Genomic DNA, 144,179 nt, shown 5'->3' on the forward strand with positions numbered 1-144,179 from the left:
CTGAGATTGTGATGCTCCTAGCATGTATTGACTGATAATAAAGAGACACTAGCAGTAAGAGAGAGGGGTGTTTCAGATGGACTATGCCCAAGAGACTTTATCATCAGAAAGACTGAAAGCAAACAGAGAGGATGCTGATTTTCCTCACTGCAGTTCACTGTGTTCAATTTCACCCAGAGGCCTCTTCTGGCTCAGCAGCTGGCTATTTCTCTTCAGTCTCATCAAAGTGCTCTTGTGAACTCAGTTTCCCCACCTACAAAATGGAGATATTACAGAGTAAGCTAACTTGGAGTAAGGTCATCCTGCCCTCTGAAGTCCTTAGCTATTACTGACTTGAAACTCTACCCCCACCAGCATTTCAAGTGCCTGGGGAAAATTCCAATGCCTGTGCAAAAATGTCATTGAATTCCTAGGACCTTACATTCTTATGATATCTAGGCCTCAATTTTCTCCTGTCTTGGCTGATGTCTTTTTGGTCCTCTGAGTCCTGTGATTTTGTATGTAAATTCATTGTCACAAGAAATTAGTCCTTTGCTGGGATTTCCAATACACACACATACACACACTAAGAAGACATAGAGGCTAAAAAATATACACACAAAGACGCACTCTTATAGATGGACTCAAACACATAAAAAAAGACACACAAATGTACACACACAGATATGGACTTCCTCACAGAACTAAAAAAAAACATAAAAATATAGACATACATACTCATAGACACTGACATAGTTAGACATACGCACACACATACAAATTGATAGACACACAGAGACCCATGGACACAGACACCAAGCTTGTTTGTGCAGCAGACTTTACAAAGGTCTGGGGATATGGAAGGAGTCTTTAATGCAAACAACTTATACATGAAGGTTAGAAATCTTCTTTAAAAGCTCCCTGAACTTCTATCCATTTCCACCTTTTATATTCCCTGCCCTTCTCCAATATTCTCCTCCACTTTTTCCTTTATCAGAACAATTTGTGTCTTTTCAAAGTCTGCTCTGGACTTCTCTTTGCACCTCTCTCTTCTGATGATCTAGCTATGCTGAGAAACACCCTCTGGTGTGGTCTCCTGCACTCATACCAGGTTTTTCCAGGGCAAAAGTGCAGGAGAGATTTATTTGCCCACTGATGTGAAGTATGTCACATGCCTTCACACAGACCTAACCTAAAATGCTTGCATGGAGCTCACCTCTCGATCCTATCGTTATTAACCAAGGGTTTTGAATTGGTGTTGTTTAAAGTTTTATTTCCCCTCTAGAAAATCGGCATATTCCCACAGTCCCTTCACCCAGTTTCCTCTAATATTGACTCTTGAAAAGATTAACTAGGCTGGACATAGGGTGCATGCCTGTAATCTCAGAAACTCAGGGGGCTGAGCAATGTTGATTGCAAGCTTGAGGCTAGCCTCAGCATGTAAGCAAGGCCCTAAGCAACTTAGCAAGACCTTGTCTCAAAATTTAAAAAAAATAAATAAAATAAAAAGGGATAGGGATGTCTCTTAGTAGCCAAGCACCCCTGGCTTCAATCCCCAATATAAATACAGAAATAAATAACTATATTATAATGATCAAAACAAAGACAAAAACCTGGGTACAAAACTATCAACTAATCTATAGACTTTATTTGAATTTCACCAATTTTCCTTTAAGGTCTTGTTTCTGTCTGTGTTCTTGTGTTGCATTTAGTCATTATGACTCCTTAGTCTCTTCAAGTCTGTGAAAATGCCTCAGTTTCTCCTAGTCTTTTATTACCATTATCCTTTTAAAAGATGCTGGTCAGATGTTTTGCACAAGGTCTCTTCTTTTGAGTTTGGTGTTTACTTACGATTTGGCCAGGTTATGGGTTTTGTTGGGAGATGCCACAGAGGCGAAAATTCCTTATGGGATTATTTGGTGGGAAGGGGGATACATCAACATGACTGGTTAGGAGTTATATTAATTTCAATCATGTGATGCTTCTTGGATTCTTATTATAAACTTATTATTTCTCCCTTTCTGATTAATAAATATCTTGGGAAAGCTACCTTGAAAATATCTTATTTCTCCCTCAATTTTTACTTACTTAGGGAATGTGGCTCAGTTGTAGAACACTGGCCTGTCATGCATGAGTCCCTAGATTAAATTCCCAGTACTAGAAGAAAAAAAAAATTGTTTTTGCTCACTTATATTTTTGGCATCCATTCATAGATCTTACCCATAACAATTTTTATTATGGTTTCCTAAATGTTATTTTATTTTTATTTCACTCATCCTTTCTTTATTTATAAACTGTAATTTTCTTTAAGGCAACAATTCTCTCTGTATTCTTTTATTTCTTTTTATATTTTTCTATCCATATGGGTTTATGGTTATCTATTTAATTCTATGACTTATAGTCCAATACTATCATTATTTATTTGTTCAAACTGTTCCAACTTTGGCTTTTGGGAACTCTCAGTAAGTTCCTATCAAATCAACCAAGTTATGCTGCATGCATTACAAATATGTCACAAGGAATCCTCCTGATATATGTAATTATAATGTATCATTTTTAAAAAAAATAGCCCCTATTTCTTATTAAGTATCTCTCTATTTTCTGCCACTACAAGGTTTCAAGATTATTTTGCATTTTACCTGCTCCAGTTCTGGGAGCAACCATATCTTCAAGAGCCCTGGTCTCTATTATTGGAGAATAGTATTTAGAAAAAGCCAGATCTGGGTGGAGATATTTCCTGCTCATTTCTATGGAATGAGAGTTCTAAGCCCTCTTAGTCTTCAGAATTTGGAACTATGTTATGTCTATAAATGCATGCACACACATACATCTCTCTTTTTTAATTTTCTTTTTCTTTTCATTAAAAAGCTTTAGTTTATAATGATACTACTAATTTCAATTCATCACCACAGTGTTCATCCTAATACCATCTTTTTTTCTTTCTTTTTTTTTAAATTTTGGTATTCGGGATTGAACCCAGGGATATTCTACCACTGGGATTCTTCTCCAACCTCTCCAGCCTGTTTTATATTATTTTGGAACAGGGTCTCACTAAGTTTTGGATATTGGTCTCAAACTTTTGATCCTGCTACCTCAGCTTCCTGAGTAGTTTGAATCACAGACCTTCACTACTGAACTCAGCTAATTTTCTCTTTTCTTACTTGTAACTGTGAAATTCATTCTCTTTTTTTTCTTTTTTAAATGAAAGGCTGTTGCTTACATATTGCTAAATTGTGAAGAATGTTCCTCGATAATACCTCCCCATCTTTTTTCTCCCCTAGAAATGGCTGACACAAGAATACAAAATAGGTTGCTATATATTGCTGTCAGAAGCTACATAAATGAGAATCAAGCTGATTTCATGGTCCTTCTACATGCAAAAAGCACTAATCACACCCTTTATGCTTTACCAGTAGTGGGGTGCAGGAAGTTCAGCCCAAGCTATGGAATGTAAGCTCATTTTTCCAGCCAAATGAGTCAGATGAAATGGGAATGAACATTTATTTTAGCAGTTGTGCATCCACATAGTTCTGAAAAAAAAAAAGGCTATTTCTCACTCCATTCATCTGGGGAAAATTTCCATTCTGAGGCCCTCTCACTTTTCTCATTGGCCTCCCTGGAAGCAACTTGCCTCTTGGCCCACCTCTTTATCCCTGCATTGATATCTGGTCTCTTCTCATTCCAACAATGCCAACATACCTGCTGTTTACTTTGCTTCCTTCAAACAGAGATCTATTTTATTTTCCACAGACCCCCTGGGTATTCATCGCAGTGTGGGGTCTCAGCAAACACCCATCAAAGCTTGGGTCTTCAGAATATTTTCAATCAGAAAAGCCAAGATTTCATTTTTCTTTATTTTGTAGCTTAAGCTTTGGTTTTCCTCAAAGGTTGACTGCTCTGATGACATTTGGGGTGTGGGGAAATTATCTGTTCTCCTGTCCTTTTATAATAGCTCAGACTCATTCAACATACAATCTCAACTGGAAATGCTCACCAAAACCTCAATTTTGCCTACTGTGCTTCAGATATGTGAAAGATGAGGAAGGAAGGGGGACAATATTTGATCACTCTGAGGGCATTATTATTCCCAACTAAAATCCCCATTATTTGAGTTCCTTTTAGTAAGAAAAAAAATAAGCTTTGTGCAGGTATTATTCCTTTTAGAGTTATCAATGATTTCAGAATCCCACAGGCAGGTTTGACTGCCATCCTGATCGTACCATAGGAAGAGATGGGGGCCACCTCCACATTTGACTGGTCTAACCATAAATGAATTGGAAACACCCATAGTGAGAAGAATGTCAGTGACAGTGGGAGGCTAAACAGGACCTAAGATTTCTTAACCATATCCAAAAAGCCTGAATGGAACTGACTGGCATTCACAGACTTCCTTAGGATGCACTGGAAAGATTCCTGGAGATACCAGGGAGATAATTTATGATTGGGACACCGAATCATTACAAGACTGTGAAGAACTCATTTTGAGGATTCTGAGAATACTATGCATTCTAGGAAAGAATGGTTAGCACAGTCTCTTAGACTTGGTGGGAAGTATGAGTGATAATATTAATAATGACATCTATGTGAGTATGCTGAATAGGGACAATAGCAGTGTTGTAAAAAGAAGATACTCATAACAACCAAGGTGGTTGGGATTTAGTTCACGTCTCCCTTATAAACCAGGCAAGGCACGTAAGTTTACATCTTAATAAATTCTCACAACCATTAGGCAGGTACTCCCATTAGTTCATTTTACTTCTGACAACTGAGATTCACAAAGGTGGAGAATTATACAGTGGTCACAAAATTACCAGAAAACAAAGGCCTTTCATAAATATTTCACTGTGTATTCTTTTTGGAAGAATCTGACTTGTGGGTTGTAGGAATGTGATTTAGCTGAGTTAAGCATTCATGGGGTCATGGCTGGTGCTTTAGAACAGTGTCCCCAATGCTAGTTACATGACTCAGAGAAAGGAAACTGAGACCCAATGTAATCTAATGATGGAGGTGCTCAGTCAGCCAGTAAAGGAATGTGCTATTGGGGGCATTCATAGTATCAGGGATGGGGCCACCCAACCAAGTATTCAATGACCTGGCTGGGGTTCAGAAACAAGGTGTTGAGGATTGAGGGAAGGCACACCAGAGAGACACAACAGCAGAAGCCAAAGCACTGCAACATGGTATAGGCCTTCAGTGACAGGCAGTTTAATGCAGTCAGAATACATGGTTCAAGGTAAAGGGAGAAACAAGAGAGAAATCTGGAAGAGAAGCGAAGACCTTAAATGAATCAGCCAAGGCCTTGGGCTGTAGATGGATAAAAGCCTGGATCTGGAATCCAATTCAGCCATATGCTAACTATTTTGACCCTGGGCCACATCTTTAGAGGTTTTCTAATCATTGTTTTACATAACTGAAAAGCATAGTGACAGATAATAGTCTCTATGTTAAACTGACAGCTTGGGTACCTGGTCTGTGGTCACAGAGTTGATGAATGAATTTGCCAGGGCTGGAGAAAAGAACATGAGGCTAAGCTTTAAAGGAAAATGTCCCAAACAACATGCAGGCCTGGCTACATGAACTAATGACCACTTCTCCCTTGCTTCCCTGGAGAGCCAGGTGCCAGGAGCCTATCCTTGGTTCAACTCCCGCTACTGTCAGCCCAGTGCTGCTTATCCTAACTGAAACAGAATTATCAGACTAAATTAGTTAGTGAGTGGATGGACAGCACTTGGAGCTGTGCTAGGCACCTTGTAGCCATCATTTTGATGTAATTTTGCCTCCTTACCCACTTCTTCAGCTGGTGAATTGGGTTGGGTTGATATGAAGAAGAAGACTTATATTCTCTGGCTCATATAGCAGAATTATTTTCTGGAGAGTGGACAATCTTGGAGGGTGAGTGGACCTAAATTTTCTAACAGACATAAATATCATGTAACCTACAATTGCCCAGGAAAACTCCAACAATGGGGTAAACTGATCCTTAAAGGCTCATGATTTTTCAGAACCTGACCCAGAAATAGACAATGCTGTGGTACAGGATCAAACTCAGACTCTGGTTCAAATTCTGACTAACTATGAACACTTATGCTAGTTTCTTCATCTCCAATACTGGAAGAATATATGCCTTCAACAAATGTTAGCTCCTCTACTTTTGAAACAATTATTATGATATCCCCTGGGAAAAAGTGTCATGTTTCTTTCCCTAACATCTTGTATATTCTATGTCCTGTATGTCATTCCATTGTACATTGTTTCAGCAAAATGTCAACCAAGGAGACTACAGAATTCAATACATTCTGGGTCCTTCCCAAGAAACGTCACAGGGAGGCCTTAGGAAATTTATGCAATGAAGCTAAAACATTTTATTGATAAAAATTTTATGGAGACCAGGGGTATTGTAGCAGCTAACCTCCTCGGTATGTCTCTTTTTACCTTGTTGAACATTGGAGCCAGGGATTGGGTAGGGAGTGAAGACTGGGTCTAAAAGGCAGTGCCCTTGGTGCAAGCAGGGACAGGGCCTGGAGGTTGTCATGGAGGGCACTGGTTTGGGAACCAGAGGAGCCTGGATTCCAATGTGGGCTCTTGTCACTTCCTAGCTGTGTGACTTGGAGCCCATTGCTTAATCTTGCCATGCCAATTTTTCCTCTGTGTAATAGGGAGGATGGTAATACCCTCTTAGGGAAGTTTTGAGGATCCAAGAGGTGTCATTAAAGTTCTCAGCTGCTATGATTACTATTTTTACCATCGGGGCTGAGGCTGTGAGGTCCAGGGCCTGGTGAAAGACCCTAGCCCAGTTAGCCCAGTTACCTAAGGCCAAGATATGAAACCAAGATACCAGGCACCAGGCATGCTCTCTGGACAACCGGTTGAAGAACAGAGCACCCGCATCCTGAGGCATGAATGAATAAACCGGAACAGATAAGCAGGAACAGAAAGAATAGAATGCAGACCTGTGGTTTTTAGAATGCAGACCTGTACCCCCTAGGTGGCCTATATGCTAGATTTAAACAAACCAATAAGAAACCTGTTGCTTCCCGCGCGCGCGAAACCTGTCCCAAACCCTATAAAAATCTCTGTATTCCCAAGCCCGGTGTGCCAGTTCACCAAAGCTCCGGCTGAGGTTCTGCTGGACACCCGCAGGCGCCTGTGTCCCAATAAACCAACCTCTTGCTTTTGCAGCCAGTGTTTCGTGTGATTCTCCTTGGACAAAGATACGGGGGTCTTTCATTGGACGGGGGTCTTTCACTGGGCAGGCGCATTTGAAAAAACACAAGGCGGGCCAAATGAGACCCAGGTGCTAGGTTGCCTAGCACCTAGGTCTTAATCCTTTGGGGTCAGGGGGTGCGGAGTGGATTCAAGGGCGGGGATATGAAGAAAAGTTCGCAAGAAGGGCTAGTACTGAGCCTCAGGCGCGGTGGGCGGTGTAAAGAGGAGGGGCCACGCTAGTTCCAGGCTGGGTTTGCGCAGTGGTGAGGGCGGAGTAGTGAGGGGAGGACCAAAGTCTCGCGAGATCTTACTGCGTGGCCATAGCGGCTGTGGAGGAGGCAGCGTGAAAGGTGAGCAAGCTGTGGGCTGTGGGAGGCGGTGGCGGCCATTGGAGCCTGAAGGGAGTGAAAGCAGCAGACAGCAGAGACCCAGTCTCTGTCAAGGAGAGGGGGGCGGGTGGATGGCCAGTTTTTCGGAGGCAGTCCAGCTGGGCTTGTGGCAGAAGTGGCGCCACCTGGTCCGCGCCATCCCGACTCGTGCAGGGTGGGGCGCCTGGGCTTTGGGCCAGTTCCCCCTGGCCAGTCAGACCTCGCACTCGCTGGGACCCAAGACCCGCCTCAGTCTCCCAGGGTGGCTGGGTTGGCACTGCTGGTCATGGCTGGTTCACTTTGCTGTATTCCAGGCACTTTACTTGTGCACTTTCAAGCTAGGGCTGCACAGAGAGGTGAAGCGCCCTGCAGAAAGTTGCACTGCTGGGATGTGGTGGGATGGGGCTTCCAATACCTGCACAGGCCTGTGCCCCTTCCTTGCCTCCAGTCCTTCTCCCAGCAGTGCTTGCAGCTGGTTTTCTGGGGTCCTGGTGGAGCTTCAGGGAGTGTGTCAGACCCACTCTAAAATTGGATGCAGCATGGTATGTGAGTTCATTGGGAAAGGCTTTTTTATTTTCAAGCCTTTTGTCCAATTCCTGGAAGGTCTTCCACTCATAAATTGTCATTTGGTCCTGTGTGAACAAGAAGAGGTGGGCATAGAGTGACCTTTATACACTAGGGGTGGGGTCACTATCCCAAGGCTTGCCTCAGGCAAAAGAAAGTTTGATTCCCATTGAAGCCCTTGTTTCTAGCCTGGAACAGTTGGTTGTCAACCACAGAAACAAGGCCTCTGTGTTTGGTGTTGAGCATTTGTAGAGCCCACTTCACAACTGAGCAGTGAGTTTCCTAAATAAGAGAACCTACCTACACACACAAGTGAAAGTGGGTATGATACTTTCACTTACATGTAAAAGAGAAATAAAGGGATAACAATGTATGATGTGCAGTGCTGTCTCACTTATAACCAGAGCTTTCAGCTGTGGTGGAAGACAGCATGCTTTCGAGTGCTTGCACCTGCTGCTAATGAAGAAGTTTGAGTTAGTTAAAAAAAAAAAAAAAGTATTAGGCTCTAGTTCAAACAAGAAAATCAAAGAGGGAAATGAAGATGGAAACTAGGGAGAAACACTTAGTATTGGGATAACCTTATTTAAGCTAATAAAAAGGAAAGGCTAGATTGAAGTAGGGATGACATGTCAAGGTCAATTACAGGCTGTCATACCATGGTCCTTCCTTGGATTCTTTTTCCCAGTATATGACAGCACATCCTTTGTGTCTTGTGCTTTGAGGTACTGCTACTTGAAGGAACAGTAACGAATTCCTTCACTTGCTAGTAATAACAGTAAAATATTAACAATACTGAAATTTTGGATTCATTAAGGTGAGATTTATCTGCTATCTCATACTGTTAGCATATATACTAGTCTATGTATACTCGTTACAATTTTAAATTTATGTTGATTAATGTGTAATGTGAAGAAATGAGCACTAATTTTCAGTTTCCTTATTCTGCTGAAGCATCCCTTACTACTTTGTCTTACATAATTAGAGGCAAGCTGTGGGGTTTTCTATAACAGCTTTAAATACTATATCTTAAAGAAATGCTCATTTAAAGTGGGCTTGATTAAGTCATTTTAAGATCAAAATTCTTGTGACCAGGATGAATCTTGATGATACAGATCCATCCCACCCAAGCATTGTGTGAAGCCTAGATCCTGGCCCCCAAACACTAAATGCCCCAGGGTGTCCCCCAAACTCTTTGATAACTAAATTTTTTAAGGATATTTCTTCCTCTTTGAGACTACTATTAAGAGCATATCCTTTATCTACTTAATTTTAACAAGAAAGGTGTGAAAAACAACTTTTTTTATGGGAAAATTGTTTTTTTCCGAAGGATCTGACATATAACAAAGACATGGTCTTGGTTAGTGACACATTAGTCAATTATTCTAGAATCTTGGGAGAGAAGGTTATTTCCTGACATAAAATTTTGTCTGTTGTTGATGGGAATTCACATTAGAAATGTTGACAACTAAACACTAGAATCATTTTAGCAGTTTGATGCAAGAAAAGAGTTGGAAAGTGACAACAGTGTGTACTATAGCAGGTCTGAGTTGAGTAGAATATACATTCATGTCATCACTTAGGGGCTGGGTTACTTACATGGATTGGATTGAACCCATAGGTGCTCTACCACTGAGTTATAGCCATTTTTCCCTTCTTGAAATGGTGTTTTCTGAAGCTGTTGAAGCAGTCTCAAACTTGGGATCCTCCTGTTTCAGCCTCCCAAATTGTTGGGAATACAAGCAAGATGCTTCATGCCCAGCTGTAATCACTTTTAAAATAACCCTTTCTACTCACTGGTATTTATATTAGCAAATTTGAAAATGTAGATAGATGTACATATACACCAGTCTTCATGGTATGACTCATTACAAATTATCTTTTCATTTGAAACTCTAGCTATGACATATAAAAATTAAAATAAAGTTCAGCTTAAACTAGCTACAGTGTAACAAAAATTTCATCAACTTGTTTAAAAAGGATATTTATTTTGATCTTTTAAAATTCTTGTAAGGTGTATGTCACTTATTACTATTGAAAGGTGTTGTGAAAACAAACATGTAAGTAAAGACTTCTTGGAAGAGGATATATTTTCAATTGTCTAGAGATATATTGAATCTCTTTGACCTGAAAAGTCAGCCAAGTTGAAAATAATTAATTTTTAATTTATTGAGCAAGTAAAATGTTCCATAGTAAAAGAGGTCTGTACTGTTAAAAAATGCTGTTAAAAATCATTACTTTTTTTCATATTCACATATTCCTAAGTAAACCAAATAAATAATGAATTACAAAGATATTGAAAATGTTCCAGTTTCTAAGCATAGAGGATATGTTTTCAATGGACAAAACATGCATGCCTTTAGGTTGTTTTCCATTTGAGAGACATAAGAGTTAGCTAGAAGGAAAACAAATACTTTACCATACAATTCTGTGGTTTATAATTAAGATATTTCATTAATTTATAAGATGCACATCTGAGATAGATGAAATTTTAAAATTGGCATGTCATGACCACATGACACTTTTTCTAGTGAGTGGTATATATAATAAGAATGTTCTAAGTGTCTTAAAGGTGATGGCATTTCAGAGGCAATGAAATAGAAAATATATAAAAATTTCAGGACATTGGTTAATATTTAGCACCAGAAACTATTCAAGGGTGACTTGCAAAAAGAAGATACACAATTCTTTATTTTTCTTTTTTTGGGGCAGGGAGAGCGTGAGTACCTGGGATTGAACTCAGGGGAACAGAACCACATCCTCAGCCGCATTTTATATTTTATTTAGAGACAGGGTCTCACTGAGTTGCTTAGTGCCTCCCTATTGCTGAGGCTGGCTTTGAATTTGAGATCCTCTTGTCTCAGCCTCCAGAGCTGCTGGAGTCGTGTGCCACTACATTTAACTTCTAAATCCTTCTGTCTAAACTAGAATTCTTTATTCAGAAGATTCCTATAGAGATCTTTATCCTCATGTAAAACAAATGGAATGCCATTGTTCATATACATGAGTACATTTTTTTTTTGAAAAAGATTTGAGGGAAACAAACTTCTTTGTTCTTTTTCATGGAGAGCACATGGCAGGCAGTTAATGCATTTGAGGTTAATTTGTTCAGAAAATATGAACAGAATTTATTAAATATGGATTATTTTTGTTTCTTCTATTTTTGAAAGCTTGTAGGTCCATTCATACTTTTTTTCAAGACATCCTTAAGTTGAATTTTGATGATTCGTAGTTGTTATTGTTTTATAAGAATGCATTTGAGAGCATTTATTCTCTGTGTACACAGCTTATGTTGGAAAGTAGCTCCATGATATATCTTGGCTAGGAAGCCTGTAAAAGGACTTTTTCCATTTGATACTGAGGACAGGTGTCATAGGAAACTCAACCATATGAAGGTTACATACCTTTTTCCCCCAGGAGGACTTCAGCTTTGCTTATCCAAGTGTGGTCGTAGGTCCTGGAGCTTGTTTGAAATGCAGACTGGTGCTGTTGTGAATCTGTGGGAAGCACCAGACAACATAGGTGACTCTCAGATTTGAGGGTATTACCAGCATTGCTGGACTAGTACAAAGTTTCTGATTCAGTAGTCTTCGTCAGAGCCTGAGAATTTTAATTTTAACAAGTTATCACATGATACTCATGCTGCTGGTACAGGGGCCATATATGGAGAACCATTATACTAGAGTGTCCTCATTGTACATTTCTCTCTTCTTTCCTAACTTCTTACTCCTTCAAATAGCCTTTTAAAAACAGATTATCATATTCTTTAAATTGATTGAAGGAGGAAAAAGCATATGTTTTAGCGATGACCACACGAAGATTGATTTTCAGCATCTAATTTAAGAGCAAAAATCTATTTAAAGCTTGTTTTTAAGTCTTATATATAGGTGTCTCTTTTTCTTCTTTTTATAAGTATTCTTTTTAATGTTTAAAAAACTTTTTAATGTAGATAACATGTTCTTATGGTTCAAAAGTTAAAACGACACAGGCATGCTTGGGAAAATCTGATTTCCAATGGCTTTGGTGCCCCATTCACCCTTCTTTCTTAGATAACCTCCTTCCTCCTTTAATTTATTTCCCATAGATGTCCATTGTGTCCTTTTATAGTTGGAGAAATGCCAGTGTACTATATTCTTTTTATATAAACTGTAGCATAATATCGAACTAATTTTGTCCCATGGCTTTTTCTTTATATGCTCTAGAGATCTTTTTCTATTAGTATTTATTTAGAAAGAATATAATCTTTGTTTATAGAAAACACATTTTTTAAAAAACAGCTGTGTTTAAACAGCTTCTATCAAGTGCTTTGTTTAGTTAACCAGCACCCCTTGTGGGTATTTGGGTCTTCTCTAGGTTTATTAAAGACCGTACTGGGGTGAAAAAGCTTGTATACATATGATTTTACATGTGCAGGGACATCAGTGGGATACATTCCTAGAAGTGGGATCACTGTGCCAGTGGGCAGGGCATTTATGATTTTGTTAAATACTTCCTTTCTTAAGAGTTGCACCATTTTAAACTCCCAAAAGTACAGTTGCTCCTGCTTATCCATGGAGGATTGGTTTGAGCACCTCTTTGTGGATACTGAAATTCAAGCATGCTTGAGTCTATTATATAAAAAGCATAATATTTTTGTATAACCTATGCACATCTGCTGCATACTTTTAAATCATTTTAAGATTCCTTACAAGACCTAATACAATATTAATGCCATGTAAATAGTTGTTACACTGTATTGTTTAAGGATTAATAACAAGGAAAAAAGTTGGTATGTGTTCTGTATGACAATTTTTTAAAAAATATTTTCACCTGTGATTGTCTAATCCAGTCTGAATACCACAGATACAAGAGGGCAGATTGCAGTGTATGTGAGAGTTCCTGTTTTTCTGAGGCCTTTCCAATGTATTGTGTTTTTACAACCCTTGAATTTGTTAACAGTTTGAAGTATGAGAATTATCAATATAGAGTTGTTTTAGTGTACATTACTATTATTATTAATGAGGCTGAGCTTTTATGCTTAAAAACTAGTTGTATTTTTATGTTGTAAACTCTGTTCATGTGTTTTTTTCACATTTTTGTTTTGAATTGCGTTTTCCCTCTTATCAATTTCTAGAAATGTATAAATTGTAGATATTAGCCCTGTGTGATATAAATTGTAGTTTTACCCCAAATTTTCACTTATTTTTTATTTACCTTCACATATTTTGATATACAGGAGTCTTACATTGTTTCTTTGAATTGTATAGTTTATATTACTCATTATGGCATCTTGATTTTTTAATTTTTTTTTATATTTCTATGTGGTGCTGAGGATTGAACCCAGTTCCTCACAAGTGCTAGGCAAGCACTTTACCACTGGGCTACAGTCCCAGCATAGGTATCTGGATTTTAAGTTACTGTAAGGCCTCCAAGATTTTTAGAATTTACCCATGGTTTTTTTTAGTATTTCTATGGTATCACTTTTACATTTAAATGTTCAAACTAGGATTTATTCTTGTGTTTGAAATGATGCATAGGTTCAACTTTATCTTTTTCTGTGTGCCTGTTATTTTCACCTGTTGATTTCAGAACCCTTCTTTGAATATTCTTTGGTACTGTTAACTTTTGGATATATTAGTGTGTCTCTGGGGTTTGTATTCTATTAGTCTTTTTCTTCATATACCAGCATCACATTATTGGTTTTGTAAAAGTTTTAACATCTTTTAAAACTAGTTTCCCCTTGTTGCTTTTCATATTCCTGGGAATTCTTGCTTGCTTATTTTTCCATGAGTACTTTTGATTTATTTTGTCTAGTGCCAGAAAAACAAAAATCTATATGAAATAAACATCAGATTATATGTATACATTTAAAATCTATTTAACTTCTCCAAACTTTTTTTTCTTATATTTCAGGTTCTTAATAAAGGTGCTAAGAAAGAATGTAAGACAGGAAAATAATTAAATATTTTCACTGTGATGTTTTATGATTTTACATTTCAAAAATTCTTTAATTGTTATTAATTTTTATTCTGCTTCCTTAAGTTGTAAAAGGGATATTGTTTTAGGAGTGTTTGAGTTCATAGAACCTGTGTGTGGTAAGGTGGATGCCAATAATATGGGCTGTCTGAATGATGATTTTTGTCTTTTCCTATCTCTTTGACTCTAATATTTTAATTTCTATTATCTTGTCATTTTAAAGTGTGGTTCTGAGAAGGAGATCCTGTTTGATATCTACTTGCAACATTCAATGAATTCTTCTCTCTTAAATAGAAAGTTGAAAAGACTTGAAGTAATTTGGTGATATAGAGGCACTTGTTTATCTTAAAAGTTTTTTGTGATTTTTTTATTATAATAATTAGAAAAATTTCTACCCATAAAAACAACATTATGACAAAAGTAAGCTCTCAATTTCTGCACAAAGAAATGGCCACAATTAACTTACTTTTGGAAACTTATTGATGGATATAAAAGTATAGAGAAGACTTCAAATAAACAGCAATTTCTCTCTATATGAAGCTATGTGGTCATTTTTAATGAGTTTTATATATCTCTATTTGTGAGTTGAAAGAGATGTGCATAATCATGGGTGATAATTTTACTGGCTGCCTAGTTCTATTCTTTTTATTATTATTTTTATTCATCAGTAGATCTTTATTTATATATTCGGTGCTGACAATCAAACCCTATTCTTCACAGGTTCCAGGCAAGTGCTTTACCACTGAGCTACAACCCCAGCCCTCACTTCCTAGTTTTTCATCATTTAGAGGCATTGTACTTTATCTGTCTACTCTTTGATAACCATTTAGATTGTTCCTTGTTTTTCTTTCTGTTGAATAATGGTAGGTTGATGATAGTATACTTATTCATTTATCTTCTTAGAGGCATAACTGCCAGGTCAAACATTATATATATATATATATATATATAAAATATGATAAATATGATTAAGCTGTTATCTGTAAAAACTATCCCCTTCAATGTCCATGAGAATCTTATTTTCAATACCCTTCCTCACACCAAGTTTTGTTAATCTTTTTAATCTTTGCTAATCCAATAGGTAAGAAAAAGTACATTTTTGAAATAACATGTTTTTACTTGGTACCGGGGATTTAACCCAGGGGTACTTCACCAGTAAATTAGATCCCCAGAATCTTTTATTTTATTTTATTTTATTTTTATTTTGAGACAGGGCCTTGCTAAGTTTCTGAGGCTGTCCTTCAACTTGTAATCCTCCTGCCTCAGTCTTTTTGGATAACAGGTGTGTTCCACTGTACTCAACTATTGAAGGAAACCTTGTGTTATTCAAAGATTTTTTTCATTCTGTATTTTTATTAACAGAGAATTCTCTCCTTAAGTCCATACTTGTGATTCTTATGTGTCAGATATTCTTAGGCTTAAATGTGATGAAAATATTTAAATATATTGAGTTGTTTTTAGGACGTTTGCCAAGATTTTAACTCATTATTAATATTTGATAACTTCAGGGTTGGGGATGTGGCTCAAGTTGAAGTGTGCTAGCCTGGCATGTATGAGGCACTGGATTCAATCCTCAGCACCACATAAAAATAAAATAAAGATATTGTGTCCACCTGAAAAGTAAATATTAAAAGAAAATTGAAAACTTTATCAACCAGCTATAATTGTTTTGAATACAAAATGTTTTTCTCTGCAAAGAGCAGTACTTTTGTGTTTCATTCACCTGACAGGAAGTCTAAAATAACTTTCAAAATAAATTTCTTAACAATTTTCAAACATGGATACCAATGATTGAATAGCATACAGAATATTCTTTCTATAATTGGTTGATAATATAGTGTTTTAGATTCATGTAAACTATGTGATTGTGTGTTCATGTGTAAACCTATGTGTATTTCTTCTGTCCAAAAAATTTTATCACTTCCTGATGTAAATATGATTTTTAATTTTATGTTTGCTTTAGATTTTATTTCAATCAAATAAGAGTTACATATAAGGATGGCCTCACATGAAGCAGATTCACAGCTTTGTCATTGACCTACTATTTATTCTTTGGCTTAATAAGATGACATTAAAGTGTCTTCTGTATATAAAGTACATCTAGATTGCCTTTCGTGAGGGGGCTTTTGTTTTCACTTCAATTATCATTGTCTACAGAATACCCCAATGTTGGGACCATATGGTCCAACTAGTAATTTATTCACCAGTTTTTATTCAGCACTGAATACCTACCTACCTGGTGGGCATACACAGACATCCAAATCATTATTTACTTATTTGTTTACTTTTTTTGGTACTGGGGATTGAATCTAGGGGCTGTTACCACTGAAAAACATCTCCAGCCCTTTTGTTTATTTAATTATTTTTTATTTTGATAGGGTCTTGCTAAGTTGCCTAGGGTCTCACTAAGTTCCTAAGGTTGGCCATGAACTCAGGATCCTCCTGCCCCAGCCTCAATCTCCCAATGGTTGATGTGTATTCATTATTATAATAAACATGTGAAAATGAATACCCATACATTTTAATTTAGAGAGGACTAACATAGTTTCATTTAATTTAGATGTGCATAACTGTATGGCACTTGCTACCATTTTATTTGATGGTACTTTGTTTCAAAATTTGACTTGGACTATATTCTAGTTAATTTTGAGATTCACATAAGCCATGCATTTTGAATCTTTTTTTTTCCATTATGGGCAGAGTAAGTATTTAAACTAGGTATGCTGCTGGATATTGTTTAATATCTGTTTATGTTTACCAGTATAGACATGGCAATATTTTTACAATATGTTTTTTTGAAAATAAGAATAAAGTAAATGCCTCCAAAATAAAGTAAATAAAATTGTATGGTTCACATTCTTAAAAATAAAAGCAGAGATTTAAATTGCCAGACTATGTAGAATGAATAAGTTTTTGTCTGGCACCTGTCTGTGAATGTTTTCTGACTCCTAAACCAGTTTTTCATAGCCAAAGTAAGCAGAGAGATGAAAAAATTAATGATATAATAGATTTAAGCATTGTTTTAGTCTCTATTTTATATAGTTTATTTCTATTGAAATACCGGATTCTAAAGAATAAATGTAACTAGTTTTAATTAGTATTTTTGCAGAAGTCATTTGCATGTGAAAATTTTAAAATCAAATAATTCTATAGAAATTTTTATTTGCACTTTAATTTACCTAGGAATTGTTTCTTTTTATAATATTCATTTTTCTAGTTGTAGTTGAACACAATACCTTTATTTATTGATTTATATATGATGCTTTCCTTCTGGGATCTTATTGTGGCTAAGGATGTAATCTTATTTGTTTTCTAAAATATTAAGTTTGATGTTTTTTAGTCTCTTTTCTGTGGCAGTACAGGAATTTGTTTATATCAGTGCCCTTTATATTACTGATGAGTTCATTTCTTTAATTGTGTACCCTAAAGTCTACTAAAATTATTCCTGGAAAGTGAGGGATTCAATAGAAGTTGTAATTAAAATGAAGGCTTTATCCTTTATTTCTCCTTTAAGCTGCATTTGTTAAAAATTTTTATACTATATTTAAATAGATATTAAGACTTTATTACAGGGTTGGGATTATGGCTCAGTGGTAGAGTGCCTGCATGGCATGTTGAGGCATTGGTTTGATCCTCAGCAAAACAATCAATCAATCAACCAATCAGTCAAATATGTTCATCTACAACTACCAAAAAAAGACTTTATTACATATTACGTGGGTTGGATTTTGTGCATTTGAAACAGTTTCTTCCTATATTAGGCATAAAGCTTACTTTAGACTGGCATAGTAAGTGGTCATTTGATTGGAAAGTTGGGTAGAAAGAGAAGTTCAGTCTTCCTGTGCAGAATTTGAGACTTTGTACTTTTTGTGATGAAACAGCTTTGCAATCAGGGTGGTAGTACTAAGCTGCAGTGGGAGGAGAGTTGCCAAGTTCTGGTGTACAGTGTAGATGAGAACCGCTCAGATCTGCAACTAATCAGATCTCCCCAAGGGGCACTGTTAACTCAAATTCTTATGAGTGGAATTTTAGAAAGGGGAGAGAATAACAGTAGCTTTGGGGCACAAGGTCGATAATTAGCTCAGTGCTTAGTGAAACTCCTAAAGTTCTTAACATCCCATCCTCTTGATAAATTTCCTCTCCTAACCCTGAAAGTTTCTTCCAGTGTGTGACATAATGCAAATTTGTGTGGAGCCAGGCACAGTGATTCTATTACTGCAGAGTTGGGATGCTGTCTTTTAATAGACATCCAGCATGGGAATATGGCTGAAAACCACTATCCTCCTCCCCACACCTTATCTATAGCAGTGCAATTGGAATTTCACACAAGAATTTCCTTCTTTGGTTTGTGTGTTTGTGTATGTTAAACCCCCTGTGTTTTGTTTTAGATATATTTCAGTCTGTTCTAATATAACAAATGTTTTTAGTCTGAACATTCTAAGAACCATCACTCAAACATTAATTGCTGTCAATGAGAAAGGATATCTTCCCACATTTTTTTCATGGGAAAAAATGTGGGAAGATATGCACTTCTTTTTTTTTTTTTACCTTAATAACAGATTACTCACACTTGGAAATTATAATCATATTGGTTCAATCTTTATGGAAAGATTACCAATTATTGTCCAGCAAAATAGGCATTTCTGTCTAATAGAGTGTTTCTCTCCATGCCTTTCTCTCTCTCAGTTCAGTGCTTTTAAATACATTTTAGGTGAATGAATACATTGTGTCATGCTGTGATTTAATATTTTTAAAGACTTTATTGATAACTTTTTTTTTAAAAAACCTATGTGGGAGGAAGATTATTCATTCAATGTGAAATCTTCATAGATCTTTAGATGTTTACAAGGTAGAAGAATGGCCAATGTTAGTTACCGCTACTCTGGTACAAGTTCTGAAATGAGTATTTGCTGTGAAGAGTTGTGAACAGCTAGGATTTTTGTGCTGGGCTGTGGATTGAGCATTGCACTGTCTCTTTGGGTGCATTACTTCATTTTGTTCTCAAAACAACAAGGATCCAGTAAAATTGTGAAATTTTTCCTTAGGCATGTAGCTAGCAGGTTTAAGAAAAAAGAAAAACAAACACTTGAATTCAGATCTCTCTATTCCTAAGTTCTAGTGCTTTCTTATGCATACAGAGAAGAGTATTGGTTAGAATCTTAGAAAGTTGTATATAACTTCAGAGGCTGCAACAGGACGACTGATAGTATAAGGCCAGCTTCAGGAACTTGGTGAGACCCTGTATTAAAATAAAAAGGTGTGGGGATGTTACCCAGTGGTAGTACATCTATGTGTGGTTCAATCCTCAGTTCTACACACACACACACACACACACACACACACACAGACAAAAAGAAGAATGTTGTTAGAATGTTTTCATTGTTGTATTCTAGATAATGGAAATGTTGAAAAGACTGACAATAACTCTATTCTCTCACCACCCCTGCCCTAATTCATACTATCCTTTTTATTTTTAATGTTCCTCAGCATCAACTAATAAAGTCTGCCAGGGTGTCTGGCTCAATGTGTTCAAAACAACATAGGCTAGTTTAATTTAGCAGCACTCCAAAATGAAAGGTTCATGCTGCCAAGTAGAAACAGACCTTCTGTGGAATGTTAATTTGATTATAGGAGAGAATGCTTGTCTTTCTTTGATATGTGCTAATAAAGAAGCTGGCAGATTTTCTTATGACTATAAAGGATTTTGACTTATTTATATCTGTGTAATTGATACAAAGTGGGTAGTCCTAATAAACATTTTTCTTTTTGTAGTCTTTTGTTGGTTTCATTCTGTAACCTGCCAGCTAATTGTGAATCGCATGCTCTTTTGTTCTTTGCAATTTCTACTTTGGATCTGGTTTTATGATTGGTTGCAATAGGGATTTATTGGTAGTAACATAGATTATTTCCCTATTTGAACAGATTGTATGTTTTTATGACATATTATTTTGTCACCGGCAGAGTGATTCAACCAGAGCCTCTTGCAGAGGTGTTACTATATGACTTTCTGCAGCCATTTTTAAAAATAACCACTTTATTGATATATAATTCACATTATCATCAAGGTCACTCCTTACAAGTACAATTCACTCAGTTTTAGTATACTCACATAGTTGTGTGCCTATCCTGCTGTCTAATTCTGAAACGCTTTTGTTACCTCCAAAAAAGATCCATACCCTTTAGTCATCACTCTGCACTCACTCATGCTCTATGTAGCAATGAATCTCCTTTCTCTCTTTGTGGATTTACTTGTTCTAGACATGTTATAGAAATGTAATCATTCAGCCCTTTGTGTCTGGCTTCTTAGCCTGTTTTTGAAATAACACATAACAGAACTTTATTCCTTTTTTATTGCTTAATAGTGTTCTATTATATGGATACACTACAGTTTTTTTATCCATTTATCAGTTGATGTCTATTTGGGTGACTTGTACTTTATGGTTCTTATGATAATGATACTGTGAATATTTTTGTTTTTGAGTTGATTTATGTTTTCTTTTGGATAAATACTTAGGAGTAAAATTTATTGGCCATAAGTAAATCTGCCAGACTGTTTTATAAAGTGACTCTATCATCTTACATTCCCATCAGTAATGTTTAAGATTCCATTTCTCTATATCTTTGCCAACACTTTGCCATGGTATTTTTTTATAGTAGTCATCCTAATGAGTATGAAGTGGCATCTCATTGTGGTTTTGATTTGGATTTTCCTCATAACTAATGATATTGAATTTTTTCATGTGCATGTTAGCCATTGTTTATCTTTGTTAGACAAATGCCTATTCAGATCCTTTGCCAATTTTAAAATTGAGCTCTTCTTTTCTTGTTCAGTTGTAACAGTTCTTATGTATTCTGGATATACACAAATGTACTCTTATCAGATATGTGAAGTATAAAATTTTTCTTATCGTATAGTGTTTTCACTTCTTACGAAGCATGTGTATTTTTTGTTGGAGTCTAATTTACCAATTTTTTGTCTTTTTATGAATATTTATTAACATAAGAATATTAAAACCTAGACAGCTTTACAATAGTCATTGATGTATAGACATAGTTTTCTTATATACTTAGTACAAATTTTAAGTAAAAATGAAAATTTAAAAAAACACAGTATATTCACATATAGGTAAGTTGATCTCATAATGAAAACTCAGTGTTTTTTTTGAACAGTAATTAGTTACATTTTTATTTTTTTATTTTACTGGCTGGAATTTTGACTGCTTTATGCATTCCATAAATTATTTATCTATTAATTCCTGCAAAGCACATGTGAACATAAAATTAAGTTTATAAATATTTTCAGGGTGTAATTCTTTATCATTTAGTATATTCACATATATACCATTCCCAAAATTTAGTCTCAGGAACTATTTTAGATGAAAAGAAATTAGTGCTGACTAGCAGTTTTTTGGTTTTTTTTTTTTTTTTTCACAAACTCTTGGCAATGTCTAATATGTGTTTTTGCTTCTTGAATTTACTTGCTCAGAAAATTACATATAATATTAATTGTTAAATACATTACAGTTTTTATTATTACTTTCAATTAGCTTAAGGTTTCCATGTACACATTCATTGTAACCTTTAGTGCTCTCATGAAACATATTTGCTCAATATGGCTGGGATAATAGCTCAGAGGTAGAGTGCTTTCCTAGCCTGTGTGAGGCCCAGAGTTCAATTCCTAGTAACAGAAAGATAATATTGCTGAGTGATATTCTACTGTAAAGATTTACATGTTTCTATTTATCTATTTACCTTGCATTAATTTTACATTTTGGTTCTTATGAATAGTCCAGCAATAAATATTCCTATATGAATGACAGTCTCAACACATTTCTAATTACTTTTGGTATTTTTCAGAGGTAAATTCTTGTTCATCTAGTAATTCTTTATTTTACCAAAAAATCATCAAGGTAATTTTACTTTTGTATCAAAGAGGAATGAGATTTTCAATTTCCTGCATAATGACCTATTTTTCTTTTCCATATTGATCAATTTTAGAGTATTTTTTGTAAATGTTAATATTTTTTGTTCACATAATGTAAAATAGTTGCATTTGGATAGGCAAAAGGAACAAAGAAATACTGCCAAAAATAAACACATAGTAATTTATTCAACAGTCTCACAAAAACAAATTAGAACTATGACAGAAATTTGTACATGTCAAGTGCTATGAATTCATCTTGGTGTCAATTGCTATGAAGTCATCTAGATTTTAGAACTTATCATTGACTTAACAGCTTGAAAAATTTGAGGGTCTCTGGGATGTAGAACATCTTTCAATGGTTTAGTCTCTTATTGTGGGGTAAATATGAAGGGTTCATTTTGGCACTGGAATGTGAGAACCTAAAAATTATATATAGGCTATGGGCTCAATCAGCTTCTTAATAAGGAGGATTGACTGCCCTCTAGCCAAAGTGAAAAACTGGCTAGACATAATAATTTCAAATAGTTCTTTGAAAACAAAAAGAAAAACTTCATAATTATGTCTTCATTTTCTCATTGAGGTTATTTTTTTGTACAGAAGTTTTTTCAAGTCCAATTTATTATTTCTTATTTTTCTTTGGAAGCATAACTAAGACTTCACAGTTAAATCTGATTTAGAAATATGTAATTGTTTTCTTCTTAAGTTTTATAGTTTTAACTCATATTCTAGTGTGAGACACATTTCATGTTAAATATTGTACATAATCTCATCTAAAATCCAATAACATAACTTGAAACATAAATATGCATTTATATCATTCTTGCTTAAGGCAGAGACTACTTATTCTCCATTTAATTTTTCTGACAAAATTGTCAAAATTAAATTGACTGGAAGTGTGGAGTTTATTTATAGACTTTCAGTTTTTTTATTGTTGTATTTCCAATCTTGTTTATATATATATACTACCTGAATTTTCAAATAATTATAATTCTCAAGGTGATAGGATATGTCAATGTCAATAAGATACAATATGTACCAATAGATAATTTTTACTTAATTTTAGGTGACATAAACAAGAACAACTAGTGAGAAAAATTGAAGCACAATATTTAAAAAAAAAAAAAAAAAAAAACACCTTTTTTTTTTTTTTTCTACCTGGGGTTGAAACCAAGGGCACTGCAAAACTGATCCACATCCCTATACATTTTTATTTTTATTTAGAGATAGAATTTCTCAAAGTTTTTATAGCCTCACTAAGTTGCTGATACTATCTTTGAACTTATTGTTTTTCTATGTCAGCCTCTTGGGCCACTAGAATTTTAGGATTGTGCCATAATTCTTGGTTAGTTTAAGTATTTCACAAAGATGCAATCTATTCACCTGTATTATTAGAAATTATTCTCCCTTATTAACAGAAGTGTTGGTAATCAAAAACTTTAAGATAAATGTTGCCTCTTTAGTTGATAGCTGAAACTGAATTTTCATCTCTATACCAGGCTCCACTCTTGTGACAGGGGTGGCTTTACTTACATCAGGTGTGTTGTAGAATTGATTTTTATTTAAATTATCAGTTTTTTTCCATTAATTTGTATTAATTTTTTTATTAGTTACAAATGACAGTACAATGATCTTGACAATTCATACATTTTTTAACTAAAACTAATATTTGGATTTCTCTCCATCAGATATTTAGAATAATTCTTGCAATTAAATTTAAGATGGTATCCTATCAATGGATTGTACTTCCCATTTGTGTCATTTAAAATTCATTTTGTATTGACACAAGTTCCATGTAGCTTCTTGTTCTTCTATTGAAAGACCCAGATAATAATCTCTTCAGAGAATTCTAGTGCATTCTTTGGTATCTTGTTTAAAAGTGCTGGGTTCTTCTACACTTTATTTTATGAGTTTTCAAATTTTCCTGTTTAGCACTTTTTTGACACAGATGAAGTATTCTCTTTCTAGAATTTTTAAAGAATATTTTATCACCATGCCTTTTGAATGCATTGTAGTATTTTCATAAAAAATGTATTGTTGATTATTGATTTTCTAAGTTGAGACATCAGCCATTACTCAAAATTATTCCAAGTCCTTTCTAGAAGATTCAGAAAAATACTCTTGAGTACATTATTTCCATCAGTGTTCAGAAGAACTCTCTTGAGTATATTATTTTTATCAGTGATATACATAATATGGACACAGATCCTGCCATTGTGTTATGTCTCTATCCAATACCGTGAAGAGTAAGAGAATTTGCATGTAGTTTGTTTTCTAGTGGAAATCTTTGGGATTTGGAGTCATGCATAATTTATTCTGAATTCTACCTAGTCTGCTTAATAGCTGTGGATATTTGAACACATTTCTTTTCTTAAAATCATTATATAAGCTTCATATATAAAATAGGGTAGTATAATATAGAGTGCATGATATAATCAATTATTTCTTTTTTTTTGAGTTTATGAACTAGGAATTTTGTTTTTTTTTAATCTTAACCTGTTAAAATGCAGAATCTGTTTCCAAGTCCTTAGATCCAATATTTCTTTCTTTCTTTCTTTCTTTCTTTCTTTCTTTCTTTCTTTCTTTCTTTCTTTCTTTCTTTCTTTCTTTCTTTCTTTCTTCTCTCTTCTCTCTTTCTTTCTTTCTTTCTTTCTTTCTTTCATTCTTTATTTCTTTGTTTCTTTCTTTTTTTGGTGGGAGTTTTGAGTACTAGGGATTGACCTAAGCATCACTTGCCTACCTAGCCACATCCCCTGCCCTATTTTGTATTTTATTATAGACAGGGTCTTACTGAGTTTCTTAGTTTCATGACATTGCTGAGGCTCAATTTAAACTTCTTTTAACAATCCTCCTGCCTCAGTCTCCTAAACTGCTTGGATTATGGTCATGCACCACCGTGTTTGGCATTTTTTAAAAAAAAATTATTGTGGTTCATATGAACCAGTAAAGATGTAAGTGAATAGTATGGTAACTACACTCAAAAAGTCTTTATTTCTTTTGATTTTGATTTTCAAATCCTGTTGTGACTAAAATAACAAGCCCATATTAGAGGAGGAATTATCAAAGCAGAGAATTAAGGTGCTTCTGGTGAGGATGACAACTAACCCTCTGAAGTTAAGCTGTCATCAGCTGTTTCTATCAGAATAAGAAAAAAACAGATAATACCAGCATGAATTAATAAAGCAGACCAATCATGGTCTAATAAGCTCTAGAGTGACTCATCTATCAGTTATAATTGGAAACCAGGATTCTGACACATACTTTGAGAAAATCCTGTGGAAAACAGCAGTTGTCTAATTGGTACTGTTTTTCTTTTTCTCTAAATTAAGTCTGGACCATTATTCAGGTGCTATTAGCGTATGCAGACATGAATACATCAGATTGATGCTAAAAACTCTCACAGTACCTCATATCAAGTGAGAAAACTATATCACAGCCTAGGCATTAGGTCAAAGGCTAAATTGCAAAATAAGATGTTTGTTTTTAATATATTTAAGTTTTAGAGTCAAGGCTGTGAAAAGATATACCAAAATGAGACATCCAACTCTTGGAACTCTCTCTTCTCTTTTATGCTTTCTGACATCTGAAATGTGAATAAGTCTGTGTTCAGCATCAGATAGAAATAAAATCATTATCTTTGGACCCTGTCTGTTTGGCCTTCCTTCTCTTTCTGAGGGTAGTGCCACTTTTGCTGTTTGGTTTTGTGGAAAAGCATTGATTAAACAGTGTATTCTCCCACCTTTTGTATAGAATGAAGATGTTCAGGCTCTTTAAATCACCAAGGTCAGAGAGGCCATATTTTCAAAGTTGAATGTAACCACTATGAATTAAGATGTTCCAGAGCCTTAAAATAGAGGGAGTTGTGAGGATGTAGTTCTAAATACATATATCTTCTTTATTAGTAATTATATATTTGTCACATAATAATAGTACTCTTGATATATTCAGTTTTGTGATTAAAATAAATTTCAAGTATGTCTTTTATATTGTATATAGTAAAATAGTTAAAAACTACACCTGTGCCTAACATATTTTTTTGTATTGGACATTAGGGGGCTACTTCCCAGTTGAGAACTCTAACTACCTTTTTAGAAAATAGATCAGAAAAGTAAAATTCAAAAAAAAGTATTGCCCATTATATGGTTTCCAATAATTAATAATATGTATGCATATAATTAATATATTGATATTATCCTATATAACAGTGTTAATTTAAATATCATACTGCATGGCTAGACTCTATCGCTTTTGGATAAAATTGCCTTTTAAAAATGCTGTTATCTGTACTCAACTCTAATCACCTTAAAAAAAAAGTAAAGTAAAATGTACCCAAGAACCTGCCTATCTTGACTTGTTCTGGCCTCATTCATTTCTGGAGGTGCTGCTATCTACTTTCATTTGGATAGCACTTTAATGGCTAAATTATAACCTAGGTTGATAGAGGCCTATAAAGTTTAGAATTATGTAAGTACCCTACATCATTAGCAAAATAACAGAATCAACTTATGGTGCATTTTTCATAATGTATCCACATAATTAAATGAGGCATCATTAGACATACTATACATTTAATATGTATATAATATATAAATAACATAAAGATTTTACTTGTGAAATTTACCAGAGCTTTTTAAATTTTAGTTGTGTTCTCAATGCAACATTTGGAATTACTGAAACTCTGTATGCTATGTTCACTGTTAATATGCTTAAATAGTACTCCTTTGTTAGTATTTTCCTCTACTTTCTACCTATAAATATTGCCTTTCAAAATATTGAACACAATATTTAGCCAAAAATTTCTTTTATTTTGAATTATTTAATAGTATAATTTCTATTACCCTATTATTTTAGTCTCTCCATTACACTCTTCTCCACCACCTTTATGGAATTAACTTGATCTTATTTAACAATGCACGTACTTTATCAGCATCAAAACTCTATAGATCAATGAATTATTACAAGTAGAACGTACTATGTAACTACTATTTCTATTAAGAAATAGAACATTAATGATGCTACAGAGAACAGCTTCATGTCCTCTTGCTTTTACTATACCCTTCAGTCATCCTAGTGGTAACTTCAACTATTTTTCTCCAACAAGTTTTTTTAAAGTATTTTTTAAAAATAGTAGGATAATTTATTTATTTAATTAAACAAAAATGAGTTAAATATTTAGCTCATTTTGTAGGAAACAAAATCATACATCAATTATGCTTGATGTTATTTTGGTGGAGTAAATCAGAGGGTAATCCAGGAGTCAGAAGAAAGAGGGGTTGCTGAAAATTTCAGGGGTAGAGCATTAAGAGTTTAGTTATGAGAGTTTACCAGAGTATAAGGTTTGGTGTAATGGGTTGAAGAAAAAAATGATTAGGTGTGAGCTACTGGAGACAAGCTGAGGGAACTGGTTTAGAAGTGGAGCAACAGCAGATTAAGGTTGGATGAGTAGTCCTGGAGAGGAAGAAATTAGAAGTCTTGAAAGAAAAAGAGTGTGACATTTCTGGTAGAGATCTAAGAGCAGGAAGACAGGTGTATGGCATCCTTTTTTGATTATACAATTAAGTTCTGGTTATTAGGAATTGCCAAATATGAGGCCACTGGGATAAGTATTATGCTGCCACAATATTTCCTATTTTTTTTCACTTGTGATCAACATTTTTCTTATCTAATACACAGTTAGCAGTTTCTTCTTCCTCCTCTGATCCATTCTTCTACTTCTTCACCACTTTTTCTTCTCTTGTTCCACTTTGCCTTTTCTTCCATTGTGTCCATGTTCAGATTCTTGATTCCCCACTATGCCACATTTCTTATGCACACTCTGACACTGTTGTGTGACTGGGCATAGGCTTATTAGAATCTTGGTAACTTGGGTCCTGATTTAGGGAATCTGGACAGTGAAAGGTGGTGGCAGATAAAGTCTATTTTCATGGTGAAAGCAGCAGTGGCAGCTACCTGTTGGAACATTCAGAATATTTTAGTGTCCAAGAGTACAACTGATGACTCATCAAGGTGTACCTACGTAGGCAGTTCCAAATCAATTTTTCTAAGGGTTCTAAAATTTTTCATGGCAAAGTATAGAGTTTGATACTTCCAATAAATTAACATGTTTTTATTTCAGGTTTTTTTTTCTTTCAAGTTAATGTTTTCCTTCCTGGTTCGTATGCAATAATGAATTTGCTTTTTTGTTAACTTGTCTCATTATTAGTGATTTATACTACTATTTGTAAATTCAATCACTTGATTGTTGAATATATTTTTTTATTAAGTGAATTTAGAAATATTTTGACTGTAACATACTTTTTGGTATGCCTTCCTTTGCTCACAAGGATAAACCACTTTCATTCTGTCATATCAATTTTTTGCTACATATATACTTTGCAAGTATTTTCTCTCACTTTATATTTTAGCTTTGATCACTAAGTGATCATATCAAGAGACTCTTCCATGAAAAGAATGTCTAGATTTAGCCTAGGTTAAAAAGCATAAGTAGACTATGAACAACAAAGGAAATAAACAAACTAAGTTGCAGCTATACTGTGCATTATGCACACCTTTTTTTCTGTTATTTCATGATGAGAAATAAATATAAATCATTTAGTTTTATTTTCAAAACTTGGTCCAAATTAATTCACCCAAATTATTCCTTATTAAAAAAAAAAAAAAAGCTTGCGTGTTCTTGAAAGTGTTTGAATTGTAAAAAGTAGTAAAGGATATGAAGCTGAAAAAAATTATGCTTCTGGGCTGGGGATGTGGCTCAAGAGGCAGTGTGCTCGCCTGGCACGCGTGTGGCCCAGGTTTGATCCTCAGCACCACATACAAACAAAGATGTTGTGTCTGCCGAAAACTAAAAACTAAATATTAAAATTATCTCTCTCTCTCTCTCTCTCTCTCTCTCTCTCTCTCTCTCTCTCTCTCTCTCTTTCTCTCTCTCAAAAAAAATGCTTTTATAATAGAGGAGTAATTCTTTAGTTGCTAAATTCCTAGACAAGTGATATCTATATATTTGGTGCTGGAGATTTCACCTAGGGTCTTTTGCATTCACGGCAAGCACTCTACCAATTTAACTATATCAAGAGGCCTAGAAAAGTTGCATGATTATCATAGCCTAGGAAAATCTTTGAGTTTTTGAAGCAGGCAGTTGAAATTCTGAGTTCAAAACCTGACTATCCTCTTAGTATCTGTGGTATGGTAAAATTTTATAAATTTAGAATAAACATACAAATATTCTCTGAAAGAAAGGAAAAAAAGGTATAAAATGAAAAAGTATCTCCAGTTCCATATCCTTCCCTGTGTCCCATCAAATTGGCAATACACTTTTATAGTGATTTTTATCAAGAGACAGTATCTCATTGCTAATATGTAAATAAAAAATGGCAATTATATTACAGCCTGTAAGAGAGAGAGAGAATATTGAAATGTACTGGTATTGTGCTTAAACCTAAAGTGTCTGTAGTTCTTCTCATTTTTATCTTTGTAAACCCCACCATCTTAAGAAGAAGGAGCTAATATTAAGCTTATGAAGGAGAAGAGTCCTTGAGGATGAGAATGCAAACACTATAGTGGAAAGCCATCTCTATTCCAGGAACAGAGTAATCATGTCTAATAGCAGAGCATATGCCTGTAAAACTTTCTGCTGAAATCAGAAAAGCCAAGATAAACCCAGTCTACATTTGGCTTACTCATAAACTGTTCATTTGAATCATGAATTAGTAAATGCATTTAAATTACTTGATAACTTAAATACATTTAAGAAAAACAGGAAGCCAGAATTCAAAAGAGTAATTTCAAGTTAACTGCATAGATGTAGGCATGGAAGAAGCACTGAACTCACTTTTCTTGATTTAATGTTGAAAGTCTTATAAAACGATTTTGAGTAATGCCAAAATGCATGTAGATATGAAAATGTTATTCGTACTTTAACTCACAGCACACTCTACAAAAAAAGATAAACCAGACAACCATTGCTGGATAACTAGGATGAAGGCCCAATGGTAAAATTAAAAAAAAAAGTTTTAATATTTTTGTTCACAACTAACTTTTAATCTCAAAGTGTAGACAGAAATGAAGACATGAGGACACTTTCCTCCAGATTTGCATCATCCTTTGTTTGCTGTTTAATATATGAAGATGCTACTGACCTTAACAATTATCAGTTTAGAATAATGGCGTGACTTAGGCAACTCTCATCTTATAGCACACTCCTTGGTCTAAAAATATTATTTCTTTCTCATTGGTATAAAGGAGAAATATTGTTAAGAAAGACATGTTTTCTCACCTCTAATAATAAAAAGAGGGTTTCAGTTATTGAATTTTCTACAGTCCAGGAAACCACAATACTCAGATATATACAAGTGATGTGGCAGCCATTTGCCACATGTGGCTAATGAGTTTTTGGAATGTGGGTGATCTACATTGAGAAGTATTAGAAGTGGAAATAAGTATAAGATTTGAAAGTTTAATGAAAAAATACATGTAGTTAGCTAACAATTTTTATTGTTTTATATTAGAATAAGAATATTGTGGATATACTGGGTTAAAAATATAAAATAGTTTTCTTGGAAATTATAATCATAATTTTATTATGTAATAAAAATTTTAAATTATTTCATAACTTACATTATTACAAAGTACCAATTATTTGTGATGACTTAATAATTATAATAATTTATAAATGTATTTATAAATTATTATAATTATTAATTTTACTTGTTTTACTTATGACCTCTAAATGTTCAGTTGCGCATATATTTATCATTTTATTTCTTTCAACTATGATGCTATAGAAGATTGTCTACTTTTTCTAAAAATCTGGCTACATCAAAATTTCTGAACATAAGCTGAATGTGTTATTGTGTACTTTTAATGCTGGTGACTCAGGAAACTAAAGAAAGTTAATCACAAGCTTAGTGCCAGACTCAAAGACTTAGTGAGATTCTGGAAAAAAATAAATTTTGAAGACAACTGGAGATGTACTTCAGTAGTGCATCACTGGTGTCTATCCCTGGAACCAAACAAACAAACAAGCCTCATTTAGCCAGAGTATGAAGTTTATGGTCCAAAAAAAATTTAAAGTATATTCTGACTATATTATTTGCATTTGTGAATCTGTCATTTGCATTATTATCATGAATAATTGATATAACATTATATTCAACATTAAATACTTATATCCCCTTGTATAGCCAGGTCTTTTTGCACATAGAAAGCTCTGTCTTAGAAGGAATATAATTAATATTTTGATATTTTGAGGTACTATGGGCTGGATTGAAATTTGTTCACCTTATACTCAGAGGCAGAGGGGTCTGAGCTTCGTATTTTTTCTATTCAGATAAAAATTATTAAATCAGATGTGATTGGAGTGATAATTATTGAATCAGAGCATCAACCAAAGAATAGAGGGCATGCTTCAAAATCTGAGAGACAAATCATCCCTGTCTCAGGCAAATTTCTTGAACCATCTACAGGTTTTGTGATGCCTGGGTGGCTCTGTCACAGTCCTTTTTCCTATGACTTTCAGGGTCTAGAGTATTTTTAAAAATGATAAGTCTGCAGGGCTGGCAATTGTTAAAACAGAAGAAATGAGCTGAGTAAAAGAAGTCAGAAGTAATTGTGGGAATGTGCACTTTCCAGAGGTCACATTTGTAATCTTTTAACACTACTCTAAATTTGATAGAGCTCAATATACTCCCACCACTTACCCTCAGAATGGGGTTGAAAGTCAGGATTCTACTTTTTGTCCTGTGCCAGATTGGTGACCTCTGCCTGGCCTGAAATCAACTCTGTAATTTCTTGCCTACACCACTTCAGAGTGAATGTTAAATACAAGATCAGGACATGAGAATTTTGATTAATGTACAAAATTTATATTTGGAAGGAGCTGTGGTTAAGGAGATTTCAGTTTCTCTTTCCTTACCAGGTGGCACCTATTTTAAGTGTGTTTTCCATATGTGTGGTAAGCACAATTTTCCTAAATGTCATTTTTTCTCAGCTAATTCACTATGTTATGAAGTATAATTCCATGGAACATTTCAAATAGCACATACTTTTAATTCATCTTTTCCTCTGAGTTTTGGATGAAATTTTAAAAAGTGAGTGTGTGTTTGTGCATGTTTGTGGTTGTACTTTTACATGAGAGGAATATGTGGATATAACATAAAACTCTTTAAAAAGTATTTGTACCTAATGCCAAATGAGAAGATGCCTGTTTATAATCTCAGCATTTTAGCAGGCTGACGCAAGGGGATCAATATATTGAGAATAAAAAATAACAAGGGGAGAAGGATGTTGCTCAGTATGTAGACACTGCTAAGTTTAATCCTTAGTATTAAAATTAAAAATATCTTTGAACCTTCTATTTGTCATTCATAAGCATAGATAGTAAGTTTAAGGTCCCCTTAAGAAACTTTCAAGTGTGATTTCTCTTAAGTATCTGCCATGTCTTTTAGTGGCCATGGTGTAAAAATTACACAAAGCTGACCCAAAGTGCCCACAGGTCCCATGTTTGTTGAATTATGTAGAAAATGCCAATCAGTGTGCAATCCTCTCTTCCTTCAGAGCAGCTTGGATCAGGGAATGGAGCACCTTGTTAGACTAGCTGAATACTCTAGATTCTCTTAGAGATTACACAAATATCCTTTATAGGCTATTAAGGATTTCTTTTTAGAAGGAATAGCAAATAAATAAGGTGAAAGGAAAGTGGACCAATTGAGGTTAGAACATTTGTATCTTCCTGGGCATATTAGGACATGCCAGTAATCCCAACAACCTGGAGGTTGAGGAAGAAATATCAAAGTTGAAGCTTAGTGTAGCAACTTAGTGAGGGACTGTCTCAAAAAAAATTAAAAGGCCTAGAATATACCTTAGTTGTAGAATGCCCCTGAACCAAAAAAAAAAAAAAAATTCAAAATTCAAAATGAAGGATCCTTTACCCTGAAGCCAAAGAATACTTAGGAGTTTTAAGAAACTTGTGTGTATGTTAGTTTGGGCTGACATGAGATGGCTCAATATTCTAAGGATTTCACATAAAGAAAATTATATAGAGAATACCAACCTGTTTTTTTTAGCAAATATTTTGTACTTATCCCTGAATGTAAAAGTGTTCAATTATATATATATATATATATATATATATATATATATATATATATATATATATATATAGTTTTATTCTGGAAAACAATGAGAATATTTAGAATGAGTATTTGAAACAGAATGTTTAAAATAGTGAGGATCTTCTAAATCATATTGTGAAGGGGGCTCTTTTGTAGCAGAACAGAAAAATTGGAGGTAATATCTTCAACCAGTTATTTCCTAAAATGGCCTATATATGTCCAATTTTCCTCTGACATTTTTTTATGTTCTATGCAAGGTTTCAATTATCAACTTCCAGATTTATACAATTTATAAGAAGCTGGTATACATAAGTGTGTTGTTTTTTATCAGAATAAGTAACTTGATTGAGTAGATGTAGAGACCCCTAATTTATAGGAAATGAATCATAAATATAAATATTGTTCTGTTCTTGGGCTTGCAACTGGCACCCCAGTTAGTAAAATTTGATAGTAACGAACACCAAACTTGTGGAATCTGTACTAGATGGTATCAGAATTATTAAACTAATAGTTGTTGAAATATTGGTTGTTTTGCAAGTTTGCACATTTGGTATCAAAAGTGGTTGCAGAGTCAGGAGTGGTGGCACAAACCTGTAAGCATAGTGATGTAAAAAAATGAGGTAGGAAGAAAGTAAATTTGAGTCCAGAATCAGTAATTTAGAGACCTTAAGAAACTTTAAGCCCACTTATCACAATTTTAAAAAATAAAAACTTCTTGAAATGCATTTCAGGGGTAGAGTGCCCCTGGATTAAATCTCTAATTAAATAATAATAATAATTCTCTTTCAGAAGAAAGACATCACAGATCAGAATGTTAAACTAACTTCATGTATGCGTCGGTTCACTAGTGATAATTGAGACCCTGGAAAAAAAGAGTATTTCCATGCTGTCAGAGACGAATTTAGGGTGCCAAAACCTTTCAGAATTTTTTCTTAATTGCTTAGTATTCTCACACTTTCTACTTTGAATTGAGCCAAGTGAGGATACAGTTTCACAGTGAGAGTGGTTTTATAAATTTGGGAATGTTAAACCTGATGTGTCAGTTTCCTTATGAACTGAGAGATTAACAGTCTATTCACCTAATTCGTTTTTTATTTTTTTATTTTTTGTTATAACGTTGTGCCATGTAATTCAATTTGACCAAAGTACCTAAGAGTTTTGTAATAGTTTAATAATTAAAAATTATATTCTTTGGTTTTAGAAGTGAGTTGTAATGTTGTGGTCTTCAGAAGTAAAAGTAATTTTTAAAATACAGTTTAGAATTATTGTATATTTAAATAATGAGAAGATAGACAACTTTGTGAGATAACCATTCAAATAAATATGTGGACTGTTGAAAGTTTTGGTATGTTTTTTAGTGATCTCTTATGTCTTCTACACACTAAGGTGACCACTGTTGTATAAGTATAGCTATTACTTATAATTTTACTATGCATGTCTCAAGTACCATTGCTTTGTTTGGTTGTGCTTCTTTTGAATATTCAGTAACTAATTGCAACTATTATTTATCCTTTGAAATTATGTTGGGTATTTTCCCACTTTATTGCTTCAGTGTTTTGCTTCACATGTGCTGCTTCCTGGGTTTTATTATACCAATATTATCCACCAATTTTACTATTTATAATGAATTATTGGGGCTGGGAATATAGCTCAGTTGGTAGAGTACTTGCCTTTTATGCACAAGGCCTTGGGTTCAATCCCCAGCACCACAAAAAAAAATATCTTATTGAATGGTTGACATCACTACCATATGCGATAGCCACCTCTTTTAACTCTCATTAAAATTTCCATGAAATTAAACAGTATGTCATTAATCATATGGTTTATGTGATATGTATTTATTAATTTGTATTTCAGGAACAATTGACATTAAGGGATGTGGTCATTGAATTTTCAGAAGAGGAATGGAAATGCCTGGACTCTTCTAAGCAGACTTTATATGGAGATGTGATATTCGAGATCCGTAGAAACCTACTCTTCATTGGTGAGCCTAAATTTTATTCACAACTTCTAATTCAAAACCAATATTTAATATTTTAACTGTATAGAATATCTTATGCCAGCTTCTATTTTGCTTGAAAAAGTTTTAGTTTCTTGTTTTTAGGACAAAAATTGGGCATTTGTTTATGTAGAAAAGAAAATGTTAAATATTTTACTTCATGTTTGACTTATCATTTCTAAGTGGTGCTCACAATGTAGAGAATAAAAATGGTTTGAAAGTATTTTAGTGTTTTTTTTTCTAAAAAGAATGATTGGGAAAATAATTGTGTAGAATCTTATAGAGTGTTTTATCTTTATTTTTTTCTACTGAGGACAACATTAAAAGACTTCTGTAGTTACCAAGAAAATAACAAAATGTGACATATTCCATTTTCCATCAAAAACGTCTTGCTCTCTGTAAGTTATCCTTGGTCACCTTTCTGTCCCCAAAGAAATAACTTTGGTATTTGAAGAGAAAACTGACAGTAGACATATATCAAAGTGGGTAAGAATCAATGAAGCAAAGAATACAGATAAGCAGTTCAAATATTAAAGAGGAATTCACATTTTAAAATGTTAATTGATAAGCTAAAATCTGACACAATTATTTTTTTCTAACCTAGGTTTGTTTCTGTTGCAACAATTAAAGAGCATTTCATTATGTATGTTTACCATGCATAACAATTATTTAAGCTCCTTCTTGTTCTCCAGTGATCTTGCTATATTCAAAATAACAAAACATTGTAAAAAAAAACAAACAAACAAAAAAAAAAACGACAGAAGAGGCAGGAAAGGTGGCATAATGGCAAGGAGGCCAAGCTGTCAAGCTTTGTTTGTATCAAGAGGTTAATTTAGGTCTTCAGTATCACTACTACATATTGTTCATTTTATTTTTGGCAGGTTAGTAACTTAGCAATATTATGAATTTTATTCCTCAGTTATATACTAAGCTGCAGTGTGCAATGTTAGGAGTTTTGTGTAGCTCTTAAGAAAGTCCATTGTATAAACTTCCTGTTATGTGGACAGGTTTAGGTTCAGTGAAACATTGTGGTTATCAATAAAGAGAGTTTCTTTATTCCCAGAATCTGTGTGCCAGAGATCATACTTGAGGCTGATAACACTCTAGTTCAGAGCATTTTAAAGCAGGGAATTGCCATAGCAGCTTGACATTGCCCATGTATTTTATTGTTTTACTAGTTCCTGGAGAAATTGCAGGGCATTCTAAGGGTGGGATTCAGCCTACTACACCTGGGTGTTTGCTCACCAGAGAAATGATTTTCTGTATATTTCCACAATCAGAATCCCTACAGAGTATTCCACAATTCCTGTGAGGATATTTACAACCTGACATTTACTAGTATTTGGGGGATCCCTAGAAAATTTTCTCATTTCCAAATATTTCTAGGTAAACCATTGTAATATATTAATATTCTAGGAGAGTTTCTTTAATATAGTTTAAATATTTAATCATTCAAAATTTTCTCATCAGAGCTTTATATGAATGCTTATAGTGGATATTCTGTGAAAGTTTTCTGCCATGTAATGAATAACAATATTTCACAATACTTGCTTCTAGTGCTTATGAAAGTATAGCTGATCAATGTGGTTTAAAGAAGAATTTTTAGAGATGCAGCTGTAGTTTAGTGGCAGAGGGCTTTCCTCACATATGTGAGGTACTGTGTTTGATCCTTAGCACTACATAAAAATAAACAGATATAATGAATGCATTCTGTCCACCTATTACTACAAAAAAAGTTAAAAGAAATATTTCTATTGTAATACAATTATCCAGAATTTTGTTGGTTACATTTTTTGAATTCTTGTGTTTTTTTTTTTTTAGTTTCACTCTATAGAGAGCTTTAGTGTTGTTCATTAGGTTTTCTCACATCAGTGATATTATTTTCATTTTTATATCTATATAATTAAATAGAAATTATGATGATTTGTTACTTTAGAAAAACATTAGTTGAAGTTAAACTACATGTGAACCATGTGCCAATTTTCAATCAAGTTTTCTATGATTTTACTTACATGTATAAATATCACCCCTTTTTATATATGATTTTTATATAGTACCTTGATTGTTTATAATCAGTTCTTGTGCTTAACCATAAAATATATCTAAGTTTTGATATATATACTGCATATTGAACTCAGAGGTTCTTATAATATTGAGCTACATCATCACCCCTTTTGACTTTTAGTTTACAATAGATTCTTGCTAAGTGGCTGAAGCTGAAATTCTATTTCCATGCCTCAGCCTTTTTTTCAAGTGGCTAGAATTAATGGAGTATTCATTATCTCTCTAAATGTGAATCTGTTCTTTTTTCTAGGAGTAAGACTTAAGCATTTTAAAGGTACCATAAAGATGTTTGTAATTCTGTTTTCCTTTTATGTATTTGTCAAATTTTTAATTGTGATCAAAACTGTAACTTTATAACTGAACTTACTGTCTTATATATTTTTAATTTACTAGTCAGTAGTGGTTGTTTAAATTGTTTTGTAAGATTTTTTTTTCTAGAAAGTATTTATCATATAAAAAATAAGTTCATTTTTCCTCCAAAAAAGTACTCATTGTCTCACATTTTCATCCCTGATGCCATTATTTTTGGTCTCTATTTTTGGCTACAGTAGATATCTTTCATACATATAATTACCTGGTAATTTTTTTGTGAATTACTATTTCACATATTATACTATCTTAAAAGTTGATCATTGTAGATATTATATAATTTCTTATCTTTGTAAAGTTTTAAAAATGTTTATAGTTCATTCAAATTGCCTTCATGCAGACATGTGAAATGTAATTTGATTGGCTTGCCACATTGGTTTCTATTGAATGTTTTTTTATTGAGAATAGATCTGTAAATATATTTTGATTTGACCATCAAGTTGAGGGCTAATTTTTGTGCTTCCAGTTTTATTACTCATGTCTTCCTCATTTTACCTCAAGTTAACATAAATCTTTTGAATATTGTAACTTTTATTATATTTATGTAAGAAAGCATTTTTTTAATTTTAATATGTGTAGTTATGTATGCATCCAGGATATTCCATAGAATTGTTCAGATAGCTTATTTTGTACATGCAAAAATAATATTGATTTTTTTTATTGGTATTACATGGACTTCATAGATTACTTTCCATGCTATAGGCTTTTTTTTTCTTCTGTAGCAGATGTGTTTAACTTCTGAGCCACATCTATACCCCTTTCTTGGGAAGGGTAATGGGGATTGACCTTAGGTGCACTTTCCCCTAAGGTACATCCCAAGCGGCATTTTGTATTTTATTTAGAAAAATGGTTTCAATCAGTTGCTTAGCACCCTGCTTTTGATGAGGCTGGATTTGAAATCACAATCTTGCTGTCTCAGACTCCCAAGCTGCTTGAATTACAGGTGTGTGTTATCACACCTGGCTGGCAGCTGTATTTATGTTTTATTTTGTTACAATGTCTAGATAGATTGCTTAGGGCCTTTCTTAATTTCTTAATTTGGATTTAAACTCATATTCATAAATTTTAAATATAACTTTTGCTTTTGATTTCCAACTTATTATGTTATGTTAGAATGCAACTTCAACATTGTAATAACTGTTAATGTTTGCTTTGTGCTTTTAACCTGATCTCTTGGGAAAAATATTCCATAGACTATAGAGAACATTGCCTCTGTAAACCGAAATGGCTCTTAAAGTTTTTTTTGTTTTGTTTTGTTTTTTTAAGGTTCTTTTATTCCTCGGGTAATAATTCAATGCTATTTTTTATTCTTTGCATTTTTAGGGGGTTTGATCTCTCCTATTATTACTTTGTTGCTTTCTATGATGTTGAATTTTGTCTGTGTTTTCTTTCTGTATATGTAAAACATTATTTGAATTACAAATAAATTCACTATGATTGTTTTCTAGTGATTTGATATATTTATTTTTATATAACATTGTACTTTTTCTCTTATTTATATGAGTTTTATCAACAATTTAAATGTATTATTTGTTTTATCCTTTTGTTTTTAGCCTTTTTGTGACCTTATATCTAAAGAGAATCTTTTGTAGATTTACATCTGACATAGTTAACATTTTTAGGTTTAATTTTGTTAGTCATATTGTGTTTTGATTAGTTGTTTCTTCAAAATAGTTTATTGATACTTAATTTACTGGTGAGGAAAAACTTACGTCTATAGTTTTGAAGTTGTGGTTTTTTTTTAATTTTTTCTACTTTTGAAATATGCCTTAATTTGTAGTTCATACATTTTTGTGGTGGTATTTTATTTTTTCTATTTTTTAATCTTTGATGTTTACTTTTTCATTACTTTGGATTCATTTAAGTACTTAAAAACAGTAGAAATAAATTGGACATAACATTCTTATATTCTTAAATGAATATACAACCAGTGTAACTCCACATACTTCACCACCAAAATAATAGGTTGTTACAATTTATGAATGTATGATATGTGAAGATGCATTCTACTGTCATGTATAACTAAAAAAATATAATAAAAAAATAAAGTTCTTAGTTTGCACTATATTGTAATTTGAATTAATTTTGGTTTCCTAAAACAATCATTGTCTTACATGTGTTGCCATGATTTGTTATTGGTGTCACATGTACTTTCCTAATTTATACTAATTAACAAAGATTTATGATAATTTTTATGCTTTAGTTTTCCACATTCTATAGTAGAATGAAATATTTTTGTACAATAATGAAAGCATAATAAAATATATATTTGTATATATTTTTCTTTTACACAGAAGCTCTCAAATATTATATGGTTTTTGTTGTACAGATTTATTTTAATTGGAAATATTTCACTGATTATTTCTCTTACAGCAGGTCAAGAAGTAAAGCAAGTTTTGAATATTTCATATCTTGAAAGATGTATTTTTCTTAAAGTTCAAAAAATGGTATTGGTAGATAAGGTATTCTATGTTCATATTTTCTATTTCTTTCAACATACATACCTATATATCCCAATTCCTTTCTGGAAGTCTTCTGCAAATAAATCAACTGTTAATCATAAAAGAATATCTTTGTAAATATAATTTATTTTTTATATCTTTTATATTAATTTTTTTGAAGAGTTTTACAATTTTGATTATAAATTGATTAACTCTTATTTATTTATTTATTTATTGAGAATTTAACTCAGGGACACTCAACCATTGAGTCACATCATCAGCACTATTGTGTATTTTTTTTAGAGACAGGATCTCACAGAGGTGCTTATTGCCTCACTATTGCTGAGTTTGTCTTTGAACTTGGGATTCTCCTGTCTCAGCCTCCCGAGATGCTGGGATTAAAGACATGCACCACTTTTTCCAGCAAGCATTACCTGTGTCTTTTAATTAATTCTAGCCTTTGATATATTTTTTTTTCTCAAATTTTTAATTTTTGAGACTGTGTGTTTGTGTGTGTGTGTGTGGGGGGGGGAGAGGGTGCTGGGTATCAAGCCCGGCTATTTGCATGTGAGGCAAGCAGCCTACAATCTAAAATGTATCCCCAGCCTGAGACATTTTTTTAAAGAATATTTCTAGTACATAATTTCTACTTTTTTTCTGATTTTTTTTCAATTATCCACATTTTTATTTAGTTTAATAAACATCTTTCAAGTGGTTATTGGGCATTGCTTAGATAATTAATAACATCAATTTTCCAACTGTCAATTATTTACTTGAGGTGATTATACCCTTTATTGTGACAGCTCTTATTTTCATTAGGGTTTTTCTATTTGAAATCTGTTAAAGTAGATCATTACAGTAATTTTGGAAAACATTTGGAAGTTACAATGTAATCAAATACAGGTAATGTGCAATGACATATAAATGTAATTTCATATAATTGGGAATCTAAGGAAGTGGAATGCCAGTTTGAAATAAATTTCAGCATTGTTGTAATAAAGTGTCTCAAAAAAAATGTATAAACGTAGAAAGGTCTATGAATGTAGTTTAGTGATAGAATACCACTGTGTTTAATCCTAAGAAATACTCCCCCAAAAGATAAAACAAAATAACTAAATAAGAAATTTATTTCCTGCAACATTTGAGTCACAGGTGGAGTTCAAATATGTTGAAGTGAAGGACTGTGATTGTGATAATATCAGTCAGTTTGAATGCTGTCCTTATCTTTGATGCTACAAAATTTTAAGATGATTTTGAAAGTTCTCACTGCTTTTGTCAGCATATTGTACTAAATTCTATATATTTATTTAGTAGTAATGGCCTTGAATAATACTGTTCTGTGGCTTTTCCCCAACATTGATAAGGTTTTATATATTTTCAGAGTATATCACCATAGTGTCCTACGAAGAATAACTTGCTATTTTAACTTTTGCAGGTATTACTTCCAATCCAAACAAATAATTTTCAGAAGAAAAAGAAATAAAATATTTTTTTGCAAAACTTGATAAAAAGCAGGTATGGATACCAAGACAGTTAATACTTAATTAAAAAAATAGAAATTAAAAGAGAGGGAAGTTCAGAAAATTTTTAATAAAAATTTTAAAATTCATGAAAATTATTTATACAGAAAATTACAAATTTATCAGCTTATATTATTCAAACATCTCAGAAGACTTACTTCTAAACTTGTGCCAGCTACTTTTTGTTTGGTTAAAACTTTTAAGTACATTAATTGTAAAATATTTACTACTCAGTATTTTGTGTAAAACCACTTACAATGCACAGTATTTTCAAATGCAAAAACATATCAAACTGCATGTATATTCAATGTTCACAGGCCATTATAAAGCTGAATCTTTAAAATACCTTCAGTAAAATAGTGATTCAATCAGTTTATTCAGCTTTACAAATAACATTAGAATAGAAATGGGCATTTTAGTGAAAAAAATCTAAATAGTTTTAAAATGCTTACTAATCAGTTTTGTTTTAACTTTTAATAATCTCTATGTGATCACACATTAGATAACAGTCTACAGATCACTAATACAAAATTGCAATATTTTAACCTGTCTTTTGTATGAAGTAATAAAGAGGTGATTTTCCAGACAATATAGACAAATTCTCTCATTATTTAAACAGATGTATAGTATTTGTACTTAGAGACAAGAAGAATACTTAGATTAATGAGAAATGGAAATGCTACAATAAGCCTTACTAGGACTTGCCATTGAAAAGAACTATTGAGTAATTAAATATGTTTAAGGTGAAGGTTTAATAGGCATTGCTTTTTAAATGCAATAATAATTAATAAAAGTGAAGAGAAGCAGTTAGATCTTTCTAAAACACATCAAATAACCATACAGCTCATCTGTCATGTACAGCAAGTGAAAGAAATGAAAAACTCAGGAACTTCTAGTACAGTTTTTCAGAAATCGAAAAGCCCAAATGGCTTGCAGGAATGCATCACACCCCAAAAGCAGATATGAGAATCTTATGAGAACAGTGTAAGTGTTCGGACACTCTTCTGGGCTCATGCTGAGGGGCAGAAAATATGCCTGGGACATAAGTGATAGGGAGAGTGTGGAGCTACTGAAGAACAATGAAGGACTAAAGCTTCTAATTCTAAAACTTTTAAGACAATTAAAACAGCCACATTAGTGAGGTAAGACCTCCTTTGAATGAGGCATGGCTTACCATGAAATTTTCTTTAGAAAACAAAGACCTATAATGTCTTTGTCATTCCATGATTCTGTCTACTGTTTCAGAAAACCATTTTTGTAGACCCTTCTCCCTGAAACTTGATGGTTTGAGTCAAGGGTGCTTGTAAATGTTCATTTATAATTTTAATTCAACTTGAAGCAGTCTTTGTGTAGTTACCTATCTACTTATGGCTCCTAATTTAGCTTAATCATTCCAGGTCATGGGACCTCAAGCATCCCACCTGAGTCATTTTATTCTTGGAAAGTGATGAGCCACCTGAAAAAAAAAGGAATATCTGAAATAAATAGTAAAGGAATATGAGACAGGGCCATAACTTATGTTAAAAGTGGTGAAGTACTTTGTAGATTCTCTAGACCACATAGGATCTAAAAAACTGAGTAAATAATTTTTCTGTTCTTTATTTAAGGGAGTGTACATCAAAGGTAGGAATGAGATTTCAAAAGGAAGAGTCGTTCTTTAAACAGGTTGGTTGGCATTCTTGCAAGTCTCACCCATCTCTGTGATGATAAGTGGCTATGTGGCTCCAATGGATGATACCATCTCCAGTGACATGCTGAATTTAGACAAAACTAGGTAGTATATAACATGTTCTGGATAGTGTCCAACCAGCTGGATTTCAACTATGAGTTCCCAGGTACCAGTGTTGGTGAGGATGTGGGGAAAATGGTGCACTCATACACTGCTGGTGGGACTACAAATTGGTGCAACCAATATGGAAAGCAGTATGAAGATTCCTTTGAAATCTGAGAATGGAACCACCATTTTACACAGCTATCCTGTGGAGCCAACCTAGATGCCCTTCAGTTAATGAATAGATAAAAAAATATGCATTATATATACACAATGGAATTTTATTCAGCATTAAAGAATAAAATCATGTGTGTGGGGGAGATTATGGTCTTGTTCTCTTGGTTTCTGACATGTAGGGTATAGAGTTTTTTGAGATTCTCACCAGTATATTTGCCTTTGTCAAAGGGGTATTGCAACTAACTTCTATTTTTTGCTGTCTAACTTTTGTGGTTTTCCAAAATGAGGTATGAGATAGAAGTGGATTTTAAGTAGATATTTTTAATGTAGAAGTTCACTAATTACTATTAGAAGCAACAGATGAGCTCAGTACAGTAATAAAATTTAATATCATCAGTTATTTATGCGCATAAGAAAGTAAGTAGCAAACAAAATTAAAGACAGTTCTAATGACCATAATATCAAAAGCAAAATACTTGGGAATTTTTCAAGAAATGTGAACACTTGAACATTTAACATGGCTCGTTTTTAGAAAATATAACATTATCCCTAAGCCACCTTCTTTTTTTGTGGTGACCTTAACTCATAGAAAAAGAATAGGAATTAAAAGTTTCCCCTGTGATCCTGAGGACAGGACTTAGGTATGTCTACCAGTGAGCTCTATCTTAATCCCATTTTTATATTTTTTTCAGATATTGTCTTCCTAAGTTAGTGAGGCTAGACTCAAAGTTGTGACCCTCAAGGCTTGGCTTCCATGTCAGCTCAGGTTACATGCATGTGCCATCACAACCCTGGTAGGGATTAGGCTTTTTTGTTTTCTTTAGTTGTAGTAGACAGAGTAACTTTATTTTATATATTTATTTTTATGTAGTGTGGAGGATTGAACCCAGTGCCTCACATATGATAGGAAGGTGCTCTCACCCTGAGACCCAACCCCAGGGATTAAATTCTTGACTTTCATATTACAGGTTGGCTCTGGATAATATCTAGGTTTGCAAGCGTGAATAATGTGCCCATTTTGTGAGTAGAAGGTAGAGGCCACAATGAGAAAATGTCTATCATTATCCTTGGAAGAAGAACATCAACTGTGGATTCACCTGCAACTTTGTATTTGATGATTTCCCAGATATTACAAATATAAGCAAGAGAGACATGAGAAATCAAGTCTGAAGAAATCAAGCTGCCCCCTAGAGTGGGCATTCTGTGTGGAAAGATATGTAAATCACAGGGAATCTAACACAGATTTCTGAAATAGGTTACATTTGAAGAATTCACATATGGTAAGAAGAAAAGGCCAAGTGAGGAGATGAGGGAAAAACAGATCACAGATGAATAATAAAGTTTCAAACGGAAATCACAAGTTTTGTTTCTTAGAGCTGATAGTAAAGACTCCCTCTAGTATCTGGATCCAGGAAGGAGTCATGTTAGATATGGTGCTCTCACTAAAGTCAGGGGAGGCTGTGTGATACATGCACCATAACCTGTGTTGCAACCATCTAGTGAGGACTGCTCAGGCAGTGGACACGAGTAGGTGGTCAGGACAGAAGTAGAGAGAATTACAGGAAAAAGATACCCCGCTGCAAGTTAGGGTTATCTGGACCCTCTGGGTGGGCACAATCAGGGTGAAAGTGAGAGGAAGAAGCATCTCTTCTCCCATATGCAGTGTGAGCACCATCCTGTTCATAACGGGAGAGGAAATAGGATCTGTCATCCCTAACAACACACGTGAAAACTTACAGCTTGGGGTTGTCCTCATCTCATAGCTCAGCTTCACCACTACTGCCAACCCTCTTCATGTCCTCTTGGTATTCACTAACCAACAAAGGGGAGATGGAGAATTGAGACTGGTCTTGCTTCAAGCAAGTGGGCTTGTTACTGATGTAAGCCTAGGCAGAAACCTCTTTGTGTGCTGGGAATCTATGAAGAGCACTAGAGAGAAATGACTGACACCTCAGAGTGGACGACACCATCACCCAGCACCTCTGCTGCAAAACACACCCTCCAGTAACAGGATGAGCAAACCCTAGGCAATACTTGACTGAATGAATGGCAGCTTTTTGTGAGAAGTAGATATGAGAACCACGGCTTGCTTTTGTAAATTGCCAGGGTTTGAAAATACAGCTTAGGGTTAACACAGCTATAATATTTATATTACTATTATTTTAAATTTCTCCTGAGAAAAGAAACTAAAAGAGAAATTGTTCTTTAAAGTCAAGAAAGAAGAAGCCCCAGAGGTGCTTCTGTATGGACACAATTGCATGGAGTACTGCATAGAGGGTGTAGGTTAAGGGTGTCTGAGTGGCAGGCCACCCCCCCCCTATGCTAGGCGTGTGAGTGGCAAACTGCTTACTTCATCAGCACAACTCTGGGCACAAGGCCATGTGTTGCAGTCCCACTCTTTGATTGTTCACTGCAAGGACAGTTAGCAGACATTACATTGGTGGCTGTCTATATTTTGCTTAGGCACTGCCTGAGTACACATGGTAACTGCACAGTAAAATCAGGCCTGCTTCCTGATTGGTCTCTGGAGGACTTGATTAGAGACTCCACAGCCACACTCTACTCTGTTCTGTGGAAATCGTCAGAGATGAGAGAGCCCAAGCACTTTTCTGCAGACCCCAAGCTCTCGTTACTGGGAAATCCACACTATCCTGCAGGAGGGTCCATTTTCCCTGACTGATATTGCGATGGAAGTGTCAAGTTTTTGTTTCAGCTTTCCTACTTTATCTTGTTCTGTGTGTCTTGGACTCACATTTATCTGTGCATGATAATGACATAAAAAAATTGAATTTTGGAAAAAAATCTGAAAGTGATCAGCGAAGGATGGATTTCAAGTATCCTGAATGTTCCTCTAAGCAAAATTGAATTTACACATTTTCATTATTATATATTTTAAAAGGTTTTTAGTGATTAAAACAGAATGGACTAATACATAAAAATATTCTTCCAAATTCTTGTTAATTATATTCACAAGCCTATAATTTGAAACCATGAACTGGAAATTACCAACACATTTATTTGAGTTTTCTAAAATATTTAATGCACTTCCTTCTGATCATGGTCCCTTGTTTGACATTTACCAACTGAAAGTTCTTAACCATGTGAGATTCCATTCTATAAAATGAGGTTTTGAACATAGAACCTCATTTCCCTCTAAAGATTTCAAAATGTACAACTACTCAAACCATAATTGTACTATGAGATATGAAGATGACCAAAGCAAGATTATCAGTCAAAATATTAAAACTTATTAATTCCCTGGTAATAAGTATACAAATTAGTAGTGTTTAAAATCTCTATATGACATACCATATGTAAGTTATGTCCCATGAAGTTATTCAATTGAAAAATGAAGAAGTAAAACTGACATTCCCTATAAGAAAAAATGAATCATTTTAGCAGAATCTCAAAGAAGCAAATATCTTTAGAAGACAATATCCTCATTACACCATGCAGAACATGTACTTCTGGGCTCGAACAGTTCTAATGAGCCCGGAGGACCATGTTCAGAATTGTGCAATGAAGATATTGTCTTCTAAAGATGTTTGCTTTTTTGAAAAGCAAAGAAGCTACTGGAAAAGCTCACTAGTAGATTGAATTTCCTCCTCCAATGCCCTTTTTATAATCCACACTAACTCTGCTTCTGAGGACACAGAGGTACTTTGTCACCTGAATAAGCTGAGCAGAGCACAAACATTTGTAAGTTTTATGGAAAGGATGTGTTTAAGTTCTGTCTCTGCAGATTTGTAATTTTAATGTCTGTAGAAAGGCAAGAAGTTCTCACTGGAGAACACAGAACTGTGGCTGTCCCAGTGGGACATTTCATCTCTCTTAATTTTATTGTCTTCTCTGATGGATAACAGCAATCCAAGAAATATTGGCTTCAAACTCTTATTAAAGTTTCCTGGAAACATCTGGAAACGGTTCTTGATTGAGATTATTTTCTCATGTTGATAAGGAAACTTAAATTAGTCTAATTCTGGTCCTAAAATAAAATTAGTCCAAACCTGTCCAACAACTTATAATGCCTCTACTTTAATGTGAGGGACTCCTGACACCCCCATAATTTCCCTGAAGCCCTGAAGTGTGTGATGGGCCCCTCTTTCCTAGTTTGCACATGGGCCACACCTTTTTGATGTTAGTGATGGTTTGGTAAGTCATCCTTTCCAAAATGACACTTCTGTGGCTCAAGCTCTAAGAGAAATATTAAAATTAAGAAAACAAGAGGAAGAGCTATAGGTCACATGTTGTAGAAATCACAGGAAGATGGAATCTAGTCAGAGCCAAGGCAGAGTCCGAGCTGGAGTCCACTCTAAACCTACATGATCAACTCCACCTTCTTTGAGAGAAAACCATGTAAAAAGCAGGCTCAATATTCTGGGTACTGTATATAAATATACATAAAAGCATTAAAGCGCTATATTAAAAAGGATCCCCATTATCTGGAGTCAAAAGAAAGTCATTTCAAGCAGACCCACTTATGTTCTAGTTGTAGAAATCAGAAGATAGATCTTGAACACTGCCATTATCAACAAGTGAAGCGTTAATACAAGCATGATAATAAATGAAACATTTGTATTTTCTAGAGGTAACTGCAAATTTGGACTAAATGGAAATATATAAAATGAAAACTCATATCCACAGACAGAAATTCTACATGGATGGGATGAGGGAGGTTGGAAAACTGAAGAAGCAAGTCACAATAATTGCCGCAGTATGAGACCTCCAAGGTCACATGAGAGGGAAACATAAAACAGGAAAAGTGTGCAAGTCATTTAACAAGTATTTCAGCATATGAACAGTTAGGAAAGACACATCAACTGTGGAGGAAAAGTATCCCCTCATGCAGCCCCCATCCTGGACCAGCCACATGAAAGTTTTGTGCCTTTGGTGAATTGGGCTCTGCCTTACTCCCTGGCATAGCCCATTAATCACCAACGTTCCACCTGGAATACTGTCCCTCATATACACTCACTTCCTTGTAGGCTTCTGAATGAGCCATGGCAGGGGGTTGGCCAGTACTCCCAAATTTCTGGAGCCAAGAAGAGCTCTTTGGAGAGGTAGAGAATTGCAGACCACACCTTTGTTGTAATGTGGACATGCTGAGTAATTAGGTGTTGTTGAGTCCAATGTCTTTGTAGCCATGATTTTTCATAGAGAGGAAAATAATTTCATCACTAATTGTGAGGATGAGGACAAAACATACTGAACAAGTGGGTTTCAACCAGTTAAAGAAGGCTCTCTGGGGAGCTGGGCATGGTGATATTTGCCTGATAATCTCAGCAGCTTGGAAGGCTGAGGAAGGAGAATCATGAGTTCAGAGCCAGCCTCAGTGAAAAAAATTTACTAAGCAGATCAGTGAGATCCTGTCTCTACATAAAATAGGGATAGAGATGTTGCTCAGGGGTTGAGTGCCCCTGAGTTCAATCTTTTCATTGTACCCCCCAAAAAAGAATGTCTGAGGAGTGATTCTCAGGCTTTGGATTCAGAATAGCTTTCATGGAGGTTCTAAAGTGTAGAACTAGTATAGAATAAGTGTTATGGGCCAAGCTCTTATTTGGATGTGCATGCATTTGAATCCAGGAATTTATAAATATCTATATAGATTTGATGTTGATCTATTGATTGAATATTTCCTATGCAAGGCATGTATGTGCTTTATTTGAAGTCTGAAATAGTAGATTTATATTTTAAATAATCTGCAGGTACATATTAATAGTCATCAGAAAATCATGCATGTGAAGGTAGATCATTTCATGACTCTTTAGAACATGTAGATCTATAAGGCAAGATAGTAAGAGAAACAATAAAACTGAAAAATTCATGAACTTGGGATGCCATTTAAAAATCTGAGATGAATGTAGGTCCACAATCTGACTTCCATACCAAGACCCCTACAGCACAAAAATTAAAAATCAAAAATTAATAAAAGGGATAGATGGAAACTAAAAAGCTGCTTCTCAGCAAAAGTAACAATAATATGAAGAAAGAACTTACATATTTTATACAAATCTTTACCACATGTAATTCAGAAAAAGCACTAATGTCAAGGGTAGGTAAAGAACTCAAAATTAACACAAAAAACAATAACAAAAACAAATTAAAAAATGGGCTAAGTAACTGAACAGACACTTCACAGAAGAAATATGAACCATTAACAAATATATGAAAAAACATTCCACCCATATAGCAATTAGGAAAATGTAAATCAAAATTACTTTAAGATTTTATCTCACTTCAGCCAGAATGGCAATCATTAATAATACAGGCAACAATAAATGTTGGTGAGGTTGTGGGAGAAAAGGAACACTCACACATTTCTCACGAGATTGACTCCAAATTTGTGCACCCACCATGAAATGAAGTATGTAGATGCCTTGAAAATCTAGAATGAAAAACATCATTTGACCCAGCTATCCCTCCCTTCTGACTATGCCTAAAGAAATTAAAAACAGCATACTACAGAAACATAGCCGCACCAATCTTTATAGAAGCACATTTCACAATAGATAAACTGTAGAACCAACCTATGTCCTTCAACATATGGATGAATAAATAAAATGTGATATATATATTTCTCCCCACCAATGGAATATTACTTAGCTTTAAAGATGAATGAAACTATGTCATTTGTTGGTAAAAGGATAGAGTTGAAGAATATCATGCTAAGTGAAATAAGCCCCCCCACACACACACACAAACACAAAGGCCAAATGTTCTCTCTGATAAGTGTATGATAATTCACAATTTGGGTGGGGGAAGAATAGTTATTTAGATTAAGTAGAGAGGAGTGCAGGGAGGATAGGGAATATGGGGATAGAAATGATAGTAGAATGAAACAGACATTACATATAATACGTAATATATATAGATGCTAAAACACTCAACAAGGAAGGGGGAGAGAATAGAAATTCAGTGGATTAGACAAAGTTGGATTGAAGGGAAGAAAAGGGAAATAGGAGTACAAATGACAGTAGAATGAATCAGACACAACTTTTCAATGTTTATATATAAATACACCACCAGGGAAGGTCAACACCATGTACACCTCAAGAATGAAATGCTAACTAAAATGAGTTTTACTCCATGTATAATATGTCAAAATTTGTTCTACTATCATGTATACCTAAAAAGAGTAATAAATTTTAAAACTGACGAGGGAAAATTTGTATACCAAGAAGGTTTGTGAGTTAAAAACTCTTCAATGAATGGTAATGTCATTAAGGTTAAATAAAAGTATAAGAGTACCTTGAGCCCATACAAAACAACAATGGTAAATAGAGTTGCCCAAGTCAGTCTGCGCAACTAGCTATAATCACAAAATTTTTGGTTTACAACTCTTTTCTATTTGTTTTACAAAGCAGCACAAGAACAATTCTTACAAGTTGAGCAGAGAGAAAACATTACTTAGCAGTGTTATGAATACTATAAATAGTGCGGTGGGCACTCAAAGAAAGCATTCTCAATTTCCTTCCCCATGCAATAAAAAATCATGCAGTTGAAAAATACACTACTTACTGATTAAATAAGACATACATGTGTTTGTGATATTCAGTATGTGGGCAGCTACTCAACTTCGCAGGTCAGATCAAATAGATAAGGAAGACACCCTCTTCACACAAGACAGTGTTTCCGTGAGTAATACTATGAAAGCAAGAGAGAAAGCAAAAGTAACAGACACAGGCAACTGTATTGCCAGACTAGGAAAACCCAACCACTGAATCTATCTACTGGGAAGTCCCAAAGAGCTTTTCAGGGTCCTGATTGGGAAGTGCTGGGCAGAGCATCCTCTCCACAGGTGAGAGTCTGAAGTCTTGTTCTAACTTGTATTGAAAGTGAGGCTGAATAAATACAAGTTAGAACAAAGAAAACTTCATTCTAACATCTTGCATGACCTGGTAATCCCCTGAAGAACACCAACTCCTTCCAAGAACAGGTCAGATCCTAGAGGAGGGAGTGATACCCTTGAGATGACTAAATAAATTGGGATTCCAATGAGTGAGTCACCGAGCCAGATGCATTGAGAAATCAGCATTTTTTATCTGTTTCATTAAGGATTGCAGACATCATTTAATCAAGAAAAGGGAAGATCTTTAGTATTTTCCTTAGACCTCTAGGACTGAAACTGTTTGGCCATACAAAGAGTTTTCTGCATAAAATAATGTGGATATAAGCATGAAACTTAGATATTTACCCTTTGGAATAAAGAACGGTGTGAATATTATTCTCCTAGAACTTATCATTATATTTCAATATTTATTTTCCCAAATAAAGTTAAATGAAATGTTGGTGGGTGGTGTCTTGTTGACCCAAAACGCTCACATATGAAAAGAATATTGTGTTTTTACTTTTTGATCAGGACTTGTAGATGAGAGTATAGTGTTTTATTTGAATCAAAATTGTGTTTCTCTTTCTGTGGTGTCATGGGCTCTTGGAGCTATAAGATCTGAGGAGGGACATGGTTAGTTTTTAGTATCTTATAATTACTGGGTTGCAGAGGGTTCTGGGAGACCATGACACATGCAATCTATCGTATAATCCAATAAGTATAACAAACAATATATTGTAAATTATTAAGTAGAACCAAAGGGTCTACAAAATCAAAATATACAATGAAATAAAAAATGTGGGGACATAAATGCTTCTATAGTATGTCTTTTTCTTTTTACACTCATCATTTTACATGTTTCTAGTTACACTTTTTTACTGGGTATCCAAAACTAAAGAAGTGGTCCCAAATTGTAATGTTTTTCCTACACTAGAGGCTAGTATAGTCACCTCAGTGATGAACGTCATAGAATTCATGAGGAACTGCATGGTTTCTTCAGTCCAAGAGTCAGGATGGGCCTATGGACCATGTGGATTCCCCAGGAAACATTAAGACTATTTCCCCCTTCAGCAACCCTCCTTTATTGCCTGAATATGCACGTTGGCTCCTAGTCTCTTGGGTCTTTCTACTCTCCCTGATTGGGAGCTTGTATAATTCTCCAGAGTTGTAGATCCCTTAGGGTATACTGCTACTTTATAAGATGAAATGTTATACTCATAATTCAAACTAGGGATATCTGGGCATTATTTTAGCATCTCTAGGTCCTTCCTATAATTCTCTTAATTTTCCCATAATTAAAAACAAGAGAGTATATGATTTACATAAATAATATTCTCCAAATAATACTTAATTAAACATATGAAATAATTAATGGAGACATTATAGCATTATTTACCCAATAGAATATTTTACTATTGCATTGATCCATTAGCAAAGTGAATAGTGGGAGATGTGTGACCTAATACCATCATTAAATGCATAACAAGGTTAACATTAAGAAATTCACACTTTATTTAGTAACAAATTGCATCTTTAATGAAATATAAGTAAAAATGCTTTGTAAAATGGGTATGGTGTGCCATGCCATGACCCTAGGAACGTGAGAAGCTTTGCAAGTTCAAAGTCAGGCTCCATAACTTAGTGAGGCCCTATACATCTTAGCAAAACCTACACTAAATAAAAAAGAAAAAAAAACTGATAATGTGGTTTACTGATTAAGTGTCCCTAAGTTTAAGAGGCTCTTAAAAATTTAAATTTTAAATTTCATATAAATCTTAAGAGACTTCTGAAATAATCAACTCTGAGTGTTATTAGTATTTCTCCAGTTGTGAAAAATGAGACTCTTTAGTAATTGTTGATTTATACTAAAATTATTTCCTTTGAGGGATACACAATTCTATACTTGTATTTCCTTATTTCTACAATATCAGCTAAAGATGTTAGGAAAGTTTTCAGCAAATGTCAGAAGCAAGTACCCATTTTCTACATTTAAATGATTTTTTTTCACCTAGGTGCCAAATACTTCAAGGGATGGGCCATAGATAAAAAACTTACTACAATCTTTATATTTGTCAAGGTGTTTTTGTAAATATTTTACTATAATCTAAGGTACACTTTGGACAAATCTACTCCACATTTGATACAGATATGAGGTCAAAATTTTTAAAATGTCAGAAATTTGAATACAGTCTTGGACACATTCTTTAGGTTTCTATGTGCTATAAATCCTTCAGTGTTTTAAAAATGTTAGATCAATGGCCAAAAGCTTTACAAAAATTTTTTCACATGTTCTCTCACTCGAATGAATTCTGAGGTGTTCAGTAGGGTGTGAACAACTATTGGAGACTCTGACACCTATTTTACACTTGTATAATTTCTGTGGTATCATTTGTCTGGTGTGAAATAGTGTTGAACTGCTGGGAAATAAGGGTTGACTCATCCTCAAAGACACTGATGCAATGTTTTCATTGTAAAGCTTTTCTTCAGTATAAAATCTATAATGTTTAGTAAGATGTGATCTTCAATATTAAAAGCTTTGCCATTCTTTACATTTATAGGACTTCTCTCTAGTATGGGTTCTCTGGTGTCGAGTAAGTGATGATTGTTGATTAAAAGCTTTGCCACATTCTCTACATTTGTAGGGCTTCTCTCCAGTGTGGATTTGCTGGTGCTGAGTAAGTGATGATTTTTGACTGAAACTCTTGCCACACAATTTACATTTGTAGGGCTTCTCTCCAGTATGAATCCTTTTGTGACAATTAAGCTGTGATGTGCTATTAAAAGCTTTGGCACACTCTTTACATTTGTAGGGCTTCTCTCCAGTGTGGATTCGCTCATGCTGAGTAAGTGATGATTTTAGACTAAAACTCTTGCCAATCACATTACATTTGTAGGGCTTCTCTCCAGTATGAATCCTTTTGTGACAATTAAGCTGTGATGTGCTATTAAAAGCTTTGGCACACTCTTTACATTTGTAGGGCTTCTCTCCAGTGTGGATTCGCTCATGCTGAGTAAGTGATGATTTTAGACTAAAACTCTTGCCAATCACATTACATTTGTAGGGCTTCTCTCCAGTATGAATCCTGTTGTGGCAATCAAGATTCGAGTTTATATTAAAACTCTTGCCACACACTTTACATTTATAGGGCTTCTCTCCTGTATGAATCCTGTTGTGGCAATCAAGATTTGAGTTTGTATTAAAACTCATGCCACACACTTTACATTTGTATGGCTTCTCTCCAGTATGAATCCTGTTGTGGCGATCAAGATTTGAGTATGTATTAAAACTCTTGCCACACACTTTACATTTGTAGGGCTTCTCTCCAGTGTGGATTCGCTGGTGCTGAGTAACTGATGATTTTTGACTGAAACTCTTGCCACACAATTTACATTTGTAAGGCTTCTCTCCAGTATGAATCCTGTTGTGGCAATCAAGATTTGAGTTTGTATTAAAACTCTTGCCACACACTTTACATTTGTAGGGCTTCTCTTCAGTATGAATCCTGTTGTGGCGATTAAGATTCGAGTTTATATTAAAACTCTTGCCACACACTTTACATTTATAGGGCTTCTCTCCTGTATGAATCCTGTTGTGGCAATCAAGATTTGAGTTTGTATTAAAACTCATGCCACACACTTTACATTTGTATGGCTTCTCTCCAGTATGAATCCTGTTGTGGCGATCAAGATTTGAGTATGTATTAAAACTCTTGCCACACACTTTACATTTGTAGGGCTTCTCTCCAGTGTGGATTCGCTGGTGCTGAGTAACTGATGATTTTTGACTGAAACTCTTGCCACACAATTTACATTTGTAAGGCTTCTCTCCAGTATGAATCCTGTTGTGGCAATCAAGATTTGAGTTTGTATTAAAACTCTTGCCACACACTTTACATTTGTAGGGCTTCTCTTCAGTATGAATCCTGTTGTGGCGATTAAGATTCGAGTGTATATTAAAACTCATGCCACACACTTTACATTTGTAGGGCTTCTCTCCAGTGTGGATTCGCTGGTGCTGAGTAAGTGATGATTTTTGAGTGAAACTCTTGCCACACACTTTACATTTGTAGAGCTTTTCTCCAGTATGAATCCTGTTGTGGCGATCAAGATGCGAGTTTGTATTAAAACTTTTGCCACACACTTTACATTGGTAGGGCTTCTCTTCCATATGAATTCTCTGGTAATTTTTAAGGCTTGGTTTTTGACTGAAAGCTTTGCAAAATTGTTTACATATGTAGGGCATTACTCCAGGGTGTGTCAACTGCTGACAAATAAGATTTGAGCCTTTATTAAAAGTTTTGTCACATTCTTTGCATTTGCATGGCATATCTCCTGTATGAACACTGTGATGTTGAGTAAAGTTCTTGAGTGCATTGCATTCTTAACATTGGAAGGTCTTCTCTGCAGAATAAATTTTTTGGTGTTCAGTAAGGGTGAAAAAAACTTTAAGGCTTTCCCACACTTTTTTTATTTACAGGTCTCTCCTTCATTCTAAATCCTCTGTTATTTAACAAGTTATAACTTTTAACTAAAAGTTTTTTCACATTCTTTAAATTTGTAGAATTTATCACTGTCATAGTATCTGCTGTGTTTTAAAAATATATCAAAGCATTTACCTTCTCAATATCTTCTATACAACTCGGGCTGTCTTTCTGTATAAATTTTCTTGTATTAAGAAAGCTCTGTACTGTGGTTAAGAGCCCTTTTACATATGTTACACTTGCAGGTTTTGTCTTGGCTAAGAATATTTTAATGAACACTAGTTTTTGATCACTGAAGCAATACTTTCCTACATGGTCATCTTTGTAAATTTCCTTTAGAAAAGGACTAGGATTTCTCTATATTCATAAATTTTATTATCAAGGTAAATATACTGGTCATTACTCAGGGTAGAGACATAGCTTATTGTGTGTTACTTATAGCATTATCTACATATTGCTCTTTTCAGAAATCTTATCAGAATTGTCATTAAGCAATAGTGGGGAAGTAAAAACATTTCTACAATTCTTAATATTGTCCATTTGGGCACAAGCAGAAATTAATCTTTTGTTTCAGAAAAATGGACATTTTATTAAGAAATTCCCAAAAGGAGCATTTTGGAAATATATTTTCTGTGCAAATGTTTGACTGGAATTTTAACTCAGTGCTACTTTTATAGTTGGCCAAGTTAAAAACTGATGCATGGTCTGGATTTCAAATTTTACACATTGACTTTCAGTTCAAAAATGGCTGTGGATTTATTCTTAAAGACATATAAAACTCCCTAAAATAATTAGAATACATTGAATTTGTTTTAAGATATAAATTTTCTCTGGTGTCTTTTGACCATAAAATTTTTATCATAAATAGGGACTACTGATTGATTTACTCTATTATAATACAATTTTTGAACTTTACTCTCACCTATATTTTCCCATTGTTTTTTTGGTTGTAAACAGTCAAAGTCACTCTTTACATATCTTCCCTCTCTCTCATTTATTCCCTGCTGTGGTAAAATTTCTCGAGGATGATGAGAAGTCATGGTTGTAATAAATAAAAATAACAAACATGTTTACTTACTGTACTGCACTGAGTATATTTTTCAGACATAATAAATTACAGCAAATAATAACATCAGTAGGAGAGTAAATTATTAAATCCAGTCTATCATTTCTGTAGAAATTTATAAATCAAATAAAAATAAACACAGAAAATTACTTTGAAAATTTTTCTAATCATCTTTGTGTTCACACTATCCAAGATGAGTACATTACTATGGAGAGTAATAAAGTAGACAAAAAATACTTTTTGTTACACAAAGATTTTCCTACTTCAGAATATATTTTCAAAATCTACTAACTTTCTTCTGTTTCACTAAAAAATAAAAATATGAAACATACGAATATTTGGGGACTGTTCAAAAAGGGGTTCCTGCTTACCAACAGAAAAAAACATGGCTAAATCAACTGTAAGCAAAGTTATGAATTACTTCAAGGGAATAGTCAATTATCATTTAAAAGAAGTTTACTGAACTAAACCAACACACAAAAAACAGAATAAAAATAAGTGAAGTATTGTTAATAGTAATAAGCAGAAATGTATGTTTAAAGACTTTCTTCAGAAAATGTCTCAAACAGTCAGGGGTGGTTGTACATAGCAACATAGGAGGTTGAGCTAGAGCATCAAAATTTGAAGGCCAGACGAAGTAAAAAATGCAAAGTACTAAATCGCCCTTAATTTCTCTTTTTAGTATTAATAAACACATCTCAGAAAATAGGAAAAATGAAACATCCAAGCAGCTCAGTTTTCTCCAAGTTGTAAAGACTAAAAATAGGTGTTAATCCAAGTTTAAAAACTCAGGATACTGAGAGCATCCAAGCAAAAAGATGGGTCACCTAGAAATGTGTAACTATATAACTGTGAAATCCTTAGTCGAATCTTCATAACACAGGAAGGAATTCATTCTATCTATATTCAAGGGATGAAAGAATAAAATTATCAACCAAGACATTATATTCACAGCTCCTACCTTTCAAAAGAGAAGGAAAATTAAGTCTTTAAACATATAAAAATACACACACTATATATCAACACTGGATCTGTTCTCCAAAAAGTACTAAAAGTAACCCTTCATTATAAAATGTAAGTGCACAACATCATAAGTCATATAAAATTTTAAATATTTCTTGACAAAAACAATTCTATTTTATTGTAATGATGGGTCATAAAATATGTAATTTTGCAATAGAATTTGAAAGACAAAAGCAAAACAACAATACTGTTAATAGGCATATATACCTGAAACAAAAATATAATCTTAAAAGGTCACATATATATATTCAGTTTTTAATAAAGTGAAGTCAAGTTGATACTCATACAAAGTATGAGTAGGAGATTCTTCATTTTTAGAGTTTTTTGTTGGCAAATGCAAGATTCTGATCAAAATTCTGATCAAAACAAAACTTGGATATCTGAATTAACTCTAAATATCGCAATTGTAGATAGTCTACAGGATACTCTAAATCTAAGAACACACACATACTGAAAGCAAAAAGATATAATAATGACACATACAAAAGTGATTGAACAAAACCTGGGCTGTATAAATTATAGTACACAAAACATAGTTTAAGACAGTTATAGGTTATAGAAGACGTTTTAAATTAAAAAAAAAAAAACTTTGAAAAGAGGCAAAAGAGAGAAAAAGACCCTTTTCTTAGGTTCTGAAATAAGAGTAAATACATTCGTTACGTACTTCATACTTCCCAAACACACAGAGAAAACACTGAGAGGGTTGAATGAAAACAAAGAATCACCGTCATACTAAGAGACATAAATCCCTACTTACTGAAAAGAGAAATACAGTAAAGCAAAATGGTAATTGCAAACCATAAGACTTTGAAAACATTTTGAAACTACTATAGACTTATAGAATCCCTGTTCTTAATCACAAGTGGGATATTATGCTGGTTAGATCAATTTTATATATTAAAACAAAGGTTAATAAATATTTAAGTGATAGTTATTTTGTAACCAACATGGAATAAATATTTGAAGTCAAAAGTGGTAGGGATTTTCAAAAATCTCTAAATATGTGTCAGTTGATTGAACACTAGTAGGCATGATGTTGTTCAAAATTGAAAGATTAAATTTAAAGATGTTTATACTACTTAAAGTTAACTAGAGGCTCCATGTAATATTCATCAAGCTCCCATTGTTAAATTTTTTTTGCAGAGAAATCTATCCTTTAAATTATATGAATAACCCCCAAAATACAAATAAGATTATTTCCCTGCTAAAAAAAATATATTAAAAGTTATAGAATTTATTGTAAATGCAAACATGGAGTCAGGTAGATGGAGTTCTTAGTGAGTGTGGCAATCAGCCCTCACATCAATAGCAAACTAAAAACATTGCACACCAGTTTTGTTACATTGTTATTCAACAGAGCCATCATGGGGGATGTAAACCAAATATCCCTTGAAAAGAATGATGAGCCATATTGGAATATAAAACTACAGAATTTTGAAGTCAAAGAATTTATTCTAATTATATATTTTACAAAATGTATGTACACTAGGTTAACTGAAATGTCACAGAGAGAATACTGCAGAATTCGATGAACATGACATCTCTAAACTAAAAAAGAAGCTTTCTGAACAAAAGAGAATAGTAATGTGATTAGGAGACAGAAATGAGCCCTTGCTTCCTAGGCATTGGTTTTTTTTTTTTTTGTTTTGTTTTTTTTTGAGATGTAAACTTTGTAGAAATATATTGCATAACAATTGGATTTAATGTAACTGAACTATATATTTACAATTTTGGAGACAATAAGTTTTACTTTGTGGTTTTGATTACACTGAAAATTAACAGATAAAGAGAATGGCAACACTTCTCAAAGCTACATTTAAAATAATGTGGTCTTTATCCTTGAAATAAGAACAAGCTCATCAATATACAAATGATGAGCATGCATGTAATCTCAGCTACTAGGAAGTCTGAGGCCTGCAAATTGCAAATTCAAGACAACCTCAATAACTTAGTGAGAACCTCTCTTTAAATATGAGTGAAAAAGAGCTCGGGGTGTAGTTCAGCATGAGAGCATCACAGCCATCAATCTCCAATACAATTACACATAGAAAACTTCAATTTCTACGTACATGGGCAGAATGAAAAGCCAATCAAGATAAAATACAAAAGTCATAGACAAAAGAGGCTTAATATTTATACAAGCAAAAGAACATATAATATTTTTGGCAATACAAACAAGAATCATACATAACTTAGTTTGTGAAGCAATTAACTAATATGAGAAAACCCAGTCTATAACATGGAACCTACTGTACACAATATTAAAAAGAGGAAAAACAACCAAATTGTAAATATCCACAGATATATTATTTTACAAATCCTCTAACTCAAATAAAACTTACACCATCTCTCAAAACAGCAGTCATTGTCCAACTTGACATTCATTCCATAGCAGATAATTTCATAGAAAATCCATTACACATATCAGAAAGAACACTGATAAGAAAATTTTAGTGAAAAAATGTATAATAAGATTAGAGACACTGACTTATGATAGTAATGCATTACAATGGGTAGACCTAGAGGTCTCCAGAAATGTGCAAAACTTTTCTGCAAATAATGGAAGAAGAGCTGGAGTTGTAGAGCAGTGTTAGAGAGCTTGTCTAGCATGTGTGAGGCCCTGGGTTCTATTCTCAGCACCATATGTGGATAAACAGGAAATCCATTAACAACTAAAAACATTTTTTAAGTTATGGAAGAGCTGTCAGATAACATTAACACTCAAAAGGAAAAGGGAGTATTTTGTTGTTAATTTGAATGTATGGAGACATTACTGAAGGAAAAAGAGGATACTACATAATTTTAAAGCACAAAACACAGGACAGGTTTTTCTATGATAACAAGAGAAAGAATTCAAAGCTTCTCAAAAATATTTTCTGCTGGATAATGTCTCAATGTACCTTTTTGAATTTAGGCTTCCTCCTCTACCTCAAATATTTCCTTTGCTATATGTGGGCCACAGGATTTGACATCACTGCATTCCTATAGGTCAACCATATGTCAAGTGAAAGTCATATATCATGCCACCAAAGGAAAACATTAAGGATGAAAGTAAACATCATTAATATTTTCTTGATAGCACCAAGAACTACCCCATCTTTAATATTGAAAGCATAAATCTGCAACACATTCTTGTGGAGAAGTTCCCAAATGATATACTTCAAGGGAAGAAAACTAAATAATGATAATTAGGAATTTTGAAAGAAAGTTATGCTCACCCACAAAGACTAGGTTGCTGTAGTTCTCCAACATCACTTCTCTATATAAATTCTGCTGAGCAGGATCCAGGCATTTCCATTCCTCCTTAGAGAAATCAATAGCCACATCCCTGAATGTCAATGGCTCCTGAAATAAAAATTGTTAGATCAATAGAACATGGACCAAACCATTATTCATTTTATAATTTGAATTAAGAGTTAGTAGAACTGAAAATACGTAAGTCTAAAAACAGTATATATATATATATATATATATATATATTCCATATCAGAGTGAAGTGAAGGATATATATCATAACCCAAGCACTGAATAAAAGCCCAACGCCTAACTTTTCTGCAATCAGTGAATGTGAAATTTGGTGGACATTCCAGATGAAGATCAGACTTGTCAAAGATATTCTTATGAGGTGATTGTGCACAAGGGACACAAAAAGAGCAGTAAAAAAGCTTTTTAAGACAGTCTGGTTTCTATTCTCTCTGCTTTCTATCCATGAGATAGATTAAGCTCCCCAATACAATTAGTTTCAAGTATCATCCATGACACATTCCCAATGTGTAGAATAATAATAAAATATTAATATTTGGAGACATGTAAAGTGACACTACCACCTTGTAAAAAGACAAACTTGAATTATTTGAAGTTTTATAAGCAGTTCAACAAGTGAATCAATTTGATACAATAGAATGAACAATGGGTTACAGAAGACTTTAAGGAGAAGATTAAAAAATTCTTAGAGGTAAACAAGAACATAGACACAACATATCAAAATCTCTTGGACACTATGAAAGCAGTACTAGGAAAAAAATTCATTGCATGGAGTTCATTCCTTAAAAGAAGAAAAAGTCAATCATTAATCTCATACTTCATCTCAAAGCCCTAGGAGAACAAATCAACAGCAAAAGCAGTAGGAGGCAAGAAATAATCGAAATTAGAACTGAAATTGAATTAAAAGAAACAATTAAACCTTGACAAAAAGTTGGTTCTCTGACAGACCCTATGCTAATAAAGACAAAGAGAGATAAAATTCAAATTATCAGCATGTATGATGAAAAAGGCAATATCTCAACAGACACTACAGAAATAGACAAGATATTTAGAAATCATCTTGAAAATGTATACCCCAATAAAACAGAAGACACTGAAGGCATCAACAAATTTCTTAAGTCATATGATATGCCCAGATTGAATCAGGAAGACATACACAATTTAAACAGACCAATATTAAATGATGAAATACAAGATGCCATCAGAAGCTTACCAACCAAGAAAGCCCAGGCCCAGATGAATACACTGCGGAGTTAAACAAGACCTTTGAAGAAGAAATTCAAAAATACCAATATTCTTTAATTTATTTTAGAAAATACAGAAAGAAGCAGCACTTCCAAACTCATTCAACGAGGCCAATATCACCCTGATCCCCAAACCAGGCAGGGACAAATGAAAGAAAGAAAACTTCAGGCCAATATCTCCAATGAACATAGATGAAAAAATTCTGAAAAAAAATTATGCCAAATTAAATACAAAAACATATTAAAATGGTCGTGCACCAAGATCAGTGGGGTTTGTCCAGGAATACAGGGTTGGTTCAACATATAGAAATCAATAAAGGTAATTCATCACATCAATAAACTTAAAAATAAGAATCATATGATCATCTCAAGAGACACAGAAAAACCATTTGACAAAATACAGAACCCTTTCATGTTCAAAAAATTAGAAAAACTTGAGATAACAGAAAAATACCTCAACATCATACTGGCTCTCTACATTAAGCATAAGGCCAACATCATTCTAAAGGGAGAAAAACTAAAGGCATTCTCTCTAAAAACTGAAACAAGACAGGGGTGCTCTCTCACACCATTTCTATTCAAGATATTTCTTGAAACACTGGCCAATGCAATTAGACAGATGAAAGAAAGTAAAGGAATAACTACAGGAAAAAAACTTAAATTAGCACTAATTGCAGAAAACATGATTCGATACCTAGAAGACCCCAAAAGCACCACCAGAAAACTTCTAGAACTAAAAAAATAATTCAGCAAAGCAGCAGAATATAAAATTAACACACCTTTAATAAAGGCATTTCTGTATATCAGTGACAAAGCCACAAGAAGTAAATAAGAAAAACTACCCCATTTACATTAACTTCAATAGAAGAACACATAGGATACTTGGGAATCAACTTAACGAAAGAGGTGAAAGATCTATACAATGAAACCTACAGAACACTAAAGAAAGAAATCAAAGAAGACCTTAGAAAATGGAAAGATCTACCTTACTCTTCCATAGGCAGAATTAATATTATCAAAATGACCATACAACCAAAAGCACTACACTGATTTAATGCAATTCTGATCAAAATCCCAATGACATTTCTCATAGAAAGAGAAAAAGCAATCATGAAATTCATCTGGAAAAATAAGAAGCCCAGAATAGCTAAAGCAATTAAAAGCAGGAAGAGCAAAGCAGGTGGTATCACTATAACAGACCTTAAACTATACTACAGAGCAATATTAACAAAAACAGCATGGTATTGGCACCAAAACAGGCTAGTAGACCAATGGTACAGAATAGAGAACACACAGACTAACTCACAAAATTACAATTATCTTACATTAGACAAAGGTGCCAAGAACATGGATTGGAGAGAAGATAGCCTCTTCAACAAATGGTGCTGGGAAAACTAGAAATCCATTTTCCAAAAAATGATATTAAAATCCTATCTCTCACAATGCACAAAACTCAACTCAAATTGGATCAAGGACCTAGGATTTAAACCAGAGACTCTGCATCTAATAGAAGAAAATGTAGGCCATAATCTTCATCACATGGGGCTAAGCAGCCCCAACTTTCTTAATAAGATGCCTATAGCACAAGAATTAAAAACAAGAATCAACAAATGGGATGGATTCAAACTGAAAAGTTTCTTCTAAGAAAAAAAAAATCTGAGGTAAAGAGAGAGCTTACAACCTGGGAGTAGATTTTTACCCCTCACACATCAGATAGAGAACTAATATCAAGTATATAAAGAACTCAAAATGCTAAGCACCAAAAAATCCAATAATCCAATCAATAAATTGGCCAAGGACCTGAACACTTTTTAGAAAAGGTTGTAGAATCAATCAACAAATATTTTTTTAAAAACTTCATCATCTCTTGCAATTAGAGAAATGCAAATCAAATCCACTCTAAGATATCTCACTCCAGTCAGAATGGCAGCTATCATAAAGACAAACAACAAATGTTGGCAAGGATATGAAGGGATAGGCACACTCATACACTGCTGGTGGGACTGCAAATTGGTGCAAACAACATAGAAAACTGTATAGAGATTCCTTGGAAATCTGAGAATGAAATATATATATATAAATATATATATATATATATATAAAAATATATATAGCATACTATAGGGTCAGATCCAAGTCAATATTTATGGCAGCACAATGCAGAATAGCAAACTGTGGAGCCAACCCAGATGCCCTTCAGTGAATGAATGGATAAAAATATGAGGCATATGTACACAATGAAATTTTACTCAGTAATAATAAAATCATGGCAATTGCATGTAAATGGATGGTATTGGAGAAGTGAAGTTAGGCAATCCAAACACATAAATGTTGAATGGTTTCTCTGATATAAGGAGGCTGAGTACAGTGGGGTAGGGAGAGGAAGCATGGGAGGAATAGATGAATTCTACATAGGTCAGAGGGGTTGGAGGAGAGGGGATAAGGCAGGGGATTAGCAGTGATTGTGTAATGTGATGACACCATTATCAAAAGTACATATATGAAGACACAAATTGGTGCCAACATACCTTATATACAACCAGAGATATGAAAAAATGTGATATATATGTGTATTAAGACTTGTATTGCAGAAAGAAATGGGTATATATATATATATATATATATATATATATAATGGCATAAATTAGCATAAATATACTTTCTATACAGAGATACGAAAAATTGTGCTCTATGTGTGTAATAAGAAATGTAATGCATTCCCCTTTTGTCGTGTATTTAAAACAATAAATAAATTTTTTAAAAGAAATATATTGAAATCCATTGGGGACCCTATAAGCCTACATGGCTATGTATCTTAAAAACACAGATTTGGAAGGGAAGATGCATGTACAACATGAGAAACTAAGAAAGAATGTGCCCCAAACTAAGATGCTACATTATTAGAATTCATGGTCAGAATAGCAGGATAAATGGGAGAAGGTACATAATTTTTCTGTGAATTAAAGGATGATATGAGAGCAAATACAGGCAGTAAAGGATTATTTTGATAAATAGTTACATAAGCAAACACAGAAAGCAAAAGATTCCTTCAATAAAGAGATAGAGATTTTGAAAAAAAAACAGAGATCCTTGAAATGAAGGAAACAGTAAACCAAGTTAAGAAATCAATAGGAAGCATCTCCAACAGAATAGATCACTTGGAAGACAGAACCTTTGACATTGAAGGCAAAATATATAATCTTGAAAAAATAAAGTTGACCCCAGTGAATATGGTAAGAAACCATGAGCAGAAGATTCAAGAATTGTGAGATAATATTAAAAGACCAAATTTAACAACTATTGGAATAGATGAAGGCATAGAGGTTTAAACTACAGAAATGGACAATCTATTCAATGAAATAATACCAGAAAAATTTCCAAACACGTAGAGTGAATTGGGAAATCAAATACAAGGATCATATAGGACACCAAATGAAAAAGATCACTACAGGTCTACACCAACGCACATAATAATGAAAACACCTAGCATGCAGGAGGAGCAGAGCATTTCAAAAGCCACAAGAGAAAGGAATCAATTACATATAGGGAAAACCAATCAGGATCTCTGATTTCTGAACTAAGACCCTGAAATCTACAAGATCCTGCAACAATATAGACCAAGCTCTGAAAGAAATGGATGCCAATCAAGAAGCATACCCAGCAAATTAAATTTTGATTAGCCATTAGATTTCGATTCAGATGGTATTTTATGACAAAATAAAAACTTTCCATCATACTCAAAATTTTAAAAAATTTACAATGAGAAATCTGCACTACAGAACATCCTTGGCAAAATATTCCATGAGGAGAAAATGAACAACAATAAAAAATCAGAAAAGGGTAGTATCACTCTAAAGGAAAAACCTATCAAAGAGAAACTGACTTAGTTAAATACCAAAAACAAACAAAAATAACTGGGAATGCAAATCTTGTCTCAATAATAACCCTGAAAGTTTAGTTCCAACTCAGCAATCAAAAGACAGGCAGATTTGCTTAAAAAAAAGATCAACAATATGCTGACTTCAGGAGACTCATCTCATAGGAAAAGGCACCCAGACACTAAAGGTGACAGGTTGGAAATAAATATACCGCTCAGGCTGGGGTTGGGGCTCAGTGGTAGAGCACTAGTCTCGCACATGTGAGGCCCTGTATTTGATCCTCAGCACCACATAAAACTAAATAATAAAGGCATTGTGTTCATATACAAAAAAATAAATATTAAAACACATACCACTCACATAAACTGTGGAGGCAAGCAGTTGTTTCTATTCTTATATCAAATAATGTGGACTTCAAGTGAAAGATAATCAAAAGGGATAAAGAAAGACACTACATACTGCTTAAAGGAACCATACACCAACAAGACAGAACAATTATAAATATACACACCCCAAAATCAATGGAGCATCTATGTTCAAACAGACACTTCTCAAGTTTAAGGGCCACGTAGACCATAAGACAATAATTTTGGGTGACTTTAAAAAACCTCTTTTACCACTGGATTGATCTTCCAAACAATATCCAGACAAAAACTATAGAACTTAATAATACAATCAACATCTTAGATTTAACTGACATACATAGAATATATCATCCTTAAACAGGCGAAGAGACTTTCTTCTCAGCAGCAAATGGATCCTTCTCTAAAATAGACCATATGTCATGCAAAAAGGAACTCTAAGCAATACAGAAAAGTAAAGATACTACCCTGCATTCTATCAGATCATAATAAAATAATAAAATGAAGATAATGCTAAGTTAGCCAAACCCAAAATAACAAATGCTGAATGTTTTCTCTGATATAAGGAGGATGACTAATAGTGGGGTAGGTAGGGGGAGCATGGGAGGAATAGATGAATTCTATTTTGGGCAGAGTGGTGGGAGGAATAGGGAGTGGAAAGGGATTAGCAAGGATGCTGGAATATAATAGACATCATTATGCAAAGTACACATATGAACACATGAATTGATGTCAACCTACTTTATATACAGAGATATGAAAAATTGTGCTGTATATGTGTAATAAGAATTCTAATATATTGTGATGCCATATATTTTTAATTTTTTTTTAGTTTTCAAAATGAATAGTTGGCTCTTTGAAAAACAAATACATTTGATAAAACCTTACCCATACTACTGTAGAGAAAGAAAGAAATACTCTAATTACTAAAATCCATGATGAAAAAGGAAATATCACCATGAACATTAGAGAAATACAGAAGATAATTACAAATTATTTTGAAAATTTGAAGTGCAATAAAACAGAAAATATTGAAATCATCAACAAATGTCTAGAATCATGTGACTTACCCAAACTGAATAAGTTAAACAGATCATTTTCAAGCAATGAAATAGAAGACACCATCTAAAGCCTACCAACCCAAAAAAATAAAAATAAATAAAGCCGAGGACTCAATGGATACAAGACCTTTAAAAAAGAACTAATACCAACACTCCTCAAATTATTCTATTAAATATAAAAAGAGGGAGCACTTCCAAACTCACTCTGTAAGGCCAATATCTCCTTCATTCTAAAATCAGACAAATACAGAAAAGAAAGTGTACTTCAGAACAATACCTCTAAAAAGCAGAAGCAAAAATTCTGAATAAAATTCTGGCAAATCAAATACAAAAACATATCAAAAAGATGGTTACATGATGAAGTGGGATTCATCCCAGGATGCAACGTTGGTTCAACATACAGATATCAATAAATGTAATTCATCACGTCAGTAGATTTAAAGATAAGAACCTTATGATCATCTCAACAAATGCAAAAAAAGCATTTGAAAAAACACAGCACACCTTCATGTTCAAAACACTAGAAAAAATAGGGATAACAGGAACTTCCCTCAACATTTTAAAGGCTGTCTATGCAAAGTCTCAGGCCAACATCATTTTAAATGGAGAAAAACTTAAGGTATTCTCTATACAATTGGAAACAAGACAGGGATGCCCTCTCTCACATTTCTATTTAATATAGTTCTTGAAACACTGGCCAGAGCAATTAGACAGATGAAAGAAATTAAAGGAGTGATTCTGCAATCTGCATTTGGGGTAAAATTGGGAGTTCATAACCCTCTTCAATGTAATGTATAAAATATGATATGTAAAGAGCTTTGTAATGTTGTGAACAACCAATAAAAGAAAGAATTTTTAAAAAAGAAATTAAATGAATAAGCATAGGAAAAGAAGAACTTAAACTAGCACTATTTGCTGATGATATGATTCTGTACCTCGAAGACTCAAAAAACTCCACTAGAAAACTTCTAGAACTAGAGTTCAGCAAAGTAGCAGGATATAAAATCAACACCCGTAAATCAAAGGCATTTCTGTATATCAGTGACAAATTCTCTGAGAGAGAAATGAGGAAAATTACCCCATTCACAATATCCTTAATAAAAAAGATACTTGGAAATCAACAAGAGGTGAAGGATCTATACAATGAAAATTATGAAACACTAAAGAGAAATCAAAGACCTTAGAAGATGGAAAGATTTAACTTGATCTTGAATAGGCAGAATTAATATTATCAAAATGACCATACTACCAAAAGCACTATACAGATTTAATGCAATTCTGATCAAAATCCCAATGGCATTCCTCATAGAAATAAAAAAAAAAGCAATCATGAATTACATCTGGAAAAATAATAGACCCAGAATTGATAAAGCAATTCTTAGCTGGAAAAGGGATGCAGGTGGTATTGCTATACCAGACCTTAAACTATACTTCAGAGGCATAGTAACAAAAACAATATGGTACTGGCATCAAAACAGGCTGGTAGACCAATAGCTCAAAATAGAGGACACAGAGACCAACGCACAAAACTACAATTATCTTATATTAGACAAAGTTGCCAAGAACATGGATTGGAGAATAGATAGCCTCTTCAACAAATGGTGATGGGAGAAGTGGAAATCGATAGGTAGCAAAAAAAATTGAATCCCTCTATCTCACCATGCATAAAAGTTAATTCAAAATGGATCAAGGGTCTAGGAATTAAACCAGAGACTCTCCAAATAGAAGAAAATGCAGGCCCTAATCTCCATCATGTGGGATTAGGCCATAACTTCCTTAATAACACTCCTAGAGCACAGGAATTAAAACCATGAATCAACACATGGGATCAATTTAAAATAAATATTTTTATTAAAAAAAACAATAGAATAGAGAGCCTACTTTCTGTGAGCAAATTTTGACCCCATCACACATCAGTTAGAGCACTAATCTCTAGGGTATATAAAGAACTCAAACATCTCAACAACAAAACAAACAAACAAAACAAAAACCCAAATAATCCAATCAATAAATGGGCTAAGGACCCAAACAGAAACTTCTCAGAAAAGGATACACAATCAATCAACAATTATATGAAAAAATGCTCATCATCTCTAGCAGTCAGAGAAATTCAAATTAAAACCACTCTAAGATTCCATCTCACTCCAGTCAGAAGGGCAGCTATTATGAAGACAAACAGCAATAAGTGTTGCAGAGGATGTGGGGAAGAAGTACACTCATACACTGCTGGTAGGACTGCAAATTGGTGCAGCCAGTATGGAGATTCCTTGGATATCTGGGAATGAAACCACCATTTAACCCAACTATTTCTCTTCTCGGACTATACCAAAAACAGAACACTACAGGGACACAGCCAGGTTAATGTTTATAGCAGCACAATTCACAATAGCTAAACTATGGAGTCAACTTAGATGCCCTACAGTGGATGACTGGATTAAAAAAATGTGGCTTATATACACAATGGAATATTACTCATCATTAAAAAAGAACAAAATCATGGCACTTGCACGTAAATGGATAGAGTTGGAGAAGATAAATCTAGGTGAAGTCAGCCAATCCCCCCCCCAAAAAAATGCCAAATGTTTTCTCTGATATAAGGAGGCTGACTCATAGTGGGTTAGGGAGGGGGAGCATGGGAGGAATAGATGAATTCTAAATAGGCCAGAGGGGAAAGGGAGGGCACAGGGGATTAGCAAGGATGATGGAATGTGATGGACATCTTTATACAAAGTTCATGTATGAAGACTTGAATTAGGTGTCAAAATATTTATATACAAAGAGAGATAAAAAATTGTGATATATATGTGTATTAAGAGTTGTAATGCAAAAAAGTACATGTATAATGGCATAAATTGATGTGAATATACATTATATACAGAAATATTAAAAATTGTGCTCTATGTGAAATAAGGATTATGATGCATTCCACTGTTGTCATGTATTTGAAAAATAATAAAAACCATATAAATTCATGATCTAAAAAACATTCAGAAAAAAAGAAAGAAACAAACAAACAAACTAACTGAAATAGGATGCATTTGGTGCTACATACCCGATATATCCAGTGGTCTGGAGGCTGAGGCAGAGGGATCACAATTGTGAAGCTTACACTAGCAACTGAGTGAAACCCTGCCTAAATTTAAAAATAAATAGGCAGTAGTAATTTTTAAAAATTAAGAAAAATTAAATTTTTTAAATAAAAATTTTAAAAAGACTGAGGATAATGTTCAGTAATAGGGCACCCTGGTTCCAACCCCCAGTTTCACAAAAGGAAAAAAAGAATAAAAAAAAGTCCTTTTCAAAGTTACAGAAAAAAATATTTTTAAATTTATACATTGTATATATAAAAACAAAAATTCTATTCCTCAAATGACTCCATTAAAGAGAACAAGGAGAAGTGTCAGATGAAAGAAACCAATTGCCTCACCTTTAACCCAACTCTTCTAAGAAAGGAGAACAGAGACTAAGAGAGAAACGCAGGCAAGAGCCGTGAACATCTTCTTCAAATAGCAGGTATCTAAATGTCCCTTCATCAAAAAGCAATAAACATCTTAAGAAAGGAGGGACTGCACCATAAAGTCACATTGAACAAAAATTGAGACAGTGTTGAAAAACATGTGGGTTGTCATGAAGGTCCACAGAAACAGATGTGGACACTACAGCACCTGTCCATATGGGGATACAGCATGCTCTTCCAGAGCCGAGACCCAGGGCCTGGTGACAGAGGATGTCCATTTGGTAATAGATAAATAATAAACTATGGAAAATAACCATTTCTGGCAATCAGCCTCATGTTGTTTGCCATATTGCATACAGTTTGACAAATACTATGAACACCATGTCAGTTTTAAATAGCTGTCACATAAATGTCACATTTCACATATAAGCATACTTAAATAGTACATCTGCAGAATTTGAAAAAATACAAATACAGATCAGCACATAACAGACTGAATTACACACCCTGGGTATAGATGATAGGACTCCTCCTTATAAAGAGGACAGCTTCCCTCAGGTTCATCTAGGATAACACCCCATCAAAATTTCACCATGATTTTCTTTTCATTGAAGAAGGGACCAAAGCAAACAGTTTGAAAATTCTCCTGGAAGGGTAAATATATATGAAATTAGCCAAGAATTCTGAACTCTAAGAGCAAAAGCAGGAGCCATCATTACCAGGCACCAATGCATATTATAAAATTATCATATTGTAGTAATTTGAAGACCCAAACAATCACAAAGCAGAAATTTCATAGATGACACCATATGTATGTAAATGTCATTTTTATTATATAGTGCATTGAAAAGGTCTATATAAATGCCACCATCTACAGTAGAGGATTTAATGTGAATGAACAAGACAACCCAACGTGAAGGGAGGTGTGGGAACTGGAGGCGCAGAGCACTGGTAGGGCTTGGGGGCAGGACGTGCATGGTACTGGACTCATCATTAAAATAAACCAAAATCATTGCACTTGCACGTAAATGGATGCACCCCGAAGAAGCACATATTGAGGAGGATTCTGTTTCAAAATTATACTGGAATAGGAGGCTCCTGGATTCTCTTCACACATGGATACACCCAATAAGTACCTACTTCTGTTTTGAGTCCCATTAAATAAAGTTATACATAGACTGAGAGACCTATGCATTGGACCACACAGAAAATCTCTACCATCCAAAGGGCAGGCAAAGTTGGGGGACACGTGGGCATTAGTCCTGTCTTGAGCAATGTGCCACATAATTGGGACAGAATACCCCAATCCAGAGGCACCCAGAGTAGAGGCAGACTGAATTGGGGTCACAAATGGAGCACATTGAACACTAAATGACTTGTAGCTGGAAAAGCAATTTGTCTGGTGCTCATAGAAGAAAGAGCTGGATATACACAAGTATGAGGATGAGAGAAATAGGAGTGCTTTTCTATGGCTGTGGAGGGTCATTAGCTTTATCCATAGGACCAGGGAAGAAGGGGACTGAGGTCTCAAGGGTCCCAGTTTATCCCTAAAAGGGATTGGCCAGCATGATCTGCAAACTGTGGTTGCTAACAGTTTAGCTCCTCTCTAGCCAGTCCCTAAGGGTAGACAGGACAAATGCAGTCCACCCAGCAGCCCTGCCTGAGCCCTTTCTCCCTACCTCAGTAATAACTCCAGGCCTGAACAGTTCTTTCTGGAAGGAGTATGTCCAGCACTCAGAGTCCCAACATTTTTCCCCATTCATGGACTTCATCCTAACCCACCAAGTTTTGGGAGCAATGGCAACTGTGCATGTGCATATCTCCCTGGATCACAAAGGAGGGGCGTCACATTGATGTCTCAGTATTTCCTTGTGCTACAATCCACACCAGGAGTGCAGCAAAAGGGGTCAAAACCCTGTTTTTTTCTAGAATAGGCTCACACCACCTTCCTGCAGTGAGCACAGGCAGCCTGGGTTCTAACAAATTGCATCAGTAATTCAGTCACCAGCCAAGTAGAAGAGCTTCTGCAGCCCGACTCCAGCTGTGGGAAAGGCTCCTATCAAACAGGCGAAAGAACTAGTTCTCCAACAACGTGGGTATAGAGAAAGAGACCCGCTCACATGGGGCTAGAATATCAGTTTAGTGCAGCCATTTTAAAAAATAGAATGGAGTTCTTTAAAAGCTAACAACCACTCTGGATGGATTTCCAAAGGAACTTGAACCAGTGTGTTAATAAATGGCTGCATGCCCACTGATGTTCAAGTATCCACAGGAGTCAGGACGAGGGAACTTCTGAAGTGGCTTCTGGATAAGGAGACTCCTCCAGCTCCAGGGCAGTCACCTGCTCTCCTGAGAAACTACTTCCCCTAAATGCACCTGCTCATAGGTCAACAGGTGACTGATATGTACCAGACGCTCAGGAGACCTCAGATGAGCCAGGTATGAGATCCCTGTGTCAGGCAGAGCCAAAACAGGACCAGGAGAATGTCACAGAGACAATGAGACCCCTAGGAAATGCAGTCCACAGGGGAGACACTCAGCCCAAAGACATTCTGACAAGGTGTCTGGCCTGGGAGAGAAGGGGAGAATTCACATGCACACACACATGCACACACATATTTGTACTGGAAATGGGGACAGGGGACTTGAATTTGATGGATTCGTTGATACATGTGTACAGGTTTCATCTGGGAGATGGGCTTCTGGAACTGACATTTTGTTTACATTATATTTAGAACATTCAGGGGAACCAGGCAAAAGGGCACACACCTGTAATTCCAGTCAGGAGGCTGAGGCCCAAGTTCAAGGCCTGTCTTAGCCTCTATCCCAAGATAAATGATAAAAAGTAGGAGGGATGTAGCTCAGTGGGAAAGGGGCTCTGCTTTCAATACACTATGCTCCATGCCCCTCCAAAAGAAAGAAAAGCTCAGAGGGAAGAAAAACCTGAGACTCCTGCAGATCCCACCCCTTTGGGTAAGAAAGAGCCCACGGAGTTGTGGTTCTCAAGATCCCAAGACTCTGAAATACACCACAGAAGAAATTCAGGGAGGAGACTTGAGCTGCCAATTTTTACAGGAGATACCCATGTGTTCAATAATGAGAATAAAAAGAATCCAACATCTTTAAAACCTGAGAAATGTAAAATAAACGCCTATCAGAGAGAAAATTAAACAGTATCAATGAAGATAGGAAACAAAAGAATTCTAATAAACTCAAAGAATTTAAGTGCTTCTTAATTATTTGTGGAAAGTTTTTTGCCATTAAAGACACAATAGCCCCCGCCACAGGGACTTTCTGAAATCAGTTTATAGGACCAGAATAATACATTAATAGTCATGGGATATTCAGATTAAAAATAGTGTAAAATACGATGGGTAAGTTTTACACAGGTGCCATATGCATGTTGTATAATGTGTAACTATGATGCATTAATAAACAATCCAGCATGCTTTACTCTTAATGGAAGCATCCAGTCCTAAAATTCATCCACAAACTTAAATATTTGTAAACTTAACCAAGAAACTTTTGAATTATAACAGCAAAAATTTATAAGAGAAAAAGAATAATAATAAGAAGTTATTACCTAACACGTGCATTGTGAAGCTGTTCTGTTACAATTGTCATCAAGGAATCACAACGTCAACAGAGTCCACCCAGGAAACCACGTGGTTGTAAAAATCATACACTTAATTGCAACGGAAAAGTCATTATCAATCAAATCCTAACCAGGCCAATCTCAGTAACTTAGCTAGACAAGCGGGAAGAATAAAAACTAAAATCTACCAGGGAGAGAGCTCAGTGGTAAAGCACCCTTCTGTTAACTACCAAAACACAACAACATCCAAAAAAAAAAAAAAAAAAAAACAATAAACTCCACAAAAAAAACCCAAAAACAATAAACTCCACAAAACCAGTTGGGGTGCTGGGCATTGAACTCAGGGGCACTCAACCACTGAGCCCCATCCCCAGCCCTATTTTTCATTTGATTTCGAGGCAGGGTCTCCCTGAGTTTTTAAGTGCCTCACCCACTTGGGGAGGCTGGCCTTGACCTCGCAATCCTCTTGCATCAGCCCCCACCCCCAGCCCCTGGGAATGACAGGTGTGCGCCATTGCCTGGCTTGGAATTGGATTCTTCTAGTGGTCCCACCTGTCAATCACCACAACCCAGGAAGACGCCAGGCTGTCACTCACCTGCCAGAGAGATAGGACTTGAGCAGGGGCTGAAGCTGCCCCAGGGGATGGAGAGGCTTCCAGGAGTCTCCACCACCGTCACGCTCTCTACCCGGCTGGCCAGGGGGACAGAGGGGCACTGTTCCCAATGGGCTCAGGCCTGTGGTTGCAGAGAGCCCTCGGAGTCAGGGTCGGCCAACTCCGGTTCCCCCCACAGCCGGTCCTGCCACACGGACTCCCTGCCCCGCCTCCCTCCGGAGCCTCCCTTTCCAGGCACCAGGTGCCACTGCACACTCACCATCCCCTGGTGCCCAGCAGCCAAGCCTGCCCTGGTGAGCTTTGGCTCCTGCATGACAGGGCCACCCGAGATCCTGGGCAGGAGGGAAGCCTGGAGTCCAACTGCAGGAATCTGAGTGGAACCGCAGACAGCGGAGAAATAAATCTCATTCCTAGCGCGGAGGCTCACCCCCTGCTGCTGGCTACGCTCAGGATTGGACAGCGCTCAGAACGAGGGATTCTGATTGGACAGGAAATCAGTCAGTCTCCGCTCTCCCCAGTCTGAGCCCAGGGAGCCTTCTTTTTGAGTGACAGGGGAGTGATATCTGCTCCAGGCAAGGAGGAAACATGAATGGCAGGGTTTGGGTGCAACTTTTTTCTTTTCCTTTTGAGGTCTGGGCATGGGGTCAGGGTTAGGGTGACCAGAATTCTGAATTCTATTGGGTTTTGATGTTAGGAAATTGAAGTCATTTCTTGACAGTTTCACCACCTGGGCCTCCTCCTATAATAAGACCACTCAGAGCGTCGTAGGGAGGATGACTTGTCCTCCGTTCATCTGTACTAAATTCTCCAAGCGAAACTGGCCTTTCTCCCTTTGGGAACTACCCAGTGGTGGAGGCTCTCGACTGGGCATGGCAGGCGCCCTGGAAGAGGCTCCGACCAGGTTGGTAGCATGAGCGCTGATGTTCCTTCAGCTGAGTTGAATGTATCTGGAGCCCACGTTGAGGCTAGAGGCAGAGTAAGGAGATCAGCACAGAAGAGACCCTGAGAGCGCAGACCTGGGTAAACCCTAGCTGCACACGGGCTCACTCGCTCTCTGGACACTGGGCATTTAATTCAGAGGACTTGACCTCTGAGCCTCTTCCCCAGCCCTACTTTTAATTTTATTTAGAGACAGGGTCTCACTGAGTTGCTTAGTACCTTGCTTTTGCTGAGGCTGCCTTTGAATTCCCCATCCTCCTGCCTCAGCCTTTCCAGCCCTTGCAATGACAGGTGTGTGCCACTTTTTTTCTTTCTTTTTGAGAGAAATACCTGCGGTAGCCACAGGATAACAGCCTTGCACAGACCAAGGTCACCCTGGGTGCTCTCCCTGGTTCCTGCCAGGCCCCTGGATCCCAGGCAATGGGATCCTGCCTCCTCCAAAAACCAGAGACACGCTGCCCAGGTGCACATCCTTAGTATCAGCTGAATACTCTGCACTTGAAAAGAAAAAAGAAACAGAAAAAAGACAGACCCTACCTGCTTGTCTTGATGCAAACAAAGCCCATGTGTTTCCAAAGAGAGCTCTGGTCTTGTCCCCCAAATTCAGTGGTGCAAAAAGTCACATAATACAGAGAAGACTTCTCCTTAAGAGGGGCTCAACGGTCTCTCTCTTAACGAAAAAAAATTTGCGTTTGACTGGGAGTCCAGGAAAGCATATTCCAGATTTTCCTAATTTGAAAAATAACTCTATAGACTCAATGCACCCTGCTCCTCTCTGCCTTAGTTAACCATGGAGGCCTCGAGGTTACCTGTCCTCTGGGACACCTGCAGATGAAGGGGGGTCCTTTCTTCTCCCTGCTGTGCCCTGAACCTCCACCTTCCCACAGGCTCACACACCTTTGACAGCATCCAATGGGGGAGCAGTTTAGAAAATTCTGGAATGTACCTAAAGAACAACCAATAAAAAAAAAGAAAAAAAAATATGCAAAATAAAGGTATCCTGTCCAACTAAAAACTGTTTTTAAAAATAGAGATCAGATTTATAAAAAAGCAACTCCCTGCAATGCAGCATTTCTCCTAGACCAGCTGCCTGTACCCCCAAATACGAGCATGATGTGAGCAAGGTTAGAAAAATGGGTGAGAAATTGCAGAAATCTGATCTGGCCTCATCCTTAGTCCAGCTCCACTTAAATGTCCCTCTCCAAATAGCAACACCCCTCAGACCACGTATTTACTGTCTCTCTCTTTAGGGCTTTCTCACATTTTTTTCCTTTCTTTCTTCTTGTGGTGCTGGGGATTGAACCTGGGACCTTGTGCATGCAGGGCAAGCACACAACCGACCTCACTGAATCCCCGGCTCCTCATGTTCTTTCCTGAATGTGGATCTGCTTTTCTAAATAGGTGTATCCATGTGCCTGACAAATCAAGTTCTATTCTTCCATGAAAACCAAGGAACCTACTTTTTCTGAGCTGATGTCTCTCTCTCTCCCTGGAATCCCTTCCCATCACATAACCTCTCACAGCCAGAGTCAGACTTGAGCTTTGGAATTGTGTGGGTTTTTTATTGTTTGGGGTGTGATATCACACACATCACTGGAGGGAGGTAACCAGCAGCCAAGCATTTGTTTAATAAGCAAAGAACAAGGTTTGGTAGCACATGTCTGTAAGGCCAGGTATTTAGGAGGCTGCTGCAGGAGAATCTCAAGTCTGAGGCCACAGTTGGCCTGTTAGCAAGACCCTGCCTCAAAATCAAATATTCAAAGTTCTGATATTGGGTGAGTCTTAATGAACAATGCAGGGTCAGAGTTCCTGTTTCAACAGTCTCCCCTTAGGATGCTGTGTGTAGGTATGTGACTGTTACCTTCCAACAGGACCTAGAGCAGTTGCTGGTTCCCGCCTCTATTAATAAATAGATCAAATGAAGTGAGTAAATAACTAAAGCAATAAAAGATCTGACACTGTAGCTGGTTGTGATCCCAGGGATATGGAGGTTATTTTGTGTTTCTTGGCTCTTGTGTTCTTGCAAGAGAGGATTTAGATAATACATAAAATGAAATCAAAGTAGAGCAAAGCTCATTGGCCCAGAAATCACTATCAAGAAGGGGGGAGGAAAACAGTGAGGCTTCTCTGACATCTCTAGGCCGTACTCTCTCTTTGCTCCTGAAGTTTATGGGAGATGCTGTGGGTGACTCCAGAATTATGCCCATGGACCAATTCCTACTCTTAACTGGCAGTAGGATGACATTGTGTTTGTATGTTCCTACTCCACATGGTCTTTTCCAGAGACACCAGAGCAAAACCCGAGTGTGTGTGTGTGTGTGTGTGTGTGTGTGTGTGTGTGTGTTTGTAAATTTTACTATAATAAAAATTTTATTATGGCAGCTATTATGAAAACAAACAACAAGTTTTGGCGAGGATGTGAGGAAAAAGCACACTCATACACTGATGGTGGGACTACGAATGGGTGCAGCCAATATGGAAAGCATTATAAAGATTCCTTGGAAATCTGAGAATGGAACCACCATTTGACGCCGATATCCTGTGCAGCCAACCTAGATGCCCTTCAGTGGATGAATAGATAAAAAAAGTATGCATTATTTATACACAATGGAATTTTATACAGCAATAAAATAATAAAAACATGTGTGTGTGAGAGATTATGGTCTTGTTCTCTTGGTTTCTGACTTTTAGAAAATAAAGTTTTTCTGAGATTCTCACCAGAATCTTTGCCTTTGTCAATAGGGTATTGCAACTTACTTCTGTTTCTTGCTGTCTAACTTTTGTGGTTTTCCAATATGAGGAATAAGGTTGAAGTTGATTTTAAGTGGATATTTTTAATGTAGGGGTTCACTAATTACTATTAGAAGCAACAGATGAGCTCAGAACAGTAATAAAATTTAATATCATCAGTTATTTATGTTCATAAGAAAATAAGTAGCAAACATAAAATTAAAGACAGTTCTAATGACCATAATATCAAAAGCAAAATACTTGGGAATTTTTCAAGAAATGTGAACACTTGAACATTTTACATGGCTTGTTTTTAGAAAATATACCATTATCCCTAAGCCACCTTCTTTTTTGTGGTGACCTTAACTCATAAAAAAAAAGATAGTAATTAAAAACTTTCTCCTGTGATCCTGAGGACAGGACTTAGGTATGGTCTACCAGTGAGCTCTATCATTATCCAATTTTTATTTTTCTTTGAGATATGGTCTTGCCAAATTAGTGAGGCTAGACACAAAGTTGTGACACTCAAGGCTTGACTTCCAGGGCAGCTGGGGTTAAATGCATGTGCCATCACAACCCTGGTAGAGATTAGTCTTTTTTGTTTTCTTTAGTTGTAGTGGACTCAGTAACTTATTTTATATATTTATTTTTATATGATGCTGAGGATTGAACCCAGTTCCTCACATGTGCTAGGCAAGTGCTCTAACCCTGACCCCAGCCCCAGGGATTAAATTCTTGACTTTCATATTACAGGTTGGCTCAGGATAATATCTAGGTTTGCAAAGGTGAATAATGTCCCCATTTTGTGAGTAGAAGGTAGAGGCCACAATGAGAGAAAATGTCTATCTTTATCCTTGGAAGAGGAACATCAACTGTGGATTCACCTGCAACTTAGTATTTGAGGATTTCCCAGATACTAAAAATATAAGCAAAAGAGACATGAGGTAAAGGCTCTGAGGAAGGGGGGATAAGTATTTCAAATTGTGAGGCATCAGATTGAGAAATACTACGCTAAGGTAGCTGGGTATGGAGAATAGGGTCCCTCACATTTAACTGTAGGATCCCAGAAAATATAGAAGAAAATAAACCATTTACTGGGTACATTTTAAAAAGATGATCATGGGTAGGACTTGGTCAGAAGTCATCATTATCACACCCCACCCACACACATTACTTCCCTTTTACCTCTTCCCCACCTGAGCAGTCAAGTCAACATCCACTCCTCAAGGTGCATCCTTGCATAAAGAGAAAGGACTGAGCCACAGTACTTTGGGGATCACAATGCGCACATCTTTGCCTAGCTTATGGAAGAAACTAGCAAAGGAATGGCAGAGTTCAGGAATATCTCTGTCTCCTTTCTCTCACAAACAAATAACTAGAGATTTCAATTATAAATTGATGGATGAAGTGAACTTGGAAGTATTGGGTAAAATATTTGGAACACTGAAAATGTAAATGTTCAGCAGCCTAATGTCTTATTTCTTTTTTATCTTTGTTTTTGTTTTTAATGCTGTGGATTGAGCCCAGGGGCACTCAACCTCTCAGCAACATTCCTGATTTTTTTTTGTAACTTAGTTAGAGACAGGGTTTCACTGACTTGCTTAGTCTTTTCCTAAGTTGTTGAGGCTGGTTTTGTATCAGCCTCCAGAGACACTGGGATTATAGCCATGCACCACCACACCTGGCTAAGGTTTTATTTCATTATTTGCACAAGAGCAGTTTTTCATGTAATATAACCTACTGAATGCTCTCAAAATATTGCACGTTGTGAAAGATTCAAAGAGAGAGCTTATTAACTTTATATTAACAAACTTAAAGAATATGATTTTTCTTATGCCTTGGCTTTTTTTCACTTGATAAAATCAGGTTAGGACATGGTTTTCTAGTTTCTTTATTTTTTTGGGGGGGGGGTATACTAGAGATAGGTTCCAGTATCACTCAACCACAAAGCCACTTCCCCAGTCATGTTTAATTTTTTTAAAAAAACAGGTCTCACTGAGTTGTAAAGGTCCCTATTAATTTGCTGAGTCTGTCTTTGAACTCGTGAATTTCCTGCCTCAGCCTCCCAAGCCTTTGGGAATGCAGGTGTGTGCACCCACTTCCAGGTTCTTCATTCTTTTGTAGTTGTTGCTTTCTTTTGTTACATAAATTCAAGTTGAATAACAGTATGTTTAACAATACAGATATAGAGAAAAGCCAGTGGTGTAGGTAAGCAATTGAACATATCCACCAGAAAGTACATTATATATTCACCATGGTGTATTACTCAGCCATCAATACAAATTCCTCTAACAGTCAGAAAAACGAATGAAATTGGATGATGTCATGCTAAGTGAAAAAATACACAATAGTGTCACATCTCATATGTTAACTAATATAATATCATGTGCAAGTACAATAGTGATTAGTATGGCTGAGGAGTGTGTGGGGGAGCATCAAGGGCAGTAGAGGATGTTTGGATATTATGAATACATGTATATGCATATATATAAACATCACACTGAATCCCATAAATATTTGCAATTGCTATGTGATGATAAAAAACATCATCTCTCATAATTATCAAATTCTGCACTAAGAACACAATCCTACTGTCTTTTTGAATTTCCAGTTTATGATGCGATATTATTGATGATGCTCCCTGGTAACAACCAGGCTCTCCCTACACATCCATTCTATTTTATTCTAGGCTCTGAAAATAGAGTATACAATGTATTTCTACATCTGGATCATCTCACTTAGCCTAAAGTCCTCCAGCTTTTCTGCGTTATTTGAGAATATTCTTTTGTTTCTGGGGTTTGGACCCAAGGTTGCCTTACCAGTGACAGAGATCCACCATCATTTTCTTTTTTAGTTTTAAGACAGAATGTTACCAAACTACTAAGGCTAGCCTCCAAATTTTGGCAACACTGCCATATACACCATCCTTTTTTTAAAGTTGAGTAATAAGTGAGGTGTGGAGGCACATTTCTTTTGTCATGCTAGGGACTCCATAGGCTGAGGGAGGAGAATCATGATCTTGGAGCCAGCTTCACATCTTGGTGACACCCACTGCATTTTAAAAGACCTTGTCTCAAAATAATTTTTAAAAAACTTAAAAGGTTATATATGTATGTTGATACATTTGTGTGTAAACACAATGATAAATCTCTCTTTCTCTATTATCTGTAATATACCATAAGTTCTTCTTCCCGAGTTACTCTTTGGAAATTTAGGTTGTGGATGTTATGCAGTTAACTTTGGAGGGTAGATATTCCTAAAGATGAATTTTATTTCCTTCAATTGTTGAAGTGGTTAATGTCATATGTTCATTTGAGTGGATTGAGATACCCAGAGAATTAGTGTGAAAGTCTCTCCAGGTGTCTGTGAGTGTGCTTCCAGAAGGATGAGTCAGAAAGCCTGGGGAATACCTGTAATGAACATATATATTGGTATTCAATAGGTTTGATTTGGAAAAACGCTAGAGAAGCAGTCACATGCTTATGCTCCAGGCTTCTTGAAATCCCCTTTGGGGACTTGCACCATTGGCTCTACCTGAGTCTTTTTAAAATTTTTTAGTTGTTTTAATTAGTTATCCATGACAGTAGAATGCATTTATATACTTTGATATATCATATAGATGGGATATAATTTCTCATTTTTCTGAATGTACATATTGTAGAATGACATGTGTCATACAGTCACATACATACATAAAGCAATAATGTCTGTTTTATTCTTTCTTATCCCCACATCCCCTGCCTTCCCCTCCTTTCACTTTCCTCTACCTAATGTGTGATTCTTTTTTTCTTTTGCATTACAATTCTTAATACACATATTTACCACAATTTTTGTATCTTTTTTATGTAACATATGTTGACACCCAATTCATTCTTCATACATGTATTTTGGATGTATGGCACATTCCACCATTCTTGCTAATCCCCATACCCCTCCCTTTTCCTTCCACCCCTCTGCCCTATCTAAAATTTATCTATTCCTCCTATTCTCCTCCTTCTTACTCCATTATGAGTCAGCCCCCTTATGTCAAGGAAATATTCTTCATTTGAATCTATCCATCCACTGAAGGGCATCTATGTTGGCTCCATAGTTTAGCTATTGTGAATTGTGGTGCCATCAACTTTTATGTGGCTGTGTCCTTGTAGTATGATGTTTTTAAACCTTTGTGCTTAGAATGAGGAGAGGGATAGGTGGGTCAAATGGCGGTTCCATTCCCATATTTCCAAGGAATCTCCATACTACTTTCCAAATTGGCTTCACCAATTTGCAGTCCCACCAGAAGTGTGTGAGTGTACCTTTTCCCCACATCCTTGTCAACACTTATTTTTGTTTGTCTTCATAATAACTGTCATTCTGACTGGAGTGAGGTGATATCTTAGAATAGTTTTGATTTGCATTTCTCTGATTCCTACAGATGATGAGCATTTTTCATATATTTATTGATTGTATATCATCTCCTGAAAAGTGTCTGTTCAGGTCCTTAGCCCACTTGTTGATCAGGTCATTTGTTTTTTCATCTACTGGGATCATTTAAGTCCTCTTTCCTGGACCACAGCTGCTTCATTTGTTTCCTCATATTGTGAAGCTTCCACCTTCTTGGACTGAGCTCTTACCAGTTTCCAGTGTTGCCATCCTGCAGGCAAACTTTTGGTAACCATTACTCCCATGATTATGTGAGTAAATAAAATAAGCTCCCTTCTGTATACACATGTACATTTTTTGTGTATTCTATTTTTCTGAAAATTCTAAAAATACAGGCATATTCTCAATGTCTGGGTCATTATGCATCTCTAGTTATAATTTTTGAAAACACCCCCTTATAGTTTTTTTTAATGTCTATTCAAATTTATATTCCTGGAAAGGATGTCCAAGTGTTTCTTTTTCTGTATATCCACTGCAGTATGTGTCACCTACCAACATTTTGAGGATTGAGTCCACAAGCGTGTGGTTATATCTCATTGTGATATAACCTGAAAGCATAAAAATTCCAGAAGAAAATGAGAATTTTTTGCCATTGGTGTTGGCAATGGTTTTAGATAGAATATAAAGAGACTGTGCAAGGAAAAATGGCTGAGACTATATAAAGCTAAAAATGCTTCTATACAGCAAAGGAATCAATCAATGAAATGTAAAGTAGACTGGGTTAAAGAAAACCGATTCTAGCCCCATGTCTAAAAAAGCTCAACATCCAAAATATAAGAAAATTACACAACTCACCAAAATTTAATATAAACCCCTTATAACCTAATTTAAACATGGTAAAATACTTAGATTCTGCCCTAAAATTAAACAAGTGTGTAAAGACATATGAAAGTTACTCAAGATCACGTATTAGGCTACATAAAATGATAATTTAGCTTTTCTGCTTTATTTGTCTCACAGGATTATGGGTGCACACTCTCCATCCTTCACGGGGCATTTGAGATCAATTAGCAAAATGCCAGGTTCTCATTTTCCCACCTTATGCTTCCTAATTATTCCATGTTAATTGCCAAGAAAATCTCGAGCCTGGAAAACAACAAAATATAGATAAATTGCTAGATAATTATCAACTTTGAAAATTACTTCAGAAATCAATAGAATACATTAGTAGACCCAGATGTGAAGAAATGTAAAACAGAACTACAAATCAACATTTAACTTTACAGCTGCTCAAAATACATGCAGTTATGCTAATATGGGAGCACATGCCACTAGTCTTGACTACCTTGAGGCCACAGGAGGAGGAGGATTTAGTCTAAGGAATTTGAGGCCAAAGTGGCAAAAACCTAGCTCTAAAAATTGACCTACATAAAAACCAAACAATAATCACATTTTTAAAAAGGAGCCTTCATGGGTGATTTCTATGAAACATGTAATTAGGATCAGTAACAATAATTCATGATCATGTCTAAATGTAGAAGAAGAAAATTGACTAATTCTGTCCTTATGGCGAGAAATACCAGCTAACACAGCATAAGAATGAAAATTGCAGACCATCTCTTTATAGATGTTGATGCAGATATTAAAAACCCCTAGGAAACTGAGAACAACAACAAAAAGAATGATTGGACTTCATGACCAAGAGGGACATTGTCATATGGGGAGTTTCCAAAAATCATTTTGATAGAGCAAAGCCCTGGCAAATCACTTACTAAATTACTGTAAAACCTATGGCCAATTATGACCAGAGAAAAATTCTTTTTCAATCCACTTAACGGCAGCTATGAACTGTTTTCATACTTAATGGTGTGAACTGAAGTATTTATCAATTTATTTTTAGGAAAAGAAAAAAATGTATGCTTTTCTAACTTATAAATATTGTTTGAGAATATGAAATGATATTTTATAGATCAAAAATCAAATAGCATATGCAGATGATATTATTATTTCTATAATGTTTCTAAGAAATTTCCATGAACTAATGAAACATAAGAATTTCTTGAATAATGTCATGGGTTAAATGGTCAACATTGAATCATTTAAATTATATACAGTAGCAATGAGCAGTGTTAAAATCGAGGCACAATCTATTCACAAATATAGGGAAAACAATCTAAATGAAAGTATTAACAAAAGAATTGTTCACTGCAAAGTAAAAAAATAAAGTGAAAGTAAAATACAAAAAAGATCATGGAAACAAAATGGGAAAACTGTTAATATTCAATAATTAAAAGTTTGATTTTGGGTTTTAAAGGTTGATAGGCTTCCTCCAGATTAACGCGTGGGGTGGGGCCAGGCTTCCTCCTTTAATCTGGTATGTATTATATATATATATATATATATGTTAAGTTATTTTTTTATTGAGCTCTATAGTTTCTTTATTCAACTTTTGTTTGGAAGATCTATCCAGTGGTGAGAGAGGTGTGTTAAAGTCACCCCAGATCACATTGTGGTTAATTTGACTCTTGAACTTGAGAAGAGTTTGTTTGAACATAGGTGCCCCATTGTTTGGGGCACATATATTTATGATCGTTATGTCTTGTTGGCATATGGTTCCCTTGAGCAGTATGAGATATTCTTTTTTATCTATTTTGATTAACTTTGGCTTGAAGTCTACTTTATTTAATATAAGTATGGAGACCTCTACTTTCTTTCAAGGTTCATGTGAGGGGTATGTTTTTTCCCAATCTTTCACCTTCAGTCTGTCATTTCCTGAGTCTCCTGGAGGCAGAATATGGATGGATTTTTTTAAAATCCAGGCTAATAGCCTATATCTTTTGATATATCTTTTGATTGGTGTGTTTAAACCAGTAACATTTAAGGTTACTATTGAGGCATGGTTTGTATTTCCAGCCATCCTTGTTTATTTTTTTCTACTTGACTTGAATGTTAATTATTGTTTAATTTTTAATTGGTGTCTACATATACGATCCAGCATTTTAATCGAACATGTGTAGTAATCAAATCTGTGCAATTTCTACCTTCTAAAATATCATTTTGATGTTTGAAACCTGTGAACTCTTTTTAGAATGTCCACAGTCTAATAATTACTTGTCCGATTTAAACTATGGGCTATAAAACCTTTTCCCTCTTAACGGCTTTTTGGCACTCCTTGCCATCTGTCTCTTAAAACAGATATAAAAAGCTTTTCTCGTTTGTGGTTCTTTGTGATCAACTTTTTCAGGTTCAACATATGAGTACAAATATACAGGATTTGTGAAATATGAAAAACCACTAGAAAAAGACAGTCTCCCATGGTAAATCCAGAAAAAAGAATATAAATTTAAAAATTGTAGACTATAATCCCAGTGTCTTAGGAGGCTAAGAGAGGAGGATGGTGAGTTCAAATCCAGCAACAGCAAGACCCTGAGCAACTTAGTGAGATGCTGTCTCTAAATAAAATACAAAATAGAAGTGGAGATGTGGCTCACTGGTTGATTGACCATAAATTTAATCCCTGGTACCCCCCCCCCAAATATATTAGGGTTCACGTTTAATCACTAGGCCTTAGTTATTTTTGGGTGAGATCTATATATAAATGGCATATGCCAATTCTTATGAATTTATTTTTTGTAAGTCAAATATTATATGTTTTTATACTATAAGCTTAAATTGATCTATATTAGCATGTAAAAAATAACTTAAAAATGCTTTTAGGTGAGGCTGAATGCCTGCAATCCCATCGGCTCAGAAGTCAGAGGATTACAAGGCCAAAGCTTAGTAACTTAGCAAGATTTTCTCCCAATATAAAAAATGGCTGGTGAGATAGTTTAATGACTAACTGCCCAGGGTTCAATCTGGGCTATAAAAGAAAGGAGGAGGATTTCAAAATTGCCTTGTCTCAACAACAAAAATACATGTGAAATTTAAAACCAAAAACTGCATTCCATCACTTTTCTGTGACACACAGAATCTGGTTCAATTCATTTTAAACATTTGAATCTTACACGATCTAAGTTTTCTAACACTCAATAAATGACATATTTTAGTCACATGTGTCTCAAGGCCATTGGATGAATTTAAGATCAGTGTAGCTTAGGAAAATGCAGTCATATAAACTGGAGTGCGCAGGTGCCATGAATTTGCAGTAATAGTCAAGAACTCATGGATGGGTTGTTCATTGCCTTCAAACTGTTGGAAAATTGTTTTCTAATGGTAAATTTCTGTATCAGTATTGGGAAGAACTTAGACCCTTTCCTGATAGTATTCTTCAAAGAAAGGAACAAAATTTCATGAAATAATGAGAACTATTCTTCATACAGGTAGTGGCCAGGAGAAAGCACAGTCTGGTAATTCTGCTAGCTCCAGATTTGAACCACAATCATCACTAAATGATGTGCATCAAGTACGATTAAAATTGTGTAAATGCACCATGGTAGTGTTGTGAAAAAATATCTATAGTAATGTCCCTGCTGATGCTCCATTGTTGTTAGGAAGCATCCTGGAGAATGGGAATGATTCATAGATGACTGAAATCCAGAGCTATGTACCTTCCCAGCTGTGCACATTATGCCTGGCACAACATAGTCCAGGAGATCATGAGACATAACACAAACTCTCTGACATCAAGGAGGTAATCTGAGAAACCCCCCTCAAACAAGGGTCTACGGAGTGATACTTCCAGCTTGGTCCATGGTTGCCCTATTGTACTGGGCACTCATGTCCTTTATGCACTGAAGAAATCAGGCTGCCCCCTAGAGTGGGCATTCTGTGTGGAAGAATATGTAAATCACAGGGAATCTAGCACAGATTTCTGAAATAGGTTACATTTGAAGAATTCACATATGGTAAGAAGAAGGAAAGGCCAAGTGAGGAGTTGAGAAAAAAACAGGTCACACATGAAAAAAAAAATTAAAAAAAAAATCAGAAGTTTTTTTTTTGTTAGAACTGATAGTAAAGACTCCCTTTAGTATCTGGATCCAGGAAGGAGTCATGTCAGATATGGTGCTGTCACTAAAGTCAGGGGTGGCTGTATGATACATGCAGCATCATCTGTGTTGCAACCATCTAGTGAGGACTGCTCAGACAGTGGACACGAGCTGGTGGTCAAGACAGAAGTAGAGAGAATTACAGGAGCAGGACACCCCACTGAAAGTCAGGGTTATCTGGACTCTCTGGGTGGGCACATTCCAGGGTAAAAGTGAGAGGAAGAAACATCTCTTCTCCCATATGCAGTGTGAGCACCATCCTGTTCATAACGGGAGAGAAATAGGATCTGTCACCCCTAAAAACACATGTGCAGACTTAATGCTTGGGGTTCACTTCTACAGTGAAGTTCAGCTTCACCACTACTGCCAACCCTCCCCATGTCCTTTTTGTATAAACTAACAGACAAAAGGGAGATAGGGAATTGAGACTTGTCTTGCTTCAAGCAAGTGAGCTTGGGACTGATCACAGCTTTGGCAGAAACCTCTTACTTGTGCCTCTTTGTGTGCTGGGAATCTATAAATAGCACCAGGGAGAAATGACTGACACCTCAGAGGGGTGACACCATCACCCAGCACCTCTGTTGCAAAACACACTCTCCAGTAACACGACGAGCAAACCCTGGGAAAGACTTGACTGAATGAATGGCAGCTCTTTGTGAGAAGTAGATATGAGAACCATGGATTGCTTTTGTAAATTGTCAGGGTTTGAAAATACAGCTCAGGGTAAACACTTACAGCTATGATATTTATATTACAATCATTTTAAATTTGTCCTGAGAAAAGCCACTTAAAGAGAAATTGTTCTTTAAAGTCAAGAAAGAAGAAGCCGCAGAGGTTCTGTGCTTCTCTGTGGGCACAAGTGCATGGAGTACTGCATACAGGGCATAGGTTAAGGGTGTCTGCATGGCAGGCCACTCCTCATGCTAGGCGTGTGAGTGGTAAACTGCTTACCCTATCGGCACAGCTCTGGGCATGAGGCCATGTGTTGCAGTCCCACTCTTTAATTGTTCAATGCAAGGACGATTAGACATTGCATTGGTGGCCGCCTATATTTTGCTTAGGCACTGCCTGAGTACATATACATGGTAACTGCACAATAAAATCAGGCCTTCTTCTTGATTGGTCTCTGGAGGTCTTGATTAGAGACTCCACAGCCACTCTCTCCTCTACCCTGTTCTGTGGACCTTCTCAGGGATGAGAGAGCCCAACCACTTCTCTGCAGACCCCAAGCTCTCATTCAGGAAAACCTACAGGATCCTGCAGGAGGGTCTTTTTCCCTCCTGCAGGAAGAGTCAAGTTCAGCTTTCAGCTTTCCTGCGTTATCTTGCTCTGTGTGTCTAGGGTCACATTTATCTGTGCATGGTAATGACATGAAAAATTGAATTTTGGAAAAAAATCTGAAAGTGACCAGGGCAAGATGGGTTTCAAGTGTCCTGAATGTTCCTCTAAGCAAAATTGAATTTACACATTTCCATTATTAGATGTTTCAAAAGGTTTTTAGTGATTAAAACAGAATGGACTAATACATAAAAATATTCTTCCAAATTCTTGTGAATTATATTCATGAGCCTATAATTTGGCACCATGAATTTGAACTTACCAATATATTTATTTGATTTTTTAAAATATTTAATGTACTTCCTTCTGATCATGGTCCCTTGTTTGACACTTACCAACTGAAAATTCTTAACCATGAGAGATTCCATTCTATAAAATGAGGTTTTGAACATAGAACCTCATTTCCCTCTAAAGATTTCAAAATGTACAATTACTCAAACCATAATTGTTCTATGAGTTATGAAGATGACCAAAGCAAGATTATCAACGAAAATATTAAAACTTATCAATTCCATGGTAATGAGTATAAAATTAGTAGTGTTTAAAATCTCTACATGACATACCATATGTCATGTCCCATGGAGTTATTAAATTGAAAATTGACAAAGTAAAACTGACATTCCCTATAAGAAAAATTGACACATTTTAGTAGGATCTCAAAAAGCAAACATCTTTAGAAGACAATATCCTCATTACACCACACAGAATATGATCCTCTGGGATCCAACAGTTCTAATAAGCCCAGAGGACCATGTTCTGTGTGGTGTAATGAGGATATTGTCTTCTGAAGATTTTTGCTTCTTTGAGAAGCAAAGAAGCTACTGGAAAAGCTCACTAGTAGATTGAATTCCCTCCTCCAATGCCCTTTTTAGAATCCACACAAACTCTGCTTCTGAGGACACAGAGGTACTTTGTACCCTGAATAAGCTGAGCAGAGCACAAACACTTGTAAGTTTTTTGGGAAAGATATGTTTAAGTTCTGTCTCTGTAGATTTGTAATTTTAATGTCTATAGAAAGGCAAAAAGTTCCCACTGGAGAACACAGAACTGTGGCTTCCCTAGTGGGACATGTCATCTCTCTTAATTTTATTGTCTTCTCTAATGGACAACAGCAATCCAAGATATCGGGGCTTCAAACCCTTAAAGTTTCCTGGACAGATCTGGAAAAGGATCTTGATTGAAATTATTTTCTGATGTTTATAAGGAAACTTAAATTACTCTAATTCTGGTCCTAAAATAAAATTAGTCCAATCCTGTCCCACAACCTATAATGCCTCTACTTTAATGTGACGGACTCCTGGCACCCCCATAATTTCCCTGAAGCTCTGAAATGTGTGATGGGCCCCTCTTTCCTAGTTTGTACATGGAGAACACCTTTTTGGGGGTAGTGATGGTTTGGTACGTCATCCTTTCGAAAGTGACAGTCCTGTGGCTCAAGTTCTAAGTGAAATATTAAAATTAAGAAAAGAAGAGGAAGACCTATAGGTCACATGTTGTAAAAATCACAGGCAGATGGAATCTCGTTAGAGCCTAGGCAGAGTCCGAGCTGGAGTCCACTCTTAAAAACCTACATGATCAACTCCACCTTCTCTGAGAGAAAACCATGTAAAAAGCAGGCTCAGTCTTCTGGGTACTGTATATAAATATACATAAAAGCATTAAAGCACTGTATTAAAAAAGGATTCCGACTATCTAGAGTCAAAAAAATGGACAGTCATTTCAAGCAGACCCACTTATGTTCCAGTTGTAGAAATCAGAAGATAGTTCTTGAACACTGCCATTATCAACATGTGAAGGGTAAGTACAAGCATGATAGTGAATTAAACATTTATTTTTTCTAGAGGTAATGGAAATTTTGACTAAATGGGAATATATAAAATGAAAACTAATATCCACAGACAGAAATGAGGGATGAGGGAGGTTGTAAAACTGAAGAAGAGAGTCACAATAATTGCCAAAGCAGGAGACCTCCAAAGCCACATGAGAGAGAAACATGAAACAGGAAAAGGGTACAAGTCATTGAACAAGTATTTCAGCATATGAACAGTTAGGAAAGACACATCAGGGGTGGAGGAAAAGAATCCCCTCATGCAGCCCACATCCTGGACCAGCCACATGAAAGTTTTGTGCCTTCAGTAGATTGGGCTCTGCCTTACTCCCTGGCATAGCCTATTAATCAACAACGTGCCACCTGGTATTCTGTCCCTCATACACACTGACTTCCTTGGAGGCTTCTGAATGTGCCACAGCAGAAGGTTGGCCAGTAGTCTCAACTTTGTGGAGCCAAGGAGAGCTCTTTGAAGAGGTGAAGAATTGCATACCACACCTTTGTTGTAATGTGGACATGCTCTGTAATTAGGTGTTGCTGAGTCCAGTCTCTTTGTAGCCATGACTTTTCATAGAGAAAAAAATAATTTCATCTCTAATTGTGAGGATTAGGACAAAACATACTGAACAAGTTGGTTCCAACCAGTTGAAGAGGATCTCTGGGGAGCTCACATGGTGGTATTTGCCTGTAATCTCAGCAGCTTGGAAGGCTGAAGAAAAAGGGTCATGAGTTCAGAGCCAGCCTCAGTGAAAAAAATTTACTAAGCAGATCAGTGAGATCCTGTCTCTACATAAAATAAAAATAGGGATGTGGCTCAGGGGTTGAGTGCCCCTGAGTTCAATATAACCATTAACAAATATATGAAAAAAACATTCCACCTAACTAGAAATTAGGGAAATGTAAATCAAAATTACTTTAAGATTTTATCTCACTTCAGTCAGAATGGCAATCATTAATAATACAGGCAACAATAAATGTTGGTGAGGTTGTAGGTGAAAAGGAACACTCACACATTGCTCATGAGATTGACTCCAAATTGGTGCAACCACCATGGAAAGCAGTATGGAGATGCCTTGAAAAACCAGAATGGAAACATCATTTGACCCAGCTATCCCTCTCTTTGGACTATACCCACAAGACTTAAAAACAGCATACTACAGGGAAACAGCTGCAACAATGTTTACAGCAGCACATTTCACAATAGTTGAACCATAGAACCAACCTATGTTTTCTTCAACAGATGAATGGATAAATAAAATGTGATATATGTATATATACATATAATTTCCCCCACCAATGGAATATTACTTAGCTTTAAAGATGAATGAAACTATGCCATTTGGTGGTAAAAAGATAGAGTTGAAGAATATCATGCTAAGTGAAATAAGCCCCACCCCCATCTCCCTACACACAGAAACACAAAGGCCAAATGTTCTCTCCAATAAGTGTATGCTAATTCACAATGGGAGTGGGGAAGAGTAGTTATTTAGATTAAGTAGAGAGGATTGCAGGGAGGGGAAGGAATATGGGGATAGAAATGATAGTAGAATGAAACAGACATTACATATAATACATAATATACATAGATGCTAAAGCAGTCAACAAGGGCAGGGGAGAGAATATAAATTCAGTGGATTAGACAAAGTTGGATTGAAGAAAAGAAAAGGGAAATAGGAGTACAAATGACAGTAGAATAAATCAGACACAACTTTTCAATGTTTATATATAAATACACCACCAGGGAAGGTCCACACCATGTACACCTCAAGAATGGAATGCTAACTAAAATGAGTTTTACTCCATGTATAATATGTCAAAATTTGCTCTACTATCATGTATACCTAAAAAGAGTAATAAATTTTAAAAATGACAAGGGAAAATTTGTATGCCAAGAAGTTTTGTCAGTTAAAAACTATTCAGTGAATGGTAATGTCATTAAGGTTAAATAAAAGTATAAAAGAGTACCTTGAGCCCATACAAAACAACAATGGTAAATAGAGTTGCTCAAGTAAGTCTGCCCAACTATCAATTACCCCAAAATTTTTGGTTTACACCTTTTTTCTATTTGTTTTACCAATCATCATAAGAACAATACTAGCAAGTTGAGCAGAGAGGATACATTACATAGCAGTGTTAAGAATACTATTAATAGTGCTGTGTGCACTCAAAGCATTCTAAATTTCCTCCCCCATGCAATAAAAAATGATGCAGTTGAAAGATACACTACTTACTGACTACATAACACATACTTGTGTTTGTGACATTCAGTATGTGGGCAGCTGCTAAACTTGGCAGGTCAGATCCAATAGATAAGGAACACTCTCTTCACACCAGACAGTGTTTCCTTGAATAATACTATGAAAGCAAGAGAGAAAGCAAAAGTGAAAGACACAGGCAACTGTATTGCCAGACTAGGAAAACCCAACCACTGAATCTATCTACTGGGGAGTCCCAAAGAGTTTTTCAGGGTCCTGATTGGGAAGTTCTGGGCAGAGCATCCTCTCCAGAGGTGAGAGTCTGAAGTCTTGTTCTAACTTGTATTGAAAGTGAGGCCGAATAAATACAAGTTAGAACAAAAAAAAAACTTCATTCTAACATCTTGCATGACCTGGTGATCTCCTGAAGAACACCAAGTCCTCCCAAGAACAGGTCAGATCCTAGAGGAGGGAGTGATAGCCTTGAGATGACTAAATAAATTAAGATTCCAATGAGTGAGCCACCCAGGCAGATGAATTTAGAAATCAGCATTCTTTATCTATTTCATCAAGGACTGCAGACATCATTCAATCACGAAAAGGGAAGATCTTTAGTATTTTCTTTAGACCCCTAGGACTGAATCTTCTCTCCTGGCCTTATAAATAGTTTAAACTCTCATATGTAAAATGAAGCAGTTTTCTGCATAAAATAATGTGGAGATAAGCAAGAAACCTAGATATTTTACACTTTGGAATAAAGAATGGTATGAATATTATTCTCCTAGAACTTATCATTATATTTCAATATTTATTTTCCCCAATAAAGTTAAATGAAATGTTGGTGAGTGGTGTTTTGTTGATCCAAAAGGCTCACATATGCAGAGAATATTGTGTTTTTACTTTTTGAACAGGACTTGTAGATGAGAGTCTAAGGTTTATTTCAATCAAAATTGTGTTTCTCTCTCTGTGGTGTAATGGGCTCTTGGAGCTATAAGATCTGAGGAGGGACATCGTTAGTTTATAGTATCTTATAATTATTGGGTTGCAGAGGGTTCTGGGAGACCATGAAAATATTAACGCAAACAACAACATCTATCTATGATAGATATCTATGCTATCATATAATCCAATAAGTATAACAAACCTTATATTGAAAATTATTAAGTAGAATTAAAGGGTCTCTAAAATCAAAATATATAATGAAATAAAAAATGTGCGGGCATAAATGCTCCTACAGTATGACTTTTTTTTTACAGTCATCATTTTACATGTTTCTATTTAAATTTTCTACTGGGTATCCAAAACTAAAGAGTTGGTACAAAATTGTGATGTATTTCCTACACTAGAGGTGAGTATAGTCACCTCAGTAATGAAAGTCATAGAATTCATGAGGAACTGCATGGTTTCTTCAGTCCAAGAGTCAGGATGGGCCTATGGACCATGTGGATTCCTCAGAAAACATTAAGACTTTTTCCCCCTTCATCAATCCTCTTTATTGCCTGAATACGCATGTTGTCTCCTAGTCTCTTGGGTTTTTCTCCTCTCCCTGATTGGGAGCTTGTATAACTCTCGAGAGTTGTAGATCCCTTAGGGTGTACTGCTACTCTATAAGGTGAAATGTTAAACTCATAATTCAAACTAGGAATATCTGGGCATTATTTTAGTATCCCTAGTATCCCTTCTATAACTCTCTTAATTTTTCCATAATTACAAACAAGAGAGTATATAATTTACATGAATAATATTCTGCAAATAATACTTGATTAAACATATGAAATAGTTAATGGAGACTTTATAGCATTATTTACCCAACAGAATGTGTTACTATTGCATCGATCCATTAGCAAAGTGAATCGTGGGAGATGTGTTACCTAATAACATCATTAAATGCATGACAAGGTTAACATTAAGAAATTCACACTTTATTTAGCAACAAATTGCATCTGTAATGAAATATAAGTAAAAACGCTCTGTAAAACTTGCATGGTGGACCATGCTGTGACCCTAGGGATGTGAGAAGCTTTACAAGTTCAAAGTCAGGCTCCATAATTAGTGAGGACCTATGCAACTTAGCAAACCCTATCTCTAAATAAAAAAAAAAATCAGAGGATGTGGTTTACTGATTAAGTGCCCCTAAGTTTAAAGGGCTCTGAAAATTTTAAATTTTAAATTTAAAATTTCATATAAATCTTAAGAAACTTATGAAAAATCAACTCTGAGAATTATTATTTCTCCAGTTGTGAAAAATGAGACTCTTTAGTAATTGTTGATTTATACTAAAATTATATAGTTTTAGGGATGCACAATTCTATACTTGTATTTTCTTATTTCTACAATATCAGCTAAAAATGCTAGAAAAATTTCAGCAAATGTCCAAAGCAATTACCCATTTTCTACATTTAAATGATTTTTTCCCTCCTAGGTCCCAAATACTTCAAGGGATGGGCTATAGATTAGAAACTTACTACAATCTTTATATTTGTCAAGGTGTTTTTGTAAATACTTTGCTGTTATCTAAGGTACACACTTTGGACAAATGCTACTCAACATTTGCTACAGATATGAGGTCAGTAATTAAAAAATGTCAGAAATTTGAATACAGACTTGAACACAATCTTTGGGTTTCTATATACTATAAATCCTCCAGTGTTTTAAAAATGATGGATCAATGGCCAAAAGCTTCACAAAAAATTTTTCCACATGTCCTTTTACTCATATGAATTCTGAGGTGCTGAGTAGGGTGTGAACAATTATTGGAGACTCTGTCACCTATTTTATATTTATATGATTTCTGTGCTATCATATCTCTGGTGTGAAATAGTATTGAACTACTGTGAAATACGGTTGATTCATCCTTAAAGACATTGATACAATGTTTTCATTGTAAAAATTCTCTTCAGTATAAAATCTATAATGTTTAGTAAGATGTGATCTTCAATATTAAAAGCTTTGCCATTCTTCATATTTATAGGACTTCTCTCTAGTATGGGTTCTCTGGTGTCCAGTAAGTGATGATTGTTGATTAAAATCTTTGCCACATTCTCTACATTTGTAGGGCTTCTCTCCAGTGTAGATTCGCTGGTGCTGAGTAAGTGGTGATATTTAATTAAAACTCTTGCCACACTCTTTACACTTGTAGGGCTTCTATCCAGTGTGGATTCGCTGGTGCTGAGTAACTGATGATTTTTGACTGAAACTCTTGCCACACAATTTACATTTGTAGGGCTTCTCTCCAGTATAAATCCTGTTGTGGCTATCAAAATTTGAGTTTGTATTAAAACTCTTGCCACACACTTTATATTTCTAGGGCTTCTCTCCAGTATGAATCCTGTTGTGGCGATCAAGATTCGAGATTATATTAAACCTCTTGCCACACACTTTACATTTGTAGGGCTTCTCTCCAGTGTGGATTCGCTGGTGCTGAGTAAGTGATGATATGTGATTAAACCTCTTGCCACATATTTTACATTTGTAGGGCTTCTCTCCAGTATGAATCCTGTTTTGGCAATAGAGATGTGAGATGCTATCAAAAGCTTTGCCACATTCTTTACACTTGTAGGGCTTCTCTCCAGTTTGGATTCGCTGGTGCTGAGTAACTGATGATTTTTGACTGAAACTTTTGCCACACAATTTACATTTGTATGGCTTCTCTCCAGTATGAATCCTGTTGTAGCGATCAAGATGCGAGTTTATATTAAAACTTTTGCCACACATTTTACATTTGAAGGGCTTCTCTCCAGTATGAATTCTCTGGTAATTTTTAAGGCTTGGTTTTTGACTGAAACCTTTGCAAAATTGTTTACATATGTAGGGCATAACTCCAGGGTGTGTCCACGGGTGAAAAATAAGATTGGAGCTTTTATTAGAAGTTTTGTCACATTCTTTGCATTTGCATGGCATATCTCCTGTATGAAAACTGTGATGTTGAGTAAGGTTTTTGCGTGCATTGCATTCTTCACATTGGTAGGTCTTCTCTGCAGAATAAATATTTTGGTGTTGAGTAAGGGTTGAAACCTCTTAAAGTCTTTCCACACTTTTTACATTTACAGGTCTCTCTTTCAGTATAAATCCTCTGATACTTAACAAGTTGTAACTTTTCACTAAAAGTTTTTTCACATTCTTTAAATTTGTAGAATTTATCACTGTTATACTACCTGCTGTGTTTAAAAAATATATCAAAGCATTTGCCTGCTCAATATCTTCTATTCTTATAGGGCTTTTTTTTCTCTATAAATTTTCTTGTATTAAGCAAGCTCTGCACTGTGGTTAAGAGCCCTTTCACATATCTTACACTTGCAGGTATTGTCTTGCCTAAGAATATTTTAATGAATACTAGTTTTTGATCACTGAAGCAAGACTTTCCTACATTTTTCATCTTGGTAAATTTTCTTTAGAAAAGAACTAGGATTTCTCTATATTCATAATTTTTATCACCAATGTAAATATACTGGTAATTACTCAGGGTAGAGACATGGCTTTTTGTGTTACTTCTAGCATTATCTATATAGTGCACTTTCCAGAAATCTGTATCAAAATTTTCATTGAGAAATAGTGGGGAATTAGAAATTTTTCTACAATTTTTAATATTTTGTCCATTTGGGCACAAGGAGAAATTCAACTTTTGTTTCAGAAAAATGGACATTTTATAAAGAAACTCTCAAAAGGTTCACTTTTAGAAATATCTTTTCTGTGTAAATGTTTGACTGGAATTTTATCTCAGTGCTACTTTTATAATTGATCAAGTTAAAAACTAATGCATGGACTAGATTTCAAATTTTCCACTTTGCCTTTCAGTTCAAAAATGGCTATGGATTTATTCTTAAAATACATATAAAACTCCTCAAAATAATTGGAATACATTGAATTTTTGTTTCAGATATTAATTTTCTCTGGTGTCTTTTGACCATAAAATTTTTATCATAAATAGAAACTACTGATTGATTTTGTCTATTATAATACAATTTTTGAACTTTACTCTCACCTATATTTTCCCATTGTTTTCTTAATTTTATATAGTCAAAGTCACACTTTCCATATCTTCCCTCTCTCTCTTTTATTCTTTGCTCTGGTAAAATTTGTCGAGGATGATGAGAAGTCATGGCTGTGATAAATAAAAAATAACAAACATGTTTACTTACTGTACTGGGCTGAGTATATTTTGCAAACCTAAGAAATTACAGCAAAAAATAACATCAGCCGGGGAGTGGATTTTTAAATCCAAGTCCATCATTACTGTAGAAATAAAGAAATCAAATAAAAATACACACAGAAAATTATTTTGAAGATTTTCCTAATCATCTTTGTGTTCACAGTATCCAAAATGAGTACATTATTATGGAGAGTAATATAGCAGAGAAAACTACATTGTGTTACACAAAGATTTTCCTCCTTCAGAATATATTTTAAAAATCTACCAACTTACTTCTGTTTCATTAAAGATAAAAATATAAAACATGTGAATATTTGGTGACTGTTCAAAAAGGGGTTCCTGCTTACCAACAGGAAAAAAAAAAACATGGCTAAATCGACTGTAAGCAAAGTTATAAATCACTCAAAGGGAAAAGTTAATTATCATTTAAAAGAAGTTTACTGAACTAAACCAACACACAAAAAACAGAATAAAAATTCGTCAAGAATTGTTAATAGTAAAAATGAGAAAATGTATGTTGAAAGACTTTCATTTGAAAAGGTCTGAAAGAGTCAAGGGTGGTTGTATATAGCAACATATGATGTTGAGCTAGAGGATTAAAATTTGAACGCCAAAGTAAAAAATGCAAAGTGTTAAATCGCCCTTTATTTCTCTTTCCAGTACTAATAAACACATCTCAGAAAATAGAAAATATGAAACATCCAAGAAGCTCAGTTTTCTCCAAGTTGTAAAGACTCAAAGTAGGTTGTAATCCAAGTTTATAAAATCAGGATACCAAGAGCATCTAGGAGAAAAAGATTGGTCACCTAGAAATGTGTAACTATATAATTGTGAAATTCATAGTCAAAACTTCACCAGAAAAAAAGGAATTCGAGACTATCTATATTCAAGGGATAAAAGAATAAAATTATCAACCAAGACATTATATTCACAGCTACTACCTTTAAAAAGAAAAGAAAAATGAAGTCTTTAAACATATAAAAATATACACACTATTCATCAACACTGGATCTGTTCTCCAAAAAGTACTAAAGGTAATTTTTCATAATAAAATGTAAGTGCACACCATCATAAGTCATATAAAATTTTAACATTTCTTGGCAAATACAATTCTATTTTATTGTAATTACGGGTCTCGAAACATGTAATTTTGCAATCGAATTTGAAAGAAAAAAACATAACAACAATACTGTTAATAGGCATATATACCTGTAACAAAAATATAATCTTAAAAGGACACATAAATATATTCAATTTTTTAACAAAGTGAAGTCAAGTTGATACTCATGCAAAGTATGAGAAGGAGATTCTTCATTTTTAGAGATTTTGTTGGTAAATGCAAGATTACAAAATTCTGATCAAAACAAAACTTGGATATCTGAATTAACTCTAAATATTGCAACTGTAGGTAGTCTACAGGATACTCTAAATCTAAGAACACACACATACTGAAAGCAAAAGTATATAATAATGACACAAAAGTGATTGAACAAAACCTGGGCTCTCTAAATTATAGCACACAAATCATGGTTTAAGACAGTTATAGGACATAGAAGACATTTTAAATTTACAAAAAAAAACTATAAAAAGAGGCAAAAGAGAGAAAAGGACCCTTTCCCTAAGTTCTGAATTAAGAGTAAATACATTTGCTACATACTTCATACTTTGCAAACACACAAAGTAAACACTGAGAGGGTTGAATGAAAACAAAGAATCACTGTCATACTAAGAGACATAAATCCCCACTTACTGAAAAGGGAAATACAGTGAAGCAAAATGGTAATTGCAAAGCATAAGACTTTGAAAATATTTTGAAACTACTATAGACTTATAGAATCCCTGTTCTTAATCACAAGTGGGATAATATGCTGGTTAGATCAATTTTATATATTAAAAAAAAGGTTAATAAATATTTAAGTGATAGTTGTTTTGTAACCAACATGGAATAAATATTTGAAATCAAAAGTTGTAGGAATTTTCAAAAATCCCTAAATATGTGTCAGATGAATGAACACACTTTTGCATGCTGTTGTTCAAAATTGAAAGATTAAATTTAAAGATGTTTATACTACTTAAAGTTAACTAGAGGCTCCATGTAGTATTCATCAACCTTCTATTGTTAAAAAAATTTTCCAGAGAAATTTATCCTTTAAATTGTATGAATATCTTCTAAATACAAATAAGACTATTTCCCTGCTAAAAAATATACTAAATGTTACAGTATTCAATTGTAAATGCAAACATGGAGTCAGGTAGATGGAGTTCTTGGTGAGTGTGGCAATAAGCCCTCATATCAATAGCAAATTAAAAATATTGCACACCAGTGTTGTTACATTGTTGTTCAAGAAAGCTATCATGGGGGACACAAACCAAATATCCCTTGAAAAGAAAGATGAGCCATATTGGAATATAGAAATTATAGAACTTTGAAGTCAAAGAATTTATTCTAATTATATATTTTACAAAATGTATGTACACTAGGTTAACTGAAATGTCACAGAAAGAATACTGCAGAATTCTATGAACATAACATCTCTAAACTAAAAATGAAGCTTTCTGAAAAAACAGAATAGTTTTGTGATGAGGAGACAAAAATAAGCCCTTGCTTCCTAGGCATTTTTTTTTTTGAGATGTAAACTTTGTAGAGATATATTGCATAACAATTTGAATTACTGTTACTGAACTGTATATTTAAAATTTTGGAGACAGAAGGTTTTATTTTGTGGTTTTGATTACAATGAAAATTAAAAGAAAGAGAATTGCAAGATTTCTCAAAGCTACATTTAAAAGAATGTGGTCTTTATCCTTGAAATAAGAACAAGATCATCAATATACAAATGATGAGCATGCAAGTAATCTCAGCTACTAAGAAGTCTGAGCAGACGAATTGCAAATTCAAGACATCCTCAATAACATAGTGAGAACCTCTCTTCAAATATGAGTGAAAAGGAGCTTGGGTTGTAGTTCAGCATGAGAGTATCACTGCCATCAATCCCCATTACACTTGTAAATAGAAAACTTCAATTTCTTTTTTCATGGGCAAAAAGAAAAGCCAATCAACATAAAATAAAAAAAAGTCATCGACAAAAAATGTTTAATATTTATGAAAGCAAAAGCACATATAGTATTATTGGCAATACAAACAAGAATCATACATATCTCAGTTTGTGAAGCAATTAACTGATATGAGGAAACCCAGTCCTTAAGAGGGAACCTACTGTATACAATTAAAAAAGAAAAAAAAAACAATAAAATTGTAAATATCTACCAATGTATTATTTTACAAATCCTCTAACTCAAATAATACTTACACCATCTCTCAAAACAGCAGTCTTTGTCCAACTTGGCATTCATTCCATGGCAGATAATTTCACAGAAAATCCATTACACATATCAGAAAAAAACACTGATAAAGAAAATTTAGTGAAAAAATGTACAAATAACATTAGAGAAAATGACTTGTGATAGAAATGTATTACAATGGGTGGACCTAGAGGTCTTCACAAATGTGCAAAACTTTCCTGCAAATAATGGAAAAAGGGCTGGAGTTGAAGAGTATTGTTAGAGAGCTTGCCTAGCATGTGTGAGGCCCTGGGTTCAATTCTCAGCGCCATATATGGATAAATAGGAAATTTATTAACAACTAAAAATATTTTTAAATTATGGAAGAGCTGTCAGATAATATTGAAACTCAAAAGGCAAAGGGAGTGTTTTGTTGTTAATTTGAATTTATGGAGGAAAAGCAGGATACTATATAATTTTAAAGCACAAAACACAGGACAGGGTTTTCTATGATAACAAGAGAAAGAATTCAAAGCTTCTCGAAAATATTTTCTGCTGGATAATGTCTCAATGAACCTTTTTAAATTTAGGCTTCCTCCCCTACCTCAACTATGTCCTCTGCTATATGTGGGCCACAGGATTTGACATCACTGCATTCCTCTAAGTCAACCATATGTCAAGTGAAAGATATATATCATGCCACCAAAGGAAAACATTAAGGATGAAAATAAACATCATTAACATTGTCTTGTCAGCACCAAGAACTACCCCATCTTCTTTATTGAAAGCATAAATCTGCAACACATTCTTGTGGAGAAGTTCCCAAAAGATATACTTCAAGGGAAGAAAACTAAATAATGATAATTAGGAATTTTGAAGGAAAGTTATGCTCACCCACAAAGACTAGGTTGCTGTAGTTCTCCAACATCACTTCTCTATATAAATTCTGCTGAGCAGGATCCAGGAATTCTCATTCCTCCTCAGAGAAATCAATAGCGACATCCCCAAATGTCAATGGCTCCTGAAATAAAAATTGTTAGATAAATAAAACATGGACCAAACCATTATTCCGTTTTTAATATGAATTAAGAGTTAGTAGAACTGACTGTCATGTAGGAGAGTGAATTTAATTATGTAATAAGATACTTTGCATTATCTAATTCAGAGGAAAATACATGAGTCCAAAAAAAGTATATATATTCCATACCAGAGTGAAGTAAAGGATATATACCATAATCCAAGCAATGAATAAAAGCCCAACTTTTTTTACTTTTCTGCCATCAGTGAATGTGAAATTTGGCAGAAATTCCAGATGCAGATCAGACTTTTCAGAGATATTCTCATAAGGTGATTGTGCACAAGGGAGACAAAAAGACTGGTAAAAAAGCTTTTGAAAACAGTCTGGTTCCTATTCTCTCTGCTTTCTATCCATGAGATACATTGAACTCCCCAATACAATTAGTTTCAAGTATCATGCATGACACATTCCCAATGTGTAAAATATTCATAAAATAACAACATTTGAAGACAAGTAAAGTGACACTTCCACCTCGTGAAAAGACAAACTTGAATTATTTCAAGTTCTATAAGAAGTTGAACGAGTGAATCAATTTGGTACAATAGAATGAACAATGGGTTACAAAAGACTTCAAGGAGGAGATTAAAAAATTCTTAGAGGTAAAAAAGAACACAGACACAACATATCAAACTCTCTTGGACACTATGAAAGCAGTACTAAGAGTAAACTTAATTGCATGGAGTTCATTCCTTAAAAGAAGAAAAAGTCAATAATTGATCTCATACTTCATCTCAAAGCCCTAGAAGAACAAATCAACAGAAAAAGCATTAGATGGCAAGAGATAATTGAAATTGGAACTGAAATTGAATTAAAGGAAACAATTAAACCTTGACAAAAAGTTGGCTCTTTGACAGACCCTATGCTAATGAATACAAAGAGAGAGAAAATTCAAATTATCAGCGTACATGATGAAAAAGGCAATATCCCAACAGACACTAGAGAATTAGATATTTAAAAATTATCTTGAAAATGTATACCCAAATGAAACAGAAGACACTGAAGGCATCAACAAATTTTTTAAGTCATATGATATGCCCAGATTGAATCAGGAAGACATACACAATTTAAACAGACCAATATTAAATGATGAAATACAAGATGCCATCAGAAGCTTACCAACCAAGAAAGCCCAGGCCCAGATGGATACACTGCCAGTTAAACAAGACCTTTGAAGAAGAAATTCAAAAATACCAATATCCTTAAATTTATTTCAGAAAATACAGAAAGAAGCAGCACTTCCAAACTCATTCCATGAGGCCAATATCACCCTGATCCACAAACCAGGCAAAGACAAATAAAAGAAAGAAAATTTCCAGCCAATATCTCGAATGAACAGAGATGAAAAAATTCTGAATAAAATTCTGCCAAATTAAATACAAAAACATATTAAAAAGGTCGTGCACCAAGATCAAGTGGGGTTCGTCCAGGAATACAGGGTTGGTTCAACATATAAAAATCAATAAAGGTAATTCATCACATCAATATACTTAAAAATAACAATCATATGATCATCTCAAGAGACACAGAAAAACCATTTGACAAAATACAGCACTCTTTCATGTTCAAAAAATTAGAAAAACTTCAGATAACAGGAAAATACCTCAACATCATACTAGCTCTCTACATTAAGCCTAAGGCCAACATCATTCTAAAGGGAGAAAAACTAAAGGCATTCCCTCTAAAAACTGGAACAAGACAGGGGTACGCTCTCTCACCATTTCTATTCAACCTATTTCTTGAAACACTGGCCAGAGCAATTAGACAGATGAAAGAAATTAAAGGAATAACTACAGGAAAAGGACTTAAATTAGCACTATTTGCTGACAATACGATTCTATACCTAGAAGACCCCAAAGCACCACCAGAAAAATTCTAGAACTAAAAATGAATTCAGCAAAGCAGCAGGATATAAAATTAACCCACATTAAAAAAAGGCATTTCTGTATATCAGTGGCAAAGCCTCAAGAAAGAAATAAGAAAACCTACCCCATTTACAGTAACTTCAAAAAAAAGAAAACATAAGATACTTGGGAAACAACTTAACGAAAGAGGTGAAAGATCTATACAAGAAACCTACAGAACCCTAAAGAAAGAAATCAAAGAAGACCTTAGAAGATGGAAAGATCTACCTTACTCCTGCATAGGCAGAATAAATATTATCAAAACGACCATACAACCAAAAGCACTATACTGATTGAATACAATTATGAACAAAATCTCAATGACATTTCTCATAGAAATAAAAAAGCAATAATGAAATTTATCTGGAAAAATAAGAAGCCCAGAATAGCTAAAGCAATTATAAGCAGGAAGAGCAAAGCAGGTGGTATGACTATACCAGACCGTAAACTATACTACAGAGCAATAGTAACAAAAACAGCAAGGTATTGCCACTAAAACAGGTCAGTAGACCAATGGTTCAGAATAGAGGACACATAGACTAACTCACAAAATTACAATTATTTTATATTAGACAAAGGTGCCAAGAACATGCATTGGAGAAAAGATAGCCTCTTCAACAAATGGTGCTGCGAAAACTGGAAATGCATTTTCAAAAAAATGAAATTAAAACCCTATCTTTCACCATGCACAAAACTCAACTCAAAGTGGATCAAGGACATACAATTTAAACCAGACACTCTGCATCTAATAGATGAAAAAGTAGGCCATAATCTTCATCACATGGGGCTAGGCCGCCCCAACTTCCTTAATAAGATGCCTATAGCACAAGAATTAAAATCAAAACTCAACAAATGGGATGGATTCAAACTAAAAACTTTCTTCTCAGAAAAAAAAAATCTGAGGTGAACAGACACCCTACATCCTGGAAGTGGATTTTTACCCCTCACACACCAGATAGAGAACTAATATCTAATATATAAAGAACTCAAAATGCTAAGCACCAAAAAACCCAATAATTCAACCAAAAAATTGGCCAAGGATCTGAACAGACACTTCTCAGACAAGGATGTAGAATCAATCAACAAATATTTTAAAAAATGTTCATTATCTCTTGCAATTAGAGAAATGCAAATCAAAACCACTCTAAGATATCATCTCACTCCAGTCAGATGGCAGCTATCATAAAGACAAACAACAAGTGTTGGCAAGGATGTGGGGGAAAAGGCACACTCATACACTGCTAGTGGGACTGCAAATTGGTGCAAACAACATGGAAAACTGTATAGAGATTCCTTGGAAATCTGGGAATTAAAACACAGTTTCACCCAGCTATTCCTCTTCTCGGACTATTCTCAAAGGTCTTGAAAACAGCATACTACAGGGTCACATCCATGTCAATGTTTATAGCAGCACAATTCAGAATAGCAAACTGTGGAGCCAACCCAGATGCCCTTCACTGGATAAATGGATAAAAATATGGGACATATATACACAATGCAATTTTACTCAGCAATAATAAAATCATGGCAATTGCAAGTAAATGGATGGTATTGGCAAAATGAAGTTAGGCAAACCCAAAAAATAAATGTTGAATGGTTTCTCTGATATAAGGAGGCGGACTATAGTGGGGTAGGGAGGGGGAGCATAGGAGGAAAAATGAATTATATATAGGGCAGAGGGGTTGGAGGGGAGGGGAAGAGGCAGGGGATAGCAGTGATTGTGGAATGTAATGACACCGTTATCCAAAGTACATGTATGAAGACCCAAATTGGTGCCAACATGCCTTATATAGAACCAGAGATATAAAAAAAAGTGTGATATATATGGGTTAAGAGTTGTATTGCAGAAAGAAATGAGTACATATATAATGGCATAAATTAGCATGAATATGCTTTCTGTACAGAGATACAAAAAATTGAGCTCTATGTGTGTAATAAGAATTGTGATGCATTCAACTGTTGTCATGTACTTAAAAAAAATTTTAAAAAGAAAGGTATTGAAACCCATTGGGGAAACGATGAGCCTACTTGGCTATATATCTTAAAAACACAGAGCTGGAAGAGAAGATGCATGAACAACATGAGAAACCAAGAAAGAATGTGCCCCAAACAAAGATACTACATTATTAGAATCCATGGTCAGAATAGCAGGATAAATGGGAGAAGGTACATAATTTTCTGTGAATTAAAGGATAATATGAGAGAAAATACAGGCAGCAAAGGATCATTTTGATACAGAGCTACATAAGGAAATACAGAAAGAAAAAGATTCCTTCAATAAAGAGATAGAGGTTTTGAAAAAAAAACACCACAAAACAGAGATCCTTGAAATAAAGGAAACAGTAAACCAAATTAAGAACTCAATAGGAAGCATCTGCAACAGAATAGATCACTTAGAAGACAGAACCTATGACATTGAAGGCAAAATATATAATCTTGAAAAAATTAAGTTGACCTCAGTGAAGATGGTAAGAAACCATGAGCACAAGATTCAAGAATTGTGAGATAATATGAAACTACCAAATTTAACAACTATTGGAATAGATGAAGGCATAGAGGTCTAAACTACAGAAATGGACAATCTATTCAATATAATAATACCAGAAAAATTTCCAAACATGTAGAGTGAATTTGAAAATCAAATACAAGGATCATATAGGACACCAAATGAACAAGATCACTACAGGTCTACACCAACGCAAATGATAATGAAAACACCTAGCATACAGGAGAAGCAGAGCATTTCAAAAGCCACAAGAGAAAGGAATCAAATTACATATGGGGAAAACCAATCAGGATCTCTGATTTCTGAACTGAGACCCAGAAATCTACAAGATCCTGCAACAATATAAACCAAGCTCTGAAAGAAATGGATGCCAACCAAGAAACATACCCAGCAAAATTAAATTTTGATTAGCAATTAGATTTCGATTCAGATGTTATTTTATGACTAAATAAAAACCTTCCATCATACACAAAATTAAAAGAATTTACAACCAGAAACCTATACTATAGAACACCCTTGGCAAAATATTCCACGAGGAGAAAATGAACAACAATAAAAAAATCAGAAAAGGGTAGTTTCACTCTAAAGGAAAAACAATGAAAACTATGAAATAGTAAAGAGTAATCAAAGACCTTAGAAGATGGAAAGATTTAACTTGATCTTGAATAGGCAGATTAATATTATCAAAATGACCATACTACCAAAAGCACTATACTTGATGAAAAAAATGTGGCTTATATACACAATGGAATATTACTCATGATTAAAAAAAATTATGGCACTTGCACGTAAATGGATGGAGTTGGAGAAGATAAATCTAGGTGAAGTCAGCCAATCACCCCCCAAAAAAATGCTGAATATTTTCTCTGATATAAGGAGGCTGACTCATAGTGGGTTAGGGAGGGGGAGCATGGGAGGAATAGATGAATTATAAATAGGGCTGAGGGGAAAGGGAGGGCACAGGGGATTAGCAAGGATGATGGAATGTGATGAACATCTTTATACAAAGTTCATGTATGAAGACTTGAATTTAGTGTCAATATACCTTATATACAAAGAGAGATGAAAAATTGTGATATATATGTGTATTAAGAGTTGTAATGCTAAAAAGTACATGTATAATGGCATAAATTGATGTGAACATACATTATATACAGAAATATAAAAAATTGTGCTCTATGTGAAATAAGGATTATAATGCATTCCACTGTTGTCGTGTATTTAAAAAAATAATATAAACCATTAAAAATCATGATCTAAAAAACATCTAAAAAAAGAAAACAAACAAACAAACAAACTAACTAACTAACTAAGATAGGATGCACTTGGTGCTACACACCCGATATATCCCGTGGTCTGGAGGCTGAGGCAGGGGGATCACAATTGTGAAGCTTACCCTAGCAACCAAGTGAAACCCTGCCAAATTTAAAAATAAATAATAAATTACTACTGTAATTTTAAAAAATTAAGAAAAAATTAAAATTTTAAATGAAAATTTTAAAAGGACTGAGGATAGTGTTCAGTAATAGGGCACCCTGGTTCCAATCCCCAGTTTCACAAAAGGAAAAAAAGAATGAAAAAAAGGTCCATTTCAAAGTTACAGAAAAAATATTTTTAAATTTATAAATTATATATATAAAAACAAAAATTCTATTCCTCAAATGACACCATTAAAGAGAACAAGGAGAAGTGACTGATGAAAGAAACAAATTGCCTCACCTTTAACCCAACTCTTCTAAGAAAGGAGAATAGAGACTGTGAGAGAAACGCAGGTAAGAGCCGTGAAGAGCTCCTTCAAATAGCAGGTATCTAAATGTCCCTTTATCACAAAGCAATCAACGTCTTTAGAAAGGAGGGACTGCACCATAAAGTCACAATGAACACAAATTGAGATAGTGTTGAAGAACATGTGGGGTTATCATGAAGGTCCACAGAAACAGATGTGGACCCTACAGCACCTGTCCATATGGGGACACAGCACGCTCCTTTAGAGTCGAGACCCAGGGCCTGGTGACAGAGAATGTGCATTTGGTAATAGATAAATTATAAACTATGAAAAATAACTATTTCTGGTAATCAGCCACATTTTGTTTGCCATATTGCATACAGTTTGACCAATACTATGAAACACCATGTCAGTTTTATATAGCTGTCACATAAATGTCACATTTCACATATAAGCATACTTAAATAGTACATCTGCAGAATTTGAAAAAAAAATACAAATTCAGATAAGCAAAAGACTGAATTACACATCCTGAGTATAGATGATAGGACTCCTCATTATAAAGAGGACGGCTTCCCACAGTTTCATCTATGACAACACCCCATCAAAATTTCACCATGATTTCCTTGTAATTGAAGAAGGCACCAAAGCAAACAGTGTGAAAATTTTCCTGGAAGGTTAAATCCATAGAAAATTAGCCAAGAATTCTGAACTCTAAGAGCAAAAGCAGGAGCTATCATTACCAGGCACTAATGCATGATATAAAATTATCATATTGCAGTAATTTGAGGACCAAAAAAATTACAAAGCAGAAATTTCATAGATGACTCTATACGTATGTAAATGTCATTTTTATTATGAAGTGACATGAAAATGCCTAGATAAATGCCACCATCTCCAGCAAAGGATTTGATGTGAATGAACAAGACAACCCAACGTGAAGGGAGGTGTGGGAACTGAAGGTGCAGAGCACTGGTAGGGCTTGGGTGCAGGACGTGCGTGGTACTGGATTATACTCCAGCATCCCAAAGAAGCACATATTGAGTAGGATTAAGTTTCAAAATTATACCAGAATAGGAGGCTCCTGGATTCCCTTCACACATGGATACACCAAATAAACACCTACTTCTGTTTTGAGTCTCTCTTAAATAAAGTTATAATGGACTCAGAGACCTATGCATTGGACCACTCAGAAAATCTCTACCATCCAAAGGGCAGGCAAAGTTGGGGGACACGTGGGCATTAGTCCTGCCTTGAGCAATGTGCCACATAATTGGGACAGAATACCCCAATCCAGTGGCACCCAGAGTAGAGGAAAACTGATTGGCGTCACAAATGGAGCACATGGGACACGAAATGACTTGTGGTTGGGAACACAATTTGTCTAGTGCTCATAGAAGAAAGAGCTGGATATAAACAAGTATGAGGATGAGAGAAAAGGGGTGGTTTTTTATGGCTGTGGAGGGTCACGAGCTTTATCCATGGGACAATGGCAGAAGGGTAGTGAGATCAAGGGTCCCAGTTTATCCCTAGAAGGGATTTGCAGCATGATCTGCAACCTGTGGTTGCTAACAGTTGAGCTCATCCCTAGCCAGTCCCTAAGGGTAGACAGGACAAATGCAGTCCACCCAGCAGCCCTGCCTGAGCCCTCTCCCCGCGACTTCAGTAATAACTCCAGGTCTAACCAGTTCTTTCTGGAAGAAGGATCTTCAGGCACTCAGGGTCCCAATATTTTTCCCATTCCATGAACTCCATCCTAACCCACTAAGCTTTGGGAGCAATGGCAACTGTGCATGTGCATATCTCAGAAAGGAGGGGCTTCACATTAGTGTGCAAGCACTTCCCTGGACTATGATCCCCCCTCCCAGGAGGGAAGCAAAAGCTGTCAAAAGCACAGCTCCCTGTTTCTTTCTAGAACATGCTCACACCACCTTCTTGCAGTGAGCACAGGCAGCCTGGGTTCTAACCAATTGCATCAGGAATTCAGCCCCCAGCCAAGTAGGACAGCTTCTCAGTCTGAGTGCAGCTGTGGGAAAGTCTCCTATAAAACAGTCAAAGGAACCAGTCCTCCAATGACATGGATATGGAGAAAGAGACCTGCTCACCTGGGGCTAGAATATAAGCTCGGTGCAGGCATTTTTGAAAACATCATGGAGTTCTTTAAAAGCTAACAGAAAAAAAAACAACTCTGGATGCACTCCCAGAGAAACTTGAATCAGTTTGTTAATAAATGGCTGCATGCCCATCACTTTTCCAGGATCCACAGGAGCCAGGATGAAAGAACTTCTGAAGTGGCTTCTGAATAAGGAGACTTTTCCCAGTCACAGGGCTATCACCTACTCTCCTGAGAAACTGCTTCCCCTAAATGCACCTGCTCATAGGTCAACAGGTGGCTGATATTTACCAGATGTTTAAGAGAACTCAGATGAGCCAGGTGTGGGATGCTCATGTCAGGCAGAGCCAAAACAGGACCAAAAAAATATCACAGAGGGCATGAGACCCCTGGGACATGCAGTCCACAGGGGAAAACCTAAGCCCAAAGACATTCTGACAAGGTGTCTGGCCTGGGAGAGAAAGAGGGAATACACACACACACACACACACACACACACACACACACACACACAAACTCACATTTTTTCAAATGTCAAGTGGTTTGGGGTGTACTTTTCTCTCATGTAAAATGCGCATAAACAGAAAACAAAACCTTTACTTTTTATTTTATTACAGTGGGGACAGGGGACTGGAATTTGAGGAATTCATTGATACAAGTGTACAGATTTCATCTGGGAGACGGGATTGTGGAACTGACATTTTTCTTCCCTTTCATTTAGAACATTCAGGGGGCCCAGGCAGAAGGGCAAGACCTGTAATCCCAGCCACTCAGGAAGCTGAGGTATAACTTCAAGGCCAGACTCAGCATCTCAGCATCTGTCAGGAGATAAATGATAAAAAGTACGAGAGATATAGCTCTGTGGGAAAAGACCTCTGCATTCAATCTACTATGCTCCCCATGCCCCCCCAAAAGAATGAAAACCTCAGGGGTGAAAAAAACCTGAGACCCCTGCAGATCCCAGCCCGCTTCGGTAGGAAAAGGGCCCATGAACTGGTGATTCTCACGGTCCCAACACTCTGAAATCCACCACAGAAGAAATTCAGGGAGAAGACTTGAGCTGCCAATTTGTACAGGAGATAACCATGTGTTTAATAATGAGAATAAAAAGAATTCAACATCTTTAGAAACCCAAGAAATGTAAAATAAAATCCTATCAGAGACGAAATTAAATAGTATCAATGATGATAGGAAACAAAAGAATTCTAATAAACTGAAAGAGTTTAAGTGCTTCTTAACTATTTGTAGAAACTCTTTTGCTAATAAAGACACATGATACACCCCCGCCGCAGGGACTTGCTGAATCAGTTCATAGGAACAGGATAATAAATTAATAGTCATGGTACGTTCAGCTTAAAAATAGTATAAAATACCATGGGTAAGTTTTACACGGGTGCCATATGCATGTGGTATTATGTATAATTATGATGCACTAATAAACAATCCAGCATGCTTTACTCTTAATGGAAGCATCCAGTCCTACAATTCATCCACAAAATTAAATATATATAAACTTAACCAAGAAACTTTTGAATTATAAGAGAAAAAGAGTTGTTACCTAACATGTACATTGTGGAGCTGTACTGTTACAATTATCATCTAGGAATCACGACGTAAATAAAGTCTGCCCATGAACCCACGTGGATGTGAAAATCCTATACTTAATTGCAACGGAAACTTCATTATCAATCAAACCCTAACAAGGACAATCTCAGCAACTTAGCTAGACCCGCAGTCAGAATAAAAACTAAAAACTACCAGGGACGTGGCTGAGTGGTAAGGCACCCTTCTGTTAACTACAAAACAAAAAAACAAACTCCACAAAACTAGCTCAGGAATAAGCAAGGTCCCTGTTCACCATAGCTCCCCTCTTGCATGAAAAGGGTGTTTGGAGATTAGAATATTTATTTATTTATTTATTTATTTACTTACTTACTTACTTACTTACTTATTTATTTATTTATTTATTTATTTATTTATTTATTTATTTATTTATTTATTGTTACTGGGCATTTAACTCAGAGGCCTTCAACCACTGAACCCCATCCCCAACCCTATTTAGAATTTTATTTAGAGGCAGGGTCTCCCTGAGTCTCTAAGTGCCTCATCCACTTGCCTAGGCTGGCCTTGACCTCACAATCCTTGTGCATCGGCCCCCTATCCCTAGCCACTGAAATGACAGGTGTGCGCCATCCCCTGGCTTGTAGATGATTATCCTCTGGTTCCACCTGTCAATCACCACAGCCCAGGAAGAGGCCAGGCAGCCAGGCTCACCTGCCACTTAGGACTGGAGCAGAGGCTGAGGCTGGCCCAGGGGATGGGGAGCCTGGAGGGGTCTCTGCCACTGTCACACTCTCCACCCGGCTGGCCACGGGGACTTAGGGGCGCTGTCCCCAATGGGCTCAGGCCTTTGGACGCGGAGAGCCCCTGGAGTCGGTGTTGGCCAACTCAGGTTCTGCCACAGTGGGTTCCACCTGATGGCCTCCCTGCCCCGCCTCCCTCTGAGCCTCCCTGTCCAGGCACCAGATGCCACTGCACACTCACCATTTCCTGGTGCCCAACAGACAAGCCTTCCCTGGGAAGCTTCAGCTTCTGCATGGCAGGGCCAACCAGGATCCCGGGCACCAAGGAAGCCTGGATGCCAACTGCTGCCTGTAGGTAAACTGCGCAGACCCGGGAGAAATAAATCCCATCCCGAGCGCAGAGGCCCGCCCCCTGTTCGCTGGAAGCGCTCATGATTGGACAACGCTCAGCACGGGGGCTTCTGATTGGACAGGGCGTCAGTCTCCGCTCTCCCCAGCCTGAGCCCAGCAAACCTTCTTTTTGAGTGACACCTGCAAGAAGGAGGCCAGAATGGCGGGGTTTGTGTGCAGCTTTTTTTTTCTTTTTTTTTTTTTTTTTTGAGATTTGGGCATTGGATTAGGGTTAAGGTGACCACATTTCTAAGTTCTGTTGGGTTTTGATGTTAGGAAATTAAAGTCATTTCTTGCAAGTTTCACCACCTGGGCCTCCTCCTATAATAAGACCACCCAGAGCGTCTTCGGGGTGCTGACTTTTCCTCTGTTCATCTGTGCAAAATTCTCCAAGCAGAACTGGCCTTTCGCCCCGTGGGAACTCTCCAGTGCATCATGGCCAGCACTGGTGGAGGCTCATGGTGGTGGTGGTGGTGGTGGGGGCTGACATGCGTCTTGGAGGAGTTTCCCACCGGGTTGGCAGCATGAGAACTGACTTTCCTCCAGCTGAGTTGAATCTGTGTCTGGAGCCCACATTAACCTGGAGGCAGAATAAGGAGATCAGCACAGAAGAGACCCCCAGTGCGCAGACCTGGGTAAACCCCAGCTGCACCATGGCTCCCTCTCCCTCTGGCCACTGGGGGTTGAATTCAGAGGCCTCAACCTCTGAGCCCCTTCCCCAGCCCTAGCTTGAAGTTTAGAGACAGGGTCTCATTGAGTTGCTTAGCAACTTGCTATTTGCTAAAGCTAGCTTTCCATTCGCCATCCTCGTCCTCAGCCTCCCTAGATGCTGCAATGACAGACGTGTTACACTCTTTTTTCTTTCTTTCTTTTTGAGAGAAATGCCTGTGGTAGCCACAGGATAACAGCCTTGCACAGATCAAGGCCACCCTGGGTGCTCTCCCTGGTTCCCAAAAGTCCCCTGGATCCCAGGCAATAAAATCCTGCCTCCTCCAAAAACCAGAGACCCCTGCCCAGGTGTGCATCCTTATATCAGCTGAATACTCTGCACTTGACAAAAAAAAGAAAAGAAAAGAAAAAAGAGAGACCCTACCTGCTTGTCTTGATGCAAACGAAGCCAATGTGTTTCCAAAGCGAGCTCTGGTCTTGTCCCCCCAATTCAGTGGTGCAAAAAGTCACATAATACAGAGAAGACTTCGTGTTAAGGGGGGGCTCCAGGGTCTGTCTATTAATGAAAAACAATTTGGGCTTGATTGGGAGTCTAGGAAAGCCAATTCCAGGTTTTCCTAATTTGGTAAATAACTGCATAGATTCGAATGCACCCTGCTACTTTCTGCCTTAATTAATCATGGAGGCCTCAAGGTTACCTGCCCCCTAGGACCCCAGCTCCTGCAGATATTAGCCAGGGAGATTTTTTTCTCCATACAGCACCCTGAAACTCCACCTTCCCTTCTGACTCCAACATCTTTGGCAGTATCCAATGGGGGAGCGATTTAGAAAATTCTGTAATGTACCTAAAGATATTTCCTCATCCGAGTGTGATGGTATCAATTTGGTCCTATGGTCCTGTTTAGTATGTTTTATGTTTTTATATTTTGTTGGTTTTTCTTAGTTATACATGACCAGAGAGTCCATTTTGGTAAAATTATCCAAGCATAAAATATACCTTATTCTCCTTAGGACCCCATACATGTGGGTGAGTATGATTGTTACTGTATTCTGGATAAATGCCATTTTGACTTGAGTGAAAGGGAATCTCAGTGCAGTTTTAATTTGCATTTCCCTAATTGCGAGATACATTGCCTTTTTAATATTTATTTTTTAAAATATATTTTATAGTTGGAGTTGGACCCAATACCTTTAATCTATCCATTTATTTTTCTGTGGTGCTGAGGATGGAACCCAGTACCTTGTACGTTCTAGGTGAGCACTCTATAGATGAGCCCCAGTCCCAGCCCCCATTTTCAGTATTTTTTACTTTTGTTTCTCAGTAACAACAGACTAGGTCTTCGGGGAACCAGTTTTGCTGCATTTGTGAATTGGGAACATTTTTTTTGAAGAAAGACTGAGAAGGTCAATGCACATGCCCATGATTCCAGGGATGATTAGTACACAGTTGTCTTTCCCAGGATGAGGAGAAGATTATGTGGGTGAGAAGAGGGAAAGAGCTGGGGACACTTTTGGGCCAGAAACTCTCCTTCCCCCATGAGGGAAATTATTCTTGCTGTTAGTTTTCTTAACCCAAATGAGAAATTTTCCTAAGCTACCAGTGCCACTAGATATAATTTCCTGGATAAAGCTCAGATTTGTCTTGAGAGGCAAGGAAAAGTGAATAACCATCCTAGTGGTTCCAATACCAGCAAGCTAGACCTTGGGGCAAAACCCTGGGGTTTATCCAATAATTAACAATCCAACAGCACCCGACACCCAATTAATGGGGGACAGAGAATTGGATCAGTGGGTGTGGAGGTCTGTAGGTGGCCACCTGCAGGAGCTTGCCTCTGGAGTGCATTCCTTGCATCTGGAAGGTTTTTCAACAACAATGAGATAAACAAAGTGGTGAGAACACTGGCAAAACCCTCTGCAATATTCTAGCCAGGAAAATTCATGAGCACTTTAAAAGCATCTTAATGTTTACCCTCAGTCAAATGTGCCTCAATCCGAATGAAACCATTTGAAAAGAGTTGTCAACATGAAAAGTTTCTGAAATCTGCTGGTTTGTGGATCACTGCAAATCCATATGAGTCCATGGCGAAATACATAAGTAAAAATAAAAATCTAATAATGAGCATTTTTTTTAAAACTTCTCTCCTGAAAACACTGCGCTATTTGCTTTGATAACTAAATGATCATTTAATTATCCCTCTCGCAACACTTGAGGTCCATAAAGAACTATGGAACACGTCTGGTAGGGTCAGAAATGCTGGGATACCAAGAAGAATGTTACTCTGAACCTCAAAGGAAAAGAAGTAATAAATCACCACAATGCAGGAATGCCCACAAAAACTTGAAATTAAAAACAAGGGACTGGCGTTGTGGCTCAGTGACAGAGATCCTGCCTAGCTCGTGTGAGGTACTGGGTTCAATCCTCAGCACCACATTAAATACAAATATGTAAAATAAAGGTATACTGTCCAACTAAAACCTATTTTTAAAAATAAACATCAGATTTTTAAAACAAAAAATAAAGCAACTCCCTGCAATGCAGCATTTCTCCTAGAACAGCTTCCTGGACCCCCAAATACTAGCATGATATGAGAAAGCTTAAAAAAATGGGTGAGAAATTACAGAAGTCTGATCTGGCCTTATCTCTAGTCCAGTCCCACTTCAAAGTCCCTCTCCAAATAGCAACACCTCAGACCACGTATTTGCTGTTTCTCCCTTTAGGGCTTCCTCATATTTTGTCCCTTTTTTTTTTCTTGTGGTGCTGGGGATTGAACCTGGGACCTTGTGCATGTAGGGCAAGCACACAACCGACTTCACTGAATCCCCAGCTCCTCATTTTCTTTCCTGAATGTGGATCTGTTTTCTAAATAGGACTGTCCATGCGCCTGACAAATGAAGTTCTTTTCTGCCATGAAAACCAAAAAACCTACTTTTCTGAGCTGATGTCTCTCTCTCTCCCTGGAATCCCTTCCCATAAAAGAACCTCTCACAGCCAGAGTCAGACTTGAGCTTTGGAATTGTGTGGGGTTTTTATTGTTTGGGGTGTGATATCACATACATCACTGGAGGGAGGTAACCAGCAGCTATGCATTTGTTTAATAAGCAAAGGACAAGGTTTGGTAGCACATGTCTGTAAGGCCAGGCATTTAGGAGGCTTCTGCAGGAGGATCTCAAGTCTGAGGCCACAGTTGGCCTGTTAGCAAGACCCTGCCTCAAAATCAAATATTCAAAGTTCTGATATTGGGTGAGTCTTCATGAACCATGAAGGGTCAGAATTCCTGTTTCAACAGTCTCCCCTTATGATGCTGTGTGTAGGTGTGTGACTGTTACCTTCCAACTGGACATAGAGAAGTTGCTGGTGACCACCTATATTAATAAATAGGTCAAATGAAGAGAGTAAATAACTAAAGCAATAAGAAATCTGACATTGTTGCTAGTTGTGATCCCAGAGATACAAAGGTTATGTTGTGTTTCTTGGATCTTGTGTTCTTGAAAGAGTGGATTTTAGATAATACATAAAATGTAATCAAAGTAGAGCAAAGCTTATCGGCCCAGAAATCACTATCAAGAAAGAGGGAGGAAAACAGTGAGTCTTCTCTGACATCTCTAGGCCTCACACCCCTTTGATCCTCAAGTTTATGGGAGATGCTGTGGGTGACTCCAGAATTCTGCCCATGGACCAATTCCTACTCTTAACTGGCAGTAGGATGACATTGTGTTTGTAGGTTCCTACTCCACATGGTCTTGTGGAGAGACACCAAAGCAAAACCCAAGTGTGTGTGTGTGTGTGTGTGTTTCTGAATTTTACTATAATAAAAATTTTATTAGGGCAGCTGTTATGAAGACAAAAAACAGCAAGTGTTGGCGAGGATGTGGGGAAAATGTACAGTCATACACTGCTGGTGGGAATGGTAATTGGTGCAGCCAAAATGGAAAGCAGTATGGAGATTCCTTGGAAATCTGAGAATGGAACCACCATTTTACCAGATATCCTGTGGAGCCAACCTAGAGGCCTTTCAGTGGATGAATGGATAAAAAGTATGCATTATTTATACACAATGGAATTTTATTCAGCACTAAAAGAATAAAATATTGTGTGTGGGGGAGATTATGGTCTTGTTCTCTTGGTTTCTGACATTTAGGAAATAGAGTTTTTCTGAGATTCTAACCAGTATCTTTGCCTTTGTCAAAGGGGTATGGCAACTTACTTCTGTTTCTTGCTGTCTAACTTTTGTGGTTTTCCAATATGAGGTATGAGGTAGAAGTTAATTTTAAGTGTATATTTTTAATGGAGGAGTTCACTAATTACTATTAGAAGCATCAGATAAGCTCAGAACAATAATAAAATTTAATATCATCAGTTATTTATGTGCATAAGAAAATAAGTAGCAAACATAAAATTAAAGACAGTTCTAATGACCATAATATCAAAAGCAAAATACTTGGGAATTTTTCAAAAAATGTAAACACTTGAACATTTAACATGGCTTGTTTTTAGAAAAATATAACATTATCTCTAAGTCACCTTCTTTTTAGTGGTTACCTTAACTCATAGAAAAAAGATAGGAATTAAAAATTTCCCCCTGTGATCCTGAGGACAAGACTTGGGTATGGTCTAGCAGTGAGCTCTATCATCATCCCATTCTTATTTTTCTTTGAGATATCGTCTTGCCAAGTTAGTGAGGCTAGACTCAAAGTTGTGACCCTCAAGGCTCGACTTCCAGAGAAGCTGGGGTTACATGCATGTGCCATCACAACCCTGGGAGGGATTAGCCTTTTTTGTATTTTTTAGTTGTAGTGGTCAGAGTACCTTTATTTAATATATTTATTTTTATGTGGTGCTGAGGATTGGACTCAGTGCCTCACATGTGCTAGGCAGGCGCTCTAAATCTGAGCCCCAGCCCCAGGGATTAAATTCTTGAATTTAATATTACAGGTTGGCTCAGGATAATATCTAGGTTTGCAAACGTGAATAATGTCCCCATTTTGTGAGTAGAAGGTAGAGGCCACAATGAGAGAAAATGTCTATCCTTATCCTTGGAAGAGGAACATCAACTGTGGGTTCACCTGCAACTTAGTATTTGAGGATTTCCCAGATACTAAAAATATAAGCAAAAGAGACATGACGTCAAGGCTCTGAGAGAGGGGACTAGGTATTTCTAATTGTGAGGCATCAGACTGAGAAATACAATGCTAATGTAGCTAGGTATGGAGAATAGGGTCCCTCACATTTAACTGTAGGATCACAGAAAATATATAAGAAACAAACCGTTTACTGGGTACATTTTAAAAAGATGATCATGGGTAGGACTTGGTCAGAAGTCATCATTATCACACTCCACCCACATGCCCACACACATAAATTCCCTTTTACCTCTTCCCCACTTTAGCAGTCAAGACAACATCCACTCCACAAGGTGCATCCTTGCATGAAGAGAGAGGACTGAGCCACAGTACCCTGGGGATCACAATGGGCACTTCTTTGCCTAGCTTATGGCAGAAACTAGCAAAAGAATGGCAGAGTTCAGGAACATCTTTGTCTCTTTTCTCTGACAAATAACTAGAGATTTCAATTATAAATTGATGGATGAAGTGAACTTGGGAGTATTGGGCCAAATATTTGCAACACTAAAAATATAAATGTTCAGCAGCCTAATGTTTTATTTCTTTTTTATCTTTTTGTTTTTAATGCTGTGCATTTACCCCAGGGGCACTCAACCTCTAAGCAACATTCCTGATATTTTTTTTGTAATTTAGTTAGAGACAGGGTTTCACTGAATTGCTTAGTCCTTTCCTAAGTTTTTAAGTCTGGCTTTGTATCAGCCTCCAGAGACACTGGGATTACAGTCATGCACCACCACACCTGTCTAAGGTTTTATTTCATTATTTGCACAAGAGCAGTTTTTCATGTAATATAACCTACTGAATGCTCTCAAAATATTACACTTTGTGAAAAATTCAAAGAGAGAGCTTATTAACTTTATATTAACAAACTTAAAGAATGTTTTTCTTATGCCTTGGTTTCTTTTCACTTGATAAAATCAGGTTAGGACATGGTTTTCTAGTTTCTTTATTCTCTTTTTTTTAGGGGGAGGTATACTAGGGATAGGTCCCAGTATCACTCAACCACAAAGCCACTTCCCCAGTCATGTTTAATTTTTTTTAAGAAACAGAGTCTCACTGAGTTGTATAGTTCCCTATTAATTTGCTGAGTCTGTCTTTGAACTCGTGGATTTCCTGCCTTAGCCTCCGAAGCCATTGAGATTGCAGGTATGTTCCCCCACTCCCAGTTTCTTCATTCTTTTGTAGTTGTTGCTTTCTTTTGTTACATAAATTCAAGTTGAATAACAGTATGTTTAACAATACAGACATAGAGAAAAGCCAGTGATGTAGGTAAGCAATTGAACATATCCACAAGAAAGTACATTATATATTCACCATGGTGTATTACTCAGCCATCAATACAAACTCCTCTAATGGTCAGCAAAATAGATGGAATTGGATGATGTCATGCTAAGGGAAGAAATACACAATAGTGTCACATCTCAAACGTTAACTAATATCATGTGCAAGTACAATAGTGGTTAGTATTGCTGAGGAGTGTGTGGGATCATCAAGGGCAGAAGAGGGTGTTTGGATATTATGAATACATGTATCTGCATATGTATAAACATCACACTGAATCCCATTAGTATGTACAATTGCTATGTGATGATAAAACCCACCATCTCTCATAATTATCCATTTTGCACTAAGAATAGAATCGTTCTGTCTTTTGTAATTTCCAGTATATGATGCAATATTATTGATGATGCTCCCTGATAACAACCCGGCTCTTCCTACACATCCATTCTATTTTTTGCCAGGCTCTGAACGTAGAGTATACAATGTATTTCTGCATCTGGATCATCTCACTTAGCCTAAAGTCCTCCAGCTTGTTTGTGTTATTGGAGAATATTCTTTTGTTTCTGGGGTTTGGACCCAAGGTTGCCTTACCAGTGACAGAGATCCACCATCATTTCCTTTTTTAGTCTTAAGACAGAATGTTACCAAACTACTAAGGCTAGCCTTCACATTTTGGCAACACTGCCATATACATTATCTTTATTTTAAAGTTGAGCAATAAGTGAGGTGTGGAGGCACATTTCTTTTGTCATGCTAGGGATTCGATAGGTTGAGGGAGGAGAATCATGATCTTGGAGCCAGCTTCACATCTTGGTGACACCCACTGCACCTTAAAAGTCCTTGTCTCAAAAATTTTTTTTAAAAATTGAAAAGATTATATATGTATGTTGATATATTTGTGTGTAAACACAATGATAAATCTCTCTATCGCTATTATCTGTAATATACCATAGGTTTTTCTTCCTGAGTTACTCTTTGGAAATTTAGGTTGTGATAGTATTGCAGTTAACTTGGGAGGGCAGATATTCCTAAAGATGGATTTTATTTCCTTCAATTGTTGAAGTCGTAAATGGCAGCTGTCCATTTGAGTAGATTGAGATACCCAGAGAATTGGTGTGGACGATCTCTGCAGGTGTCTATGAGTGTGCTTCCAGAAGGCTGAGTCAGAAAGCATGGGAAATCCCTGTAATGAACATTTATATTGGTGTTCAATAGGTTTGATTTGAAAAAAAGCAAGAGAAGCAGTCACTCACTTATGCTCCAAGCTTCTTGAAGTCCCCTTTGGGGACTTGCACCTTTGGCTCTACTGGGGTCATTTAAAAATTTTTTATTTGTTTTAATTAGTTATCCATGACAGTAGAAAGCATTTATATACTTTGATATATCATACATAGATGAGATACAATTTCTCATTTTTCTGAGTATACATATTGTAGAATCACATGGGTCACACAGTCACATACATACATAAAGAAATATTATCTGTTTCATTCTCTTTCTTATTCCCACATCCCCTGCCTTCCCCTCCTTTCATTTTTCTCTACCTAATGTAATTTAATGCTATTCTTTTTTTCTTTTGCATTACAATACTTAATACACATATATACCAGAGTTTTTGTATGATTTTATGTAACATTATGTTGACACCCAATTCAAGTCTTCATACATGTACTTTGGATGATGTTGTCCATTATATTCTACCATCCCTGCTAATCCCCATCCCCTTCCCTTTTCCTCCCACCCCTCTGCCCTATCTAGAATTCATTTATTCCTTCTATGCTTCCCCTGCATACTCCAGTATGAGTCAGCCCCCTTATGTCAGGGAAATATTCAGCATTTGTTTTTAGAGGGGGGACATTGGTAGCTTCACTTAACATTATCTTCTCTAACTCCATCCATTTGTATGCAAATGCCATGATTTTATTCTTTTATTGCTGAGTAAAATTCCATTGTGTATATATGCCACATTTTTTATCTATTCATCCACTGAAGGGCATCTGTGTTGGCTCCATAGTTTAGGTATTTTGAGTTGTGGTGCCATAAACATTGATCTGGCTGTGTCCCTGTAGTATGTTTGTAAACCTTTGTGCTTAGACTGAGGAGAGGGATAGGTGGGTCAAATTGAGATTTTATTTCCATATTTCCAAGGAATCTCCATACTACTTTCCAAATTGGCTGCACCAATTTGCAGTCCCACCAGCAGTGTATGAGTGTACCTTTCCCCACATCCTCACCAACACTTATTGTTGTTTCTTTTCATAATTGCTGCCATTCTGGTGAAGTTACATGAAATCTTAGAGTACTTTTGATTTGCATTTTTCTGATTCCTTGAGATGATGAGCATTTTTAATATATTTATTGACTGTATATCCTCTCCTGAGAAGTATCTGTTCAGGTCCTTAGCCCACTTGTTGACCAGGTTATTCGTTTTTTCATCTACCAGGATCATTTAAGTCCTCTATCCTGGACCACAGCTGCTTCATTTGCTTCCTCATATTGTGAAGCTTCCAGCTTCTTGGACTGAGCTGTTACCAGTTTCCCAGTGTTGCCATCCTGTAGGCAAACATTTGGTGATTATTCCTCTCATGATTATGTGAGTAAATATAATAAGCTCCCATCTGTATACACATGTACATTTTGTGTGTATTCTATTTTTCTGAAGAATCCTAAATATACAGGCATATTCTCAAGGTCTATGTCATATTGAATCTCTAGTTATAATTTTTTGAAAAAAACCCCTTATAGATTTTTTAATGTCTATTCAAATTTATATTCCTGGCAAGGATGTCCAAATGTTTTTTTTTTTTTTCTGCATATCCACTGCAGTATGTGTTACCTACCAACATTTTGAGGATTGAGCCCACAAGCGTGTGGTTATATCTCATTGTGATATAACCTGAAAGCATAAAAATTCAGAAGAAAATGAGAATTATTTTGCATTGGTGTTGGCAATGGTTTTAGATAGAATAGGCAAGAGACTAGGCAAGGAAAAACAGCTGAGACTATATAAAGCTAAAAATGTTTCTATACAGCAAAGGAATCAATCAATGAAATGTAAAAGTAGACTGGGTTAAAGAAAACCGTTTCTAGCCCCATGTCTGAAAAAGCTCAACATCCAAAATATAAGAAACTTACACAACTCACTAAAATTTAATATAAACCCCTCATAACCTAATTTAAATATGGTAAAATATTTAGATTCTGCCCTAAAAATTAAACAAGTGTGTAAAGACATATGAAAGTTACTCAAGATCACATATTAGGCTACATAAACTGATAATTTAGCTTTTCTGCTTTATTTTTCTCACAGGAGTATGGGTGCACACTCTCCATCTTTCACAGGGCGTCTTGAGATTAGTTAGCAAAATGCCAGGTTCTCATTTTCCCACATTATGCTTCCTCATTATTCCATCTTAATTGCCAAGAAAATCTCGAGTCTGGAAAACAACAAAATGTAGATAAATTGCTAGATAATCATCAACTTTGAAATTACTTCAGAAATAATAAATACATTACAAGACCCAGATGTGAAGAAATATAAAATAGACCTACAAATCAACATTTAACTTTACAGCTGCTCAAAAAATACTTGCAGTTATGCTGATATGGGAACACATGCCACTAGTCTTCACTAACTGGAGGCCACAGCAGGAGGAAGATTTAGGCTAAGGAATTTCAGGCCAACCTGGCAACCAGCTCTAAAAATTGACCCACAAAAAAAAACCAAACTGTAATAACATTTTTAAAAGGTGCCTTCACAGGTGATTTCTACGAAACATGTAATAAGGAATCAGTAACAATAATTCATGATCACGTCTAAATGTAGAAGAAAACTAATTCTGTAAGACCAGAATTACCAGATAACACAGCATAAGAATAGAAATTGCAGACCATCTTGCTATAGATGTTGACCCAGATATTCAAAACCCCTAGCAAACTGAGAACAACAACAAAAAGTATTATTTGACTTCACGACCAAGAGAGACATTGTCATATGGTAAGTTTCCAAAAATCATTTTGATAGAGAAAAGCTTTTGGCAAATCACTTACCAAATTACTGTAAAACCTATGGCCAATTACAACCAGGGGAAAATTCTTTTTAAATCCACTTAAGGGCAGCTATGAAATATTTTCATACTTAAAGGTGTGAACTGAAGTTTTTATCAATTTATTTTTAGAAAAAGAAAAAAATGTATGCTTTTCTAACTTCTAAATATGGTTTGAGAATATTAAAAGGAATTTTATACATCAAAAATCAAATAGCATATGCAGATGATACTATTATTTCTATAATGTTTCTAAGCAATATCCATGAACTAATGAAACATAAGAATTAGTTCAATAAGGTCATGGGTAAAATGGTCAACAATAAATCATTTAAATTATATACAGTAGCATTGAGCAGTGTTAAAATCGAGGCACAATCCATTCACTAATATAGGGATAATAATCTAAATAATAGTATTATCAAAATAACTGTTCATTGCAAAGTAAAAAGTAAAGGTGAAAGTAAAATGCAAAAAAGATCATGGAAACAAAATGTGAAAACCGTTAATATTCAATGATTAAAAGTTTGATTTTGGGTTTTAAAGGTCAATAGGCTTCCTCCAGACTAGCGCGTTGGGTGGGGCCAGGCTTCCTCCTCTGGTCTGGCCTGGCACGGTGCCGGGTTTCCTCCTCGGATCTGATATGTATTCTATATATGTGAGTTAAGTTATTAATTGAGTTATTGAGCTCCATAGTTTCTTTATTCAACTTTCGTTTGGAAGATCTATCCAGTGGTGAGAGAGGTGTGTTAAAGTCACCCCAGATCACGTTGTGGTCAATTGGACTCTTGAACTTGAGAAGAGTATGTTTGAACATAGGTGCCCCATTGTTTGGGGCATATACATTTATGATTGTTATGTCTTGTTGGCGTATGGTTCCCTTGAGCTGTATGAGATATTCTTCTTTATCTATTTTGATTAACTTTGGCTTAAAGTCTACTTTATTTAATATAAGTATGGAGACCCCTGCTTGCTTTCAAGGTTCATGTGAGTTGTATGTGTTTTCCCAATCTTTCACCTTCAGTCTGTCATTTCCTGAGTCTCCTGGAGGCAGAATAATGTTGGATTTTTTAAAATCCAGACTACTAGCCTATGTCTTTATATTGGTGTGTTTAAGCCATTAATATTTAAGGCTATTATAGAGTAATGGTTTGTATTTCCAGCCATCTTTGTTTATTTTTTCTACTTGACTAGAAGTGTTAATTATTGTTTAATTTGTAATGTGTATCTACATATTGATACAAGTTAAAAATTAATTTAATTTTAATTGAACATGTGTAGTGATTAAATCAGTGCAATTTCTACCTTCTAAAATATCATTTTGATGTTTGAAACCTGTGAAATCTTCTTAGAATGTTCAGAGTCTAATAATTACTTATACAATTCAAACTATGGGCTATAAAACCCTCTTAACTGCTTTTTGGCACTCCTTGCCAACTGTCTCTTGAAACAGATGTAAAAAGCTTTTCTCTTTTGTGGTTCTTTGTTATCAACTTTTTCAGCTTCAACATATGAGGGCAAACATACAGGATTTGTGAAATATGAAAAATCACTAGAAAAAGACAGTCTCCCATGGTAAATCCAGAAAAAAAGAATATACATTTAAAAATTGTAGACTATATTCCCAGTGACTTGTGAGGCTAAGACAGGAGGATGATGAGTTCAAATCCAGCAACAGCAAAGCCCTGAGCAACATGGTGAGATGCTGTCTCTAAATAAAATATAAAATAGGAGTGAGGATGTGGATCACTGGTTGAGTGCCCCTGAGTTTAATTCCTGGTAACCCCCAAATATTTTAAATAACTAGGCCTTAGTTATTTCTGAAAGATCTATATATAAATGGAACATGCCAATTTTTATGAATTTATTTTATGTAAGTCAAATATTATATGAATATTTTTGTAGTATAAGCTTAAATTGATCTATATTATCATGTAAAAAATAACTTAAAAATTGTTTTAGGTGAAGCTGAATGCCTGCAATCCCGTTGGCTCAGGAGTCAGACTGCAAGGCCAAAGTTCAGTAACTTAGCAATATTTTTCCCCAATATAAAAAAATGGCTGGTGATATAGTTTAATGACTAAGTGCCCTGGGTTAAATCTGTGGTACAAATGAGAGGAGGAGGGTTTTAAAATCGCCTGGTCTCAACAACAAAAACAAATGTGAAATTTAAAAAAAAAACTGCATTCTATCACTTTTCTGTGACACACATTTTAAACATTCAAATGTTTAAAATGAATTAAACACAGAATCTGCTTTAATTCATTTTAAACATTTGAATCTTACAAAATCCAAGTTTTCTAACACTCAATAAATGACATGTTTTAATCAAGCGGGTCTCCAGGCAATTGGATGAATTTCAGGTCAGTGTAGCTGAGGAATCTGCAGACATACAAACTGCAGTGTGCAGGTGCCATGAATTTGCAGTAATCATCAAGATCTCATGGATGGACTGTTTATTGCCTTGAAACTGTTGGAAAATTGTTTTCTGATGGTAAATTTATATATCAGTATTGGGAAAAACTTAGACCCTTTCCTGATACTATGCTTCAAAGAAAGGGACACAATTTCATGCAATAATGAGAACTAATCTACATACAGGTAGTGGCCAGAAGAAAGCACAGTCTGGTCATTCTGCTAGCTCTGGTTTTGAACCACAATCATCACTAAATGATGTGCATCAAGTATATATGGTAAAAATTGTGTAAATGTACTATGGTAGTGTTGTGAAGAAATATCTATAGTAATGTCCATCCTAAGTTACTATTGTTAGAAAGCATCCTAGAGAATGGGAATGATTCACAGATCACTGAAATCCTGAGCTATGTACCTTCCCAGCTGTGCACATTATGCCTGGCACAACATAGTCCAGGAGATCATGAGACATAACACAAGCTCTCAGACATCAAGGACGTAATCTGAGAAACACCCCTCAAACAAGGGTCTAAAGAGTGATACTTCTAGCTTGGTCCACAGGTGCCCTATTGTACTGGGCACTCATGTCCTTTATGCACTTGAGAAATCAAGCTGCTTCTTGGAGTTGGCATTATGTGTGGAAGGATATGTAAATCACAGGGAATCTAACACAGATTCCTGAAATAGGTTACATTTGAAGAATTCACATATGGTAAGAAGAAGGAAAGACCAAGGGAGGAGATGAGAAAAAACAGATTGCACATGAAAAAGAAATTTTCAGAAAAAAATCACAAGTTTTGTTTCTTAGAGCTGATAGTAAAGACTCCCTCTAGTATCTGGATCCAGGAAGGAGTCATGTTAGATATGGTACTCTCACTAAAGTCAGGGGAGGCTGTGTGAACCATGCACCATCATCTGTGTTGCCACCATCTAGTGAGGACTGCTCAGGCAGTAAACATGAGCTGGTGGTCAGGACAGAAGTAGAGAGAATTACAGGAGAAGGACACCCCACTGCAAGTTAGGGTTATTTGGACCCTCTGTGTGGGCACATTTCACAGTGAAAGTGAGAGGAAGAAACATCTCTTCTCCCCTATGCAGTGTGAGCACCATCCTGTTCATAACGGGAGAGGAAATAGGATCTGTCACCCCTAACAACACATATGTAGACTTACAGCTTGGGGTTGTCCTCATCTCACAGCTCAGCTTCATCACTACTGCCAACCCTCCCCATGTCCTCTTGGTATTCACTAACAGACAAAAGGGAGATGGAGAATTGAGACTGGTCTTGCTTCAAGCAAGTGGGCTTGGGACTGATGTCAGCCTCGGCAAAAACCTTATACATGTGGCTCTTTGTGTGCTGGGAATCTATGAAGAGCACCAGGGAGAAATGACTGACACCTCAGAGAAGGCGACACCATCACCCAGCCCCTCTGCTGCAAAACACACTCTCCAGTAACACAACGAGCAAACACTGGGCAAGACTTGACTGAATGAATGGCAGCTCTTTGTGAGAAGTAGATATGAGAACCATGCTTTACTTTTATAAATTGTCAGGGTATTAAAATACAGCTCAGAATTCACACTTACAGCTATGACATTTATATTACTATTATTTCTCTAGTGAGAAAAGCCACTAGAAGAGAAATTGTTCTTTAAAGTCAAGAAAGAAGAAGCCCCAGAGGTGCTTCTCTGTGGGGACAAGTGCATGAAGTACTGCATACAGGGCATAGGTTAAGGGAGTCTGCGTGGCAGGGCTCTCCCCATGCTAGGCGTGAGTGGAAAACTGCTTACCCCATCAGCACAACTCTGGGCATGAGGCCATGTGTTTTAGTCCCACTACTTTATTGTTCACTGCAAGGACAGTTAGCAGACATTGCATTGGTGGCTGTCTATATTTTGCTTAGGCACAGCCTGAGTACATATACATGGTAACTGCACAATAAAATCAGGCCTGCTTCCTGATTGTTCTCTGGAGGATTTGATTAGAGACCCCACAGCCACACTCTCTTTTACCCTGTTCTGTGGACTGCCTCAAAGATGAGAGAGCCCATACACTTCTTTGCAGACCCCAAGCTCTCATTACTGAAAAATCCACATGATCCTGCAGGAGAGTCTTTTTCCCCCTGACTGATATTGCGATGGAAGAGTCAAGTTCAGTTTTCAGCTTTTCTGCTTTATCTTGTTCTCTGTGTCTTGGGGTCACATTTATCTGTGAATGATAATGACATGAAAAATTGAATTTTGGAAAAAAAATCTGAAAGTGATCAGGGCAGGATGGGTTTCAAGTGTCCTGAATGTTCCTCTAAGCAAAAATGAATTTACACATTTCCATTATTAGATATTACAAAAGGTTTTTAGTGATTAAAACAGAATGGACTAATACATAAAAATATTCTTCCAAATTCTTGTGAATTATATTTCTAAGCCTATAATTTGGCACCATGAATTGGAACTTAACATATTTATTTGAATTTCTAAAATATTTAATGTACTTCCTTCTGATCACAGTCCCTTGTTTGACACTTACCAACTGAAAATTTTTAACCATGTGAGATTCCATTCTATAAAATGAGGTTTTGAACTTGTTTGACACTTACCAACTGAAAATTTTTAACCATGTGAGATTCCATTCTATAAAATGAGGTTTTGAACATAGAACCTCATTTCCATCTAAAGATTTCAAAATGTACAATTATTCAAACCAAAATTGTTCTATGAGTTTTGAAGATGACCAAAGCAAGATTATCAATCAAAATATTATAACTTATTAATTCCCCGGTAATAAGTATACAAATTAGTAGTGTTTAAAATCTCTACATGACATACCATATGTAAGTTATGTCCCATGAAGTTATTAAATTGAAAATTGACGAAGTAAAACTGACATTCCCTATAAGAAAAATTGACTCATTTTAGCAGGATCTCAAAAAAGCAAACATCTTTAGAAGACAATATCCTCATTACACCATACAGAACATGGTCCTCTGGGCTCCAACAGTCTTAATGAGCTCAGAGGACCATGTTCTGTATGGTGCAATGAGAATATTGTCTTCAAAAGATGTTTGCTTCTTTGAAGAAGCAAAGAAGCTACTGGGAAAACTCACTAGTAGATTGAATTCCCTCCTCACATGCCCTTTTTAGAATCCACACTAACTCTGCTTCTGAGGACACAGAGGTACTTTGTCACCTGAATAAGCTGAGCAGAGCACAAACACTTGTAAGTTTTATGAAAAAGATGTGTTAAAGTTCTGTCTCTGCAGATTTGTAATTTGAATGTCTGTAGAAAGGCAAGAAGTTCCCACTGGAGAACATAGAACTGTGGCTTCCCCAGTGGGACATGTCATCTCTCTTAATTTTATTGTCTTCTCTGATGGATAAGAGCAATTCAATGTATCTGGGCTTCAAATTCTAAAAGTTTCCTGGACACATCTGGAAAAAAATCTAGATTGAGATCATTTTCTCATGTTGATAAGGAAACTTAAATTATTCTAATTTTGGTCCTAAAATCAAATTAGTCCAAACCTGTCCCACAACTTATAATGCCTCTACTTTGATGTGAGGGATTCCTGGCACCCCCATAACTTCCCTGAAGCCTGAAATATGTGATGGGCCCTTCTTTCCTAGTTTGCACATGGAGCACAATTTCTTGTGGTTAGTGAGGGTTTGGTAAGTCATCTTTTCCAAAGTAACAGTTCTATGGCTTAAGCTCTAAGTGAAATGTTAAAATTAACAAAAGAAGAGGAAGACCTATAGGTCACATGTTGTAGAAATCACAGGCAGATGGAAGCTAGTCAGAGCCGAGGCAGAGTCCAAGCTGGAGTCCACTCTAAGAAACTTACATGATCAACTCCACCTTCTTTGAGAGAAAACTATGTAAAAAGCAGGCTCAGTATCCTGGGTACTGTATATATATATATATACATAAAAGCATTAAAGTGCTATATTAAAAAGGATCCCCAATATCTAAAGTCAAAAGAAAGGACAGTCATTTCAAGCAGACTCATTTATATTCCAGTTGTAGAAATCAGAAGATAGTTCTTGAACACTGTCATTATCGACATGTGAAGGGTTAGTACAAGCATGATAATGAATGAGACATTTGTTTTTTTTAGAGGTAATTGCAAACTTGGACTAAATGAAAATATATAAAATGAAAACTAATATCTACAGACAGAAATTCCACATGGATGGGATGAGGGAGGTTGGAAAACTGAAGAAGAAAGTCACAATAATTGCCAAAGCATGAGACCTCCAAAGCCACATGAGAGGGAAACATAAAACAGGAAAAGGGTGCAAGTCATTGAACAAGTATTTCAGCATATGAACAGTTAGGAAAGACATATCAAGGGTGGAGGAAATGTATCCCCTCATGCAGCCTTCATCCTTGACCAGCCACATGAAAGTTTTGTGCCTTTGGTGAATTGGGCTCTGCCTTACTCCCTGGCATAGTCCATTAATCACCAAGGTGCCACCTTGAATACTGTCCCCCATATACACTCACCTCCTGGGAGGCTTCTGAATGAGCCATGGCAAAGAGTTAAAAAGTACTCCCAACTTTGTTGAGCCAAGAAGATCTCTTTGGAGGGGTGGAGAATTGCATACCACACCTTTGTTGTAATGTGGACATGCTGTGTAATTAGATGTTGTCGAGTCCAATCTCTTTGTAGCCCTGATTTTTCATAGAGAGGCAAATAATTTCATCGCTAATTGTGAGGATTAGGCCAAAACATACTGAACAAGTGGGTTCCAACTAGTTCAAGAAGGCTCTCTGGGGAGCTGGGCATGGTGGTATTTGCCTCTAATCTCAGCAGCTTGGAAGGCTGAGGAAGGAGGATCATAAGTTCAGAGACAGCCTCAGTGAAAAAAATTTACTAAGCAGATCAGTGAGATCCTGTCTCTACATAAAATAGGGATAGGGAAGTGGCTCAGGGGTTGAGTGCCCCTGAGTTCAATCTTCGTCATCGTACCCCCCCAAAAGAGAATGTCTAGGGAGTGAGTCTCAGTCTTTTGATTTATAACAACTTTCATGAAGTTCTAAAGTGTAGAACTAGTAGAGAATAAGTGTTATGGGCCAAGCTCTGGGTTGGATGTGCATCCATTTGAATCAAGGATTTTATATATATTTATATATATATATTATAGATTTGATGTTGATCTACTGATGGAATATTTTCTACAGAAGGCATGTATTTGCATTAGTTAAAGTCTGAAATAGTAGACATATATTTTAAACCATCTGCAGCTACATATTGAAAAATAATAGTCATCAGAAAATCATGTATGTGAAGCTAGCTCATTTCATGATTCTTTAGAACATGTAGATCTATAAGGAAAGACAGTAAGAGAAACAATAGAAGTGAAACATTCATTAACTTGGGATACCATTTAAAAATCTGAGGTGAATCTTGGTCCACAATCTGAGTTCCATAACAAGACCCCTAAGGCACAAATATTAAAAATCAAGAATAAATAAAGGGGATAGATTCAAACTAAAAAGTTGCTTCTCAGCAAAAGAAACAATAATTGAGAAAAGAATCTACAGATTTTATACAAATCTTTACTACACATAATTCAGAAAAAAGCACTAATGTCTAGGGAATATAAAGACCTCAAAATTTAAAACCAATAAAAAAAAGGACTCAAAATTAACACAAACAACAACAACAAAAACCAATTAACAAATTGACTCACTAACTGAACAGACAACTTCACAGAAGAAATATAAGCCATCAACAAATATAAGAAAAAACATTCCAACTATCTAGCAATTAGGAAAATATAAATCAAAATTACTTAAAAATTTTATCTCATTTCAGTCAGAATGGCAATCATTAATAATACAGGCAACAATAAATGTTGGTGAGGTTGTGGGGAAAAAGGAACACTCACACATTGCTCATGAGATTGACTCCAAATTTGTGCAACCACCATGGAAAGCAGTATGAAGACGCCTTGAAAAACCAGAATGGAAAGATCATTTGACCCAGCTATTCCTCTCTTCAGACTAAACCTAAAGGAATTAAAAACAGCATACTACAGGGAAACAGCTGCACCAATGTTTATAGCAGCACAATTCACAATAGATAAACAATAGAACCAACCTATGTTTCCTTCAACAGATGAATGGATAAATAAAATGTGAGATATATATATATATAAAATTTCCCCCACCAATGGAATCTTACTTATCTTTAAAGATGAATGAAACTATGCCATTTGGTGGTAAAAGGATAGAGTTGAAGAATATCATGCTAAGTGAAATAAGCCCCAACCACCCACACACACAAAAACACAAAGGACAAATGTCCCTCTAAAAAGTATATGCTAATTCACAGTGGGGGTGGGAAAGAGTAGTTATTTAGATTAAGTAAAGAGGATTGCAGGGCGGGGAGAAAATATCGAGACAAAAATGATAGTAGAATGAAACAGACATTACATATAATACATAATATACATAGATGCTAAAGCACTCAAAAAGGTCAGGGGAGAAAATAGAAATTCAGTGGATTAGACAAAGTTGGATTGAAGAAAAGAATAGGGAAATAGGAATACAAATGACAGTAGAATGAATCAGACACAACTTTTCAATGTTTATATATAAATACACCACCAGAGAAGGTCCACACCATGTACACCTCAAGAATGGAATGCTAACTAAAATGAGTTTTACTCCATGTATAATATGTCAAAATTTGCTCTACTATCATGTATACCTAAAAAGAGTAATAAATTTTAAAAATGACAAGAAAAAATTTGTATACCGAGAAGTTTTGTCAGTTAAAAACTCTTCAATGAATGGTAATGTCATTAAGGTTAAACAAAAGTATAAAAGAATACTTTGAGCCCATACAAAACAAATAGAGTTGCCCAAGTCAGTCTGTGAAACTAGCTATAATTACAAAATTTTTGGTTTACAACTCTTTTCTATTTGTTTTACAAAGCAGCACAAGAACAATACTTACAAGTTGAGCAGAGAGGAAACATTACATAGCAGTGTTATGAATACTATGAATAGTGCTGTGGGCAATCAAAGAAAGCATTCTCAATTTCCTTCCCCATGAAATAAAAAAAATCATACAGTTGAAAAACACACTAGTTACTGATTAGATAACACATATATGTGTTTGTGACATTCAGTATGTGGGCAGCTTCTCAACTTGGCAGGTCAGATCCAATAGATAAGAAGACACTCTCATCACACAAGACAGTGTTTCCTTGAGTAATACTATGAATGCAAGAGAGAAAGCAAAAGTGAAAGACACAGGCAACTGTATTGCCAGACTAGGAAAACCCCAACACTGAACCTATGTACTGGGGAGTTTCAAAGAGCTTTTCAGGGTCCTGACTTGGAAGTGCTGGGCAGAGCATCCTCTCCACAGGTGAGAGTCTGAACTCTTGTTGTAACTTGTATTTAAAGTGAGGCCAAATAAATACAAGTTAGAACAAAGAAAACTTCATTCTAACATCTTGCATGACCTAGTGATCCCATGAAGAACACTACGTCCTCCCAAAAACAGGTCAGATCCTAGAGGAGGGAGTGATAGCCTTGAGATGACTAAATAAATTGGGATTCCAATGAGTGAGCCACCGAGCCAGATGCATTAAGAAATCAGCATTCTTTATCTGTTTCATCAAGGATTGCAGACATCATTCAATCAATAAAAGGGAAGATCTTTAGTATTTTCTTTAGACCTCTAGGACTGAATCTTCCCTCCTGGCCTTATAAATAGTTTAAACTCTCATATGTAAAACGAAGCCAGTTTTCTGCATAAAATAATGTGGAGATAAGCATGAAACCTAGAGATTTACCCTTTGAAATAAAGAATGGTGTGAATATTATTCTCCTAGAACTTATCATTATATTTCAATATTTATTTTCCCAAATAAGTTAAATGAAATGTTGGTGAGTGGTGTTGTGTTGACCCAAAAGGCTCACATATGCAGAGAATATTGTGTTTTTACTTTTTGAACAGGACTTGTAGATGAGAGTCTAAGGTTTATTTTAATCAAAATTGTGTTTCTCTCTGTGTGCTGTCATGGGCTCTTGGAGCTATAAGATCTGAGGAGGGACAAGGTTACTTTATAGTATCTTATAATTACTGGGTTGCAGAGGGTTCTGGGAGACCATGACACATGCTATCTATCGTATAATCCAATAAGTATAAGAAACATATTGTAAATTATTTAGTAGAACCAAAGGGTCTATAAAATGAAAATATATAATAAGATGTAAAATGTGGGGGCATAAATGCTCCTATAGTATGTCTTTTTCTTTTTACAGTCATCATTTTACATGTTTCTAGTTACACTTTTGTACTGGGTATGCAAAACTAAAGAAGTGGTCCCAAATTATGATGTTTTTCCTACACTAGATGTGAGTATAGTCACCTCAGTGATAAAAGTCATAGAATTCATTAGGAATTGCATGGTTTCTTCAGTCCAAGAGTCAGGATGGGCCTATGGACCATGTGGATTTCCAAGGAAACATTAAGACTCTTTCCTCCTTCAGCAACCCTCCTTTATTTCCTGAATACACACCTTGGATCCTAGTCTCTTGGGTCTTTCTCCTCTCCCTAATTGGGAGCTTGTATAACTCTCCGGAGTTGTAGATCCCTTAGGGGAGTACTGCTAGTCTATAAGGTGAAATGTTAACCTCATGATGAAAACTTGGGATATCTGGGCATTATTTTAGTATCCCTAGGTCCTTCGTATAACTTTCTTAATTTTCCCAAAGTTACATACAAGAGAGTATATAATTTACATAAATAATATTCTCCAAATAATACTTGATTAAACATATGAAATAATTAATGGAGACATTATAGCATTATTTACACAATAGAATGTTTTACTATTGCATCGATCCATTAGCAAAGTGATTCGTGGGAGATGTGTGACCTAATAACATCATTAAATGCATGACAAGGTTTACATTAAGAAATTCACACTTTATTTAGTATCAAATTGCATCTGTAATGAAATACAAGAAAACTGCTATGTAAAACAGGCATGGTGGACCATGCCATTACCCTAGAGATGTGAGAAGCTTTGCAAGTTCAAAGTCAGGTTCCATAACTTAGTGAGGACCTATACAACTTAGCAAAACCTGTCTCTAAATATAAAAGAAAAAAATCTGAGGATGTGGTTTACTGATTAAGTGCCCCTAAGTTTAAGAGACTCTTAAAAATTTAAATTTTAAATTTCATATAAATCTTAAGAGGCTTCTGAAATAATCAACTCTGAGTATTATTATTTCTCCAGTTGTGAAAAATGAGACTCTTTAGTAATTGTTGATTTATACTAAAATTATATTTTTTTAGGGATGCACAATTCTATACTTGTATTTTCTTATTTCTGCAATAGCAGCTAAAGATGTTAAGAAAATTTTCAGCAAATGTCAAAAGCAATTACCCATTTTCTACATTTAAATGATTCTTTTTTCCACCTAGGTCCCCAATACTTCAAGGAATGGGCTATACATAAGAAACTTACTACAATCTTTATATTTGTCAAGATGTTTTTGTAAATATTTTGCTGTTATTTAAGGTACACACTTTGGACAAATGCTACACCACATTTGGTACAGATATGAGGTCAGAAATTAAAAAATGTTGGAAATTTGAATACAGTCTTGGACATATTCTTTGGGTTTCCATATGCTATAAATCCTCCAGTGTTTTAAAAATGTTTGATCAATGGCCAAAAGCTTTGCAAAAATTTTTTTTCTATGTTCTCTCACTCGTATGAATTCTGAGGTGCTGAGTAGGGTGTTAACAACTATTGGAGACTCTTTCACCTATTTTACATTTATATGATTTCTGTGCTATCATGTCTCTGGTGTGAAATAGTGTTGAACTACTGTGAAATAAGTGTTGACTCATCCTCAAAGCCATTGATGCAATGTTTTCATTGTAAAACTTCTCTCCAGTATAAAATCTATAATGTTACTAAGATGTGATCTTCAATATTAAAAGCTTTGCCATTCTTCACATTTATAAGACTTCTCTCTAGTATGGGTTCTCTGGTGTCGAGTAAGTGATGATTGTTGACTAAAATCTTTTCCACATTCTCTACATTTGTAGGGCTTCTCACCAGTGTGGATTCTTAGGTGCTGAGTAAGTGATGATTTTTGACTGAAACTCTTGCCACACATTTTACATTTGTAGGGCTGCTCTCCAGTATGAATCCTTTTGTGACAATTAAGCTGTGATGTGCTATTAAACGCTTTGGCACACTCTTTACATTTGTAGGGCTTCTCTCCAGTGTGGATTCGGTGGTGCTGAGTAAGTGATGATATTTGACTAAAACTCTTGCCACACACATTACAATTGTAGGGCTTCTCTCTAGTATGAATCCTGTTGTGGCTATCAAGATTTGAGTTAGTATTAAAACTCTTGCCACTCACTGTACATTTGTAGTGCCTCTTTCCAGTATGAATCATGTTGTGGAGATTAAGATTCGAGTTTATATTAAAACTCTTGCCACACACATTACATTTGTAGGGCTTGTCTCCAGTGTGGATTCGCTGGTGCTGAGTAACTGATGATTTTTGACTGAAACTCTTGCCACATACTTTACATTTGTAGGGCGTCTCTCCAGTATGAATCCTGTTGTGTTGATTAAGCTGTGAGTTTGTATTAAAACTTTTGTCACACACTTTACAAATGTAGGGCTTCTCTCCCTTATGAATGCTCTGGTAATTTTTAAGGCTTGGTTTTTGACTGAAACCTTTGCAAAATTGTTTACATATGTAGGGCATTACTCCAGGGTGTGTGTCCACTGGTGACAAATAAGATTGGAGCTTGTATTAGAAGTTTTGTCACATTCTTTGCATTTGCATGGCATATCTCCTGTACAAACACTGTGATGTTGAGTAATGTTCTTGAGTGCATTGCATTCTTCACATTGGTAGGTCTTCTCTGAAGAATAAATTTTTTGGTGTTCAGTAAGGGTGAAAAACACTTTAAGGCTTTCACACACTTTTTACATTTACAGGTCTCTCCTTCAGTATAAATCCTCTGTTACTTAACAAGTTATAACTTTTCACTAAAAGTTTTTTTACATTCTTTAAATTTGTGGAATTTATCACTGTCATAGTATCTGCTGTGTTTAAAAAATATATCAAAGCATTTGCCTGCTGAATATCTTCTATACATATGGAGCTGTCTTTCCCTATAAATTTTCTTGTATCAAGCAAGCTTTGCACTGTGGTTAAGAACCCTTTCACATATTTTACACTTGCAGGTTTTGTCTTGCCTAAGAATATTTTAATGAATAATAGTTTTTGATCACTAAAGGAAGACTTTCCTACATGGTCATCTTGGTAAATTTTTTTTTAGAAAAGGATTAGGATTTCTCTATATTCATAAATTTTATCACCAAAGAAAATACACTGGTCTTTACTCAGGGTAGAGACATGGCTTATTGTGTTACTTATAGCATTATCTATAAAGTGCACTTTCCAGAAATCTGTATCAGAATTGTCATTAAGCTATAGAGGGGAAGTAGAAACTTTTCTACAATTTTTAATATTGTCCATTTGGGCACAAGCAGAAATTAATCTTTTGTTTCAGAAAAATGGATATTTTATAAAGAAACTCCCAAAAGAATCACTTTTAGAAATATCTTTTCTGTGCAAATGTTTGACTGGAATTTTAAATTAGTGCTACTTTTATAATTGGCCAAGCTGAAAACTGATGCATGGACTAGATTTCAAATTTTCCACATTGTCTTTCAGTTTAAAAATGGCTGTGGATTTATTCTTAAAGACATATAAAACTCCTCAAAATAATTGGAATACATTGAATTTTTTTCAGATATTAATTTTCTCTGGTGTCTTTTGACCAAAATTTTTTATCATAAATAGGGACTACTGATTGATTTTGTCTATTATAATACAATTTTTGAACTTTACTCTCACCTATATTTTCCCATTGTTTTTTTGGTTGTAAATAGTCAAAGTCGCACTTTCCATATCTTCCCCCTCTCTCATTTATTCTCTGCTCTGGGAAAATTTGTCAATGATGATGAGAAGTCATGGCTGTAATAAATAAAAATAACAAACATGTTTATTTACTGAACTGGGCTGAGTGTATTTTGTAGACCTAAGAAATTACAGCAAAAAATAACATGAGCAGAGGTGTGGATTATTAAATCCAAGTCTATCATTACTCTAGTAATATATATATCAAATAAAAATACACACAGAAAATTACTTTGAAAATTTTCCTAATCATCTTTATGTTCACAGTATTCAAGATGAGTACATTAAAATGAAGAGTAATATAGTAGAGAAAAATGCATTGTGTTACACAAAGAGTTTCCTCCTTCAGAATATATTTTCAAAATCTACCAACTTTCTTCTGTTTCATTAAAATATAAAAATATGAAACATGTGAATATTTGAAGACTGTTCAAAAAGGGGTCCCTGCTTACCAACAGAAAAAAACATGGCTAAATCAACTGTAAGCAAAGTTATGAATCACTCAAAAGAAATAGTCAATTATCATTTAAAAGAAGTTTACTGAACTAAACCAACACACAAAAAAACAGAATAAAAATTAGTCAAGAATTGTTAATAGTAATAAGCAGAAAATGTATGTTGAAAGACTTTCTTTAGAAAAGGTCTGAAAGAGTCAGGGGTGGTTGTACATAGCAACATAGGAGGTTGAGCTAGAGCATCAAAATTTGAAGGCCAGACAAAGTAAAAAATGCTAAATGCTAAATCGCCCTTAAGTTCTCTTTCCAGTACAAATAAACACACCTCAGAAAATAGGAAAAATGAAACATCCATGCAGCTCAGTTTTCTACAAGTTGTAAAGATTAAAGTAGGTTGTAAATCCATGTTTAAAAACTCAGGATACTGAGATCATCCAAGAGAAAGAGAAGGGTCACCTAGAAATGTGTAACTATATAATTGTGAAATCCTTAGTCCAATCTTCACAACACAGGAAGGAATTCAAGTCTATCTATATTCAAGGGATGAAAGAATAAAATTAGCAACCAAGAAATTATATTCACAGCTACTACCTTTCAAAAGAGAAGGAAAATGAAGACTTTAAACATGTAAAAATATACACACTATTCATCAACACTGGATCTGTTCTCCAAAAAGTACTAAAGGTAATCCTTCATAATAAAATGTAAGTGCACAGCATCATAAGTCATATACAATTTTAAAGATTTCTTGGCAAAAATAATACTATTTTATTGTAATGACAGGTCTCCAAACATGTAATTTTGCAATAAAATTTGAAAGAAAAAAGCATACCAACAATACTGTTAGTAGGCATATATAACTGTAACAAAAATATGATTTTCAAATGACACATAAATATATTCAGTTTTTTAATAAAGTGAAGTCAAGTTGATACTCATACAGTATGAGTAGGAGATTCTCCATTTTTAGACTTTTTTGTTGGCAAATGCAAGATTACAAAATTCTGATTAAAACAAAACTTAGATATCTGAATTCACTCTAAATATTACAATTGTAGATAGTCTACAGGATACTCTAAATCTAAGAACACACACATACTGAAAGCAAAGAGATATAATAATAACACATACAAAAGTAATTGAACAAAACTTTGGCTGTCTAAATTATAGTACACAAAACATACTTTAAGATAGTTATAGGACATAGAAGACGTTTTAAATTAAAAATAACTTTTAAAAGAGGCAAGAGAGAAAAGGACCCTATTCCTAGGTTCTGAATTAAGAGTAAATACATTCACTACGTACTTCATACTTCCCAAGCACACAACGAAAACACTGAGAGGGTTGAATAAAAACAAAGAATCACTGTCATGCTAAGAGACATTAATCCCCACTTACTGAAAAGGGAAATACAGTGAAGCAAAATGGTAATTGCAAAGCATAAGACTTTGAAAATATTTTGAAACTACTATAGACTTATAGAATCCCTGTTCTTTATCACAACTGGGATATTATGCTGGTTAGATCAATTTTATATATTAAAACAAATGTTAATATAAATTTAAGTGATAGTCATTTTTTAACAAACATGGAATAAATATTTGAAGTCAAAAGTGGTAGGGATTTTCAAAAATCCCTAAATATGTGTCAGTTGATTGAACACTCTTGGGCATGCTGTTGTTCAAAATTGAAAGATTAAATTTAAAGATGTTTATAGTATTTAAAGTTAACAAGAGGCTCCATGTAGTATTCGTTAACATCCTATTGTTATAAAAAATTTTGCAGACAAATCTATCCTTTAAATTGTATAAATATCCCCCAAAATACAAATAAGACTATTTCCCTGCTAAAATAATGTATTAAAAGTTACAGCATTCAATTGTAAATGCAAACATGGAGTCAGGTAAACGGAGTTCTTAGTGAGTGTGGCAAAAAGCCCTCACATCAATAGCAAATTAAAAACATTGCACACTAGTGTTGTTAGATTGTTATTAAACAGAGCCATCATGGGGAACACAAACCAAATATCCCTTAAAAAGAATGATGAGCCATATTGGAATATAGAAACTATAGAACTTTGAAGTCAAAGAATTTATTCTAATTATATATTTTACAAAATGTATGTATACTAGGTTAACTGATATGTAACAGAAAAAATACTGCAGAATTCTAGAACGTGAAAACATCTGTAAACTAAAGAAGCAGCTTTCTGAACAAAAGAGAATAGTTTTGTGATGAGATGACAGAAATGAGCCATTGCTTTCTAAGCATTCTTTATTTTTTTTTTTGAGATTTAAACTTTTTAGAGATCTATTGCATGAAAATTTGAATTAATGTTACTGAAATGTATATTTAAAATTTTGGAGACAGTAAGTTGTATTTTGTGGTTTTGATTACAATGCAAATTAATAGATAAAGAGAATTGCAACATTTCTCAAAGCTACATTTAAAATAATGTGATCTTTATCTTATAAATAAGAACAAGCTCATCCATATACAAATGATGGGCATGCATGTAATCTCAGCTACTAGGAAGTCTGAGGCAAGTGAATTGCAAATTCAAAACATCCTCAATAACTTAGTGAGAACCTCTCTCCAAATATGAGGTAAAAAAAGCTTGGGGTGTAGTTCCGCATGAGAGTATCACTGCCATCAATCCCCATTACACTTATACATAGAAAACTTCAATTTCTACGTACATGGGCAGAATCAAAAGCCAATCAAGATAAAATACAAAAGTCATGGACAAAAGAGGCTTAATATTTATACAAGCAAAAGCACATATAATATTATTGGCAATACAAACATGAATCATACATATCTTAGGTTGTAAAGCAATTAACTGATATGAGAAAACCCAGTCCTTAAGAGGGAACATACTGTATACAATTAAAAAAGAAAAAAAAACAATAAAATTGTAAATATCTACCAATGTATTATTTTACAAATCCTCTAACTCATATAAAACTTACACCATCTCTCGAAACAGCAATCGTTGTTCAACTTGACATTCATTCCATGGCAGATAATTTCACAGAAAATCAATTACACATATCATAAAAAACCCTAATAAAGAAATTTTAGTGAAAAAATGTACAAATAAGATTAGAGAAACTGACTTATGATAATAAGGTATTACAATGGGTGGACCTAGAGGTCTCCAGAAATGTGCAAAACTTTCCTGCAAATAATGGAAGAAGGGCTGGAGTTGTAGAGTAGTGTTAGAGAGCTTTCCTAGCATGAGTGAGGCCCTGGGTTCAATTCTCAGAACCATATATGGATAAATAAAAAATTCATTAACAACTAAAAATATTTTTTAAATTATGGAAGAGCTGTCAGGTAATATTGACACTCACAAGGCAAGGGGAGTGTTTTGTTGTTAATTTGAATGTATGGAGACATTACTGAAAAAAAAGCAGGATACTACATAATTTTAAAGCACAAAACACAGGACAAGTTTTTCTGATAACAAGAGAAAGAATTCAAAGCTTCTCGAAAATATTTTCGGCTGGATAATGTCTCAATGAACCTTTTTGAATATAGGCTGCCTCCCCTACCTCAACTATGTCCTCTGCTATATGCGGGCAACAGGATTTGACATCATTGCATTCCTCTAAGTCAACCATATTTCAAGTGAAAAATATATATCTTGCCACCAAAAGAAAACATAAATGGTGAAAATAAACATCATTAACATTGTCTTGTCAGCACCAAGAACTACCCCATCTTCTTTATTGAAAGCATAAATCTGCAACACATTCTTGTGGAGAAGTTCCCAAAAGATATACTTCAAGGGAAGAAAACTAAATAATGATAATTAGGAATTTTGAAGGAAAGTTATGCTCACCCACAAAGACTAGGTTGCTGAAGTTCTCCAACATCACTTCTCTATATAAATTCTGCTGAGCAGGATCCAGGAATTCCCATTCCTCCTCAGAGAAATCAATAGCGACATCCCCAAATGTCAATGGCTCCTGAAATAAAAATTGTTATATAAATAGAACATGGACCAAACCATTATTCAGTTTTTAATATGAATTAAGAGTTAGTAGAACTGACTGTCATGTAG

At 35.4% G+C, this 144,179-nt stretch overlaps 1 protein-coding gene across 1 annotated transcript; it reads right to left on the reverse strand.

Annotated features, from left to right (window-relative positions):
* Positions 1–53,794: 53,794 nt before the first annotated feature.
* LOC144371277 (uncharacterized) lies at positions 53,795–114,183 on the reverse strand. The gene is given in 4 exon segments (XM_078033681.1): positions 53,795–55,442; positions 96,667–96,945; positions 111,440–111,501; positions 113,992–114,183. Coding segments are annotated over 4 exon segments (2,181 nt in total).
* Between the last annotated feature and the right edge of the window lie 29,996 nt (positions 114,184–144,179).

The sequence above is a fragment of the Ictidomys tridecemlineatus genome, chromosome 16 (genome assembly GCF_052094955.1).
Source record: "Ictidomys tridecemlineatus isolate mIctTri1 chromosome 16, mIctTri1.hap1, whole genome shotgun sequence".
NCBI classification, from domain to species: domain Eukaryota; kingdom Metazoa; phylum Chordata; class Mammalia; order Rodentia; family Sciuridae; genus Ictidomys; species Ictidomys tridecemlineatus.